We start from the raw sequence: 142,028 nt of genomic DNA, 5'->3' as shown, positions 1-142,028 counted from the left end.
GATCTTGCTGTGCTCTTTGCAGCTCTTCTGTACAGTTGATGTCTCCATCTAACAAGCTGCTCAAAAGTTACTATAATTATTTTAGGTGAGGCCCAAGGTGAAAGCCCATTATGACCATCCAGTTCATCTAAAAAATGGGCATTAGTTTCCATTTAACCTGAACAGGTTGTTTCTGGAAAATAACAGATTTTGAAGAAATATGGCAGTCATTTGTTGGCACTTTAAACAGACCACCTGGGTCGGGGCAGGGGTGGGGGGGGGTAGTCCTACAAAATGCCAACTGCTATTGTGGAATTTTTTTTGCTATTTATTCCAGCAAAGAATGATTCAGACACTGAAGAAAAAGGGTCACCCTGTACTAGGTCTTGAACCCAAAGAACTATTTGTACAGATACTCATCCAAGACACATCACAGCCTCTACCTCAACAGATGCTCTTTGAAATGTTTCATGACTCCTCAACAGTCAGTCTCCATTTAAGGGGAGGAGTATGATGCTGCCAGAGACAGCTCTGCTGGCATGAAGGCTGGCCTAAAATTTCTATTTAAAAGCTGGACCAAAATATGTTTGGCTTCTGTTGGCTACTTAAAATTTCAAGTTAAGAGGAAGAAATATTACTCTCCATCCTGAATGGGCCTTGGGTGCCTCACTCACAGACTAGAGTGGTAAATAGTAAGAGAGTCACAGAGAAAGAGAAATTAGGAACACTGACTGAGGTATTAGGTACAGATTATGAAGCCAGATATGAAAAACTTGGAGTGAAAAGAAAAGCCTTGAGTAGGGAGAACCACACACCCCCGCCCCCGCCATATTCGACCTCCTAACCCGAGTATCCTGATTAAGATAAGTATTCTGCACGTCACCTGTCACCACATCAGTCACCTCTGCTTAGCACCCTTCCCCTGCCTCATGGTCTTCCACCTCCTGACCCCTTTCCAGTGGCCTCTCTTCATCTCAGAACACGGCCACACCTAAGGGCCTTCTCTCTCACTGCAGCTTGTTTTCACCTCAGCGCCCACCTCAGTTCAGTTCAGTTCAGTTCAGTTAAGTCGCTCAGTCGTGTCCGACTCTTTGCCACCCCATGAATCGCAGCACTCCAGGCCTCCCTGTCCATCACCAACTCCCGGAGTTCACCCAAACCCATGTCCATTGAGTTGGTGATGCCATCCAGTCATCTCATCCTCTGTCGTCCCCTTCTCCTCCTGCCCCTAATTCCTCCCAGCATCAGAGTCTTTTCCAGTGAGTTAACTCTTCGCATGAGGTGGCCAAAGTATTGGAGTTTAAGCTTTAGCATCAGTCCATCCAATGAACACCCAGGACTGATCTCCTTTAGAATGGACTGGTTGGATCTCCTTGCAGTCCAAGGGACTCTCAACACCACAGTTCAAAAGCATCAATTCTTCGGCGCTCAGCTTTCTTCACAGTCTAACTCTCACATCCATACATGACCACCGGAAAAACCATAGCCTCGACTAGACGGACCTTTGTTGGCAAAGTAATGTCTCTGCTTTTGAATATGCTATCTAGATTAGTCATAACTTTCCTTCCAAGGAGTAAGCGTCTTTTAATTTCATGGCTGCAATCACCATCTGCAGTGACTCTGGAGCCCCCCAAAATAAAGTCTGACACTGTTTCCTCATCTATTTCCCATGAATACCCCCTAATTTCGATGCATCGCCTCAGCGCCACCTTTCAGAGTTCGTTCCTGACCTCAACATCTCCCTCCGCTCTCAACATCTCCCTCCGCTCTAGAGACGCCCCAGCCTCCGCTCCACCAAAGCGCCTCTCCTCTGCGCACTCTCTGCACCTCAGTGTAGCTCCCTCACCGCAGCGCGACACCCACACAGGTTCTTTCGCGGCTCCTGGAGGATTTCCCGCAAGACACTCCCACGGCCCCGCCCCTCCGTTCTTCTCCAAGTCTAGGGCCCCGCCTCTCAATCTTCGCCCCGCCCTTGGTGGGGCCGCCCCACACCGTCCTGGCCCCGCCCACTCCAGGCGCGAGCCCAGACTAGCAGTTTGGCGCCAAACCTATTGGTCTGCGACGTGTTGGACGCGTGTCTCAGCGTTCTGGTTCCGAATCAGAATCCCTGAGGACTAGAAAGCCCCGGCCGGGGGCGGGATTCGAATACCTTGAGAACCCGGGGGAGACTGTGGGTACGAGTGGTGTTTATGGCAACAGGGGAAGGCGGGTGAAGAATGTGAGGGGAAGTGGGGGCTTCCTTTCTGAGGCCTTGCTCGACGGTCGTTGCTGGGCCCTAGGCTGGTGGCTTTGTGCTTTTCGACTCCCATCCCAACCCTGTCGAGTGCTCTTGAGGGATTTCCAGAATCCTTATTTTAAACCAAGTCGGACCTAAGTCTTGAAGAGGCCTCCTCGGGCCCCTTATGAGGGAGTCCGGTGTCAGGAAAATGGCCGGTGGGCGGGGAGGCGGGGAGGGTGACCTGGACCGCGCTCGCCGCGGTAAGGGACCGCTTCTGGCACCTTAAACCAAGGTGTTTGGGAGCCCTACTTTAGATCCAACTGTTCATTCTATCAACTGCTATTTGAGAAAGATGGAGAACAATCATTAAGAAAGAAAGAACAGTCACTTAGAGATTTTGGGGTTATCATGTATATGATTAGCTATCTTGAGTGAGGGACCGCATTCCAGAAGATTCTGTTTACATTGTCTCCTCGTTTGCCTCGAATACTTTCTTGTACTAGGTGATAACGACCCTACTTCTGCCTCCGAAGTTTGTTCCCCACTGAGCTGGGCCCCAACTTAGTTTGGTGTTCAATGAGGAGATGAAATAGAGCAAAACTGATTATTTGGACCACATTTTCTAACGAACACATTCATGCTTTGTAGATTCCTGACTTAGAACAAAGGCTTTATCTGCTTATTGGCCCTAATATTTTATCATTAAAATATTAGATTATTGTTGTTTAGTTGCTAAGTCATGTCAGACTCTTTTGTGTCCCTATGGACTATCCACCATAATTTTAAACCTTAAAATCATGAAGCTAGTTAATATTATAAAATGAAATACATCTAATGTTTTATGAAACAAAAAAAATATGTTACAAGAGAGCTCCTCGTCATTCCAAAGCAGAAGGGAGTCCTTGTACATGAGAAAAATAATATCTTTTTATTGAGAATAGATTTAAGTTCTAGGTGCCAGGGAGGATGCAAGGAAGACTTAAGGTCGAAGTTCTTAAGATTGTTAACAAATATGAAAGTTTAATATCAACATTTAATTCTAAGATTCTACTTCTAAATAACCTTCCAAGACAACAAAAAAGATATTGTTAGTCATGATTAACTGTGCTATAGGAAATCAAAAGATGATACTGTATCAAAAGATACAGTGTGGCCATTTTTGAGGAAATAAATGAAACTAGTCCCCTCACCCACTGGAGAATGAAATGGCAACCCACTCCAGTCTTCTTGCCTGGAGAATCCCAGGAACGGGGAAGCCTGGTGGGCTGCCGTCTGTGGGGTCGCACAGAATCGGACACGACTGAAGCGACTTAGCAGTAGCAGCAGCAGCAGTCCCCTCACTCACACATACCACACCAGAAAAAAGAAATAATGCCACAGGCTTAGGAGAAATGAGATAGGCCAGCCTAGTTATGGAGAAGGCAGTGGCACCCCACTCTGGTACTCTTGCCTGGAAAATCCCATGGACGGAAGAGCCTGGTAGGCTGCAGTCCATGGGGTCCCTATGAGTTGGACACGACTGAGCAACTTCACTTTCACTTTTCAGTTCATGCATTGGAGAAGGAAATGGCAACCCACTCCAGTGTTCTTGCCTGGAGAATCCCAGGGATGGGGAGCCTGGTGGGCTGCCATCTATGCGGTCGCACAGAGTCGGACACGACTGAAGCGACTTAGCAGCAGCAGCAGCAGCCTAGTTATTCCAAACTATTTTTTCTTGGGAAAAAAAAAGGAATTTTTAAATTTAATTTTATTTATGTATGGCTGCTCTGGGTCTTCCTATTTGCTGTTCTTCTCCAGTTGTGGCCAGCAGGGGTTTTTCTAGTTGCTGTGGGCAAGCTTCTTATTTCAGTGGTTTCTTTTGTGTGAAGCCGGGCCCTGGGCGCACGGGCTTCAGTATTGTGGTGCTTGGGCTCAGTAGTTGTGGCTCATGGGGCTCTAATATTTGTCTAATTATCTTTCTGGTCCTTGATGACTGAAATGAAATAAAAAATTCCTCGGGTAAAGGATTTTGTACTATGTGATCTGTGACAACTTACTAATATTTCTTGTTTTTCCAGAATTGATTATTTTTCTGCTGTTCACCCTTCAATATGAAGGAGGATCAAGTTGTGCTGGAAGAACCAGGATTCCAAGATGAAGATGTATGCCTAGAATGTTGAAAGATACATAGATATTCATTCATTCTACAAAAATGGAGTTCCTTCTCTGTTAACTACTTTTAGAAACTTAACTACTATTTTTATTTATTAGAAATAAAACAGTTCTGGAGAGAGGCACTATTACAAATATGTAACAACTTGTTTGGCAAGGGGAGCTAAGATTAGCTACTTAGCAGCTGGCATGAAAGTATTTTAATAATTTAACAATTGGTATGGCCATATTGGTACCAAATAGCAGAGGAAGGAGTTCAAGGTCTGGTGGAGAAGACTGAGAAAACATATTTAAAAATAGCTTGTGTTGTTCCACTCTTTTGGATTAAGGTCTTAAAGAGTTTGGAGAGACTGTTGGAACTCCCCGGGGGGTCAGTGGTTGGGACCTGTGCTTCCACTGCAGGGGGCTGAGTGCCATATTGGGCTTCCTAGTGCTTTCAGTGTTGGCGCTGCTTTTAAGTGTGCATCAATACATTTGAAAAAGTATTATTGATCCTACCTCAATTTGTCTAGAGAAGCGGAATTTGAGGCGTTTTGAAGTGACTCATAATGCTGAATTAAGTCTTTAAAATATGTGAAACAGTTGGATATGAAGAATTAACACTCTTTTTTTTCTGTTCCATCTCCTTTAGGAATCTTTGTTTCAAGACATTGACCTGTTACAAAAACATGGAATTGTAAGTATTTTTTCAATACTCTGTGAAATTGTCCCTTTGAGAGTTTCTCAGCCTTGACTGTATTGGCATTTGGGACCAGGCAATTCTTTCTTGTTGAGGTGGCTCTCCTGTGCATTGTAGGGTGTTTAGTAGCATCCCTGATTCCTAACCACTTACTCTATGCCAGCAGCAACCCTCTGGTTGTGACAACCAAAAATTTATCCAGACATTTTTAGGTGTCCCCAGGGGGCAAAATTGCCCACAGTTGAGAACCACTGGTCCAACGGGAGGCATTCAGAGCTATCTACTGAAAATTTACTTTCTGTGTCATGTGATTAGAGTAAGTACAGTTCAGTTCAGTCGCTCAGTCATGTCTGACTCTTTGCGACCCCATGAACCGCAGCATGTCAGGCCTCCCTGTCCATCACCAACTCCCAGGGTTCACTCAAACTCACGTCCATCGAGTCGGTGATGACAGAAATCCAGACTTTAAGTAACAAGCTAGATGAATTTCAGTAGCAATCAGTTGACAGTAAAACTTCTCTGACACTACCCTTTGAAGCCCTCACATTTACTCCCTTTCAGTTGAATTTAGAAAGTTGGAGCAAGATAAAATGCTGGTTTTTTGGTTATGTAGTTATTTGCATTCTCCAAGGGTAAAGAAAAAAATCTTAAAAGATTTTTAAAGAACATACTGGTAATGAAGTTCTGTAGAAAGAAGGAGCTGAACTGAGGGGGTGAATGTGTGATAAATTTGTTAGCTTTTCTACCAACAGACTCTTCTTTTGAATTCCTTGTTACATTGCCATGGTCTCACTAACATTCTTGGGAAATCAGGGCACAGCCAGAACATTTGGCAGCATGCTGGGTATGTTCTACTCAGATATTTCCAGAACATTTGGCTACATGGTGGGTGGGTTCCACCTGGCTGCTTGTGTAAAATTGGCATCATAATGGAAGTAGATGGACATGAAAGCACATGACATAGTAGGGGAGCCTTTCAGGCTGGCATTTTCTCAATCTGCTGCACCCATTCTTTTACTTACAGAATGTGGCTGACATTAAGAAACTGAAGTCAGTAGGCATCTGTACCATCAAAGGGATACAGATGACAACAAGAAGAGCCCTGTGCAATGTCAAAGGACTCTCAGAAGCGAAAGTGGACAAGATTAAAGAGGCAGCCAACAAGCTTATTGTAAGCAAAATCCATTCTTTGTTGTTTTAGCTTAAATGGGCCCTGGGAATCTCTGTAGCCTTTTTCATTACGTACACTAGAAACTATTGTGATAACTGAGTTCCTGTGCATCACTATACATTATATGCCCCATGTTAACTTTTCATCATGTAAGTTTCAAAGCAATAATTTCTGAAAAAAAATGAGACAGAGGTTAAGAGACCAGGAAAACTATGAAGGCAATCATTTTTTACAAAACCTTTTATTTTTGTCTCCTTTTCTATCACTTTTCCCTTTTCTGTGTCTCTGCCTTTCCTTCTTTTCTTCTTTTTTTGTCCAGGATGTGCTGCTTACAAGATCTTAGTTCCATGACCTGGGATCAAATCCAGGCTCCCAGCAGTGAGAGTACCAAATCCCAACCACTGGACTACCAGGGACTCCCTCCTTTTCATATTTTTTTTACCTTCCTCCTCCTTATTTTTTTGCATTATCTCCTCAAACATTGTATATATGGCTGTTGTGAAGCACTCAGCACCAAAGAAATTGCTCTCTCCTGGTATAGGCATTTGATAAGAGAACATTGCATTTGAAAAAGACCAACAGTGGCTGGGTCTCCATTTGTGCAGTTAAGATAGATATGACCAAGAATGTGCTCATTGAGGCACCTGAGCATAAAGCTAAGTGAAACCTGTACTTTGTACCTGGGCCCATAGACCATAAGAGACCTATGCCGCTGATGGCTCCAAGCAGAAGCACATGCCTTTGACCCAAGTTTTTGTGTAGCACTTTTGGGGGCCACTGGAGGCAGCACCTCTGGGAATAAGAATGTGCAGAAAGGCCAAAGCCTCTCTTTGCAGAAGAGCAGGCTTCTCCTTTTCTACATGTGTATAAGAGAGTCTCATTCTCACCAAGTCCTAGAAATTCTCTTCACCAACAGTTACCTCTTTCCTTCCAGTTGCAAGTGTCAGTGTGGTCCTGAACTTGGAGAGGACACAACTGAACTGGTCTGAACACAACTCAGTTGCTCTATGTTCTGAGTACTCTTGGGCTGTATACCCACAAGGCAGTTCCGTAACTGCCATGGTATCTAAGGAAGCCCTAGTGCAGTACCCAGGGTTTGGGATTTAAACTGCTCCTTTATAGCTCAAGGCATTAGTCTTCTTTCCTTTGGAAAGTAATTCTATTACCAAAGAGAAGAATCTTTCTCCTTCTCGTGTACCCACTAATGCACCAACAGTCTAATCCTCTCTTAACTGAAACTGTTTTTCCTTAGGGAAAGAGATTGAGATATAGAGGGAGAGACAGAGACAGAGAAAGTTAATTTCATAGTACAGTGGTATGTATCAGAACTGTCTGGAGTGGCTAATAAAGAACACAGAGGGCCAGCATCATTGAATGAAATCAACTGAATCACTTAGTAAAGTACGAGTCTGCTTTATGCCATAAATGTATCTCATTTAACCTTTACAGCTTCCCTATGAGAGAGACGCTATTATTATCCCATTTGACCCAAAAGAGGAAGCCAAAGTACAGCATGATTAAGTAGTTTACCACACATTGCACAACTAATAAGTGTTAGAGATGTAGTTTGAACCTTGGTAAGGTGACTCTAGAGCCTGTGTTCTTAACCATGATCTTGTGCTGCCTTCAAAGACAAATGAACTGTAGCTTATAGCAAATGATGACCGAGAATCAAGTATATAGTTGTTGGCAGCATTTGAAGTTAAGATATTCATCTAATATCTTTTTTGAACCTTTCCTTTTGTCTTTCTGTAGGAACCAGGATTCTTGACTGCATTTGAGTATAGTGAGAAGAGGAAGATGGTTTTCCATATCACCACTGGGAGCCAGGAATTTGAGTATGTATTTATATTTTTTATAACCACTAAGCACAGTCTTTGGAATACTACATTTCTTTTCCTCTGTCCGAGTTGTTATTTTGACTATAAACAATAGAAATAGCTTCTTACTTTGCAGAATTTTTTTTCCCCTCAAATGGCAACTGAAGCAAATAAATTTTAGACTGCTTGTAAAAATGGGATTACCTTTTTTACAAGAAATTCAGACCCAAAGTATAAGTAGTTTCTGAATCAGTCTGTATTGATTAATAAGCCATTAAAGAAATCAGTTTAACTTTTCATTTCCTTTTTATTCTCCATTGATCAAGGAAATTCCATTTCACTTTTGGTTTTCCTTAAAGATCAGTTGTTAGGGATTCTTCTGGTGGTCCAGTGGCTAAGACTGCGAACTCCCAATGCAGGGGAGCCAGGGGCTCAGGTTCCACCCCTCCTCAGGGAATTAAATCCCATATACCGCAACCAATTAAAAGAACCTGCACGCTGCATTGAGGGTCAGTTGAGACCCAACACAACCAAAGAAATATTTTTTAAAATTCAGTTGTTAGAGTGAATATTTTAGAGGAAATAATCCAATGTTGTTTTTGCTTTTCAGCATCAGCAGTTTTAACTCCTCCCCACCTTTTTTTTTTTACCATCTTATGATTCCTAAGACATAGTCACCATCTTCGCAATGCAAGTTGACTACGGTGTGTGTGTTTTTTTTTCCCTGCCTTAGTAGGCAGAATTACTATTTCATAAGTTAGAGAAGTTTCCAAGAGCAATTTGAACAAAGCAGTATTTCCTCAAAGTATTCCTCAAAACCTTGACCTCACAAAAACTCCAAGAAAAAAAAAAGAGTTTCATAGTCAAATATGCCTCCCCATTTGAATGTCTGCTAGACAACTCAGATGTCACAGGTCCCAAATCAGATTTCTAGTATTTGCCCCAGATTTGCTCCTCCTAAAATCTCCCTCAGCTCAGATCTCTTTCCTAATCGTCAGGTCTGGAACCTTAGTGTCATCCTTGGTGCCTTTTTTACCCCCTCACATGCTAACTCTAATCTATTAACAAATCCTGTCTGCTCTGTCTTCAAATATATTTAAAATAAACCAACCAGTTTCTTCAACAAATAAATTATAAAGAATAGAAAAGAGGTGGACTCAGGGAGAAGACCTAGAGAGTAAAAGGCATTTAAAAGACATGTCACTTAATCTCAATACGTAGATCTTATTTTGGAGCCTAATGCAAACACACTACAGGAAGTAAGACATATGAGGCTGAAAATTGAACACTTACTAGATGTTGATATTAAGGAATTACTAATTTTTTAGATGTGATATGGTAATGCAGTTATATTAAAAATAAGAGTCTTCATCTTGTAGATATACCTACTGAAATATTTAGGATGAATTGATATGTTGCCTAATATCTGCTTAAAGTAATATGAAAAGGGAGGTAAGTGGTTGGCAGTTTATATGGAAAAAATTTTGGCCATGAGTTCATGGTTAATAACTGTTGAGGCTGAGGGATAGGTACATGATAGTTCATTATTATAATGTTTTTTGTCTACTTTTGTTTATGTTTGAAATTTTTCATAATACAAAGTTTATATGTATATTTTTCCTATTTGTATCTATATGTGTACAGAGAGGGAGAAAAAAATGTAAATTTAATTACTTCTCACAACCTTCTCCTTTGTTACCTCACTGGCCTAAACCATCTATTAATATCTGTTCTGGATTATTGATAATAACTTCTAACTAGCTTCCTTCCTTTAGACCTTGCCCCTACCATTTATTCTTCACATAGAAGGCAGGATAAATTTTTTTATATAATTTTATTTATTTATTTTTGGCTGTGCTGGGTCTTCATTGCTAGGTGGACTTTTCTCTAGTTGCTGGGAGCAGGGGCTACTCTTCATTGCAGTGCACAGGCTTCTCATTATGGTGGTCTTTTTTGTTGCAGAGCACAAGCTCTAGGGCTCATGGGCCTCAGAAGTGGTGGCACGTGGGCTCAGTAGTTGCGCTTCCAGGGATCTAGAGCGTAGGCTCAACAGTGGTGGCACCAGGGCTTAGTTGCTCTGCGGTATGTGGGATCTTCCTGGACCACAGATTGAACTCGTCCATGTCTCCTGCATTGGCAGGAGGATTCGTTACCACTGAGCCATCAGGGAAGCCCCTGAATAATGTTTTTAAAACATAGATCAGATCATAATACTCTTCTGTCCAAAACACCCTGATGACTCCCCAGGCTCACTCAGAGCAAAAGCCAAAAATCCTCCCTAATCTCAAATCTAAGCTCTTACTTGTCTTCTGGTTTACTGTGTACCAACTGGGCTAATTTTTTTGCTATTCCTAGAAAATAGCAGACACACTCCAACCTCAGGGCATTTGCACTTAGCATTCCCTCTGCCTGGAACTCTCTTTCCTCATTATGTACCTGGCTTGCTGTCAGATTTTTCAGGTCTTTGCTAACTCACGTGGGCCTTCTGTGATCATTTTCTTTGAAAATTTATTTGAAAACTTCCTACCTTCATCCTCTGCATCTTTTATCCCCTTTCCAGATCTAATTTTTATTCATACCATTTAATAACATCTGACATACCACATATTTTACTTACTTATGTTTACTGTCTGTTTTCTCATTAGAATTTAAGCTCCACAAAGTGATGGATCTGTCTCTTTCGTTCACTGCTTTACTCCAGTTAGACCCAGCTGAGCACTGAGCACATACACACATCACTCCAAGTGCATAAAGCACTCTCTGGCACAAACTAGATGTTCAGTAAATATTTGTGGAATAACTAATTGACTGAATATGCAAATAGTAAAATATGTTGGGGAAGTGCAATAAACTGTATTTCTCGGAGATTTATACATTTTATTAAAGGGTCTGAATTCCTACAGTGAAGTAAAACACCTGTTTAACCTAGCATTGCCTCAAATTTTTAAAATCACAGAACCTTTTGTTCAAATAACAGCTAAGGAAGAGTCTTTGGGAAATCTTGCTCCAAGACTAATTGGTCAGGTACCTTCCTGGTGGTCCAGGGTTAAGAATACAACTTCCAAAGCAGGGGACATGGGTTTGATCCCTGATTGGGGAACCAAGATCCCACATGCGGCCTGCACACTGTGAGAAGAGCCCACGTGCCACAGCTAAGACCCAACACAACCAAAATGAATAAATATTTTTTTAAAAAGACAAATTGGTCCAAGTCAGGTTGATCAAAATAATTTGATTCAAATGATGACTTGATATTCTCCAGTTGTTCTACCACATCATGGTTTAAGAATCATCTGGCTGGACTTCCTTGGTGGCCCAGTGGTTAAGAAACCTGCCTACCAGTGCAGGGGACATATGTTTGATCCCTGGACCAGGAAGATCCTGTATGACACGGGTCAGCTAAGTCCATGCACCACAACTGCTGAGTCTGCATGCTCTAGAGCCAAAGCTTTGCAACAAGAAAGCCACTGCAATGAGAAGCCGGAGCACCAAAAATACTAGAGAGTAGCCCCACTCACTGCAACTGGAGAAAGCCCACGTGCAGCAACAAAGACCCAGCGCAGCCAGAACAAACAAATAAATAAATACAAATTTTAAAATTTGGCTTAGAGAAATTATTACTCTATATATTACTTATATATTATTAAGTAATATACATTATTATTTATGTATTATCAGGGCTTCCTTTGTGGCTCAGTGGTAAAGACTGCCTGCTGCAATGCAGGAGACCTGGATTCGATCCCTGGGTCAGGAAGATCCCCTGGAGGAGGGCATTCTCTAGTACTCTTGCCTAGGGAATCCCATGGACAGAGGAGCCTGGCACGCTGCAGTCCATAGGGTTGCACAAAGTCAGACACAGCTAAAGCGACTAAGCAGCGGCAGCAGTATATATTATTACTTAATATATTTTTTCTTAAGCTGCAAGCCCATTTATAAATTTGACAAATTTTAAGGAACTTTTCTAATATGGTTAACCAAATTTCCTTGAATATTTTAACTTATATTTATAAATTTATTATATTTCTCCTCAGAACTTTGCTTGTATAATTACTAAAATCTTTTCAATTACTTGAATGTCTTATAAATTTAATGTATTGCAGGCAGATTCTTTATGATCTGAGCCACCAAGGAAGCCCCTATAAATTTAATAAATTAAACATAAGTATAGTGAGTCTTAGACACTCTTAAATGTTCAAATACTGTGTATAAAGTTAGCTATCAACTTAGAAGCTGCAGCTTTATATCATTTAATCAATTACAGGCTAATGTGTTATGTTATAAAAATGTCAAATTCTCAAACTATGAGAGTTTTCAAGTACCAAATATGCACAGTTTATTCCCAAATTTAATATGAAAATAGTAATCTATGAGCTTGATTTTTGTCTCTATTTTAAAATCTTTCAAGATTTAAAAGCACCATTTCTATTCCTAATACTAAATTTTCCTCAGTTTCCCAAGGGAACAGTTAGTTATGCTATCCCAAGCAATTTGGGGTACACTTTCAGTTGAATTGGGGGTTCATTTTTTCAGAATATCCACCAGAAATTTTGTCTTAGATTTTCCAGGGCTATAGCCATTTCTCTAAAATTTCTCTAAGCCAAAGTTTTAGGGTGGTTTTTCTCAAGATGAAGAAGGACAAGTAAAACTTCCTTTAATAATTGGTAGACTTATAGAATCTCTAAATAAAAATCTAAATAAATTCTAAATATAGAATCTCTAAATATGCCTTTCAAATGGAGTGGTCTCTCCAGCATGTCCTTTAGATTCAGTTTATGTGGGTCAGTATCTAGATTTTTTTCTTTTTCTCATTGAAGTCCACAGCTCTCAATTTGTGGCCAACTTCCAACACTGCTTCAAGTTACATTTAAGTTACTCTCAAACTATGTAAATGTACATCTGTTAAATTATCCATATCTCTTAGAGCTCTGTCTGGTCTGTGACCATGTCCCAAAAGCCATGCTAATATAAACTACAAAGATGTTTAAAGTGCTCCTACCAGATCTTAGGGCAATTACTATAGTTAATATTTGTTGCATTAAATGAATGAATGAGATTATTTAACTTTAGGTCTTTTCATATCAGGAATATATATCAAATGCACTAAATCACTGAGTTACCAATTAAGTACATGCTGTCAAAATCTGACAGTTATTTTTCTAACTGCTAGCAGTACCTATCACATCTTTGAATATTTTCTATTCTGACATGTTCTTCATAGAATTTGGCTTGTGTGAGATACGTCAATCATGGTGACAATCACTGGATTCTCCTAATATCTATTTTTCATGTTTCTCAGTACTTTAAAAAATTTGGATATTTGGTTGACTTTTAGAAACATAGTCCCAGCACAGTATGAAGAACCCAATTAATAACTAAAACCATTTATTCAAACCTCAGTTCAATTCTAAAGAATAATGAAATATAAGGCCTGCATAGCTCATTTCCTGTTGGTAGACAGGAGTGGGAACAGCAGGACTTATAGATTGTTTTGTCGATCCTCCTACCCATACACAGTATAACCGGTGATCTAAGCAGGTGGGAAGCCATTTGTTCAGCCAAGAGTGTGTGTTTATCTTGGATGGATAGAAAGACACAGATCAGTTCAGTTCAGTTCAGTCTCTCAGTCGTGTCCGACTCTTTGGGATCCCATGGACTGCAGCACGTCAGGCTTCCCTGTTCATCACCAACTCCCAGAGCATGCTCAAACTCATGTCCATTGTGTCAGTGATGCCATCCAACCATCTCATCCTCTGTCATCCCCTTCTCCTCCCACCTTTAATCTTTCCCAGCATCAGGGTCTTTTCTAATGAGTTGGTTCTTCGCATCAGGTACATAGATAGAAATAATACCAATGACATTAGCACTTTCTCCTTTCTTGATATTTCTATTTCTGTTCCTGTTACTGAAGCTTACTTTCTATTTCTAGTAAGTTGCTAGGAGGTGGAATTGAAAGCATGGCAATCACAGAAGCTTTTGGAGGTAGGTAAAAGCTTAATATTTTGTTATATGAAAAATATATGTATGTATACACACCCATATCAATGATAAATTGTATCTGTTTTGGAACTTATGATGAAATATCAGTTGTCATAATGCAAGATCTTTCTGGGCTACAATTAAAATATTTTACAACATTAACAGATGAGTTTTATTGACATTTTTCATCTTTTTATCTCTGATTCCTATAGAAGAAAATTTTTTCCTCTCATACCTTCAGAAAGTAGTTGTATAATGAGACTGATCTTATTAATATTTTTAAGAAATGCATATATCAGAAACATAGAGAATAGATTTTTCTCTTTGTTGTATCCTCTATTAAAAAAAAAAGTTGGAAATTCTCTGGCAGTCCAGGGGTCAGGACTGCATTCTCACTGCTAGGGCCTGAGTTTGATCCCTGCTTGGGGAATTATAATCCCACAAGCCTCGTGGTGCAGCCAAAAAGAAAAAAGAAATCCATGCATAGCTATTTTATGTACTGCTCCTGACAGTTCCATTATTTTCAGTCCTCAGAGAACCAAATCTGTTTTTTTGTTTGTTTGTTCAGTGTTGATGTTTCTGCTGATTTGGAGAAATAAATTTTTGTTTATTTCTGTTGACTCCCAGTCTTAATGGCTTGTTGTTTGGTTGCTAAATCATGTCCGACTCTTTGCGACCCCAAGGACTATAACTCACCAGGCTCCTCTGTCCGTGGGAGTTTGCAGGCAAGAATACTGGAATGATTACCATTTCCTTCTCCAAGGGATTTTCCCCACCCAGGGATTGAACTGCATTTCCTGCATTGCAGGCAGATTCTTTAGCACTGAGCCACCTGGGAAACCCACTTGAATGACTTACCTTCTTGTGTGTTTATTGATATTTGTGAACATATTTCTTAATTATAATCTGTTGAAGTTCAGTGGGCCTAAATTGGTATAGTGGGGATGTTTTTCTCTAGAGAGTATTTGCTTTTGTTGGTAGCTAGGAGATACCACCAATTTGAGGATCACCCTGGTATTCCCCTTGAGGATCTCAGATCAGTGCGAAAACTCCAGGCTCTCTTTCCTTTGGTGGAGCCTTACACTTTCATTTATATGATTATTCCTAAGAAAAATTTGGGTTTTATGGCAGAAAATGAAGAGGAACTAAAAAGCCTCTTGATGAAAGTGAAAGAGGAGAGTGAAAAAGTTGGCTTAAAGCTCAACATTCAGAAAACGAAGATTATGGCATCTGGTTCCATCACTTCATGGGAAATAGATGGGGAAACAGTGGAAACAGTGTCAGACTTTATATTTTGGGGCTCTAAAATCACTGCAGATGGTGACTGCAGCCATGAAATTAAAAGACGCTTACTCCTTGGAAGGAAATTTATGACCAACCTAGATAGCATATTGAAAAGCAGAGATATTACATTGCCTACAAAGGTCTGTCTAGTCAAGGCTATGGTTTTTCCAGTGGTCATGTATGGATGTGAGAGTTGGACTGTGAAGAAAGCTGAACGCCGAAGAATTGATGCTTTTGAACTGTGGTGCTGGAGAAGACTCTTGAGAGTCCCCTGGACCAGTCCATTCTAAAGGAGATCAGTCCTGGGTGTTCTTTGGAAGGAATGATGCTAAAGCTGAAACTCCAGTATTTTGGCCACCTCATGTGAAGAGTTGACTCATTGGAAAAGACTCTGATGCTGGGGGGGACTGGGGGCAGGAGAAGAAGGGGACAACAGAGGATGAGATGGCTGGATGGCATCACCGATTCGATGGACGTGAGTTTGGGTGAACTCCAGGAGATGGTGATGGACAGGGAGGCCTGGCGTGCTGAGATTCATGGGGTGGCAAAGAGTTGGACATGACTGAGCGACTGAACTGAACTGAACTGATCATCTAAAGGACAGTTCTGAAAAAGAAAACCTTTAAAAAGTTATTTTTATTACTAGTATTCATATATGTAGAATCCATTCATGACATAGAGGCACTTCGTGTATGAGATTTGACAGTTGGAAAAGGAAACCATACTCTAAGACCATATCTAGTCTTTATGAAAATAATCTAACTCTTAACTATTTTTTTCCCTGTGTTTCACAGAATTTCGAACTGGAAAAACCCAACTCTCTCATACCCTCTGTGGTAAGGATATATAACAATGATAGCAATACCAATAATAATCATAGCCATTACTTACTAATCTACTTTGTGCCTGGTACTTTATATAATCTCATGTAATCTGAACAAACTTGCAAGGAAACTAAAACTCAGAGAGATTACTTAACTCCCCACGGTTACACAAATACCAGAGCTGGTCTGTGAATGTGTGATACGTGAGGCCATGTTGTGTGTACTGCACCCTGAACACCTGAATGGAAATAGGGAGGAGGTGAATGGATATATGAATGTATTGGTGGAGAGAGGTATTTGTTCATGGCCTCAATTTTTCCTATTCTGTCTTTTGTATATCATGTTTATAAGAATATCACAGAATCTATCAAGGCTTTAGAATTCCTTACTTTCCATAGAGTAAGGGTGGAACTAAAAAAGACTTAAAATAAGCAAAACTATCTCCTTTTACATAAAGTCATTGTACTGTATTTCTTAGACCCAAGTAGAAGGAAAATGGGTGTTTAGTAAGGGGATTCTGGAATCCAAATAGCTCTACCCTTAATAGCTGCATGACCTTGGTTAAGTTGCTTCACCTTTCAGATTTTCCCCATCAGTAAAATAGGAATAATGCTAGGGCCATTTTAGGATTGTTTTGAAAAATAAATGAAATAATGTGTGTGCTTAATGTAAAATAATTCCTTAGTGTTAATACTACATATAAAGAAAATACATTTAAAATTAATGCATCCATTAATTGAAAAGTTACTTAAATGAGTTATATAGCATAAATTATATTTGTGATTATTTCTTATAGGAAGAAAGTAATATTTAAATTCTACCTCTGTTCTTTTTAAAAATTTTTTTATTACAATATGGTTGATTTACTATGTTGTGCCAATCTCTGCTGTACAGCAAAGTGACTCATTTATGCACATATATACCTGCTTTTCTATTATGGTTTATTGTAGGATATTAAATATAGTCCCTTGTCCTATATATTTGGACCTTGTTATTCTACTTCTGTTCTTTAGGAGAGCTAAATTTCATGAATATCTCCCATTGTGAAAGATACAGACATTCTTTGCTGAATTACTGTTATGCTGGAAGAATACTTATAATTTTACCACTGGTTAGTAATATAAAAATATAGCATGCTATTTAGAAACTATTATTTGCTAGATGGCTAGAGAGTTGCAACCAGAATAAATCCCATGTTAATTTGTATATCCATTTGTACAGAGTTTATTCACTCTTGTTAATATTAATTAATTTTTAATTGCTTCCTAGTGACAGCTCAACTTCCAGGAGCCGGCGGCTACTCAGGAGGAAAGATTATTTTCATCGATACAGAAAATACTTTGTAACCCTTTTATTTATGCAAATTGCAAACAATAGTGTGATATAGTACTATTACTATAAAAGAGAATTTGAAATATGTCATTTTTATAACTATCCTGTAAACCAATAATAATGAAAAAAAAACAAGGGGAAACATTTGCTAGTTGAGTTCTCAAATCACTTTTTTCCTCTTAAATCTTTTTAAGAATTGTGTATTTTTTTTTTATTGACATAGAGTTGATTTACAATGTCATGTTAGTTTCAGGTATACAGGAAAGTGACCCAGTTTTATATATATATATGTGTACACATACACACACATATGTATATATCAATCAGATCAGTCTCTCAGTCGTGTCCGACTCTTTGCGACCCCATGAATCGCAGCATGCCAGGCCTCCCGGTCCATCACCAACTCCCGGAGTTCACTGAGACTCACGTCCATCGAGTCAGTGATGTCATCCAGCCATCTCATCCTCTGTCGTCCACTCCTCCTCCTGCCCCCAATCCCTCCCAGCATCAGAGTCTTTTCCAATGAGTCACATGTATATTGTTGTGATTGTTTAGTCACTAAGTTGTGTCCAACTCTTGTGACCCCATGGTTTATAGCCCACCAGGTTCCTCTGCCCATGGGATTTCTCAGGTAAGAATCCTGGAGTGGCTTGCCATTTTCTTCTCCAGGGGATCTTTCCAGCCCAGGGATTGAACTTGCATCTCCCGCATTAGGAGGTAGATTCTTGACCACTGAGCCACCAGGGAAGCCCATATACATACATATGTGTACATGTGTATGTGTTAATCACTTAGTTGTATCCGATTCTTCGTGATTCCATGGACTGTGGTTAAGAATCTGCCTTTCAAGGCAGAGGATGTAGGTTCCATCCCTGGTCAGAGAACTAAGATCCCAATGTCCTGGGCAACTAAGCCCTTGCCACAGAAAAAAAAAAAATTTTTTTTTAAGAAGAAAAGGGGTTCCACACAGAGAGAGGGTGTAAACTGAGAAGGATCACTGAGATTTGCAATTAGGAGTCCAAGAGACCATTTGCGGTAAAGAAAGATGATGGAAGCTTGTTGCAAATAAACAGTAAGGAATTGAGTAGTGTGTAATTAACCAATAAATAGAAGAAATAACAATAGTTTGAGAAGCTATCAGGTTCAGAAGACATTCCTTTTAACAATAGGACTGAAGCAAGAGTTGCTCAGCTGGAGTTCATCTAGTTTCAGAAATAGTTGATTAAATATGGTTCTTTGAGAGGGAGGAATTGTTCTTGAAGAATATCTGCCACTTGTTTGGCAATTTGGATTTTATCCAGAATGGTAGAAACAGCTAAGAGCCAGGTCATGTAAGAGGGAATGCAGGGGAACAAGGATATGCAAGGGCCCAAGTGAAATGTCATTCTTTCAGTGTCTCTTACATGTATACTGCTCTATCTTGATATTTTTCTTTTTGTGTGCTTATATTTTGCCTACATAATTATATTTTACACTTACTTATGGCATAAATTATCTTATGACTCCTTAAATCCTCCGTAGTGCCTCGCACTGGTAATTGGTTAATATGCTGATAATTCCATATGCTGATCTGCTAAAAAACATTTGTAAATTGGTTTGAACTTCCCTTTAGCGTAAGCCCAACTTTACATTCCTGGTTATATAGTCACCTGGTTTTATAAAAACTGACATAGTGAAAAAAAACTTTTTTATCTCTTCCAATTCCTTGTCTTCTTTGACTTGTCTACCAATAACATCTGAGTATACTCAGCAGCAGTAGAAGATTTTAGTGGCTGTCATTGTAGCTCTGAAGAAAACATATATAGTGCTGTAGGATGACTGGGACTGAGAAGGCAATGGCACCCCACTCCAGTACTCTTGCCTGGAAAATCCCATGAACGGAGGAGCCTGGAAGGCTGCAGTCCATGGAGTCGCTGAGGGTCGGACACGACTGAGCGACTTCACTTTCACTTTTCATGCATTGGAGAAGGAAATGGCAACCCACTCCAGTGTTCTTGCCTCAAGAATCCCAGGGATGGGGGAGCCTGGTGGGCTGCTGTCTATGGGGTCACACAGAGTCGGACATGACTGAAGCAACTTAGCAGCAGCAGCAGCAGCATAACTGGGAAATCCTAAAGACAGTTCAGCATTTACTGAACTAGTTCCAAGTGTCAACAAATAAGGTTATAAATGGTCCTTGCTTTATAGTTACTTACAAACTTCCCTGGTAGCTCAGCTGGTAAAGAATCCACCTACAATGCAGGAGACCACAGTTCGGTCCCTGGGTAGGGAAGATCCCCTGGAGAAGGGATAAGCGGCCCACTCCAGTATTTTTGGGCTTCCCTGGTGGCTCAGATGGTAAAGAAACTGCGTGTAATGCGGGAGACCTGGGTTTGATCCTTGAGTTGGGAAGATCCCCTGGAGGAGGGCATGGCAACCCACTCCAGTATTCTTGAGTGGAGAATCCCCATGAACAGAGGAGCCTGGCAGGCTGCAGTCCATGGAATCACAGAGAGTCAGACATGACTGAGCAACCAAGCACAGCACAGCATAGTATGATCAGTATTAACACAAATACTGTAAGTGAAATGAGTCCATGGACATGCATTTTATCTTATGTCATTCTGGAAAATATTGGGATCACCAAAGACCTAAAAAGATGTTTATTAATACTCTTTATAGTCTAGATAGATATGTGATTATTAGCATCTTCCAGAATACCTTTCCAGGTACACCAAATTTGTCCCCTCTATGAATTTACTAATTTCAGAATGTTATTAAAACTCCTTTAGACGAAAGTGGATTTTAAACCTGAAATAAATGAAAAACTATATGGTGATAATTCCTTTCTGTACCCTTAAAGTGACTTTTTTGAACCTTTGGTTCATGTAGTCAAATTTATCTTTATTGGCAACACGTGATTAGTGGTCTATTAAACTGTTGTGTGTTGAACAAGTGAGGAACGTGAGTGAATTAATTCACTTTGAAGTGACTTGAATTATAATTCAGTGATATTATCTTCATAGAAGAGATCTATTTTTATAGAACTGAGAACAAAAGAGGTTCACAAATCTTAATTTCTAGTTTTTCTCCTATAACTGATTTGCTGCCTACCTCTAAGTCATTTGCCTAATCTCTGTCAGTGTCCTCATTTGTAAAATGTAGTACAGGCCATAACAACTCACTTCCAAGGTTGTTGTTTAGATTAGATAATTTAATACTTAAATTCATTACTGTCTCATTATTTCTATCACTGTTATTACTACCTAATTAAGGCACTTAGGAAAAATAAAGTCTGATATAGATTTTAGGTGATTATTAGCATCCTCAGAATACCTATGCAGGTAGAGTGTTTTGCCTCTCACTCACTTAGAGCATTATTGTTTGTAGTTGTTGTCTAAACTTTTTGGAATTGATTTATTGGATCCTTAATCTGGCATACTCCAGCCGTCCAGATCGCCTTCGGGACATTGCTGATCGCTTCAATGTAGACCATAATGCAGTCCTGGACAATGTACTTTATGCACGTGCATATACTAGTAAGAACCCCATGCAATTGGATGCTTAGGCTGTTTTAAGGTTGGCAGCATTGATGTATTATTTGAGCGATGCTTTATTTTGACATTATTCTTTTCTCCTTCTGTTTTACTTTTCTCCAGATTTATTTAGTCAATCCACAGATTTTATCTAAGTCCTTAGACATTGAAATGTTCTCAAATTATTTCTTATTCTATGTCTTTGAAATGGAGAGTAACATTCTTTTGGATAAGGTATCATTTGGTATGTATGCTACCATATTTAATAAAGTCATAATTAAGAAATCCTTCAGGGGCTCTCTTTTGCCGAGTTCCAAGGACATACATAATCTTAGTCTCTGCTTCTTCTAGCTTTTATAACATTTTGCCACTGCATTTCGCATCAGGTGAACATCAGATGGAGCTACTTGATTATGTAGCAGCAAAGTTCCATGAAGAAGCTGGCATCTTTAAGCTACTGGTACAAGCTTTTAAATACTGTTCAATCTGCAGCTATTTAGCATATTATCTTTCTTCTGTTGACTCCAGTTCAAATTAACTTCCATTTCCAAATGCATTATTTATTTTTGCATTAATTTTGCACAGATCATTGATTCAATAATGGCACTTTTCCGAGTGGATTTCAGTGGTCGTGGGGAATTGGCTGAACGGCAGCAAAAACTGGCCCAGATGTTGTCACGACTCCAAAAAATCTCAGAAGGTAGATGTTTAAAATAAACGGTGATATCAGAATAGCATCTGTGACTGTTCGCTGGATAAGCTTTGCAGAGAAGCTCAGAATAATGTCAGGAGACAATCTGTTTTTTAAAAGATAAAATTTCCTTCATGGGGATACAACACTTTTTTAAAACCAGAAATACTGATTCTAAAACAATAAGGTACCTAAATAATATAACAATAACTTTATGTTAACAGTGAAAAAACAGAAATGTAATCTTATCAAAGAAATTCATGGCACAGTGTTTCTAAACTCTGAAATCTAAGCAATGAACTTTTAATTTATATTGCCATTCTCTTAGTTTCTTAATTTTATTTCTTGATGCAGAATATAATGTAGCTGTGTTTGTGACCAATCAAATGACTGCTGACCCAGGAGCAACTATGACGTAAGCCCCAATATTCTGCTTTTGTATTTCACAAAAGTTAATATCAAAAGGGTTTGGTTCAGTTCAGTTGCTCAGTCGTGTCCGACTCTGCGACCCCATGAATCGCAGCATGCCAGGCCTCCCTGTCCATCACCGTCTCCTGGAGTTCACTCAAGCTTACATCCATCAAGTTGGTGATGGCATCAAGCCATCTCATCCTCTGTCGTCCCCTTTTCCTCCTGCCACCAATCCCTCCCAGCACCAGAGTCTTTTCCAATGAGTCAACTCTTCACATGAGGTGGCCAAAATACTGGAGTTTCAGCTTTAGCATCATTCCTTCCAAAGAACACCCAGGGCTGATCTCCTTTAGAATAGACTGGTTGGACCTCCTTGCAGTCCAAGGGACTCTCAAGAGTCTTCTCCAACACCACAGTTCAAAAGCATCAATTCTTCGGCATTCAACTTTCTTCACAGTCCAACTCTCGCATCCATACATGACCACTGGAAAAACCATAGCCTTGACTAGATGGACCTTTGTTGGTAAAGTAATGTCTCTGCTTTTCAATATGCTATCTAGGTTGGTCATAACTTTTCTTCCAAGTAAGCGTCTTTTAATTTCATGGCTGCAGTCACCATCTGGAGTGATTTTGGAGCCCCCCAAAATAAAATCTGATACTGTTTCCACTGTTTGCCCATCTATTTCCCATCAAGTGATGGGACCAGATGCCATAATCTTCATTTTCTGAATGTTGAGCTTTAAGCCAACTTTTTCACTCTCCTCTTTCACTCTCATCAAGAGGCTTTTTAGTTCCTCTTCACTTTCTGCATAAGGGTGGTGTCATCTGCATATCTGAGGTTATTGAGTGGGAAAAAAAGGGTTCAGAGTGTAGAATAGGAAATAATTCCAAAATGATCAGTCTTGATATGGGCACAAATCTGTCTCGAATCATATTTTTCACAGTGCATATTATTTCATAATTGCAAATATCACTTATTTGTTATCCAGATCTATTTGTCTCTAGTTCTTTATAAAACAAAGCAATATTTTAACTATTTTCAGAGATAGTTGGGGTTCTTTTTTGTCTAAGATTAAAAGGATATTGGAGAACAATAAAAAATCTTGGAAATAAAAACTTATATACAAGATACATGAATGGTTTCTTACGGGGCGGGGGGTGACATTTATTATGTGCAGGAAGTGATGTGGAGACTTCACTCACCAAAAATACATGAATGGTTTTTGTTGCACCAATAAGCTGTTAACCTGAAAACAAAAAAGCAGGCTCTCTACAGGATATACCCCATATATATACATACATATATACATATATATGGGGTATATTTGTAAGAGGTCCTATGAGAGAAGTCTCCTATTTGAAGAAACAGAATTTCAGTCCATGCCAGTCCATGCTGGAAATATTCATTTTTTGTTGACATATTGTGCACATAACATACATATTGATGCCTCTTCTTGAAAGATGGCAGTGAATAGACAAGGAGAGTGAAAGTAGTCTAGTGAAACAGAGAATTCTAAGAAAGGTTAGTTGCCACCATCACAAATTTTGAGCAGTATGTATCTGGATAAGCAATCAAAATAACCCTGAATCTATGTATTGCTTTTTTAAAGATCTTTTCAATGACTTTTTATTTATAATAATTTTTAGCCAGAGAAAAGTGCAAGACTAGCACAATAAATACACAAATATCATCATTTGCCTAGGTTCATCAGTTGTTAACATTTTGTCACAGTTTTTCTATGTGTTTGTGTGTGTGCATGTGTATGTAAAATCTCTCTATATACTACATATGTACACAGGCTTATATATGTATGTATATGTTTTGTGAACCCTTTGAGAGTTTTTTCCCCTGAATTATTGAGAATTATTTGCAGACATCACGACATCTCACTTTTTAAACTTCAGCATATCTCTTCTAAGAAGAAGAACATTCCTGTACATAACTACAACATAATTAGCACAGTTAGGGTGCTAATTAATACTGGCGTACTAGTTGTCTAATATGCAGTTATATTCAAGTGTCTCCACTTGTTCCAATAATAGCCTTTGTAGTTTGAAGGAACATGCATTCCATGTACTTGTCATGTCTCTTTAGTTTCCATTAATCAGAACAGCTCCTCAACCTTTGTTTGTTTTTCGTGACGTTGATGTTTTTGTCGCACCATGTGGCACACAGGGTCATCAAGCCCATGCTGCCTGCATTGGGACCATGTAACATTTTTGAAGAGCACAGGCCAATTGTTTTTCGAATGTGGAGTTTATTTTTTTCTCATTATTTAAAACGTTAAACACATTTGGCAGGAAAACTATATAAGTGATGTTATGACCTTTTCCATATATCATATCAAGAGGCACACTCTTTCAGTTTGTCCCATTACTACTGATGTTAGGTTTGATCATGTGATTAAGATGGTGTTCACAAGATTTCTCCATTGTAAAAAACCTTTTCCCCTTGGTAATTAATAAGTAATTTCTGGGGTGATACTTTGAGACTTATGTAAGTATCATGTTCTGCACCCTTTGATTTTAGCATCTATTGGAGATTCTTTTGTTTTTTAATTATTTATTGATTTATTGGCTGCACTGGGTTCTTAGTTGAAACTTCCCTGGGTCTTAGTTGAGGCACACAGGATCTTCCATCTTCACTGGGCGTGTGAGCTCTTAGTTGCAACATATAGGATCTAGTTCCCTAATGAGAGATCAAACCCAGGCTCCCTGAGTTAAGAGCACAGAGTCCTAGTCACTGGACCACCAGAGAAGTCCCTATTGGAGATTCTTGTTTAAATCAATTATTACTGTGATGGGTGCAATACAAAGTTCTGTTACTTTAAAACTGAGTCAGTATGTCATTTGTTAGCAGATAAATCAATCATTGATATATATAAGAAGATATTTGATATAATATTGTAAATTCTGAAAATTGTTCTGAAATGAATGTATCTCTCTTTAGGCATTTTCTGAACTCATCCTAAGAATATTGCTGCATCTTCTGCAGTTTGATATAACTCTCACTTTTCAGTACCATTTTATTTTCTACTTAATTACAAGAGATTCCAATGTGAAAAGTTTTAACTACACGAAAGGTTTTAAGCACATTTTTTTTGGTTTGGTCTTTTTTTTGGCCTCACCTTGAGGCATGCGGGGTCTTGGCTCCCTAACAAGGGACTGAACCTGAGCCCCCTGCAGTGGATGTGTGGAGTCCTAACCACTGGACCACCAGGAAAGTCCAAGCATGTTAAAATGACTGGGGAGAGAGAAATTATTTATTCATTCAATATATATATTTATTGAAAATATACTATGTAACAAGATTCTGGGAATTCACTAGTGAACAAACAAGACTGTGTGCCTTGCCTCCATTAGGGAAAAACAAAATACATAATGTCTTAATTTAAATTTTAACGCTTTGAAATGTCATGCAAAGTCTGTAGTCCTTGAGTGGTTAGGGCAATCTCTGTTTTATGTGGTGTCTTTCATACACAGGACATGAAGTACTTCACAAAAAGAATAATTTTAAGCTGAAGAGAAATGGAAGATTTTTAAGGCTCACTTTAAAAAGAGAAAATGACTCATTGGCTCAGAGGGAGGAAGTGGGTTGCATTCAAATAAAACAGTACAAGTTAAAGAGCAATGTTCTTTCTTCAGGTGTTGGGAGGGAACATTGAAGAGGCCAAAACTGTCGATCTAGAGTTAGAAGGCAAAAGAAGTCTGTGGAAATTAGGTCAGATAGGATTCTTTTTCTTATATTTGTAAAAAGTTTCGAAGAGAATCAAATCATTTTGAATTGACTCCAGTAAGAGAAAAATAGAGAGGTGACAGAAAGGAAATAATTGAAGAGTCAGAGAGCAGAGGAGATTTGTAATGAAGGAAGCTAGGTAAAGAGCCAAAGAAAGTAACAAAGGCTAGTATTTTTGCTTGGTGAATCTGCTTTGAAATAGCATCCCCTCTACCTAGCCAGGTTATACAGAAACAAGTTTCACTATAATTAGTATATTCTAAAATGTATTAATATTATGGCAATATAAATTAAATGGATGTGCTGTGAAGCACATAAATTGCCACAACTAAATTAAAAAATTTTAAACTAAAGAATTCCAAATGCTATTAGAATACTTTCCATAAAGAAAATATCTTTGTTTCTCAGTGTTAAGGAACTCCAAGCTGCAGCTCTCCTGGAGCCTGTCAGAGAACTATCACTATAATTGGTATGAGTCCCCAAGTACACTGACAATAATTGAGGCTTATATCCCATGCATTATACTCGATGGCACATTGTATTAAAAAGGAACAAAATTATAGAGGCGAGGAGCTGCCATATGATACAGCAGAGCAGTAATTCCTAGATAAGGCTCACAGATACAGATTTTAGGACTAGAATGATCCAGTTGGTAAAGGCCTGGAAATAGTCAAAGTATCAGCCTGTGAAGCTCCATACCACAGCAAATAATCAGATAAGCAACAAATAAGACCTTGATGTCCCCCTACTTCATTTGTGTATCTGTTTCCCTAAAACAAAAAGTCATCTTAGAATGTTTGCAGTCCTGTAAATGTGCAGTTTATTCTTTAAGGATGTCACTTACTGATTCTACATCATTAGTATAAATGATTGAGGACAGGAGGAGAAGGGGATGACAGAGGATGAGATGGTTGGATGGCATCACCGACTCGATGGACATGGGTTTGGGTGGACTCCGGGAGTTGGTGATGGACAGGGAGGCCTGGTGTGCTGCGGTTCATGGGGTCACAAGGAGTCAGACATGACTGAGGGACTGAACTGAACTGAAGAGACAATATGGTAGAGAAAAAACATTAAGCCAAGATCACTAGCATGCTGACCTTGTGAAACATTTAAATTATTTGAATTTCACTTTCCTCTCCCTCAAAATTAAGAGCGCTTATATTCATTGGTTGCTCACCATGTGCCAAGTGCTTTCACTTATCATCTTACGTAATTCTCATATCACCCCTTCAAAGCTCGCCTACTGTGCTGTACTTAGTCCCTCAGTCATGTCCAACTTTTGCGACCCCGTGGACTATGGCCCACCAGGCTCCTCTGTCCATGGGGGTTCTCCAGGCAAGATTACTGGAGCGGGTTGCCATGCCCTCCCCCAGGGGATCTTCCCAACCCAGGGATCAAACCCAGGTCTTCCTCACTGCAGACGGATTCTTTACTGTCTGAGCCACCAGGGAAGCCCAAGAATACTGGAGTGGGTAGCCTATCCCTTCTCCAGGGGATCTTCCCAACCCAGGAATTGAATCGGGGTCTCCTGCATTATAGGTAGATTCTTTACCAGCTGAGCTACCAAAGAAGCCCTGGCTTGCCTCCTAGACTTCCCTATTCTATGAAGCCAGTCTCAGAATATTGCCACATTTCTCCCCATCTCACCATCCAAAACCCAGAATTCTGTCTTCAAAAATTTTTTAAATGTGTAGATTTTTCTGCATAGTTTGGGAGGAAATAGTGGTGGGGTTATTTAACAAAACTTTTTACACATACTGTATCTTTTAAAGCCATTCCTTTTTTTTTTTTTTTTTTGCCAAAATTCCTCTCTTTTGGCAGTACACTTCTCTCTTTATCTTCCTATAATCTCAAAACATCCTCCTCACTTTTGGACATGTTCACTCAGTCTCTTAAAGGACTCCTTCTAAAAAATTCCATCTTTAAGCTTGCCCCTTAGCAAGTCAAAAGTACCAGGAGTGCCAGTTTTCTCTCACGTTTGCCCTTGCCTGGACCGCTCAAGGTCTCCACTCCAGCCAGTATTTGAGGTCGACACTGTTGTTATTCCTAATTTATAAAGGAGGAAACCGAGGCTTAGAGTGCTTACTTGGTCAATCACACAGTTAAAAAATAGGAGCCAGAATTTAAACCTAGGGATCTAACTGCAACACTGATGTTCTTTTAGCCTCACTGTGCTGTTTTTCCTATTTCATCCCAGAAAAATACCACCTGCCCTACCATCACCATAATCCTATGCTCCCTGCACCGTGATTTGAAGTTGAAAGATCAGGAGATTCTTTGTCTTGCCGTTAACTATATAACATGCTGTATCCTGTTCAACCAGAGCAGGATAAATGAAACAATTTTTCTTGGCCTCTCTATTCCAAATATCTACCCCTGTCTCTTCCTCCTCATCATACTCCCCCATCCCCTGAGAAAGGGAGAAAAGAAGAAAAGATAATATAGAAGACGGGGAAATAAGAGAATAGGCTAAAGGAAGGATGTGGGTGGCTTTCTGAAGCTGTTTTCACTTGGTCAGAAATAGAAGTAAATTAAAGCCCTCTAAATGAATGTGGAATGGTATTATACCTTCTTGCACTTTACCTCAAGACATGTTTATAATTGCTAGAACACTCAAGAAGTTCAAAGAAACTTGAAGAAAAATTACTTGATTTACATGTCACTGAAAGAGTGACTCTTTTAACGAAATCATGGTTAAATAATAATAGTCTCCATTTATTGAGTGTCTTTTGTGTGCCGAGATTACTGGAAGGGTAAAGCTAATGCTTTATAAATGATCTGGCACTGTTCCTGGCATGTAGTAGGCTCCTCATGAGTTGTATTAAATACGCCTTGAATCTTCACAACCGCCCTAAAAAGTAAGAGGCTTTTTTGGTTCCCATTTTACAGTTAAAGAAACAGATTCATAAAGGTAAATAATTAGCCCAAGGTAACGTAGATAGTGAGTCAGGATTAGGAAGGCAGATAATAATTTCAGTTACTGGGTTACTGCCTTATCTAAATTATTTCATTTTATTCTTACAACTATTGTACCAGTTACATACAGTTATTATTCTCCATTTAAAATCAAGAAACAGACATTGAGAATGAATAACAAGTTTCCTGAGGTCATATGGCTGGCTGGTAAGCCAAAATTTGAACTCAGGTCTAACTCTAAATCTCTTATGCCACGTAGAACATTAAAGCTGTATATGCCAGGGGAAAGGTTAGCATGCTGTCATTGGATAGGCTTTGGAAGGATGTGTCCATCACCCTGTTGAGTTGACCAGAGTTCAGGGCCCTTACCCTTACAGAGGATTGATTTGGTCATTCACTGAGAACAAATCCATTTCTTAGGGGCAGACTCACATTAATCAAATTTATGAGACTCAGTGAAAGATCAGAGGGCCAGTTTACTGATAAAGAAAAATGTAATTTCATTTGAGGTTCTTATGACCAAGGTATTCTCTCTTTGTGGGCAGACCTACAGACCTTGGATTCTGTAGGCAGAATCCAAATTTTAATCAAAAATTATTTACTACATATGGAATCCCAGCAAAGGAAAATAATTAGATGAGCTAGAAGAGTGTCTGCCACAGAGTAAGGACTCAATAAATCTTGGTTGTTACTATTATTGTTAATACCTGTCCACACCAGAGCAGGAAGGAACTATGAATCTCCTAAACTTACATGAAAATTTTTATGTGTGTACATTTGTGCATTTTTCTGGGAAAGAGTTTATATCTTTTATTAAGTTATTAAAGTGTTGGTAACTTACAAGAAAAGTCAAGAGCCATAAATTCTCCATGAAATTCTACACAGAATCCTGAACACTTTGATGGAACAAGTAAAATTTGAATTCGTTTGATATTCTCTAGAGCTAAGGCTATTTATTGTGCTGTGTTGTACTTTGTTTTAAATAAGTATAACCTCTTACATTACGAGTTATTTTTAGGACATTTTCTCCCCATGTTATCTTCCCTATTTTGATTTCTTAGCACTTTTGCAGATCGTATCATTTATTTCCCATTTTGTTCATTCAAAATCATCTCTCTTTGGAGATGAGTGTTCATCCTCTAGTAAGTATATCTGTCTCTCAAGAGTGTCAGTATTTGTAATGACCTTGTAATCATAATTTATTTTGGAATCCATATGATCATAGTAAGAGCTTATCTTTCCTGTATCCTATTTTAGAATAAACATTAGACATCAGCAATAAATATATTTCTGAAACTCTTCTCAAATTCAGAACCATATAACATTGAAGGCTTCCAATAGTTAATGAGCAAGAAAGAGGTTCTCAATATGCTCTCATTTACATCAGAGCATCATGCAGAAGGGTTGGGTATTTCTTATTTCTTATTTATCCCTTGCCATTCTCCATAGAGAATGCCTTGTAATCGCAGGTATTTTTGTATATAGTTCATATGATGAAACCTGAAAAGTGTTCTGTTAATTCAGTTTTCAAGCAGACCCCAAAAAACCCATTGGGGGACACATTCTGGCTCATGCTTCAACAACAAGAATAAGCTTGAGAAAAGGAAGAGGAGAGCTGAGAATTGCCAAGATTTACGACAGGTAAATATTTTTTTACTCTTAATTAGATTCTTGTGCATATGATGTTATATAGAATTACTTCTCCAGAGAGGCTATAATTATTCCAAGGGCAGACCCTACATGCTTGGATTTCCTTCTCAAAAAGTACTAAATTCATTGGGAAGTTCCTAATATGTACTAGGTTCTAGGGATTCGAGGATTTTGTTGACAAATAGACTTGGTCCCTGACCTTCCAAATCTTACAGTAAAGCTAGGTAATGAAATAATTGATTTCCACTTTAAGTGAGGTAAATGCAGGAAAAGTGCAGCATGTTATAGGGATGTTCTTCTTTCTGCTAGTTTTCTTTTCAGGTTTCAGTTTAAACAGCACTTTCTCAAGGAACATTTCCCTGACCCTTACAGTCTAGGCTAATACTCTGTATTACACCTTATATTCTTTCACAGTACTTACTTATTTAATTAATAGTTATAAGCTTAGATTTTACCAATAGTAAACCTAAAGTGATTTGAATTGAGGAGGCTTTGCTCACCCCTTCCTGAGCATTGCTGCTGACCCTTCTCTGTGGACCTCCCCCATTTTTGCCTGTTTTGTTAACTCTGAAGGGTTGGCAGGGGAGGGGACCTTTACCCTTCCTGCAACTGTTCCTCAGTAGACATACCTTTGACTGGGTCTGGAAAGGCTGAGCTGGAAGGAGCAGCCCTTGGTTCTGAGCACTTGTTTCAGCCCTGAGGCTGGTGGGCATGGGGGTGCTATTGGAGCTGGACTTCAACACCTAGGATGCTGTTGCCCAGCTGGTAGGGTTGCTGGGCTTCAGACTCCAGCTCCAGCTCTTGCCCCTCTCTGACCTGAGAGAGCTCCTTGAGCCCCTGAAGCCAATAAATGGAGAGAATAAGAAAACAATCTTTAGAGTGAGAAAGCTAATATTTTGGCCACTTAGAGATGAACTGCAAAACAAGAGCCTGGCATAGGGCTGGGACTAAAGATTTTTATGGAATTTTTCAAGATTTGCAAGTATGTAGCTTGGAAGGAGACTGGTGCTTTTGTTGTTAAAAAAAGCAATAACCTGTTATTTCCTGTAATGTTTGCATAGTACATCTTACCCCTCTCCTGTCTCTCGCTGCAAAGATGGTGCTGGAATGTTCTGGAGGGTCATGTCACCTTCAGCTTCTCCTATGGAGACTGAAGCCTTTGGGGTTTTCTGTCCAAATTCAAAAGGAGTCATACATGAGTATGTATGTATATGCATATGGGTTGATGTACATACATTTTTGTTGTTGTTCATTTGCTAAGTCACGTACCAGTCTTTGCGACGACATGGACTGTAGCACCCCAGGCTTCTCTGTCTTCCACTGTCTCCTGGAGTTTGCTCAAATTCATGTCCATTGAGTCATATTCATGTCCATTGCTATCTAACCATCTCATCCTCTGCTGCTGCCTTGTCCTTTTGTCTTCAATCTTTCCCAGTATCAGGATCTTTTCCAATGAGTCAGTTCTTCACATGTATGTACATATGTACATGCATGTATTTTATATAAATATCTATCTATCTATCTATCTATATATCATGGGCTTCCCTGATAACTCAATTGGAAAAGAATCTGCCTGTAATGCAGGAGACCCTGGTTCGATTCCTGAGTCGGGAAGATCCCCTGGAGAAGGGAAAGGCTACCTACTCCAGTATTCTTGGGCTTCCCTGGTGGCTCAGCTGGTAAAGAATCTGCCTGCAATGTGGGAGACCTGGGTTCTATCCCTGGGTTGGGAAGATCCCCTGGAGAAGGGAAAGGCTACCCACTCCAGTATTCTGGCCTGGAGAATTCCATGGACTGTATAGTCCATGGGGTTGCAAAGAGTTGGACACGACTGAGTGACTTTTACTTTCATGTAAGATCATGGCATCTGGTCCCATCACTTCATGGGAAATAGATGGGGAAACAGGGGAAACAGTGTTAGACTTTATTTTTGGGGCTTCAAAATCACTGCAGATGGTAATTGCAACCATGAAATTAAAAGACGCTTACTCCTTGGAAGGAAAGTTATGACCAACCTAGATAGCATATTCAAAAGCAGAGACATTACTTTGCCAACAAAGGTCTGTCTAGTCAAGGCTATGGTATTTCCAGTGGTCGTGTATGGATGTGAGAGTTGGAATGTGAAGAAAGCTGAACCCCGAAGAATTGATGCTTTTGAACTGTGGTGTTGGAGAAGACTCTTGAGAGTCCCTTGGACTGCAAGGAGATCCAACCAGTCCATTCTGAAGGAGATCAGCCCTGGGATTTCTTTGGAAGGAGTGATGCTAAAGCTGAAACTCCAGTACTTTGGCCACCTCATGTGAAGAGTTGACTCATTGGAAAAGACTCTGATGCTGGGAGGGATTGGGGGCATCGAGTCCACCGACTTGATGGGTGTGGGTTTGGGTGAACTCTGGGAGTTGGTGATGGACAGGGAGGCCTGGCGTGCTGCGATTCATGGGGTCGCAAAGAGTCGGACACGACTGAGCGACTGAACTGAACTGAACTGATACAATATATAAACACATGCAAATATATGAACAAACTTTGACAAGGTAATTGATGTACATGGTAAAAAAAATCAATAAAATCGAACAGTACAAGAAAACAGTTACAAGCTTAGTGGGTTTTTACAGAGAAACGTATTACACTTCAGCTGTTCTCCATTCTGGGGACAGAGCAGTGAACCAAACAAAAAGACAAGACTCTGCCTTCATGAAGCTTACATTCCGTTGGTAATGATTTATGTATATCATCCCCACTAGACAGTAAATACCCTGAGGACAAGGACACTATTCTCTTGCTTACCACTGTATTCTTAGTGCCTCAGACATAACAGAGGCACAATATTTGTGAGTGACTGATTAGCCAGTCTTGGGCAACAAGGTAAAGATTTGTAATAACTCTTAACCCTAGGGAGGTTAAGAAAAAATCAGCCAAAAGAAATCACATGAGCTCTTAATCTGGGTTTAGCTATGAATCATAGTACTTATTTTGTATTGTAATTTAAAATATTAAACGTTAAATAATCAGTTCCCGTATCTATCTGGGTGTTGTTTTTTTTTTTGGCTGCACTGTGTCTTCATGGCTGCACACGGGCTTTCTCTGTTGCAGCAAGCAGGGGCTACTCTTCGTTATGGTGCTCTGGCTTCTCATTGTGGTGGCTTCTCTTGTAGTGGAGCACAGCCTATAGGGTGCTCGGGCTTCAGGAGCTGCGGGTCATAGGCCCTAGAGCATGGGCTCAGAAGTTGTGCACAGGCTTAGTTGCTCTGTGGCATAAATATTCCCAGACCAGGGTTGAACTCTTGTCCCCTGTATTGGCAGGTGGATTTTTATCCACTGCACCACCAGAGAAATCCCTTTATGTGGTTTTTATTCAGACCATTTCACTTTTCATCACTGGTCCTCGTAGAGTATGATACATATGCAAGTGCTATGTTTTGTGGAGCTTCAGCAATCTCTAGAAATTTGTTACAAATGAACTTTGTTGAATTAAGTAGATAGTAGGATTGTTTCATCTTTTTACTAAAATTTCTAGGTTTATATCTTGGACAGATTGCTGTGCTTAAAACTTTCCCAACTATTTTTTCACTCTCAATTGTAATCAGCCAATTACATGTACATCTCCCTCACTACAATGATTGAGTCTGGTTTACTAATATCCCAAGCAGTTAGCATGGTACTTGGCATCTAGTAAGAGCTCAATAACTATTTGTTGAATTAACAAATGAATGAACTCCATCTACATGTTCAATCATTTGTATATTTAATCAAGTCTTCTAAACTTTTAGGAACAAATAACCCCTGCCGTTTTTACAGTCCTAAGAGAACACTAGGGTTCTGCAGACTCAACAAAGGATAATTAAAATTATCATAGAAGTTAATTATGTCAAATATCCATAAATTTGAATAAAAATAGCAAAACCAGATCAGAACTTAAAATGTCAAAATAGTTATCTGTGCAGCTTGTACTTCCTTCTTTATGATTCCTAAAGATTTCTCACAAAGAATTCTCCTTGACTTTAGAAAAAACATTTTGATAGAGAAGATCATGAAGCTAAAAACAATAACAATGCTAGCTAACACTTAACTGAGTGGGTTCTATGTGCTAGGCCTTGTGCCAAATGGAGATTATTATCTCCATTTACACATGAGGAAGGGCTTCCCTGGTAGCTCAGTGGTAAAGAACCCACCTGCCAATGCAGGAGACAGGTTTGATCCCTGGATTGGGAAGGTCCCCTGAAGAAGGAAATGGCAACCCACTCCCAATATTCTTGTCTGTGAAATCCCATGGACAGAGAAGCCTGGCTAGCTACAGTCCATAGGTTTCCAAAAGAGTTGGACACAGCGACTAAACAACAATAACAACACATGAGAAAACCAAGGTCCCAGGTAGTTAGGTTACCATTGCCCCTCTAGAGTCTATTTTAAACATAGACGCCAGAATGATCCTTTATAACACCAAGTCACGTCATATCTATCCTCTGTTTAAAACCCTCCAATAGCTCCCCATCTTGAGTCAGAATAAAAACCCATCTCTACACTGCTTTACAGAGCACTACATGAATGGCCCTATTCTTAATTCATGCTAGAAATGGAATACCCCCATTTCTGCCTCACAGGCCTCTATGAAGTCTTTATAATCTATGAAACCTTTCCTGAGTAACCTAGCCTGCATAACTTCTTCTTTCCTTAGAGTTCTATAACATATACTGACTTTAAGGAACTTAGCTTACTTTGCATATTTGTTATATCATAGTTCACCTTTTAGGCTTCTTCAGAGTAATGCACACATCCGTTCTAAGTCACTTCAGTCATGTCTAACTCTTTGCAACCCCATGGACTGTAGCCTGCCAGGCTCCTCTGTGCTTGGGATTCTCCAGGCAGGAATACTAGAGTGGATTACCATTTCCTTCTTCATCTTGAGAGTAAAGGCTGTCTCAATTTTATAAATTCTGTGGGATCTAGTACTTGCTAAAGTCTGATTTTCAGAGTTAAAAAAATTAAAAACATCACTTTCTGTAAATCAACATAAGATGGACATGTGTTAGAGATTTTCTTCATCTCAATTAATGAAAAAACCACTGATTTAAAGGATAATTTGAGGAACAGAGATTTATGTAGTTGGTCAATTCAATGAAGAAATAAATTTGCTAATAGATGCAAAACTGGTTAATATCCTGCCAGGCAATAAGTTATAACATTTGAAGTTGTCGTTTCTACTGGAGAGAAACCTATTGTTTCTCTACACAGTGAAATTCATTTCCATTGTTATAGACTGGCATTATAAGAATAATTTGCACTGCTATCGGTTTTCTACAAATAAATCTCTACTCCTATAGAGTTGTAAAATAAAATGTAAAATTTAAAAGAGCATGTAATGGGGGGTAAAAAAATAAAGAGCTTGTAATCATGACTCGTACAAATATAAAATGTCAAAGATCATATTTAACTCAGTAAGTCATGCAGGAACCAGTAAGATTTTATAACCAGATCAAATGAAAAATCAAATTAACACACAGATGCAGTCATATAAGTAATGCTGAAATGAATTCTAAATTGATAAAAATGGGTTAGTATCCATAGGACAATAATCAATTGCGTTCCTCTTCACATAATTTACGTTTCTATGGACAAGAATAATTTGTGTTACTCATAGTTTTCTGCAGCTCATGGAGTTGTAAAATAGCTCAAAGACAACGAAAACCATGGAATCCTCATAGATTTGTATAACCTGGAAGGATGTGTTAGGCAACCTCTTTTTCCATTGAAGGTACTCAGTAATCTTTTAGTTCATTTCAAAGTCTTTCACGGTTTTTCCCTACATTAGTCATGGAAAGATACACACCCATTTATTTTAGTATTTTTTAAAAATGTTATTGAAGTATAGGTGATTTACAGTGTTACATTAATTTTTGCTGTAGAAGTGATTCTGGTATACATATATATGTATTCTTTTTCATATTCATTTCCATCTTAGTTCATCACAGGATATTGAATATAGTTCCCTGTGCTATGAGGAAGAACTTTGTTGTTTATTCATTTTAGATATAATAGTTTGCGTCTGTTAATCCCAAACTCTCAATCCTTCCCTTCCCCACCCTGCCTTGGCAGCCACAAGTCTGTTCTATGTGGGTCTGTTTTGTTTCATATGTTACATTCATTTGTGTCTTATTTTAGTTTCCACGTATAAGTGATATCATGGTATTTGTCTTTCTCTTTTTGATTTACTTTGCTTAGTATGATAATCTCTAAATCCACCCATGTTGCTGCATATGGCATTATTTTATTTTTTTATGTAATATTCCATTGTGTATATGTATATGACATAAACATATATACACACACACATATATACATTCATTTGTCAATAGACATTGGGTTATTTCCATGTCTAGACTATCATAAATAATGCTGCTATGAACATAGAGGTGCATGTCTCTTTTTGAATTATGGTATTGTCTGGATATATGCCTGGGATTGGGATTACAGGATCATATGGCAACTCTGTTTTTAGTTTTTCAAGGAACCTCCAAAAAACAAAGGAACCTCCATACTGTTTTCCATAATGGCTGTACCAATTTACATTCCCACTAACAATGTAGGTGGGTACCCTTTTCTCCAAATCCCCTCCAGCATTTGTTATTTGTAGACTTTTTAATGATGGACATTTCGACCACTGTGAGGTGGTACCTCAATGTAGTTTTGATTTGCATTTCTTTGATAATTAGTGATGATGAGCATCTTTTCATGTGCCTATTGGCCATCTATATGTCTTCTTTGGAGAAATGTCTATTTAGGTCTCCTGCCCATTTTTCAGTTGGGTTGTTTTTTTGTTATTGAGCTGTATGAGGTACATACCATTTAGAATCAGTAAACCCCTAAAGGTCTTCTGCACAATGCCTGATAGTGCACTGTAAGAACACCCAGTTATCCCTGTTGTCTATTTCCAAGTTTAGGATAATTTTTCTTGACATCCAGAACCTTAGAAGTTATTATATAGAAGCTATTCTATAAATGTTTGTGACAGTTGATAATACTTGTAGATAAATTCTGCAATCCACATTTAGCTGTACCAACTCACATGTCTCAGGAGACTCAGACTAATAGGAATATGATGCCTGTGACATGAATACAGTATTTATAGCAATAGAGCTTTTTATAAACTTCTGTTCCCTTGTATTCTGTTAGCCCTGAGATGCCTGAAAATGAAGCCACCTTCGCAATAACTGCTGGAGGAATTGGGGATGCCAAGGAGTAGGTGGCGAATTGATGCAGATTGCTTCTTAGTGCTTATTAGGAGCTGAAGAAATGGAAAAGCAGTCTTAAATTTCAGATCTTGAAGTAAGAGTTTGGTTTTTTTTCATATGTTACTAATGGAAAGTCAGCAGAAGAGATTTAACTCATTTATTTTAAAAGTCTCTGATTTATAATAACTATACATTATATGTCAGTTCAGGAATATAAATATGTATATGAATGAACAAATGTTTTGAGAATTAGGGAGGGATTACCTCACTTTAGCTTTTCAAAGTGAGCCACTAAGCAGATGGAAAGTCTAAGAGCTCAGAAGTGTCCCCTTCTGCAACTTCCCCATGAACACAGAAGTGAATAAACTTACAAAGGAGGGAGGAATGTTTGCAGGACACACACAAAAAAGCTTTTTTATTTATGATATCAAACTGTACATTCACAATTTCAGCAACAGAAATGAAACATTAAATTAAGCTAAATTTTTAAATCATTTGACTTTTAGACAAATTGAAATTATTTTTTAAAAATGTACTTCTGATTGGGAAGATAAAAGCAAAGGTAATTAGGATCTTTTCAGTTTTAGGTGGTCAATATAGTGTGACTTATATTTTAAGTTTTGGGTAGAGAATTCAAAATCTTTTTTAAAATACTAAGGTTAATTGAAATGTAAAATTTTGTATACTAATTTTATAAATGTGTAAAAATATTGTTTTTTCTAAGTGTTAAAAATAAAATCTGATTTTCAAAATGTATGTATAATAAAAATATTTATAAAGTAAAACAGTAATAGTATTTATACTGACAATCTTTATAGGTCTCAAAAAGGTTTAATTTCTTACGTTGCATCCACTTGTATGAGAATATTCAAGTGCTAAAAGTACCATTTGTTGAGGAGGGAGGAGGGTTCAGGATGGGGAACACAGGTGTACCTGTGGCGGATTCATTTCGATATTTGGCAAAACTAATACAATATTGTAAAGTTTAAAAATAAAATAAAATTAAAAAATAAAATAGAAATAAAAATACCATTTGTTACAAAAGGTATTTGATTATCCATTAAATCATTCACTCACCAAGTGAATGTTAAGTCTAAACAATCTACAAAAGAAGTAGGTTCCTGCCCTCAAAAGAATGTATATACTAGTTAAAAGAAACTCCTAATGTTTATGAAAGAATGAGAGAGCAAATGATTAAAAAATACTTTGGATTCTGTGATTCCAGAAGTGGGGGAAGAACAGTTAAGCTGTGGGATAACATATGCAGAGGTATAAAAGCTAGGATTTAGGAACAGAGACCAACTTGGCAAGCAGAAATTGTTTATAGTGTGAAGTACTGGGAAATAAGAACTTTTAAATTTTACTATTATTTTTAAATCTCAGAAGCTGCTCCTCTGAGTAAGCAGAAGTTAAAGTCATTTTATATTTTTGCAAAGTCACTTTTTGGCCTTTTTTTAGTGTGCAAATATAAATGCACACTTTTCCTGAGCGGGGGAAGGTTTTACTACTTGATAAAAACTGAGCATTTCCAAGAGATTCCTTGGTATGCCAATCCTTGGAGAGGAAATGGACTAATCTGTTTAGGAGCCCAGAGCTTTCTTAGTAGGACAGGAAATAAATCTCTTAAGATTTGAAATTCAGGAAAATTTTCTAGGTTAAGCTGAGTACCCCCAGAAAAGAAGACTTTACCCATTGGTATAGAGGTGGAAACCTACGGTTCTGTGGGAAAGGCTGGTTTCAGTGTGGCACATGGCTAAGGCTGGAAACCTCTCTGGATCCAGCCACTCTTATATGTCCTGGTTTAGAGAACAGTAGCTAAGCATGTGAATGCGCACTAAAAAGAAAAAGCCTATAACCTTGGGGCCCAACTTTGGGAAGGCATAGCAGGTTGTGCAGTGCCCACTGAACTTTTCTAGGCCAGGTTCTATTTGTCACCAGTGACCAAAGTATTAAGTCTTTCCAGTCTTCCTCCTCCATCTGACTATAGAAATAACTTTGGCTTCTTATTCCAAGGGGCAAAAAAGAGATGCTGTTGGTCAGGACTATTTTAATTGCAAGCCACAGAAACTCAAACTAGCAAATGCAAGACATGAATTCATTGGCTCAAGAGACTGAAAGGTCCAGAAGTAGAGGTGATGACCTTAGCCATCCATGGCTGGAGCCAAGATTTCTAACAGAATCCTCAGGACATTTCTCTCTGCCTCTGCTCATTTTCATGCTGCTATTGTTCTTTCTCAGGCTCTCCCCACATAGTAAGTAGCCAAAATGCTGCTTGTAGCTCTAGACTTACATCCCACTAGAAAAGGCATGCCTTTTTCCTCCATAGATTATTCATTCTGTGGAAACAAGCAAAAACCACCAAATGAGAACAGAGGCTATTTATTCAGAGTTGCTACAGCCAGAGTCCGTGACCTTAATTTGCTTTTGGTAGAGATTCAAAGGCAGGCAGAGGAATGGGAAGGCTTTATAGAGGAAAGAAGGAAAGGCTTCAGGTATGCTCTGATTGGAGGCTGTTGGCATGGAGAGTTGGAAGAGTAATTTGATAGAGATGTGGAAAACAGATAAGGGAAATAATACTGGCATCAGGGAGCTAATTTAGGAAACACTTATGATAAATTAATTGTTAGGTGATAAAGAATGGGCCTGGGGTCGTAGCAATGAAATGGATAGACAGTTCAAAAAAGGTAGTTAAGATTTAGTGTGAGACTGAATATAAAGAGAGGAAGAGAAGGCAGAGTCACAGGTGACTTGACAAATTTCTTTAACCTATGAGAGGAGATTATGTTTGTATCATGAATACAAATGCAGAAGTGTCAAATAAAGACTAGGGACTTTACCTGGGAGGGTAGGTTTCTATTAGTTTGCTAAGGCTGCCATAATAAAGCACCACAAACTTAGATGGCTTAACAGAAATTACTGTTTTTGAACTTTTTATTTTGTATTGCACTATAGCTGATTAACAATGCTGTGACAGTTTCAAGTGAACAGAAAAAGGACTCAGCCATACATATACATGTATCCATTCTCCCCCAAACCTCTCTGCCATCCAGGCTGCCGCATAACACTGAGCACAGTTCCATGCGCTATACAATAAGGCCTTGTAAGTTATCTGTTTGAAATACAGCAATGTGTGCATGACCATCCTAAACTCCCTAACTGTCCCTTCCCCCCAGCAACCATAAGTCTAAACAACAGAAATTATTGTCTCCCAGTTCTAGAGGCCAGAAGGCCAAGGTCAAGATTGGTTCCTTCTCAGGGCTGTGAGGAGAATCTGTTCCATGCCTCTCCCCTAGCTTCTGGTAATTTTCAGTATTCTTTGGCTTGTAGAAGAATCACACTGATTTCTGCCTTCATCGTCACATGGTTTTTTCCCCTGTGTGCCTGTCTTTTTGTCCAGATTTCCTCTTTTTATAAGTATACCAGTCATAATGGATTAGAGGCCCACCCTACTCCAGTAAGACCTCAGCTTAACTAATTACATCTACAATGACCCTATTTCTAAATAAGGTCACACACTGATGAATTGGGGTTAGGACTTCAACATATAAATTCTAAGGTAGACACGATGAAGTAATGGTAAGAATCAGACACAGTTAATGGTCAAACAGGATGCACTAGATACAACCTGAACTCAATACCTGCTGGTCAGAAACATGGAAGGCAAGATCTGGGGAAACCTAGTATTATATTTAGAAGATGAAGAGTTTGAAATAAAGAACAAAGGAAAACAAGGACAGAAAGCTAGGAGATCAGAATAGGGTGGTCAAGCCAAAAATAGGGAATACAATACACCAGACTCAGAAAAGGGATATCTTTCATGGAGAGGAGAGAGATCAGAACCTTAGACACCAAGTTTCAGCCAGCTGTCTCCTTCACCTGACTCAGGCTTGTTGGATATGGTGAATGTTTATCACTGTTTGGTTGCACAATTTTCATTTATCCATCATAATAACACTCTGCTTTTCTTTTAGTCACCTCTTCCCAATTCATGTAGTCTATCCTGAGACACTGGATACTGAGCAACAGTCACAAGGATGAGAGCATGGATTAGAGGTCACAAATACATGCAGTGACAGAAAGGGCAGGAAGGCTGGCAGCAGTGGCACTGACCTGAACAAGCTGTTCCTGCTACTAGACTGCAGGCTTCTGACTCCTAAACTGCACAGTTAGACTCCTGTCCTTTCCTATGGTAGTTCTCCAGCCTCCTGACAATTCAATGACTCCTAATGTCCTTCTGATAAATTTATCTTTGCATCACTAGTCAGAATTGGATTCTATCATTTGCAATCTAGAACTCCAACCACAGTGACACCCAAATACTGCTTCATGGGACTGGAAAAAAAGAAAGCCAGGAAGGGCTTACTTAACACTCAGGTGGATGATTCCTCATTATTCATATACTCTTCTATACCAGTCTTCAATATTTTAAAAGGAAAATTGTTGAAAAGACTATTAGTCAGAATTTTACTTGACTGAACCCAAAATAATTGTATCTTAAACAAAATCAAGGTTTATTTTTCTCTCGTAGACAGAAATCTGAAGCCAGGCAAGTCCAGAACTATTACAGTGGCTCTACTTTGTAATCAGGACTCCAGGCTTTCTGCTTCCATCCTGCTCTTGGCTTCCATTTTCAGCGTCAGCTCACAGCTTAAGATAATACTGGATCTAGGGTCAGAGAAATCAAGTTGGGGAAATAAAAATGCAAGATAAAAGGGCCAAAAAGGGTCCTTTCCAGCTGAGTCAGCTCCTATGAAGCCCTCTCCCAACACAACACTTTTACTTACATCTCATTGGCCTGAACTCAGTCATATGGCTCTATCAATACACAAAGACGTGGGAAATACTGTCTTTTGTTGTAAGCAGCAGTATCCCCAGCTGAAAATCATAGTTCTGTAATTAAGGAGGAAAGAATGGCTACTGGTAAGCAACTACCAGTTTCTACCACAAAATCTTCTTTTACTTTCTCAACAATGACAAATTTCTCAAATGTCTATTACTATATACAAGGCAGAGCACTTCAGGAGTTTTATACTTGTGCCAGTAAAGCTGGTTGAGGAGTATATCCGTTAGAATGCCCTCAGCTGCAAGTAACAGAAAACCCAACTGAAAGTAGCCTAAACAATGAGGAGATATGCCATCTCTTATAATAAGAAGTGCAGAAGTCAACCAACTGCTATGTTAATTCAGCAACTCTATAATATCATCAAGGGTTCATGTTCTTTCTTTTCACTTCCCCTCATATGGTTATAGGTCTCTAAAAGCCCCACTTTGGTCAGAATATGACTATGGAAGTTCTGCCTTCACATCCTAACTTGAAAACACCTAGAAAAAAACAAGGTATTCTTTCAGGAGCAAGGAAATAGCTCACCCATACAGTTGCATTCAGCTTGTGGTTTGGCTAGAGGGTCTAAGATGGCTTTGCCTGTATACCTGGTATCTTTGTGGGGGTGGCTGAAAAAGTGAGACTTCTGTCATTCAGTAGTCTAGCCTGAGCTGCTTTACATGGCAACTGGGTTCCAAAAGGGCAAATGCTTAGCAAGCCTCTACTTGCCTTATGCTTGTTACTGTCTCATTGGCCAAAGCAAATCACACAAGAGGTCCAGAGTCATTGTGGGAGGGGATTACACCAGGGCTTGAATACCAGGAAATGTGCTTTCTTGGAGGTCATCAGTACAATAGTCTTCTACAGGGTACTGTTTTGAGCCCTTTGGGATGGGGCATTTGTCTTCAAGAACTTACAATATGGTCAGGGATGTGAGACAAACTCTTGGAAAGTTAAATAGAAACTCATGACTTCAATATCTAAATAACATTTTAAAGACTATGGAAGTCTGAAGGCAGGCCCAGAGAGAGGGGTTTTAACTTGGAAAAGCTAGTTGGATTTTTTTCCCAGGAGATTTCATGTGGTGGTGAATGTTCCATGCCCTCAGGGTCAGGCCTTCAGTGTTCATCTTCAGTATGTTTAGTGCCCTGGGTGCATGCATGCTGAGTCGCTTCAGTTGTGTCCAACTCTGCAACCCCATGGACTGCAGCCTGCCAGGCTCCTCTGTTCATGGGGATTCTCCAGGCAAGAATACTGGAGTGGGTTGCCATGACCTCCCCCAGGGGATCTTCCCAACCCAGGGATCAAACCAAGGTCTCCAGCATTGCAGGCAGTTTCTTTACCATCTGAGCCACCAGGGAAGTCCAAGAATACTGGAGTGGGTAGCCTATCCCTTCTCCAGGGAATCTTCCCGACCCAGGAATTGAACTGGGGTCTCCTGCAGTGCAGGCAGATTCTTTACCAGCTGAGCTACCAGGGAAGCCCATTTAGTGCCCCGCTGCTGCTGCTGCTGCTAAGTCGTGTCAGTTGTGTCCGACTCTGTGCGACCCCATAGACGGCAGCCCACCAGGCTCCCTCGTCCCTGGGATTCTCCAGGCAAGAACACTGGAGTGGGTTGCCATTTCCTTCTCCAATGCATGAAACTGAAAAGTGAAAGTGAAGTTGCTCAGTTGTGTCTGACTCTTAGCGACCCCATGGACTGCAGCCTACCAGTCCCCTCTGTCCATGGGATATTCCAGGCAAGAGTACTGGAGTGGGTCGCCAGTGCCTTCTCCAATTTAGTGCCCTGGTACTGGTTAATTTCTAGAGAAATTAACTTCAACCTGACTAAACACACAAGCTGCCAGGGAGAGTATACCAGGATGCCAGTGACACTGAAGAGTAGAATATAATGTCAAGCAGACCAGATGTGAAGATTGACCTGAACAGCCAGCCCATTGCCTCAATGAGCAAGTTCATTTGAAGCTAAATATGCTTGATGGACACAGATTCAGAATAAGGCTGCTTGGACATAAAATTTGAATTATTAATGGGTTCTGGTAGCCCATTACATTGATCTTCATTCATTCATATGTATATTTTCTGGAGAAGGCAATGACACCCCACTCCAGTACTCTAGCCTGGAAAATCCCATGGATGGAGGAGCCTGGTGGGCTGCAGTCCATGGGGTCGCTATGCGTCGGACACAACTGAGCAACTTCACTTTAACTTTTCACTTTTATGCATCGGAGAAGGAAATGGCAACCCACTCCAGTGTTCTTGCCTGGAGAATCCCAGGGATGGGGGAGCCTGGTGGGCTGCATTCTATGGGGTCGCACAGAGTCAGACATGACTGAAGTGACTTAGCAGGGGCATGAAGTGCATGTGTGCTCACTCGGTGATGTCTGACTCTTTGTGACCCCATGGACTGTAGCCCACCAGGCTCCTCTCTGTTCATGGGATTCTCCAGGCAAGAGTACTGGAGTGGATTGCCATTTCCTTCTCCAGGGCATCTTCCTGACCCAGGGATCGAATTTGAGTCTCCTGCATTGGCAGGTGGGTTCTTTACCACTGAGCTACCAGGAAAGTCCCCTTAATTACTCTGAGCAGGAGTCATTTTAAGGGGAAACAACAGGACTGCAGCACTTCCATAAATTCTCAAACATGTCTAGAATTACATATGTATACAAAAGCAAAAGCCCCTTCTTTCAACTCCAACTGATTTCCACCCAGTACCAATATGAACCACCTCCAGATCAGGTAGGGCTGTGTGTTTATTTGGGATTGATGTCCTTGTTTGGTACAGTCTTTTATCAAAGATAACCCTAATGCTAGTTGGTTTTCCTCTAAGTGTGTGCAAATTATATTTTGCCTTTGTGATCAAAATTATGTAAATACCAGAGTTTTCCTTCTCATTAATATCTTAGAGACACCAGTTGGTGTTTCACTGACCTATTGATGTTTTCACTGTCTTTGTCCTTATGTTCTAATTGTTGATGCCAGTTTGTTTTTCTTCACATTATTAAGTCTATTTCTAGAATACAATTGACTGTAACATAATTATATACTTTGGGGTCAATTCTCTTCCGTTCCATTCTGTTTCTTAGAAGAATGTTGCCAACTTTCCTCTCTGACTCTCCACTTAGCTCCATATCTTTTCAACACTGCTGTATCTATCTGGGCAACACAGAGTAATCTATTAAAAAACATGAATCCACATCTCTAACTCTTGCTCAGCTACTGAGTTTGGTCTGTATTTTAGCATTTACCTACTCCCTCCCTCTAGGTTTCCCAGGTGGCACTAGTGGTAAAGAACCCGCCTGCCAATGAAGGAGATATAAGAGATGCAGGTTCAATCCCTGAGTGGGGAAGATCCCCTGGAGGAGGGCATGGCAACCCACTCCAGTATTCTTGCCTGGAGAATCCCATGGACAGAAGACGCTGATAGCTACAATCAGGGTCACAAAAAGTCAGCCACAACTGAAGCAACTTAGCATGCACTCCTTCCCTCCAGCCTTTGAGGACTGACTTTCCTCTTTATGCTTGTCAGAAGCAAACCAGGAATCTCAATCACCTTGGTTTTCTTCAAGGAAAAAGAAAGACTTGTCTGTATTTCCCAGCAAAGACAAGACCCTTCTATACAGTTCAAGAGACTCCCAGGGCCTCCCAGACACCAGCAGGCATAGTCTAACTGGCAGGTCTGATCTTTAACTCTTGAGCCCTCTTGAGCCCATTTCATGCGAAATGCCAGGCTGGATGAATAACAAGCTGGAATCAAGATTGCCAGGAGAAATACCAACAACCTCAGATATGCATATGATACCACTTTAATGGCAGAAAGTGAAGAAGAACTAAAGAGCCTCCTGAGGAGGGTGAAACAGGAGAGTGAAGCTGGCTTAGAACTCAAAAAAACTAAGATCATGGCATCCGGTCCCATCACTTCATGGCAAATAGATAGGGAAACAATGGAAACAGTGAAAGGCTTTATTTTCTTGGGTTCCAAAATCACTGTCGATGTTGTTGTCAGCCATGAAATTAAGACACTTGCTCCTTGGAAGGAAAGCTATGACAAATCTAGACAGTAAAAGTAGCAACATCACTTTGCTGACAAAGGTCTGTATAAGCTCTGGTTTTTCCAGTAGTCATGTATGGATGTGGGAGTTGGACCATAAAGAAGGCGGAGCACCAAAGAATTGATGTTTCCAAACTGGTACTGGAGAAGACTTTTGAGAGTCCCTTGGACAGCAAGGAGATCAAATCTGTCAATCCTGAAGAAAATCAATCCTGAATATTCATTGGAAGGACTGAGGCTGAAGCTCCAATATGCTGGCAACCTGATGTGAAGAGCCGGCTCATTAGAAAAGACCCTGATGCTGGGAAAGATTAAAGGCAAGGAGGAGAAGGGGACGACAGAGGATGAGATGGTTGGATGGCATTGCTGACTCAATGGATATGACTTTGAGCAAACTCCAAGAGATAGTGAAGGACAGGGAAGCCTGGTGTATTGCAGTCCATGGGATTGCAAAGAGTCGGACACAAGTGAGCGACTAAACAACAATTATTGAAGGTGAAGTCAGTATCTTATTGTTTCTTCCCCCACTTTGCCCATACAAAACTTTTTTACTTTTTCTGGCTTCTCAGATTTTACTCTCCCATTCCCATCATTTAACACTGTCTTTTATTTTGCTTTTTATTTTTGGAGCATAGAAAGCTTTATTTCAGGCCCAAGCAAGGAGAACAGGTGGCTCATGTTGAAAAACTCCAAATTCCCCGATGGTTTTGGGGGAGAAGTTTTTAGGTGAAATTTGAGGTGAGGACTGCAGGGTGGGTGACTTTCTTCTGACTGGTGAGGAGGTAGCAGGATGATGTTCCAGGAATTTTGGGCTAAGCTTGAAGTTGCCATCCTCCACCTAGGTGGGGGCCTTAGTTCCTAGGAGCCCTACAGGGTCCTGCTCAGTTTCAAACCAGGATCAGATTCCAGAACCAAGAGATTAGAATCATCCACCTGGAGTCTGAAGTTCATCAAAACCCATCTTTAAGAAATTAAAATAAGAACCATCTGGTCTCAGGACTGAAGCTCAGTAGGTATATGTCTCATCTCATAAAGAATCAGTGAGATACAAAGTGAGAGGTAAGTGTATCTGTGTATTTACTTAGGGAGACAGACATTCCATAGATAGAATGGATCTATGTCAAAAGGCAAGAATGGCCTTGGGAGAAACATGCCCCACAGACAGAGTGTGGGCCATCTCAGAAGGCAAAAGGCAATACCATCTTTAAATTCATTTATATTCAACAAACCAAAGAGGCTTCAGCCATTAGGATTCCCTAACTTAGAAGGCTGCTAGGGAACTATAACAATTTTTTGTCATCAAATAATATTTTCTTCTCCCACACTAATTAGAAAGGTCCATGTGCTGAGGCAAAGGGCACTGTGGATGTAGCATCCTGTGCTTTCCCAAAGATAAGTGCCAAATATTTGTATGTGAATGTAGTATTTGTCACACCTTGTTAATTATAATACCCCTTTCTCATTTAAAGCTTTCAAGATGTATTAATACTGTTATTCTGAGTCATTCTCTCTAATTCTGTTTCACCCCTAGTGGGCTACTGTACAGTCTGTACACTCTTTTTCAGCTAGCATGCGTGCTGTGTGTTGAGGGGAGGAACTGAACAGCTGCCCCCATTATCTATAAAGAGAACAGAAAAAAATACCATTTTCAGGTGGTGATTAATGTGTCTAAGTGCCACAGGACAGGAGATCACATAGCTAAGATTCCAAGGTGGGGGGAAGGGGCAGAAGTGAACCTTGAGTTTTCCTATTTGCATGCCTCTAGAGGGATTAACAAAAAAATAATCACAGAGATTGGGGGGAAATGTGGGGGGTGGGGTGGGGAGTAGAGAACAGAGATTTGTTAAAGCAAGGAGGTGATGAGAGGCTGGAGGCAGAATTTGGAAGCCCTGAATGTCAGACTGTGGAGCTAAAGCTGGGTCTTTAGGTCATAGGAAACAAGACACTTACAGACTAGCAAAACTGAAAAACACCTGGGATTCCATTCTTCTATGCCTCTCTAATACAGAAGTCACTTACAGACACATTCAATTAGTTAATAATCAACAACTCTGTACCTAAATTTCTGCTTGGCAATAATTGGCTGAACAGTAAAGCAGCTCCTTTAGATGGAGCATGGCTCTCCAGCTCCCTCAGGCCCTACCTGGTCTGGGTTCGCTTTTTTAGATTAATGGCCTTCAAATCATAGTTGCTAAAAAAATTCTGAAAAAATACGTTGCTGCCTAAACTTTTAAAATTATCAGTTTAAATTGTTTTAAAGGATGTAATTTGATACGCTGAAACATTAACATTTTTAAATGAAGCTGTCATATCACTCTTTTAAATGCATCCCAGTTCAGTCACTCAATCATGTCCAAGTCTTTGCAACCCCATGGACTGCATCATGCCAAGGCTTCCCTGTCCATCATCATCTCCCGGAGCTTGCTCAAACTCATGTCCATCGAGTTGGTGATGCCATCCAACCATCTCATCTTCTGTTGTCCCCTTCTCCTCCTGCCTTCAATCTTTCCCATCATCAGGGTATTTTCCCATGTGTCAGTTCTTCGCATCAGGTGGCCAATGGAATTTAAATACCACGCGGTTTGATACCAACATCATGCTTTAAAAATACATGAATAAGGAACTTCCCTGGTGGTCCTTTTCATACTGTCCATTGGGTTCTCAAGGCAAGAATACTGAAGTGGTTTGCCATTCCCTTCTCCAGTGGGCCACATTTTGTCAGAACTCTCCACCATGACCCATCTGTCTTGGGTGGCCCTACATGGCATGGCTCATAGTTTCATTGAGTTAGCCAAGGCTGTGGTCCATGTGATTAGTTAGATTAGTTCTGTGATTGTGGTTTTCAGTCTATCTGCCTGCTGATGAAGAAGGATAAGAGGCTTATGGAAGCTTCCTGATGGGAGAGACTGACTGAGGGGAAAACTGGGTCTTGTTCTGATGGGTGGGGCCATGCTCTTTAATCCAATATTCTGTTGATGGGTGGAGCTGTGTTCCCTCCCTGCTATTTAGAGTCAGTAAGGCAACAGCAACCCACTCCAGTACTCTTGCCTGGAAAATCCCATGGATTGAGGAGCCTGGAGGGCTGCAGTCCATGGGGTCGCTGAGGGTCGGACACGACTGAGCAACTTCACTTTCACTTTTCACATTCATGCATTGGAGGAGGAAATGGCAACCCACTCCAGTGTTCTTGCCTGGAGAATCCCAAGGACGGGGGAGCCTGGTGGGCTGCTGTCTATGGGGTCCCACAGAGTCGGACACAACTGAAGTGACTTAGCAGTAGCAGCTGACCCTCCAGCTTCCCTGGTGGCTCAGACGGTAAAGCGTCTGTCCGCAATGCAGGAGACCCTGGTTCAATCCCTGGTTTGGGAAGCTCCCCTGGAGAAATAAATGGCAGCCCACTCCAGTATTCTTGCCTGGAAAATCCCATGGACGGCGGAGCCTGGTAGGCTACCATCCTTGGGGTCACAGAGTCGGACACGACTGAGCGACTTCACTTTCACTTTCAGCTGACCCTCAGATCCTGGATACACTGGAAAGGAGACTGTGACATGGAGGTCTGACTAGAAAGACAGAAACTCAGGCGGCGCTGAGACCTCCAGTCGCGATAGACAGGGTGCCTTATGAACCATGGACAGAAGTTCGTGACATTGTACAGGAGACAGGGATCAAGACCATCCCCAAGAAAAAGAAATGCAAAAAAGCAAAATGGCGGTGAAAAGAAGCAAAGTGAAAAGCAAAGGAGAAAAGGAAAAGATATGTCCATTTAAATGCAGAGTTCCAAAGAATAGCAAGGAGAGATAAGAAAGCCTTCCTCAGTGATCAGTGCAAAGAAATAGAGGAAGACAATAGAATGGGAAAGACTAGAGGTCTCTTCAAGAAAATTAGTGATACCAAGAGAACATTTCATGCAAACATGGGCTCAATAAAGGACAGAAATGGTATGGACCTAACAAGCAGGAGATATAAGAAGAGGTGGCAAGAATACACAGAAGAAGTATACAAAAAAGATCTTCACAACTCAAATAATCACAATGGTGTGATCACTCACCTAGAGTCAGACATCTTGGAATGTGAAGTCAAGTAGGCCTTGGCATCACTACGAACAAAGCTAGTGGAGGTGATGGAATTCCAGTTGAGCTAATTCAAATCCTAAAAGATGATGCTGTGAAAGTGCTGCATTCAATATACCAGCAAATTTGGAAAACTCAACAGTGGCCACAGGACTGGAAAAGTTCAGTTTTCATTCCAGTCCTAAAGAAAGGCAATGCCAAAGAATGTTCAAATTACTGCACAATTGCACTCATCTCACATGCTAGTAAAGTAATGCTCAAAATTCTCCAAGCCAATTCAATAATACATGAACCATTAACTTCCAGATGTTCAAGCTGGTTTTAGAAAAGGCAGAGGAACCAGAGATCAAATTGCCAACATCTGTTGGATCATTGAAAAAACAAGAGAGTTCCAGAAAAACATCTATTTCTGCTTTACTGATTATGCCAAAGCCTTTGACTGTGTGGATCACAAAAAACTGTGGAAAATTCTTCAAGAGATGGGAATACCAGACCACTTGACCTGCTTCTTGAGAAATCTGTATGCAGGTCAGGAAACAACAGTTAGAACTGGACATGGAACAACAGACTAGTTCCAAATCAGGAAAGGAGTACGCCAAGGCTGTATATTGTCACCCTGCTTATTTAATTTCTATGCAGAGTACATCATGCGAAATGCTGGGCTGGAAGAAGCACAAGCTGGAATCAAGATTACTGGGAGAAATATCAATAACCTCAGATATGCAGATGACACCACCCTATGGCAGAAAGTGAAGAAAAACTAAAGAGCCTCTTGATGAAAGTGAAAGAGGAGAGTGAAAAAGTTGGCTTAAAGCTCAACATTCAGAAAACTAAGATCTTGGCATCTGGTCCCATCACTTCGTGGCACATAGATGGGGAAACAGTGGAAACAGTGGCTGACTTTATTTTGGGTGCTCCAAAGGCACTGCAGATGGTGACTGCAGCCATGAAATTAAAAGACGCTTACTCCTTGGAAGGAAAGTTATGACCAACCTAAATAGCATATTAAAAAGCAGAGACATTACTCTGTCAGCAAAGGTCCATCTAGTCAAGGCTATGGTTTTTCCAGTAGTCATGTATGGATGTGAGAGTTGGAGTATAAAGAAAGCTGAGCATCAAAGAATTGATGCTTTTGAACTGTGGTGTTGGAGAAGACTCTTGAGAGTCCCTTGGAGTTCAAGGAGATCCAACCAGTCCATCCTAAAGGAAATCAGTCCTGAATATTCATTGGAAGGACTGATGTTTAAGCTGAAACCCCAATACTTTGGGCCACCTGATGTGAAGAGCTGACTCATTTGAAAAGACCCTGATGCTGGGAAAGATTGAAGGTTGGGAAAAGGGGATGACAGAGGATGAGATGGTTGGATGGCATCACCGACTCAATGGACGTGAGTTTAAGTGGACTCTGGGAGTTGGTGATGAACAGGGAGAACTGGCGTGCTGCGGTCCACAGGGTCGAAAAGAGTGGGAACCAACTGAATGACTGAACTGAACTGAACTGGTGGTCCAGTGGTTGATTCCAGCCTTCCACCACAGGGGACAGTTTCCATCCCTGGTTTGGGAAACTAGGATCCTGCATGCCACGTGACAAAAAGTTAAAGAGTTGAACATTTTATTAATATATGGTTCCTTTTTCTCTTTGAAATCCTATTTTCTTTCTAGAATTTTATACTGTAGTTTCATATCAAATGTCTTATTCATCATTTCATTTTCTCTGTGTATAAAAATTTCTTTTGGATTGTTATTGCAATTATTGAAACACAATTAAGCAAAGCAATATATTACAACCTTAATAACTATTAAACGGAAGTAAATTTTTTAATGGAAATGCCTCTTTTAATAAGATAGACTAAAAATAGTAGCTCCTGTATCCATGGAAAAATATTATCTTGACAATTTTTTTCTTTCTATAGCCATTAAGAGCTGAGAAACTTTGATCACACAATTTAGTAGGTGGGATTGAAAAGAGTTTTGTTATGGTAATGTCCCTCAATTATTTGATCTTCTTCCAAGTTATAGGGCAGAAATCCAGTAATCTATGTTAAGAAACTAAAGGATCAGCTGAAAATTCCCTGTAGTCCTCCTTCTCTATTGTTGAAAACTAAGAACCAGAATTCTGATTTGCAAAAGGATATGTTACGAAGTCATTACTCTTTTCACAATATTAGGGTTTCTAATTGTCTTTCTATTTGTCACCTCTGAGACTGTGAGTAGAAGAGAAATATTTTTGTTTGTAAAGTGGAAGGGTGCAATTTTTAAAAAATTTCTCAGTCATATCAATTTTAGAAAAGACTATATATAATGGGACTTCCCTGGTGGCCCAGTGGTTAAGAATCCCCCTTGCAATGCAGGGGACACTAACATCCCACATGCCACACGCTTATGGAGCAAGTAAGCCCTCCCAGGGCAACTAGAGAGTAGCTCCACTTGGGTCAAGTAGAGAAAGCCCATGTGCCAACAATGAAGACCCAGTGCAGCCAAAAATAAAAATAAATTCTTTTAAAATGTCATTTGATCACGAAGGCCTTCTCAAGACAGCTCATGTAAACACTCTTACAAGTATACGTTGCTCCGCCCCCCTCCCCCCAACACTATCCCTTTTCTATGCTTTAAATTTTTGTTTTAGTTAGCAATTGCCTGATATTTGTCTATCTCCCCTCTGGAGTGTTAACGGCACAGGTGCAGGAACTCGTTTGTTCACTGCTGTGCCACAGTAGCTGGCACAGTGTGTGGACCATTAGACCTTCAACACTTGGTCCAGTAAATCCATGACTGTCCATTTTCCTTACAGCCTAAGTGACATCTTCTCGCAGGTCAGGAAACTCCTTCCCTCATGTTGGTTGCTACTGCCTGCTAAGTCGCTTCAAGTTGAGTCCGACTCTTTGCAGCCCCATGGACTGTAGCCACAAGGCTCCTCTGTCCATGGGGTTCTCCAGGCAAGAATACTGGAGTGGATTGCCTTCTCCAGGTGATCTTCCCAACCCAGGGATCCAACCCGCATTTCTTATGTCTGCATTGGCAGGCGGGTTCTTGACCACTGCCACTGGGAAGCTCTTTTCTTATGCTACCTCTCTAACAATTTGGGAAATCACTCATAAGAGTAGGAGACCCCACTCAACCCCCCAAATGGGGGCTTCACCACCTGTAGAAATAAGAATCCTTCAACAAGTTACTCCACAAGGGCCGTAGCAGCTGACAATCCTGTGAAGACGTCTGGCCAAGCTTGTGAGACTTTAAAAGTGAAATTAGAGAAGGAAGCAGGGAGAAGTCAGCCAGCTTAGATGGAATTGAGAAGGCAGTCTAGCCTGTTTCCTGTTTAAAAACATGTACTTATGCCTTCACCTTTTCAGTGTCTGAAGACCACCGCTTTTAAACTAAATCTCTTCCTCCGGGGAGAGCGCGAAGAGCCAGTAACAGATCTCCCGAGGCAGCGCCATTTAAAGTCGGCCCAGGGGCCTCAGCGTCTACCTTATAAGAGGGGCTCCACCCACATTTCAGCTCTTTGTTAGTCAACCGTGCCCAGCCGGGAACAACGTAAATATTCTGTTCACAAAATGCACTTCACTGTGAAGGAAGCGTAGGATAGCGGTCTAATTCAGCTAGGACCTCGGCGCCTGACCAACTCCCCCTAAGAACCGACCAGGCGCCTCCATCATGGCCGCCGACGACAGCGCTGAGAGGCAACTGATAGGAAATGGCGCCGGGGCGCTCGGCCAGTCTCGCCAGGTCCAGGGCGACGGGGCCAGAGGGCTGGCAAGACCGTCTAGGAGCGTCGGCCAGGGTCCCTGAAGACGGTCCTCGGATTTTAGCACCTAGAAACCCTGAAAGTTGACGCCTGCAATATGGAGGACGGTTATTGTCTCTGCAGACCGATTTGTACGAGCAGGCCCTGATTCCGTCTCGCGTCGGAACCCGGCAAAATCCTCTATTCTCTAAACAGAATGCGTTACGCACACTGCGCATCTTCGCAATAGTGGGCCGGCTAACGACGCCAAGAATGTTACGTCGCTCTCCCCATCCCCTCCCCACCCCTAGTTCTGGTTCAGGAGGCGCGAGAACTCTACGCCCAATCCGTACTTTGTTTTTCTGCTACAGACCGCGAAGTGCGCCCGTCTCCGAAATTGACGTAAAACGCTTCCAAGAATACCCGTAGTACTCCGCGAAGCCCTCAGGCTATTCCGAGACGCTGTTTACGTATCGGCTCCGACGTACGTAGCGTTAAGCTGGAGCAGTCTCAGCGCCGGCCGCCATTTTGTGCAGTCGCTGGGAAGGAAGGAGACGCCTAAGCCGCGGCACTGCCGGGTTTGAGCGTAGCCAAACCTACCCACTGCTTTTATAACCCCGATTCTCTGTGTTTTGCTCCCGTCTCCGACGAGAGAGGCGGCGACGGTGGCGTCTGCGACGGGAGACAGCGCGTCGGAGCGAGAGAGCGCCGCGCCTGCCGCCGCCCCAACAGCGGAGGCGCCGCCGCCATCGGTCGTCACCAGACCGGAGCCGCAGGCCCTCCCGAGCCCGGCCATCCGTGCCCCGCTCCCAGATCTCTATCCGTTTGGGACCATGCGCGGAGGCGGCTTTGGGGACCGGGACCGGGATCGTGACCGTGGAGGGTAAGGGGGGAGGAGGAGAGGAAAGGCCTTGTGTGCGCGGGGGGCGGGGAGGAGGTTGCTTCCTGGGGAGACCGCAGCGTGCGGTCATGCGGAAGACTGGGGAGCTGACTGCAGGCCTAAGAGCGAAGCTCCCGACTGGGAAGCGAGGCGACCGGGGACTTAATAGCAGTTTAGTGCGCGGGCTTCTGGTGGGCTTGGGCCCCCGGGTCGCTGGCAGGGCGGTGGGGGGAGGGGGCGGCGGCTTGGCGACGCCCCAGCCCCTGCTTGCGGACGGTCGTCGTGGCGCGGCGCGGCCGGGCCTCAGTCCCGCAGGCAGCAGGAGGGGAGCTCTGGCCGCCGCCGACCCAGCCCGGGCCTCCTCAGTTTCCCGGCTTTCGAGCCCGGCGGATTTGAGCAAGTCATTTGATCTCTCCAAGGCTAGTGTTCATCGTGAAATGCGGATGTTCTTGCTGAGAGAGAAGGATGAAGTCTCCCAGTTCACCCTGGGAAAGTCTTTTAACGGCAAATGGCTTCCCTGTTTATGGAACTGGAAACCTGGTTCGAAACTAGAGACTTTTAAGAAGCGGACTTGCAGATTTTAAAATATTTTAAAATTACGTTTAGTTGTACTTTAACTCGAAGGAAGCACATTGGAATGCCAGCGACATTTGCTGATATTATTTGCTGTCTAAAACTGTCGTTTGGCGGGAGGGAGTTTTTTGTTTGTTTTAACGTTTCTTTTTTCTTCTCTAATTGGCCTGAACCATCAACGTCTTGGTCTAACTTGAAATGTTTTGATCTAGTAATGCCACGGTTACTGGAAGTTAACAGGATTAAACGTGAAGTCCTCCCAGATACTGAGATTCAAATCTTAAGGTTCCTCTTAATCGAAAAAGTCGCTTTAAAAAAAGTTTTATCTATGGATAAAAATTTGGGGGACGCCACATCTTAATATATATAGATTTTGTGTGTGTGACCTTGGGCAAGATCCTGAACCTTTGTGAGCAGATTTTCTCTTCCGAAGGTGGGGATAGTAATTGCATTGTTCCCCAGAATTGAGATAGTAGTAGGCATCCTGTTAAAGCTGTTTTCGCCAAACAATTTTGTCTTTTGTGGTTCAAATACACAACTACCAGACCTAATAGTCACACGCTCCTCAATTATTATTTGATTTATTGTGGCTCAGCTGGTAAAGAATCCGCCTGCAATGCGGGAGACCTGGGTTTGATCCCTAGCTTGGGAAGGTCCCTGGAGAAGGGAAAGGCTAGCACTCCAGTATTCTGGCCTGGAGAATTCCGTGGACTGTATAGTCCATGGGATCGCAAAGTCGGACACGACTGAGCGACTTTCACTTACTACAGAAAAAGGATTATTTTGACTTACACTTTGTTCGGAAAGGAAATTGATTTTAGCTTTAAATTCAGAAGACTATAAGTGGAATGTTTGCTTAGTGTTTCACAGTATAGCCAAAGTTATAGTGAATTTCAATACAACCACTTAGGAAAAAGAACTTAATGTTTCCTAGTAAAATGAAAATGACCCAGAATTCCTCTCAAGCTTTATACCCTAGTCTCATAGGCCTAGAAAAACCCTTGTACATGTTCTTCGGTATCCATGTTTATAACAGTGTTATCTATGACAATATTAGAAACAGCTCAAATGTCTGGATAAATTCGTCCCATAAAATACAATAAAGCAGTAAAAAAGAAAAATTTATATCAGCATGTATGATTCACAAACATAATATTAAGTAAAAATACAAGGTGTTCTAGAAGGATAACATAAGTAAACCAACAGATGACAAAACCAGAATACAAGGGAATGGCTAAAATTCGAGGTACTCATTGGTATGGGGATTCTAAACTTGAGATAGGCACATAGAAGCTACCAAAGTACTGATAATATTATTTCTTTACCATGGATGTTTTGTATTTACCATATATATGCTTTAATAAAAGGTTTATTACTTGAAAAGCAGAAAAAGTGAATTGCTGATCCATACTTTGTTTATCTTATATTGACTCTTAAAGTATCAGATATTAAGAAAAGACAAGAAATAATGTTTCAAACAAAATGGCACTTTCATAAGTGTGCCCTAACTCCCCCTTTACTATGAAATTTCTTTTGTTATTTGAATTGCTATTGTTCTTAACTGTACAGAGCTGAAATGTATTATTTTGAAAGGGGAATGAGTGAGGTAGTGTATGTACATGTACAGTCCAAATGCATTGTACATGATTCTGCATGTTAATGTGTAAATCTTTGAAACTGGCATTTATTGCAAATCAAAATTAATACTCGAAACATTAAGGAGCAGCATAGTATGCAAGGGGTTAGGATATGTGGATATTTAAATGATTATACAAATGCACTCAGGTTCTACAAGAGGAAAGGCTCTCTTGGATATTGTAGTCAACCTTATAAAGGGGGTAGAAAGCGTATTTTTTAAGAATCCTATGTTTCAAATTACAGTATATCTTTAGAGAAGGATGATATGTCTTGGTTAAATAGCCAAGGCAAGGGAAAAAGGAAAAACTTTGAAAAATAAGGGCTATCTTGAATAAGTCTTGGACATTTTTTTCAAAAGTTCTGTTTTCTTCTAGGTTGTTATTTTAAGATCTGAGTAATATTGGAGTGCAGCAGCAGCATTGAAATTGGCATTTTTTGGGAACCACATTTGTTGTTGTTCAGTCACTAAATTGTGTCTGACCCTGCAGCACTGTGGACTGCAGCACACCAGGCTTCCCTGTCCTCACTGTCTCCCAGAGTTTGCTCAGATTCAGGTCCATTGAATCAGTGGTGCTCTCCAACCATCTCATCCTCTCCCTCCCCTCTCGACTGCCTTGGATCTTTCCCAGCATTAGGGTCTTTTCTGAAGAACCACATAATTAGGCAGCCAATCTCTGAAAATTAGTATTTGGTCATTTTTCTTTGCAAGACTGACAGTTTAAAGACTTGGCTTTTTTATTTGTAGAGAACCTTATTTATTGATAGAATTGTGTTAGTTGCCTCACCTAAAAGGGAGAGAGGAGGAGGGGTCAGCCTCCAATTTGGTCTTAAGCCTGAGGATGTATTGAAGGTGTTGATTGGTATTGATCAACAGTAATATGAAGGTGTTGATTGGTATTGATCAACAGTAATACAAATGGAATCTGCCAAGTTCTGTCTTTTTGAATTAAATACTTAATGGTCCCAATAAAATTACCTTCCATCAGTCTTTGTATATTTGTATTTAGAGAAATATCTAGTTGGCTCTTTAAGCCAAGAAATTTTAAGAGCATTTTGAGTTCCAGGAAATTGACATGCTTTAGAATGGTTACTACATTTACTGCCTGTTGATTAGTGGAACCACTTGCAAAATGATGTTATGAATGAGTTAGAGTAGAAAAGGAGAATTAAATTTGGTGTAATGTTTTCAGGAGTAAGGAAATGGGATGGAAACATTGTATATTTGTACACCAAAACAATGTCCTATGCCTTAGTAGGTTGAAATACAGAATTGAAGACCATCTTAATCTTAGGATTCTTTGTAGGAAACAGAACATTTCAAGTTTGGCTAATGGCCATATTTGTATTCCAGTTGAATTTGTTGTGAAAGCAAGATAAAGCAGAAAGAATGATTTTTAAATTGTTTTAAAGACCTCAGATAACTTTTTCTACCTGTCCACAGTTTTGCCCTAATTTAAACTTAATATCCTCACTTAGCTTCATTTCTGAATATTACGTAAGAGTAGCGATTTCTGTTCACTTCAGTATTTTTAGCACCACTTAAAACAGTACCTGGTTTATAGTTGATACCCAGTAACAATTTGTTGAATGAATACAATTATGCCAATTTGTACTGTTTACTATGCCAGATACTGTTTTAAGTACTTTACACAAATATTTTTTTTGGAGGGGGTTGGTAGTATCTTAAGAGTTGCATCTTTTTACATGTTTTTATGGCACCTGAGATATTTTGCTTTAAAAATACTAATAAACTGAAATTTTTGATGTTTCTAGATTTGGAGCAAGAGGTGGTGGTGGCCTTCCCCCAAAGAAATTTGGTAATCCTGGGGAGCGTCTACGTAAAAAGAAGTGGGATTTGAGTGAGCTCCCCAAGTTTGAGAAGAATTTTTATGTTGAACATCCAGAAGTGGCAAGACTGACTCCAGTAAGTTTGAGGGGCGGTATTTATTTACCTTTTCTTCACATACAATAATGAACCAAGTAGATAAATTACCCAAAGTTTACTCATATATGGCCAAACTTTACTCATATATTTATATACAAAGTTTACTCTTGTATTTTTTATTCTGGTGTGGTGGGGCTTTTCCTTTGGTTCTTAGGAAAGCTGATACTCAGAAAGCACTTGATTCTCATATGTTGTTGGTTATATTTCATCTTTCTGAGTTAACTGTTCTTGTGTGGAAAATGAAACTTACTGCCTGCTTTGTTGACTTAGAAAGTTGAACATATGTGAAAAGCGCTGTAAGAAATGTTAAACATATTTTCCATTGTAATTGTGAATTTGATAATTGTTATGCTATATTAGAACATAAAGTTTTGCACGTTTAGAATAAATTGGTTACTGATTTGTCTTACTTTGTTTCTTAAATAGTATGAGGTTGATGAATTACGCCGAAAGAAAGAGATTACAGTGAGAGGGGGAGATGTTTGTCCTAAACCTGTGTTTGCCTTCCATCATGCTAACTTCCCACGTAAGTGCTTTTCATTCTGGGATATTAATTGTTAATTTAGCTTGAATGGTCACTGTGGTCATAAGTTATTTAAAGGTTTTGACCCAGCTCAGGATTTTGTTGAAAAGACAAATAGAAACCTTTCACAAAAGTTCAAGTTTTTTTTTTTAAGGGGGCGGGGTTGTCTTTTTAATGCTCATGTGTTCTCAATTTAGAACTTTTTTTGGGTCTTTTGCAAGGTTTTTTTTTTAATTTGGTTTTCATCTTTCCTTGGGGTTTTGCCCTCTACGTTTTAGAAAAATAGCAAAATAAAATTGCTTTCTACCTGGATGAAATTTGGATTAGATAAACTATCTAATGGCTACTAGGTACCTTAGATACTTTAGACCAATGGTTTTCAAGTTTTTGAGAATAAGGGTAGATGGCTATGGCAGTAGCCTTCTTGAGAAGTAGTCAGCAGGTCAAATAACTGAATTTCAGTAACTGAACACAAAACTACTGTTTCTCTTGGAGAGATGTAAAGCTGGATAATTCTTGCCTTTGGTGAGCTTAACAAGTTTTTATAATTTCTTTTGGCTGTAGGTTCACTTCTTAGTTTTACCTAAAAGCAATAATATCTGTTCTTGTACAGAATACGTAATGGATGTGTTGATGGATCAGCACTTTACAGAACCAACTCCAATTCAGTGCCAGGGATTTCCCTTGGCTCTTAGTGGCCGGGATATGGTGGGCATTGCTCAGACTGGCTCTGGGAAGACGTTGGCGGTATGTAACCCGCAAGGGAAGACTTTTCATATTGTGGTAACTTATTTTACTGTTGTAAATATTACATATATTCTCAATGCTTAAAATTCTAATTCAGATAGTGGAAGTAATATTTCAGCTTTTTTAGCTATCTGAAATATGTGGAAGCATTTTATGTTCACATTTGCATTGTATATATGTGTAAGAGATGTGAATTCTGTTTTCCCTTTCCTGGTTTTACTTAGACATTATCAATTACTGTGATAACTTAGAACAGTTACTATAATGGCTTAGTTTTGGCGTAAGACTGTCCTTCTTTTCTCCTCCAGTATTTGCTACCTGCAATTGTTCATATTAACCACCAGCCTTACTTGGAAAGAGGAGATGGCCCAATTGTAAGTGTGTTTCAGTTTGTTTATACTTCAAAAAATAACTAGTTTATTATTATGTTTCAGGCACTGTACTTTACATGTGTTCTCAGATTTCATTCTCAACCCCACCTTCCATATCTGGAGGAAATATTGTCTTACTGGTAAATCTTAGGCACAAAGCAATTAAGTGACTGGCCCGGGTCAGACAGTAATTAAATTGCTGAGCTTGAATTTGAATCAGTCTTACTTTTAACTACTGTGCCTGTTACCTTCATATGTAGGCATTTTCTGTGCATTAAATGCAGATGCACTGCTTAATTGCCTATTGATACTATGAGGGATACAAAGGTGTAAAATGAGATTCTTGCTCTGTGGATATAAATCAGGTTTGGGATGTGTATTTTTTGTGTTTAAGTAATGCTTTTGTAAATGTTTTTGAGCAGCACCATTTTCTGGTTTGATCATTTTCAGTTAATACTATTTACTGTAAGCTTTCAGTAGTGGTCTTCAAACATTTTGAATGCACTTTCTTAACATTTTTTAATAGAGCTTGCACTCACTATATGTTTATAAGTATGTACATTATACAGTATGTCTTAATGATTCACAACAAGAAGTAGTACATTAACTTTTCATTACATAATATGTAATGTATTTCATATGGCTAATGGAGTTAGCAATATTATCATTAACTAATGTCTAATGGATTGATATACCAAGTGAGAGTTATTGTTACCAGCATATATGATTCCTGTTTCAAAGTGTCTTAATTTTATTTGACAACTTCTTGTCACATTGTGTATAAATCAACCTTGTTTTTGCCAGATTTGCCTGGCCAAGAGCTTAAACTAGATGTCAGGAAAATGTCAGCTCTGCTCTTTTCTTGTTCTGGTATTTAAGTAAAGTTTGGGACTTGTTTTTGGGACTGGTTTTGTTACAGGAATATTGTAGCTACTTACTCATTTTGTGAGTTGTTTAGTTAAAACTAGGTAATACAGTCTATAAATCTACTTACGTAGCACACATTAATGAATCGTGTCAAAAGTCAACCATCATACTACATGGCAAATATTAGTTCTCAAATTGGATTGACCAAAAGATTCATTGAGGTTTTTCTGTAAGATGTTAGGGGTATGATTTTTAGCCACATTACAGTGCAATATCTTAACACCTGCTGCCTTCCCAGGCCCCTACCCCAGATTAGACAATAGAGAAATAACCTTTTTGCACTTTTTTTTGTTGCCCTTAAACTTGGAGTGATGTCTCAAATGATTTGTTTGCTTTAAGTGTCTAGTTCTGGCTCCTACCAGAGAGCTTGCCCAGCAAGTACAGCAAGTGGCTGATGACTATGGCAAATGTTCCAGATTGAAGAGCACTTGCATCTATGGAGGTGCCCCTAAGGGTCCCCAGATTCGAGATTTGGAGAGAGGTAGGGAAAAAAGAGCATTTAAGAATTTTTAGTTTTATTTTACCAGGTTTTGTAAATGAAATTGAAGAGGAAAATAGTGGATTCTGGCGGGGTGGGGGGGATCAGTATTTTAGTAGCTTAGAAATTCTCAAATACGGTTAAAATGCTATTTTAGGAAAGTCCAGTGTGGCTAGAGATTTAATGGGGTTTTTATACATAAATTCTTGTTACATCATGTTTTTTTCTAGGTACTTGCTGAAGTTTGAACAGCATTTAAAGAATTCTTAGTTGAATAGATCTTTGGTTTTGTTTTACAGGTGTTGAGATCTGTATAGCTACTCCTGGACGCCTGATAGATTTCCTGGAGTCAGGAAAGACAAACCTTCGCCGATGTACTTACCTTGTACTGGATGAAGCTGACAGAATGCTTGATATGGGCTTTGAGCCCCAGATTCGTAAAATTGTTGACCAAATCAGGGTGTGTAAAGCTTACGTTTTTTTAATATCCTTTGCCTATAGTGGTTCCTTAATCTAAAAGAAACTCTTTCTTTTCCTGATAGCCTGATAGGCAGACATTAATGTGGAGTGCCACCTGGCCGAAAGAAGTAAGACAGCTGGCAGAGGATTTCCTTCGTGATTACACCCAGATCAACGTAGGCAATCTGGAGTTGAGTGCCAACCACAACATCCTCCAGATTGTGGATGTCTGCATGGAAAGTGAAAAAGACCACAAGTATGAGAGATTTCACTGTTTTGATAATGCTGATAAAACTTTTCCTCTAATAATCTTCTAAAATTAAAGTGTTATTCATAGAAGCCAGTATTGCCTAGCCTTGAACACATTAAAAGCATTGTTTTCCAACAATCCATTATGTATGTTTTCAGAGCATTGAGGTTAAAGGCAGGAATTCTGGATTCTTAAATTTGACCAGCTCTGATAATTCCCAGCTATATTGAAAGTAATTTGAAAAGAAGATACTAAAACTTTGAAGGGTTGAATCTGGAAACATAGCTTCTGCGTAATGTATAAGGAGGTCTTCTCTAGATGACTTCATTGTTTCGTGTTGTTTTCAGGTTAATCCAACTTATGGAGGAAATAATGGCTGAAAAGGAAAATAAAACCATAATATTTGTAGAGACGAAGAGACGCTGTGATGACCTTACTCGAAGGATGCGCAGAGATGGGTAAGTGCAGCACTGATGTAATTAATTTGCCTCGGATTTTATAATTCAGTAGGAATTTGTAAATTGGTACTGTTAATGTTGTATAGTATTTCAATAATTCCTAATATGTACTTGGCTTTTTTCTTCTGACAGTTGGCCAGCTATGTGTATACATGGAGACAAGAGTCAACCAGAAAGAGATTGGGTACTTAATGGTGAGTTCAAAACTAAGCATTGTCCTTACAGTGTATTTCAGGGATTGACAAACATTCTGCAAAGAGCCAGGTAGTAAATATTTTTGGCTTTGCAGATTTTATAGTGGTTTGTGTCACAACTGTTAGCTGCTATTGCAGCACAAATATAGCCATAGACATTATGTAAAGAGAGCCTGGCTGTGTTCCAGCAAAACTTTATTGCAGAAATGGGCTTTGTGCCACATTTGATCCTTAGACCAGAGTTTGCCTAGCTCTGCCCTGGTTTTTTGAATATTGGGAGCATTTTTGTCATCTCCACTGTACTTTTAATGTCAGTAATGCTGGGTCTTAATACTACTTTTTCACCACTTAAACCACTCTATCTAATAAGTTCTTGCCTTTATAGATACATACAGTGGCCTGGAAGCTCCTGGAAATTTTAATGGAGGCTTCATCGTGTTAACTCAGTCTCCACCTCCTCTCATGTCCTCTGAGGATTGAGAGTGGGGCTCAAAGTTCCAAACTTCTCCAATCACGGCTTGGTCTTTCTGGTGACCAGCTTCTGTCCAGGAGCTATTCTGGAGCCCATTAAGTGTCATTTTGTTAGAAGAGATCTCTTATCACCCAGGAAATTGAGGGATTTAGGAACTCTTTGTTCAGGTATCAGGGTCAAAGGCTTTTAAGTATTAGAATAAAAGATTCTCTTAGCATCTCTGTTTCATGAGGGTTTTAGGAGCTCAGTGCCAGGAACTGAGGGTAGAGACCTATAGATACACCTACATGTATGTATGAATATATATATACATGAACTGTATATTTTATTTCTATATATATATTCTATTATTTCACAGGCCAAAGCTATGGTTTCCCCTTTGATTTCATGTCTTTTAAACTTCCTCTCCCTTTCTCTATCCCTTCCCCTACCCTGACTTCTGGTTTTATTTGGGAGATTACTTTGCTGTCACAATTTAAGAGAAGAAAAATTCCAATTCATGTTAATTTTGTTGCAAACTGCCCCACCATTTTAATGTTATTTCATTGTTACGTAACTTTTTCATCTATTGCTTCTCGGCTAATGGTGAATATAATAAATATTTTCAAAAGAATTACTATTAACTTTAAAAAAGCTTGGTATGTTCTGACACCATTACTTGAAATTTTAACATAGTAGAAAAGGCCAGAGAGCTGGGAATGTTTATTTGGTCACTTTAAGATATATCACATATCTCTGATTTTATAACTTGGTTTTCATAATATCATCCTTGTTTTGCAGAGTTCCGTTCTGGAAAGGCTCCCATTCTCATTGCCACAGATGTAGCCTCCCGTGGGCTAGGTTTGTATAGATAGGTGTCTCTGTCAATGGTATATATATCTTTTGGTTTAAAGATTTGCTTGTCATTTCACATTAGAGTTGCATATACATGTGTTTAGATAAATATTTAAAAGAGAAGAATTACATACAAAGTACGTGATTTCCCCCCACCCCCCACATTTTTTTTTTTAAACCTTGGTGGGTTTTTTTGTTTGTTTTTTATTTTCTTTTTATTTTCACAGTCTCTTCCTGCTCCTAACAAACAGGCTTTGGTCTGCAGCAAGGCCTAGGCATGACTATTTAAACAGTTGGAGGGAGAGGAGACATTCAGTTGAACAGCTCAACTTCTTCCTGGTTTTATTCTATTTTCTGGGTGAATAGAATGAGCCTGATTGAACCTAGCTACTAGAAGCTAGTTTCTTCAGTTGCTTTTTTCCCCTCTACGAATATATCTGTGGAGGTACAATTCCATGAATGCTAATATATTCTTGGGATTTAGTAAGTCTATAAATATGATACCTTTCAGCAATTAAATCTGCTTTGCCCAATTTAATTTACTGAAGTAAAATTAACATGAGCACTCAGTTATCCCCTCTTCCCACCCATACTTATATCATTGATGTGCTTGCTGTCTTCCAATTTAAGATCTTAATCTGAAGCTGATGTTCTGGAGTTTAAACCCATTATGGTTTTATGCAGAGATATTTTGTGGTACTTTAGCCCTTTCTGAGAAAAATAGGTGTAATTCAAAACTTAATTTTAAAAAATAAGAGTATTTCTATTACAAAGATATTTTTAAATTATTGACATATTTCTTGCTGAGTAAGGCGAGAAGCAACCATATTCCCTATGATACTCAACATAAAGCAAGTATTTGAACTAGATTACAAAAGTAATGAAGGCTTTTTATACATTGCACTCAACGTATTCCCTCCTTCAGAGGTGGTGACTTGCAGCCATGACTGAAAAATTGTCTCTACCCTCTGAGGTCATGTCTGGATCTGTGCGGTTAGAACTTGGGCCTGTTGGGAGAAGAGGCTGAAGCCTGAAAGCAGTTTACATAAAAGCTTTCAGTGATGGTGGTTTTTAAACAGGCTTGCTATGTGCTGGTAGCTTCTTTGTGCATCTTGCCTAGACAATTTAAAATATTTGTTCCATGTCCCCCTGCATTTCTAAACCAAATCAATTGGCTGCCATTAGAATAACTTAGACTCTTCATCCCACCCCCACTCATCCAAGAGAGGGGAGAGGGAACGTATCTGAGTCTGTTTCTTGTTACTCAACATCAGTGCTTGTTTTGGGCCCCTTTGTTTGCTGCCTTGTAAAAATCGAAAGGGGAAACCCACCAAAATGGCAGAATGCTGACCAAGGTCCTACAAGATCCTGGAAAGTGAAGGCTTCTACCTCATAGACAGGGGTGCAATTTTCAGCTGAGTCACCAGGCCTTTTTTCACTTCCTGTCGAGCGATGGCCTCTTAAATATTCCCTTCAGGTAAGTTCTCTGATTCCCATAACTTTATAATAGTCGTCCTCAGGAAATAATAGTCATCCTAGTCATCTTTATAATAGTCATCCTATTTATTCCCCTTCCAATGGGATATTTTTAATTTTTCCTTTTTTTTTTTTGTTTAAACTGCACACTGTTAAGCTAAAAGTGTTGAATTTATTTTGTTTTGTTTTTTAACAGAAGCTTTGATAGCAGCTGCAGATCACTCAGTACATGGCCGAGGCAAATCTACATTGGCCGGAAGCAGCTCTAGATGAGCCTATTGGCTAGTCTCAGTCCCTCCCAATTAGTGATTGGAGATTCAGGCCATGTCATAGGTCTTGTCACCCAAAAAGTTCTTACCCTAGGCAGCTGGCTAAAACATTAACTTTTTGATTTCTTACTCTGCAACAGCATCTTTAAAGCCACCAAGGTAATATTGTGACAGTGCACAAATAACATCAGGGCAGGCTAGACTGGAGAAAACCAAATTCTGCACTTGCTCTTACATGCCCTTAGCCTGCTATATGTGTGCACGTACAAGACACCTTTCTAGTGTGAAGAACTTGCACCATATCTGCCCCCCATTGAACCTCTCCACAAATACTCCCAAGTGTTAGTACCTGAGCTGTTGACTCCAGTCCCCAGTGCTTTCTAGTAGGAAAGCACAAATCTGCGTCAGTGCAGTAATTCAGCCTGCTCTGCTGCCTGTGGTCATACACAATGAGACTGACTAAGGAGCATTCTAGCTCTGAAGATGCGATCGTGGAGCATAATTCCCCACTTCCCCCATCTCACATCCATCCTGGCCCTGTAAATTTTTGTTTCCCTTTTGTTACATCATCATCCCTAGCCGGAGACTCACGCTGCCCCCTGTGATAACTGCCTTCTCGTCTTTCTGGTGTGATTTCAGGACTTTAGGGGTCAGTAAAGACTGAGGAGCCTTTATTGTAATAAGAAACAGACCTAATGCCCCTTTCTTCACAGGCCTTTTAACAGCAGCTGAATTTTTTTTTTTTTTTTTTTTTAATCATCTCCCCTTTCCCCTGAAATTAATCCAGTCTGGGCAATAGATGCAGTCTGACCCTTTGGATGTAACTTACATTTTTTTATTAATTATTTTTTTCTACAATCACCCCAATTATCCTTGGGGGAGGCGTTGGAGGACCTGAAATTTTTACCCGAACCCAGGTTCTCCGGCGCTTGGCAACCAAATGGGGCTACAGAGAAGCATCTAAGCCAGTTCACAGAGCGAGCGTGTGTGGGGACTTCTCACTGCCACGGACCCTTGATGCATGCTCCCCGCGCTCCAGTGGTCCCGTGTCAGAAGGCGGAGTTTTCGAAAGGAGGCCGCCAAAAATAAAAGGCAAAGAGACGGGATCGGCTGCAGCGGTTTCCCAAAGGAGGAGGGAGTGTGCATCGGTCTGGTAACAAACAGAGAATGTTTTTTAATTATTTATATCACAAAAATCTGTGTTTTATCTAGGATATTTTCTGAATATTCTTTGTAAAATGCAGATTTTTTTCCACAAAACATTAGGATTCTTTGTTATATTCTTAAATTTGTTTGTTTTAAGTAGGTAAAAATATACATTTAGTTGGAAGCATTACACTAACATTTACATACTTAAAACTTTAGGAGGTTGTTCAATTCAATTCCCAGCAGTGGACAGAACATTAAACTTGTGTCTCAAGGTTTCATGATGTTTTCCCACACTCTTTGGCTATTTAATTTTCCAGGTTATGTAGATAATCTTTGATAATTGAAGTAAGGACTGAGTTGAAGTAACCTTGAGTTGAGAAAAAAAACTCATTTGGCAAGAGCTGGGCTTGGTAGTACAGTGAAATTTTAGTGTAATGTGCTCTTGTGGTAATTGAAAGAAGAAAGATAATTTGGATGTTTCTGCAAAGGAAAATAAGTGTATTTAACTTTGGCTCTGATCAGTTTTGTCTTTTTTTAATATAAGCAAAAATTTCTTAATCTAAAAATCTTAAGTCTCCATGTAAATGTAGTAATAAAGTATATGAAGTTTTTGTTTTTTTGTTTTTTGTTTTCATTTTGCTCTGTGACTGGTTTAAAGGTAAGTTTGTTATATTACTGGTAGATTTTGCCAGGCTCTCCCAACAGAGTAGAAGTGATTTGGCCTTGTAGCTTAATGGTGGTATCACCTTAAACATTCCAGTTTTGAAAAAGATGGAACTGGAATTTGGTACAACTCCTGTCAGTAATGCTGGTTAAAATATGAAAGAGGCAGGAGTTTGAATAGTTGAATGGGATTCCCTTAGGATTTTACAGCTGATGCTTTCTCTGCATGTCCAAGCATCATTAATCCTCTTTTACTCTGTTGGGATGAGTCTTTTTTGTTCCTGTTCAGAGTGGTCACTAACTTAGTCTTCTCTCCTCTTGCTGTCATCTGCATTCGTGCTTCCCACCTGTTGTTGGCATGTCCTTTACCTTCTCTTTCCCTGCCACATCAACCTACACACTGACTCATCGTTGGCTTTGAAGATGTGGAAGATGTCAAGTTTGTGATCAACTATGACTATCCAAACAGCTCAGAGGATTATGTGCACCGTATTGGCCGAACAGCCCGTAGCACCAACAAGGGCACTGCCTACACCTTCTTTACCCCAGGGAACCTAAAGCAGGCCCGAGAGTTGATCAAAGTGCTAGAAGAGGCTAATCAGGCTATCAATCCAAAATTGATGCAGCTGGTGGACCACAGAGGAGGCGGCGGAGGAGGGGGTAAGGGTAAGTCCTGGAGTTTTCCAGGTACTGCCAAGGTATCTTTTTTGTGTTCATTGTGCCTTGTTGTTAATGCAGTGGAGGTTAATGTTACGTTGCTTAATAATTGTTCATAATCTCTTGAGTAAGACAGTAAGAGGTCTGAGTGACTGTCATAGCCTTAGGTAGTACGTTTTGAGTTTTCCATATGGAGAAATGAGTAAAGTTATATAGGCATAGTTACTGGATCTGAATTGAACAGTTGTGAAATATACTAGCTAGGACCTGTGTTTCATGCCCTTTCCCTCAGCTTACTATATGTTGAAGCTCTACATCAAGATTCCCTTAGAAGTTTTTAAAAGTACAGACTTTTTTTTTAAGTGGGCTTGGAATTGAACTAGGAACCTGAACTTTTCAAAACCCTAAAGCTTGAGAGATTACTGTGATGCAATTAAGGTCTGGAAAGTAACATTTGAGAACCAGTGTGCACTAATAGAGGATTCCTTTTTAGTCATATGAACCTAGCTGCTTGGGGGTTTTTTGTTTTTAAATCATCCTTACCATTTTCCCTGCATTTTTAAGTGTGTGTTTCTTGGTAATCCTCAAAAAAAAGGCAAAAGATGAAAAGTTAAATATCCTTTAATGTTTACCATTCTTTGAAGGTGTCTTCTTAAAGAATCAAATTATATTTTTAAAGTAGTTACTTGGAAGCTGACTTAGCTAAAGATCAAGAAAGAATATTGAATACTTTCGTGTCTAGTAACATTTTTACATGTGGTTATGTTTGGATCATATATCTGGCATTCAAAATTCTTGTGTCTTCATTAGGCGGCCGTTCTCGATACCGGACCACTTCTTCAGCCAACAATCCCAATTTGATGTATCAGGATGAGTGTGACCGGAGGCTTCGAGGGGTCAAAGATGGTGGCCGGAGAGACTCTGCAAGCTATCGGGATCGTGGTGAAACCGATAGAGCCGGTTATGCTAACGGCAGTGGCTATGGAAGTCCAAATTCTGCCTTTGGAGCACAAGCAGGCCAATACACCTATGGTCAAGGCACCTATGGGGCAGCTGCTTATGGCACCAGTGGTTACACAGCCCAAGAATATGGCGCTGGCACTTACGGGGCCAGTAGCACCACCTCAACTGGGAGAAGTTCACAGAGCTCTAGCCAGCAGTTTAGTGGGATAGGCCGGTCTGGGCAGCAGCCACAGCCACTGATGTCACAGCAGTTTGCACAACCTCCAGGAGCTACTAATATGATAGGTTACATGGGGCAGACTGCCTACCAATACCCCCCTCCTCCTCCTCCTCCCCCTCCTTCACGTAAATGAAGCCACTCAAGTGGTAGTGACTTGTGCAGACTTAACTACATTTAAAGGAACGCTATCTTTTCCTGTTTTTCTCTTCCCTTTTTCTTTCTCTTTTATAATTTTTCCCCAACCATTGTGATTTGTCTTTCATGCAAATTAGTTAGGATTCACTGCCAGGTTTCTTCTGCCTGCCAAAATGATCCAGTCTGTAATAACAGATTTTGTAAAAGTATATATATGTATGTATAGCCGACTGGAAGAGGTTTTCCCCCCAACTTCTTGCATGTTGAGGATATTTGAACTATTTTTCATCTTAAAAGAAAAAGTAAGGTATTAGGCCCTTTTGTGGGAGCCTGTTTTTTTTTTTTTTTTGTCCTGAGTTTGGGGTGGGGGGTGGAGGGTTGAACTCTGCAGAAGATGGCGCCTGTGCTTTAAATTGCTCTCGTACTGGGATAGAAAACCAAGAGGGAGTTCCCTACACATTTTCTGTATATTTTTTTTTTCCTTTGGTCTTTTTCAAGCTGGAACAAGGTTCCTTAGGCCTGATGAGTTGTTAAGACAGTGCTTTGCCATTGTCATTTTGGCTGATTGCTTCTTTAAGTGCATTTGATAGTTTAAAGAAAAATCCTAATTGGCTTTGTCTCCTTTACATTCTGCTTTCTCCCTTCCCAAGTACTGAAACAACTTTCTAATTGTCAGGTTAGAAATTAAATTGCTGAGATAAAGAGTTTTTTTAAGTGTATCTTTAAAAACCCAAATGTTTATTGCAGTGGTTAAATGTAGTGTCTCAGCATCTGGGTGGAAGCTGCCTGTTTTTTTTCCCCCATGACCAGGGACCATCTGAAATACATCTTCCTAACCAGACAGCTGCTGTGAGCAGAATGAACATAAATGCTCATTGGAAATTTATTAACCGGTTAAATATGCATTCACCTGCAGTGTAAGAACTACGTTTAATTATAAACAATGTAGTCAGTGGGCAAATTTTCTTTTTAAACCCAGTATTTGTAGAGCTAGAGTAACAGCAACTCTTTATTGGCTACTCATCCCTTTTGGCCAAGTTATCTTGAAGGGTCTAAAGGGTTTATTGAGAAAGAACTCTTATTGTCTTCATACTGTGTTCTCTTCAGTGCTTTGTAACAGCTTTTGGATGCAAATTTTCCTCAGCATCCTTTCGCACTCAGCTTTTTACAGGTAGGTAGTGCTTAAGAAAAGTTAGAGGACTAAAGCCCAAGTCCTTTTACTTTTCCTCCACCTGAAAGGTAGGTGAGATTGTCCCTTTTGTAGTAATACCAACTGTTTTACTGAGACTTCCTATAGCAGATGGGCCTGGAAAGAAATTTCTGCTCTTGTGTTCACTGTAAAGAGGACAAGGAGATCAGACAGCTTCAGAAATCTCTTCATATCCAGTGTGGGAGTGTTAATTTTTTATTGGTGTTATCAGTATTGTTGATGGTGTAGTTAAAAGGGGAAGGCTTCATTGCATTCTTTGGCTTAGGCCTGAGAGTGCTTACTGGTTTGTAAGATCAAAATATCTAAATGTTTGAGGTCTTTGTTTTCCTCTTAAAACTCTTCAGGGAGAGAGAAGGGATTGTTTCTGAGGGGTACTGGAAAGTGTGGTTGAATGTGCAACATACAGGTAGGTTGTCAGCGTAAGCTGAAATACATGCATGTGAGAACTTGACATCTTTTTTTCCCCTACTTTCCTCTTTCCTAACTTCTCTTTCTCCTCCTCATGGAAGTTGAGGCTGAGGGAGGGTGGTAGGCACAGGAGAAGCAACGGCAGCTCTTCTCTGTGCTTCACACCAAAGTGTCTCCCTGCGAGAGAAGTATGTCTCAGCACTGACGAGTCCACTGTAGACGTTTTTTTAATACACCAAAATCTGATTTAAACACAAAGGTGCCACCACGGGGGTGTCCTCTCTCATAAGTCTGAAAGCATCCCTTTGTGAGAAAGGTCTTGGGGCAAACAGGCAGTAAGTATTTGGTCTGCTTGCTTCCCTTTTTCCACCAGGGATTGTTATGATAAAGACAAAATAACAGCATATCCTGAAACTCAAAAGCTGTTGTGGCCTGAGCACAGCTAAGATCTTAGTATTACTGAGCTTTTCCTATATAGCTCCAGAGTGAAGTCTTCTGCCTTTGTGTCTGCCACTCATGATTCAGGTTCTGCCTTTGCTTCAGAACATGAGCAGAAGAATTCTCGTTTGATGCTAATAATTGCAGTCATGACAAACTCACCTAGGGGAAGGAGTTAGTTCTGCATTAAGCTGTGGGGCTGCTTCTCCCCATTGCTCCCTAACAATTCATTGTGTGGACTTCTCTCATCTAAAAGGTTGGTGGCTTTTGCTTGGGATCAGTGCTCTCTATTTATGTCCTTGCTGGTCTCTGAACACATTCCTGTTGCGTTAAGACTTGAAAGATTTGTAGATGTGTGATGTTCAGGCACAGGATGCTAAGAGCTTATGTTACTATTCTTAGTTTGTAAATTGTCCTTTTGATACCATCTTGTTTCTTTTGTAGGTATAAATAAAACACTGTTGACGATAAGGTGTGAGATTTTTATTGCTTAAAAAAAGGTGTAACCTAATGATAGTCTCTTATTTTTATTTGCTTCAAGACCATGTTCGATTGACTTGACACCTTAGCACCTAAAACTGTGAAAGGGAGGTGGGATTAATTGGTCTTAATGTGAAAAAAACTTGAGTCACAAACCATCAAGACGATACCTAGTAGGTAAAAAGCCTGGGGTGTTTGCTCACAACATTTCCCACCTGGTGGTGACACCTTTGTATCTTGACTCCCTAAGCATGATGGTCTCCTACCTGGAAAGTAAAAGTTCACCACAACAGTATACTCATTTGGGGCTTTTGACTCATACACAGTAGGGTGTATTTCCATATGGGGATTGGCTGTTCGTTAGCATGAGTCTCACTCCAGGGAACAGTAGTTGACTCCATCCATTCTAAGGTTTGCTTGATGGTTCAGTTGACATTGTGAGGATGTACCATACTTGCATGATTGGCCCATTTTAATTACCTCTATAATTTAAGGGAGATAGTGATGAGGAAATAGAAGGATCAGTGCTTTGCTAAATTCCACATGAAGTATTTCTCTGACGTCAGTTGTGTCTAAATGGCCCAGGAGAGCACATCAGATGGTTTGCTTTGTGTCCTTGTTAGGGTGTAGAACATCTCTGATGGCCTTCAAATTGGCATTGGAAGACTTAACTTCTTTCCTTTAAGGACTAAAAGAAAATTAAGCTGAAATTAGAATTTTTCATGAAAGGACTCCTTTACAACTTTGTATGATCTTGTATCTAATGCCCTTCCCTAACCTGCAGGGAAGATGCCACTGCAGGTTAACTACAGATAGACTGACTCCCCCTTGGACACATACCACCACCCCCTCTTTTGGTAGGCCATGAATCTAGCACTTGTCCTTAATTCTGTTTCACATCTCACAGCACATCAACGGTTTTCATCAGCTACACTCTTGAGAAATGTCCCCATCTCCACTGATGACCACCTCCTGGGCAATTGTAACTGCCCCATATCTCCCTGCTTTGGCTGCCTTTTATCCTACACAGCAACTGGTTTTCATATGACCCAGTTGCTGCTATTTGTGATTAGAATGCATTGTGAATGTCCTACCCTGACTTAACAGAGACCCTACTCTGGATTGATATCTCTCACCATACTAGCCTTTTAGTCTTGTATCATGCCAGGCTGGTTTCTGCCTTGGGGCTTACAAACTTAGAAATGGATAATTGTTTGTCCTTTATTGCCCTAACCCAAGTGTCAAATGTCGTCTCACAGCTGTCTTCCCTGCACACTGTATATAAAAATAGGATTATTGGTCTATACTTTTTCATAGCGCTTAGTTTCCTGAAAACATTTGTCTTTTGCGTTAGAATGTAAGCACCATGAAGCACACAGACTTTTCCTGTGTTCACTTCCATATCCCCTCGAACACTGAGTGGATTGTTAATCCTGAGCTGGTGCCAGTGACACTGTTTTCCCAGCACCTACCTTTGGTCACATACAAGTAGAAGAAGTCACAGTAGAAGATGGTTTGTACTACCCCAGACACCACTGCAATTTGGTCATAGAAATTCTCAGTCTGGTATCGCCTGATCCAGTTAGCCAGGTAGAGGGCCCGGTATAGGCCAAGAAAGAACAGATAGTGAGTAGTAATGGTCTCGGCCTCTCCAGTCTTGCTGATCATGAAGAGCTGGGGCAGAATGGCCACTGATTCCAGGTAGATGGAGAAAGTCCAGAGGATCTGAGCCAAAGAGAAGAATCCAGAGGAGGCTGATCAAGAAGGGGCCACCTTTAGTTACCAAAACAATGTTTATTGGTGAGAATACAGTGATGCAAAACCAGTTTAAAGATAACTCTTTCACCATTTTTTCAGGTTTTGTTTACTTAATAGCCGCTCCACACAGCTTGCAGGACCAGAGATTGAACCAAGGCCACAGGCAGTGAAAGATTGGAACCCCAACCATCAGATGGTCAGGGAACTCCCAGAATCATGTTCTTGACATTTTTAAATGTTTTCATCAGTGTGTCACTCAACCCCTTTCTTTGAAAGTAAAAAAAGACTCAAGTGTACTGCTTTTTCCAGAACAGTATGAATGTTGCTATGGAACAATTTTTTAATTGTTGCAGAATTCTATCATATATAAATGTATATATGTTATATATACATATATATATGTACAAATGTAAATTTATCATATATAAATTCTATCATATAAACTCGCCTTAATTGAGCCTATGGTTTCTCAAAATACAATCCATGAACATCAGTATCAGAATCTCCTCAGATGCTTATTGCCCCACAGATTCTTGAGTCAGGCCAGACCTACTGAGTTGAAAATGGTCTGGACTGTGCTTTAGTATCCATTAATCACCTGTTGAACAGAGGGTTTCAGCCTTACGTGGTACTGTGATGCCTGCTTTGTTTATGAACACGACTACTTAGACATGCCTATTTTTAAGAAGAGCACTGTGGATAGCTTATTGGTAATTTCTAAACTCATAACAAGTAACGGCCACAGTTGTAGAAGGCCAGCTCTGGTATTACCAAGGTGAGGGTTTTAGGGAATGTGTTTACGTTTGGAAATGAGTACTCTGGGTCCCTTCCCTTACCTCCAGAGGAGTGAAACTGTAGTTCTCAAGGAAGGAAAGGCCAATGACAGGGACCAGAAGAAACTCCAGGCGGAATGTATCATTCTCACTGTCAAACGTTTTCCGAAATTTCCCATAGATCATGTACACTGTGACATAGGCGCAGAGGAGAAAAACCATCTGAAAAGGGAGACAGACACATGGGAATCAATGAAGTCATTTTCCCAACCTACTTTTGGGGCTTCAAAGTTATCCTAAATTCAGTCGCTAAGTTGTGTCTAACTTTGCGACCCCATGGACTGCAGCAAGCCAGGCCTCCCTGTCCATCACCAGCTCCCGGAGTTTACTCAAACTCATGTCCATTGAGTCAGTGATGCCATCTAACCATCTCATCCTCTGTTGTCCCCTTCTTCTCCCGCCTCCAATCTTTCCCAGCATCAGGGTCTTTTCCAGTGAGTCAGTTCTTTTCATCAGGTGGCCAAAGTATTGGAGTTTCAGCTTCAGCATCAGTCCTTCCAATGAATATTCAGGACTGATTTCCTTTAGGGTGGACTGGTTGGATCGCCTTGCTGGGGACTCTCAAGAGTCTTCTTCAACACCATAGTTCAAAAGCATCAATTCTTGGGCACTCAGCTTTCTTTACAGTCCAACTCTCACATCCATATATGACTACTGGAAAAAACAGAACTTTGACTACATGGACCTTTGTTGGCAAAGTAATGTCTCTGCTTTTTAATATGCTGTCTAGGTTGGTCATAGCTTTTCTTCCAAGGAGCAAGCAAGCGTCTTTTAATTTCATGGTTGCAGTCACCATCTGCAGTGATTTTGGAGCCCAAAAAGATAAAGTCTCTTATTGTTTCCATTGTTTCCCCATCTATTTGCCATGAAGTGATGGGACTGGATGCCATGATCTTAGTTTTCTGAATGCTGAGTTTTAAGCCAACTTTTTCACTCTCCTTTTTCACTTTCATCAAGAGGCTCTTTAGTTCTTCTTTAGTTCTGCCATAAGGGTGGTGTCATCTGCATATCTGAGGTTATTGATAGTTCTCCCGGCAATCTTGATTCCAGCTTGTGCTTCATCCAGCCCAGCATTTTGCATGATGTACTCTGCATATAAGTTAAATAAGCAGGGTGACAATATATAGCCTTGACATACTCCTTTCCCAATTTGGAACCAGTCTGGTGTTTCATATCCAGTTCTAACTGTTGTTTCTTGACCTGCATACAGATTTCTCAGGAGACAGGTCAGGTGGTCTGGTATTCCCATCTCTTGAAGAATTTTCCACAGTTTGTTGTGATCACACAGTCAAAGACTTTGGCATAGTCAATAAAGCAGAAGTAGGTGTTTTTCTGGAACTCTCTTGCTTTTTCAATGATCCTACAGATGTTAGCAATTTGATCTCTGGTTCCTCTGCCTTTTCTTAATCCAGTTTGAACATCTGGAAGTTCACGGTTCACATACTGCTGCCTGAGTTGGGACCTACCAAACCTGAGCACGCGTATTCTGCCTTCAGTTGGAAAAGGTGAAGTGTGTTTGCAATTTCTGAATTGAATCTGAAGCTTTCTGTTAAGTGACTCCATGCTTCTAACTGGGACTGATAGTTGCTACCATGATGACCCCAAGGTGCCCAGGTGTCCTCTCACTGTGGAGCATTAGGCAAAAATAAAAGAGAGAACTGGTCTTTGTCGAGTGATTTAGCAGTAGCGTTCCAGGGCTCTTTTAAAGCCTCAAGTTCTTAGGTCTGCATCAGTGAATTGAGAGCGTACTTCTACAAAGACTAAAATTCCTTGAATCAGGTGATAATCAATGCTTCAGAAAAGTGCTCTTTTCCTAACTAGAGTAGCTGTCCTCCAGCATATAATGGTTTTATAATTGGCCTCTAACCTAGGCCAGAGGCTCTCAAACCTGAATGTGCATCAAAATATAGAGGGCTGCCCCTGCCCCTACCCTCAGGGGCAGGGGGGTTTCACTTAGTGGGTCTGAGTAGGCCTGAGAATTTTGCATTTCTAGCACGTTCCTATGTGATACTGCTGCTGGTGGTCCAGGACCACACTGGCCTAGAAAAGTGTTTGCACTTCAAAACTCAGGTTATTTCCTCAAAGCCTTTTTCTTACAGAACGAGGCACACGTGCTCTGTGTTACCATACCCCCATGTAACAAGACTCATCGCTGCTTGTGATCATATGTTCTGTAAATGTCTATGGACCAGCCTGTCTCCCCTTGGAGAGAAGATTCCCTAAGACGGTCCATGCCCTGTCTGCCTCTGAATCTAACTCAGGGCCCCAAACAAATGTTGGAATGAGTGAACGAATCAATGAAAGAGATCACTTCTTCATTTCACACATTTGGAAACTGGCCTCTTTGAAGACTAGACCTCATTCAACCATGGCAAGGGCTGGGTCTACAGTTCCCGCCAGGACTGCCCAAGTCAAACCCTTGGGAAGAGAAATTAACTAAGCAGGCAGCGTTTGCTTACTTCCGTGTTGGATTTAAGTAAACAGCAATTTCAGGATCTTGGATTGACGTTCACACTGAGTTCAACACACCACAAGTAAGAGCATCCTCCATTCTACCAATTCTAGGAACAAGATGCCCAGAATCCCAAAAGGACATCTCTGATATGGAGAAAGAGAACTCACTTTTAGTTAAATATCTTCTGGGAGCTAGGTATATTACATAGATTCCCATCTTATTTTCACAATAGCCCGGCAAGATAGTTAGGATTCCGCCCATGTAGCTTTTTTACCTTAAAAACAGGACTCCTATTAGACAATGTGCCCAACTAAAAACCACATATTCCAGCCTCCTTTGCAGATAAGGATGGTCAGTGACATGTAGATGGAAGTCACTGGAAAGCTCTATGAAAAGGGCTTACCCAGCTGGCAGGCACCCTATTGCTCTTTTTCCCCTTCCTCCTCCTTCCTATCCCGAATGTGATGTGATGGTAGGAGCTCTAGTACCTATTTTGTGACCCTGAGGCAACCTTAAGGATAGATATCACATTCAGGCTAGCTATATAATTTTCAAGGCTTCTTGTTAAAAAATAAGAATTTCAAAATGGCAAAAGCCAAGTATTAAACCAAGCAAAGGGCCCTTCTGAGCAACTGCATGGGTAACAAACTCAAGTACTGGTCACACTAAAGCTGGCAGAGCAGAAAAAGTTAAAAGAGCTGCCATCCCAGGCTTAGACTACCCACTTCGAGATTTTGTTTTATGAGTGAGGTAAAAATAAATCCTAACCTTATTAAAATAACCCACATCTCTGCTACCAGCATCCAGTTACATCTCAATTTACTGACTCTGAAATCTGGGCTCTTTCCACTAAATTGTGTTGGATGATTGGTTAAAGCCTCAGAAAATGTCTCACTCCAACACAACCTCACAGCTATGACCCAGGGCTGAAAGATGTTCAGTTTCTCCTTCTGTAAAATAGGACCAAACTTCAAAGCAACAGCTTCCCACTGCAAAACGGAATCCAAATGGTTCACCTGCACCATCTGCCCTCACCCAGGCCTCTGTCGGCATCCCCACCACCAGCGGGCAGCCCTCGCCTGCTGTTCTCCCACTGAGTCTGCCTTCTGTCTGCCCTTTGAATACATCAAGCTTGTTCCTGTCTTGGGGGGGTCTTTGCACCAGCTATTCCTTCTGGTTGGAAATGTCTTCCTCTGAGCTTTGTTTCCTGTGTCATTCAAATCTCAGTTTACACATCCCCTCTTTGGAGAGGCCCTTCTTGACCACACTCTCTAAATAGCTCCCTCAGTGGAGTCACTCAGTCGTGTCCGACTCTGTGACCCCATGGACTGCAGCACGCCAGGCTTCCCTGTCCATCACCAACTCCCAGAGCTTGCTCGAACTCATGTCCATCGAGTCGGTGATGCCATCCAACCATCCCATCCTCTGTCAGCCTCTTCTTCTCCTGCCCTCAATCTTTCCCAGCATCAGGGTCTTTTCCAAATAGCTTCCTAGTCATTCTCTATCATGTAACTCTGCTTTTAAAACTTTTTGTCTTTATAATTAAAGGGAAACAGCATCCCATTTTAATTATTTGCATAGCCTTCTCCCTAGCCAGTTTTTCTTACTTGTTTCATTATCTGTCTCCCCAGTTATATTGTAGGTTCCATGAGTACGGGTGTCTCGTATTTCTCCTTCAGGTTCCTAGCTCACATGCATGCTCAGTTGCTCAGTTGTGTGCTCTTTTACCCTATGGATTGTAGCCCACCAGGCTCCTCTGTTCATGGGATTCTCCAGGCAACCTACTGGAGTAGGTTGCCATTTCCAACTCCAGGGGATCTTCCTGGAGATCAGAGATTGAACCTGTGTTTCTTGTGTCTCCTGCACTAACAGGAGGATTTTTCACCACTGGGCCACCTGGGAAGCCCTCTTAGCTCACAGTAGGTGCTCAATAAATATTTGTCAGATAAATGGACCAATAAGCTCTCTGAAAGCTCAGAGCATCGTGTTTCCTTTTTTGTTTATTTTTTAACCATTGTAATAGTTTTTATTGAGTTTTTAATATACGATAACTATTGTATATTTACAGGCATTACCTTGTTTAATTTTCACAACAAAACCCTCTGAGGCAAGTATAACGATCTTCATTTTGCAGAGGAGGAAACCAAGGTACACAGAGGCCAGAAGCCTTGCCCAAGCCCAGGCCCCATAGCTACTAACAGCAAAGCCAGGAATCAAACCTAGGTCTGGCTGGTTCCCCAGCCTGAGTCCCCAAGCATAAACTGTCTCACCATCTGGGGGTGCTCAGCAGGCCCCCCACCATGGCTGCCCATCCCCTCACCTTCATTACTGTGTTGTAGATGGAGATGAAGTTGGTGAACAGGTCCAGGTACCTGGTGGTAAAGACGAGAGCGAAAAGGATCTGGCTCTTCCCAGAGATGCCTGCGGTTGGATAGGGACAAGAGACAATAAGAATCCAGGCTCCCAGGCTCACACACACTCCAGAAGCCCAGAGCCTGAGCTGGAAAGGCCTCCAGAGTACCCGCTTAGTGGTGACACCCTGTCCAGGGCACTGGCACCCCCGAGGGTCAGGAAACACTCCTTCCCATTGATCACTTGAATCTATCCTCTCACCAGACTGTAATCTGTCACCCAGTCTCCAAATAGAGACATGGACGCCGAGTTCACATGGCCCCCGCACGTGCCTGCCTCAGTTCCTGCTCTGGGGAGGGTGTAGGGGTGGTTGGAGTCGGGCTTGAGAGGAGAGGTGTCAAGGCTTCTCTTCATTCCACCTCCATCGTTCCACTGACGGGCCTCCAAGCTCCATTTTTTTTGGAACAGCTGACTGGCTCTACAAGGGGCTGACTCATCAGGGAGACCACAGCAGGTGGAGGAAGGCACAGGGCCAGGGAGCATTCTATTTCATGTTTCCAAATTTTGAGTAAAAAAAGGTTTTTTTTTCTAGTTATAAAAGTTACAACTATTTTTACTCTTTGTAGAACAAAAACCAGGTAATACCCGGTCAGTCGCTAAGTTGTGTCTGACTCTTTGTGACTCTATGGGCTGTAGCCTGCCCATCTCCTCCGTCCATAGGATCTCCCAGGCAAGAATACTGGCGTAGGCTACAGTCGCCTTCTCCAGAGGATATTCCTGACCCTGGGACTGAACCCGAGCCAAGTTGGCAGGCAGATTCTTTACCAGTGAGCCACCTGGGGAACTATACACAGAAATGTAAATTTTAAAACAGCAGTCTTCTGAGTCACAAAGCCTGCGTGTGTAACCTTCCTGATCTTTGTTGGCACACACATACACACATACACATACACAACACACCCACAACATATACAACATGTAATGGACGCTCAAACCCACAAAACTGGGTTCCTACTTACCATGCTATTTTCTCATCTGCTTTGGTCTCTTTCCTTTTTGAACTTTTTATTTCAAAATAATTTCAGATTTACAGAAGAGTTGTAGACAGTACAGAGAGGCCCCATACACCCTTCACCCGGCTTCCCCTAATGTTAACACCTTGCATGATGTCAGGCGAGCGTATGCTCCTCGGTTCTGTCTTGTCACAGAATGACGTCACAGAGTGATTGGAGTGACGGACATTAAAGCCCTCGGCATGTCACAGCTCTCGGGTCTCAAACAGACCGTGTTATAGCTCTTAGACAAATCAGTGTTAAAGCTCTGTGTTACAGCTCTATTTTATTTAGAAAATAGCAGGAAAAACCATCCTCGAGGTGTGAGGGCATGTAGACCCAAAGACGCCAAGAGAAGAGCGCCCCAGCACGCAGGAGAGACAGAGAGACCCCCGGCCCTTTGGCTCCTCTTTTTATATGTTTTTTCTCCCCGTGGGCCTGCCCTCTGTAAATTGGGCTAGCCAGGAGTGTTGTTTGTTGTACCTGAGGTCCTCACTCCGATCCTCGGACCTTCCTTTGTTCTATTTTCATGGACTTTTCCCTTCCTTATCTTGTAGCCACTGCCATTCTGGACTCCTGTTTCCTATTCTAACTGAACATTTGCCAAAACTAAGAAACTGATATCAGTAGAGCACTATTGGGGTATCCCAATAGTGGATAGCTCCCAATAGTGAGCTGGGTAGCTCAGCTGGTAAAGAATCCACCTTCAATGCAGGAGACCCTTTCGATTCCTGGGTCAGAAAGATCCCCTGGAGAAGGGACAGACTACCCACTCCCGTATTCTTGGGCTTCTCTGGTGGCTCAGATGGTAAAGAATCTGCCTGCAATGTGGGAAACCTGGGTTCAATCCCTGGGTTGGGAAGATCCCCTGGGGGAGGGCATGGCAACCCACTCCAGTATTCCTGCATGGAGAATCCCCATGGACAGAGGAGCCTGGCGGGCTACAGTCCATAGGGTCACAAAGAGTCGGACATGACTGCGTGACTAAGCACAGCACAGAGCACTGTTGACTAAACTCCAGACTTTATTCAGATTTCACGTTTGCCCATTCATGCCCTTTTCCTGTTCCATATGCCGATCCAGGATTTGAGGCTGCATTTAGCCATCATGCTCCTTGGTCAACTTTTGGCCACTTTTGATACATGGTCATGGCGGTGGTTCCAGGGTGAAGCGAGCAGCCCTGCCTCCCGTTTCTCTCACCCCGTTAAACCCACAGCGGTCTGGGTCCATCACCAACCCACTCCTATGGTCCATGATGCCCACGTTTCTGCAGCCAAACATCAACTCTGTCCTCACTCACCCAGCTCTTCAAGAGTCAGTGGGGCACTCCATCTATTCCAACCACACCCTTCTCCAGGTTTCTGCCACTGCCCACACTGCCAGCTTCTCACCTCCCCTGGCTGCTCCTCAAACCCTAATCCTCAGAGGGTGAGCTCTCTTCTCCCTCTATTCCTTTATCCCATCCCACACATGAGGGACCCTCCAGCTCCAGACTCTCCTTGGTTCTCTGACCTACATATTTCTGCCTGGCGGAGCCCACCATCTCCCCCTGAATCCCCTCCTTCTCCTATCTTCCGTCCTTCATAAATGCCACCACCATTCCCTCCATGTTCAAGCCAGAAAACCAAGAGCCATCCTTGAATCTCTTTCACCTTTGTCCCCTCATCTCTGGACTTCACTCTAAAGGTGATGGGTTGATTGGGTAGCTGGACACCCAGAAGTGACATTACCTGATTCAGGGTTTGACTCCTTTGTACACCTGATTGGTACCTTTTCTAATGATCCCTCTGGTGGGAGACATTCATTCTGGGGAAGGTGGGGGGACAATTTTAATGCCTGAGGATGAACACTGCTGAAGCCCCTCGCATTTTGGAGGGCTCTGGGTCCATGTGCCAGCTTTCCTACCAGCATGGCAAGCCTGAGTCTCACACTTGGCATCTGTAAAATGGACTGACATGAGGCCTAAATAGGATTCAATGTGGAATACAAGTGTCTTCTTGGGGGGTTGGCAGGGGGCCTGGCTGCAGGGGAAGGAGCCCTCTGGGGGAGAGGGTGGAGTCCAGGAGGCAGTAACCGGGCCAGGTCGGGCTGAGACTGTCTACACCACCTCCCAGAGCCCGCACTTAGGTCTGGCCGGTGCAGGGGGCCTCAACCGCATTCAGGAGGGTCCAGTAGGAGGCTCTACTGGGTGACACAAGGCTATCCCCCCACATAGCTTCTTTCCACTCCTCCCCTCTTTCCATCCCCAGCCTGCCAGGCCCCTGGGCTTCACTCACATTTTCCCTAGCATTTTGGGAACCCTGGCGGTCTTCAGTGCATTGGTTTTCCACACTCTTTAAAAACCAGTGAATAATTTCCACCAAAGCAAACCACACACGGAGACCTCAGGACGGAGAGGAGAACAGGAGCCTGGACCTGGCCAGAGTCCCCTGGGGGACCCACTGACCAGGTGCAGACCTCCTACCCTTTGACAGATAAAGACAACTGAGGCCCCAGGTCACACAAGGAGTCAGTGGCAGAGTGCGAATGGAGTGCCAGTCTCCTGCCTTTGGGGCTGGGTCGCTGGGGTGTCACCCAGGCCTGCTCCTGGGGGAGGCGCTCACCTCCTCTGTTCCCAACCAGACCTGTGCTGATCCCTCTCCACACACACAAGGGCCCTCCTGCTCATCTGCCCTTTGCTTTTCCCATTGCTGTTGTTTAGTCGCTCAGTCGTGTCTGACTCTTTGTGACCCCATGAACTGTAGCCTGCCAGGCTCATCTGTCCACGGGATTCTCCAGGCAAGAATACTGGAGTGGGTTGCCATTTCCTTCTCCAGGGGATCTTCCTGACTCAGAGATCTCCTGCATTGCAGGCAGATTCTTTACCATTGAGCCACTCAGCATCTCTGACAAACCATATAATTTAGTTGGTTGCTACCACCGTTGCTGGCTGACGGCCTCCCACCTCTAAATTCAGCCCCACCAGGCCAGGATCTCTGCCTGGGTGGCCGGCTTCTATCCCAGATGCCTGGCAGAGCAGGTGGGGAACAGCGCCCTCTCCTGGTCATGGTGGCTCACCCTGTCCAAGACCCTTCCCCGCAGGGACAGGTCCAGGCTAGATTCTGCCCCTCACTGGAGCCTCTCTCAGCATTCCTGGCCCACTTCCCCTAAGTGGGAACCTGAGAACCAACCTGTGAGTGCCTATCTCCCTGGAGACCCCAAACCCAAAAGGCCTCCAGGTCTGGAATCACTCCCTCTGCAATGACACTCACAGCACCCACCTCTTACCCCCAACCCCTTCCCTCCTGCTTCGATGCTGCTCTTTCAGCCTCTCCCACAGCTTCCAGAGTCCCCTTACAAGCCCCCTCCCCTGCTCCAAACTTTCCTTGACTCCCAGTCCCAACTCCCTAGCCTTTAGCAGACAAGGCCCTTTCACATCCGACCAATGTCCTCCGCCGGTGGACTGGTCTCCCCTCAGGACCACCCTGAAGACAGGCTGCTCCCCGTTTTCAGGACATGCCCTGCCATCTGTGACACCACAAGCCTATCCTATGTGACAAGCTGCCTGTCTTCCAGGACAGCAGCACAGAGCTGCTCCCTCCATGAAGCATTCAGGGGTCCACTCCCTACCTCACTGGCCCCCACGAGGAGTCCGTGCCCTTCTCTGTAGGCCCTCACCCCAGCGCCAAGCACAGGGCAGGCGCCTCCAGGACACCAGTGGACAAAGATGGCTGCAGGCCGCTCAGACAGCCTCTTAATGCACTGGGTCTGTTTGGCCACCACCGGTCCAGCCCTGAAACTGAAACGTCTCTGACCCCCCAGCGGGGCCGCCAGACTGCTGGGCAAAAGGGGGACCCCCTTCCACCCTCTCTGGGCTTCTGCTCATGGGCAACTCTGTGCCCACGTGGGCCTAGCTGATGCCTCTCCTGCCACATCACAAGGAAAGCGCCCAGCTGGGGGGTGGGGGTGGGATGGGGGGATGTCTGGCAGGGGGCAGGGGAGAGGGGAGAGGGGGAGGGGGAGGGCAAGAGAAGACCCTGAGAGTCTGGAGCCCCTTCCTGTGTGTTCACCTCCTTCGCCCCGACCTCCCATTCCCCACCTGGGGCATGAGTGAGGGTAGAGGGCAGAAGGGGCCCCAAGCGGTGCTGCTCCTGGGCAGCAAAGGGGGTGTCACCTCCTCTCTATCCCCCCCTTCCAACCACCAGTGGCCATGCCAAGTGGTGGGGGAGGGAGGGAGGCAACCCTCCGTTACCTCCACGGGTCCGTTTCCTTTGATACGGTACAAGTGTACATTTTCTTTGGAAGCTAAGCTGTGCGAAGACAGTTTCAAGCACCCCCAAGCCGAAGTCCCCACCCTGCAGAGACATTCAGGAGACTCTTCCCCTCCAGCCTCGCAGCAGGGGCGTGGGGCTGCCCCCTCCTCCGCCCCCGGTCCCCACCTCCCGCCCGGGACGCGCGCCCTCACCCGCGCAGCACTTGGACCTCCAAATCTTCCCCAGAAGCAGGATCATGGCCAGGAGATGGCTCAGGTCGCCGAGGATCCGAAACACGTTCATGGTCCGGCCCGCGCGCAGCCAACTCCTGGGAAACTTTTCTGGCGGGCGAGGCGGCTGCCACGTCCCCGGCCCCGGCCCCGGCCCCGGCCTGTGGGTCCTGCGCCCCCGAGCTCCGCGCTCCCGTCCGGGCGCGGCCGCTCCGCCAGCGCGCTCTTGGCCGGGCGGTGACGTGGCCGGGCCGGCGGCCGTACCAGGGATCCAGGAAGCGCCGCCGCCCAAGATCCCGCCTCCCGGCCCAGCCCAGCGCCTCGGCTCCTGGGGCGGGCCGTCCCGCGGGCCGGGGGGCTTCCGGCCTGGGCTCGCCGACTGCCGCCCCGGGCCGCTCTGTGTCCACGGGGTGCCTGCCACGTCCCACCCCGCCGACACCCCTGAGAGGGGTCCCCCCGGAGTCCGGGCCCCTGCCTCCCCTGCTTGGAACGGAGGGTGACCGTGGGCGAGCCACTGGGCCCCTCTTTCTGCCTTGGTTCCCTCATCTGTACACAGAGCTCAGAAGACCCGTTCTGGGGTGAAGTGGGGTCCCGCGTGCCACTGCTTGGCATGGGCTTAGCAGGTTGGAAGCCCCCCAGAAACGGGTGACCCACTGCTATGGTCATCATCAGCCTGCAGTTTGAACTCCTTCCCCCTGCGGTGGGGAGAAGAGCTGGAGCCAGTTTCCCCTTCCTCTCACCTGTTCCTTTCAGGAGCCACCTTGTCCTGACCTGACCTGTTGGACAACGGTAACCAGACCCTCTGGTTGGGAGTCAGGTGGGCTTCGGTTCCAGCCAGGATGCTGAGAGACTTTCCTTCTCTTGGCCTCAGTTGTTTCATCTGTAAAATGGGGTGATGGTGAGTATGGAAGAGGTCTGATCTGTCAGGGAGATGCAGGATCCTCACTAGCGTCTCCCTCTTCTTGGTGTGACAAGATGTCAAACAGGAGCACAGGCCAGGAGAGACTCCAGAGGGCGGCGGGCCAGCAAGTTGGGAGAGGGAAGGGTGAAGGGCCATTGGAGGGGAGGAGCCCTGTCAGTGCTGTGTGGCCTGAGCAGACCGGCCACCCTCTCTGGGCCTTGGTCTCTGCATCTGTAGTAGTGGATCACATGTGCTCCCCGCTTTTGACCCCTGTAGCCCGTTTTCCTGCTCAGAACCTCGACCTCTCCCTAAATTACTGACTTCCTCTCTGCCCCCTCCCCCATCACAGACAGCCAGAGGGGCTCTGCCCTGATTAAATGTGTCACTCCCCTACTTGTGACACTCCCACGGCCCCTTCACCATGCCTCCAGGCCACAGCAGTCCTTCAAGACTCAAAATGTGGTCCAAGGACCAGCAGCATCTGTATTGCCTGTTGGGACTGTGGAATCTCCGGCCACACCTCAGAATCAGAATCTGCTGTTAAACAGCAACCCTGGGTGATGTGTGTGCACACGAAAGTTCGAGAAGCACCGATCTAAGCAAAACTAAGAAGGAGGTACTATAATTCCCATTCTACACCGGGAACACTGAGGCACAGAGAGGTTAAGCAATTTGCTTAATATCACACAGACACTACATAGTGGCGCCTGGATTCCCACACACAGTCTGATTCCAGTGTTCATGCAATTAAATCCTTACATTACACTATGGGTTGTCATTGGAGGGGATGAGCCCCCTGTCACCAGAGGTAAGCAAGCAGGGTGGGGCGGGGGTGCCCATTTGTCAAGGATGCTCTGTGGGGACTCCTGCCCTGGTGAGAATAACCATCAAGTATTGAGCACTTACTGGGTACTGGGTACCAGGCATGGGTCAGGCATATTAAGTTCTCTCAGTTTGGCCTCAACAGTCACCTGAAACAGGTTTTAAAGCCTCGCTTTGCAGGTAAAGGCTATCGAGACCCAGCAAAGCGAGCTGTGTGGTCCAAGTTCCTGTGGGAGGAAGAACCAGGCACTCATCCCAGGGCTGTGACGGGTTCTGAATGGGCTGCTGTGTTCCCTGCTCCCCCCAAACCCTGCCCAGATGCCTCCCCACCCCAGAGAAGGCGGTGGCTATTTAAATACCTCAGGTGTGGCTACGGTTCTCTCTGCCCAACCAGCTGGCATCTCCTTCTAGGCGCCCACCTCCTCCCCAAGCCAGGGAAAAGCACGTGCATTTGCCATTTGGTGAAACATCTGTCCTCCTGAGAAGCAGCCCCAACTGCCAGCGGGGGCTGGAACGGGCTCGAATCCTCCTCTCTTTCTCCAGGGGGACCACAGGGGAACTGGCCCCAGCCAGAGGAAGTCTGAGGAGGGACCATCATGGTGGTGGAAGGAGAAGAACTCAGGTTGGGTGGTCCCAGGGCCAAGGGTTTGTCCTGGGCCTGCCACAGTGGCCTTGGGCCTGCCATGTCTCCTCCTTGGGCCTTCACTTTCCCATCTGTTAATGGGAATAATGAAGATAGAAGTATTGCTGACTGGGGATTCCCTGGTGGTCTGGTAGCTAAGGCTCCACACTCCCAGTGCAGGGAGCCTGGGTTCCATCCCTGGTCTGGGGTCTAGATCCCACATGCCGCAATTAAAACTCAGCACAACCAAATAAATAAAATACTAAAAAGAAGAAGAGGAAGAAGTATTGCTAACTGGTTACTTGGTCCTCCTTACAGCTAGTCTTCCCAGTTTCCCTATGAAACTGATACTCCCTATGTCTCAGGACAGGGAGCTCATCACTCCCATTTTACAGATGAGAAAACTGAGGCTCAAACTTGTCTCTTGCTCCCGCAGGTCACATAGACCTCTTCTCCCCAAAGTTCTATCACTCTGGCTTTAGTAATCGGCCCCACCTTTTTCATACCTACCCCGTCTTCAAGGTGGAGCATTTTTCAAAGCTCCCCATGAAGCACAGGGAAAACCCCCTCCTCATTTTACCCCCTCTGTCTCTAGCCCATGCCGGCACTCCGACCACCTGCACCATCAGACCTATCTTTCCCGGATGCTGGGGGGTTCCTGACAAGTCCCTCACCCTCTAAGCCTCACTTTTCCTGACACCTGAAGTTTGTCTGCTCTAGGAATGAAATGGAGGGGAAGCCAAGAGGGAAATTTCCTTCAGTTCAAAGGATAATGATTCTTTTTTCCTCATGAAGAAAGCAGATTGTATGCTTTCAAAGTCAGATTTATGGGAGAGAGAATGGGGGAGTTGTTCAATGATAGAGGGAAAAATGTACATACAGATTTTTTTTCCTTCCTGGTCCTAGCCTTTTGGTACATTGCACCACTGTATTGAATATCCTGCCAGCTGCCTCAAATTCTGTGTGGATGTAAGGTGAAAATCATGATCATGAGGATGCCTGGCCACCTAATCAGCTGCCTCTGGCTGGGTAGGACCCTGGAAAGAAGAGGAAGCTATGGGTCTGGGCTCCTGGGACTCTCTTTGAGTTCCTGGGGGCCACTATGGCTTTTCCTGTTCTTGGCAATGAGTGGGCGCTCCTCCGCCCCCAGTGGAAAGAATGAGCTTTTCCCAAGCAGGTGTTTCAGAAGTTCCCCCCTTTCCCACTCTGCTCAATATATTTTGAGTGATGTTCTGTAGGAACTAGTGTGCGCCCCATTTTTACAGGGCGGGAAACCAAGTTTCCAAAACCTCTCCTCCACTTTCAGTCCCAAGCACATTTATTGAAGACCAGCTGTGTGCCAGGTGCCTTGCCGGCTGTTGTAGGTGTAGACCTAAGGAGCCCCTGGGGCGCCATGGGGGACAGGCGCCTGTGCAAGGGCTGGATATGGCGCAGAGGAGAGAGTAATTACCCTGGGCTGGGGGGAGTCAGGAGGCAGAACTGCAGTTAGGAAGGCTTTCAGAGAAGGCCAAAGTGGGCTCTGAAGGATGAGTAGGAGCTTGCCTTCAGGACAAAGCCAGGGGGAAGAGAGTACAGTCCCAAGTAGAAAGAACTACAGGTGCAAAGGTGCAGACATGTGTCTGATACCACTGACTCTCCCAGCATATTTATTTGTAGCACTCTTTAAAAGGTCAATGAATGGGTTGGGGCAGGGCGTGGGAAGAGAGGGGATGGGACTTCCCCTGAGGTCAAGTGGTTAAGATTCCATGCTTTCATTGCAAGGGGCACGGGGTTCAATTCCCGGTGGGGGAACTAAGATTTTTCAAGCTCCACTATTTATGAGCTGTCTGAATTTGGGCAATTTGTTTCATTTCTCCAAGCCGTAGTGTTCTCATCGGTCATTTGAGTGTAAACCAAGTACTGACTTCAGAGGGTAAATATCAGGGTCAAAGTCAGCTAGGTTTCTAAAGCGCTTTGCAAGAAATAAACCACGCAACCAACGCCAGCCCGGAGTCCCGTTTACAGGACACCGAAGCCCAACGAGGCAAAGCAGAGCTAGGAAAAAACACGGAAATGTCATGTCCTCGGGAAGCGATCACTCCCTCTCTGGTTTATTCCCTGAGAAGGGCAAAAAAGAGTATTATTGGTAACCTCTCGCCCGAGGATGCCTTCTAGGACGCTGGAAGTGTTCTGTATCTAGATCCGAGTGGTGGTTACATGGGTTTTGAGCTGTACACTTGAGATGCATGTATTACCGTTTGTTAATTACACCTAAAGTAAAAGTAAAAGAAACCAACCCTGGCCGCGATGCCCCCTTCCTTCGCCGCTGGCGACAGGTGTCTTTCGGAGAGTCCCAAGGCCAATCTCCGCGCGCCGCTCAGGCAAAGAGCTCTGAGCCGGGAGTCGTGCACCGCGCACCAGGGCCCGGGCGAGGTTCCCAAGGCAACAGCAAGCCGCTCTCGCCGCGTCTCCCGAGTGACGAGGCGCCACCGAAGGCCCGGAGCCCGGATCACGGAACGGGAGGCACGGAGCGAGGCTGGAGGGAGAGGGCGGCTGGCCAAGGGCGGAGGGGAGAGACTCCGCGCCCTTTGTCCTTGCGCTGGTATTCCGAGGGCATCCGGCAAGCTCCACTCCCCAGCCCTGGCCGTGGCCATAAACTGCTGCTTGAACTCATCCATCCCTAGGGATTCCTTCTCGGCTTTCCAGGTGGGGAGATGGAGGGCTTGACTACTCCCCTATATCATAGAGCAAATTAGGGGCAAAGCCAAGCGCGGCACCCTGGTGGCCTGCTTTCCAGCTTGTGTCTGGCAGCCAAATGGGTGGCACATAGGGCTGTGTGCCAGCATCTCCTTGGGGTCTGGTTCGACTCTGCTAGTGACGTGTTCTGTGGTCCCCTCTCTTGTCTGGGTCTCGGAGATAGGGACAATATCACCATCTCAGCATAGCTGCTACCAAGTATGTGAAATAAGGGGTGTAAAGGTGTTATAAACTCTGAAGTGCTTTGCGTGTATCAAGGACCATGACCATCGCTAACCTACTGCCTTCTGCTTATCATCACCCCAGCCCCAACCACAGCCTGGGTGACAGCCAGCTGCACGTGGAGTTGGGGCCCGGAACTCTCCATGCCCGGAGATTTCCAGTCTGCAGGTGAGAGTTCCCTGCCCCCATTTTCTGCTTCCTAAGAAATGGGCTCTGAGATCTCTCCCAGATACCAGGGATCCTTTGGTCCCCAGACTGTCCATTTAAAGGGGTTCACAGAGACATCACCCTCCACCCACCCTCCTAATCTTCCACCTTGCGGCTGGATCACAGGGGTTCTCCACTACAGGAGGACATCTGGAGGTTCCAGAACGTTTGAGGTCCCAGAGCAGAACCCGGGACTACAATCCTTAGTGCCCTTGAACGCCTCACGCCGGGCGTGTTTGGACAGTTGTGTATTCATGTGCTGTGAGGCTATAAATGTATATTTTGGTGTATATGTGTGTATGTGTACACATGTGCCCAGCGTGCATATGTTGGGGTGTGAGTGTGTGTGTGTGTGTGTGTACTTGGGATGTGTATTTGAGTGTGTATATGTAAATGTGTGTATTTAGGGCTGTGTGGTATGTGCTTGCAGGTGTGTGTTGTGTATTTGTGGCATATGTGTTTACCCATGCATCTATTTGTGTCTTTGATGCTATGTATGCACATTTAGGTGGACATTTGTGGGTTTTGTACTTGTGGTGTGCACAAGTGGGTGTGTGAAACTGTGAGGTCTGTGATTGTGCAAGTGTGCCGGGGGTCCTGGGTGCAGGGACTCTCTGTCCCATCTCCCTTCATCTGGGTGACCTTCTCCTAGCTAAGCACTGTGGCTGCGACCACAGGCATGCTTCTGCTTGCTCTTGTCCTTGCTGCAGACCTGTGGCTGTCCAGGTCTTGAGCTTGCCTGGGGCTTTGACCAGTACGGGCACCGGGGGCAAAGGGTAGGTGAGTGAACCTAGGGCCAGGACTCATGTGCCACCCCCTCTCTGCCTGGCCTCCTCCCCTCCCCACAGCAGGAGCAGCAGCGGGAAAGGTTGGCGGAGGGGGGCTATTTTGGGAGCGTCTCCTTAGCAACAGCTGCCACGGCCGTCTGTGGCGGTTTTTCTATAGGTGCTAAAATATTCCACCCTGGTGACTAGTGAGTGCTGGGGGGTGGGTGAGGGTGGGAGTGGAGGGTGGCAGAGACCCCTGCAGTCCTCTGTTCCCAGGGCACAGCTTGCTAGGATGAACCCCCAATGTCCCTTTCCCCACCTCTGGTCCTCACCACTCAGGACTGCTGGGGCTTTAGAGCCCTAAGACAGGCCAGCTGTGTCCTGAGGTGATTTTTTAATCTAAGCAGCTGGGCTTCCTCAGTTTACCCCATCTGTAGAATGGGCTTGTCTGACTTTAAGAAACTCTCTAGGTGAAAATTTCTGGACAATATGACTCTGCTATTTCGAGGTAGACTTTTCCCTCCCCTCCCCAGCTGTCCCAGCTGCTTGGCCCAAGTTCCCTTCCCCTCCAGTCCACCTAGCTCTCTGCACAAGCTCTCAGGGCTCCTGTTGAACCAGGGAGGCCTGGTTGGGCTCCCAGAGTGAGTCGGTTAGTGGGTGCTCTGCTGGCCTGGGATGACCTTTCCCCAGAAAATAGGAGAAGGTTCCAATCGTGGCTCAGACAGTTGCTAACACCCTGAGCAACCCCAGGCAAGCCACTTCCTCTCTCCAGGTTTCTCACCTGTGAACTCGGGGTAGTCAGAGTCTCCACCTCAGCAAGTTGTTATCAGGGTCAAATGGGAGAACAGAGAATGGGCAGGAAGCTTTGGCAAAATGTACAGGTGAATGAAGGTTTTTACTATCATTCCCATCAGACTTCAGAGCAAGTCTCACCCTTGCAGAGAGCAGTTCCTGGCCACCCAGGGCCAGGCCACATGCCTCAGTTTCCCCAGTGGTAACAAGTGCTGTGTTGTAGAGCTCCTGTAAAGGTTAAATGAGACAACACTCGTGAAGGCCCAGAGCAGGGCTGGCTGATGACGGGCACTCAAAGGAGGCTTGCTTCTGCGTTCAGTTCACTCAGTCGTGTCAGACTCTTTGCGACCCCATGGACTGCAGCATGCCAGGGTTCCCTGTCCATCACCAACTGCCGGAGCTTGTTCAAACTCATGTCCACTAAGTCAGTGATGCCATCCAACCATCTCATCCTCTGTCGTCCCCTTCTCCTTCTGTCTTCAATCTTTCCTGGCATCATGACAAAGCCTATTTACCCTTTGGGACCCCAGGCCGGATTGCTCCATGACAGATTGAGGCCTCTGAGGTCCAGTGAGGACAAGCAACTTGCCCAGGGTCACCCAGCTTCTGACACCCAAGCCTACCCCCTGCAGCCTCTGTCTCTCAAGCCTCCCCCCAATTCCCCACCCCTGCCCCGGCCCTCTATGCAAAAAGGGCAAATTCTTCTTTAGTCTTTAATCATCCTCAGAATAGCCCCTTCAAGTGGATATTATCCTCCCTGCTTTACACGTGAGGACATTGAGGCCCAAAGAGGTGAGGTGAGTTGTTTAGAGTCACACGGAAGTGGGTGATGCTGAAGAGACTCTTCGCTGGGGTCTGTAAAGCTCTCCCTGCCCGGAGGTCCCCTTCCGGCCTCTCTGCACTTCCCCTCAGCCCACCCTAAGCCTCCACAGGACTCCGCTCCTTACAGGAGATGAGCAGTGGAGGCCACAGACTGCAGCCCCAGGCCTAGCAAGTGGACCATCACCAGAGGTTTCCTCTCAACCCCCGTGACTCACAGCCACCAGGCCTCCTCCTCCCCTCTCGCTGAAGTCACTACCCCTGAGTCCCCACTCTCTCCTTAAGCTGCCACCCAGAGGCCTAGCACTGGGTTCGATCCCAGGAAAACAGACGCTCTAGGTCTAAAGATACCCTTGTCCCCATCTCCCCCTCCTTCCCACTCCTCTTCCTTCCCCTGAACCCTTCACTCCCAAGGCAGCCACCAGGCTAAGCCTCTGGCCAGGTGAAGAGACCACAGGCCATTTGTCTCACCTGCGCCATCTCCCACTTTCAATTCGTGAAAAGGTATGATAGCTACCAGGCACACATGGCTGCTGACCCAGCATTCAGGCTGCCTGAGTTCCCCAGCCATTCATACATCAAAGACTCATTCCCATGGGACATGGGTCCTAGTTGCCTGCCTGGGAGGGCACAGCAGGGTAATGAGGACGCGGGGCATGGGATGGGCCATGCGCTACAGAGCTCTGCATGGGGCTGAAGGGAGGACCGAGAAGGGATGGTCCTGTTTATTGAACACCTACTATGAGCTGTACATTTCTAGTGCATCCACCTCACTTGATCTGTGCCTGTGAGGTCCTCACAATGGTGAGGGTGCTCAGTTTACAGACAGGTTAAATACAAAAATTTGCTCAAGCTCATGCAGCTCCTAGGTGCTGCAACCTGGGCTCAAGCCCAGGTTGGCCTGACTCCCAAGCCCACTTAACAAGAACCAAACCTGTGCCCGGTGCTGGATGAGTGAATGAAGAGGTGATGGGTGACTTCTGCTGAGGGCAGCAGGAGGCCTTCCTAGGGGAGGCTGCGTGGAGGCTGCACTGGGCAACTACAGGAATTCTCAGGGCATTTCAGGCAGGAAGAACAGCATGTGCAAAGGCAGAGAGGTGTGGAGGCATCTGGTGTGTTCTGGAATCCATAGGAACCAGGGTGTATGTGTGGGTATCTGGGGTGTGGGATAAGGTGGGACCTGTCTGTATACCACATGGAGGAGTCAGGACTGGATGCTTTCAGGTGGGGAGGGTCTGCGGGGATTGGAAACCGTCATGGTGGTCCACGTGTTCTGGTTCCCGTGGCTGGCGCAACTTCAGAGAATCGGCTTCAAGGAGGAGCCAGAGATTTCGTATTCAATAAGTTCTCAGTCTGGCTTTGGGGTGCCTCAGTCTCTCTCTCTTAACTGGGGCCAGTCAGAGATGTCCAGGCTCCCAGGGAAGTCCTTCTGGCTGTCTAACTGCAGGCATTCTCTCATCCTCCTACCCTGCCTCTTCCAACCTCCTGCATCCTGAGAGTGTTGGAGTGAGGTGACAGAAAGGCCATGGAAGTGGCTGACTAGCCAGAGACTACGAAGCGCTGTGGTCTTCGCCCCACGTCGAGTGTGGGGCCCAAACCTTGGCGCTACTCAGGGCGAGAACGCGCGATCTTCCCTTCTAGAGACACTCTGGGGTAATGGGGATGCAGAGAAAGAGAGCCTGGGGTTTGGTCCACCTCTGGGTGACCTTGGGCAAGCTTGTGACCCTCTCTGGTCCTCAGTCTCCCTGTCTGTAAAACGGGGCGGTACTACCTAGCTGATTGTGAGGGTCGTTCCAGCAGAGCCACACCTCTGTCGACGGGAGCGGGGTATGTAGGGTCCTTAACTGCCCGTCCTTCAGGAGCGTAAGGGGACCGCAGAGAGGGGCGGCCCGGGGCCACCGAGCCGGATACCGACCCTCTCCCACCCACAGTCCCTTCACTGCACGGAGGAACCCTCTCCACCTGCCCATAGAGGGGTGAGGGGGACGAAAAAACCCGGAAGCGGATTCTCGGAATGGGCTCCGGGAGGAGCGCTCCTGGAGCGAGGAGGAAAACCCGGGCAGGATCTCGGGCAGGAGCGGACCGCGCGGCCCCCCAGCCCGGGCTCGGCCCCGGCCGGCGGGCGGTTGGGACCGGGGTGTGATGCCCGGTTAGGCGGAGGGGAAAGGGGCAGGGCCGGGCCCCGCGGGCCGCCCGGGGCTCCGGGGCTGGGAGGGTGGGGGGCGCGGCCTCCGCAGTGGGGCGCGGGTCACGTGTGAGGAGGGGCGAAAGTCTCGCAAAGCGGAGCGGGTGCCGCGAGTTGGGAGTTCTCGGCGCGCCGCGGGCGGCGGGAGCTCGGGCTCCCGGGCGGGCGGGCCGGGGACGGGGCGCAGGTGACGGGGGCCTGGGTCCGAGAGCGCGGGGGGCCGCAGCAAGAGTGGGAGGGAGAGAGACACACAGACAGAGACCCCGAGCGAGACAGAGAGAGAGAGACACGCAAGGGAGGGACCGGGCAGGGGTGGAGGACGGCAGGGAGCAGACTGGGAGGGCGACGGAGACGGAGACCGGGACCCGCGGGGAGAGAGACCCAGGGGGCGGCAGAGATCGGGAGGGACAGAGACCAGCGCGCGGCGGGGAGGTGGCGGCGGAGCCCGGGTCGGCTGGCCGCGGGGGTCTAGGGGCTGGAGGCCAGCGCCGCGGGGCAGGGATCGGAGCGCAAGGCGGGCGACTGCGCGGAGGGGGCAGCGAGAGAACGGTGGGGGCGGCGAAGGGAAGGCGCCCGAGGCGGGGGCGCGGGGGACGCCAGCGCCATGGGTCCCCGGACCCCTGCGCTCTGAGCCCCGGCCCCGGGGCCCGACGATGCTGAAGCCGAGGCGGCGCCGAGGGCGCGGCACAGGGCAGCGCTGAAAAGTTGGGCAGCCCGCGGGGAGCGGCGCGGGACAGCCGGGAGACCGGGAGACCCGAGGACCGACGGACAGACCCACAGACAGCCGGGGAGGGGGGGGCGGGGCCGGCCCGCCGAGTTCGCGGGGAGGGGGCGCCGGGACTCCCCTCTCCCCGCCCGGGACGCCGCCCGCCCGATCGCGCCTGGGATGTAGAGCCTGCTCGCTGCCTCCCGGAGACTCGTCGGATCCTGCGCCCCGCGGTAAGCCGGGCCCGCGCTCGCCGCTGGCGTTGTCCGTCCGTCTGTCCGGCCTCGTGCGTGTCTGTGTGTCCCGGGACCTGGCGGCTCGGGCCCCGCTCGCTCTGAACCTGATCTCTAACCCGGGTTTCCGCTGCCAGGCGCGCGTTCAGCGCGGTCAGGCGATTCCCCGGGATCTGGTGAGTTTTGTCCTCTATCCGTCGTCGTCGGAAGCATCGAGGTCTGGGCGTCTGCCAGAAAACGGGGGTAGAGGTGAGGGAAAGGCGCCTTGACCTCCTGTCCCGGCCATGACCTTTCCCTGCCTCCACCCACCTCCAGTTGTCACACTGGGTTGGAGGAGTTTCGAGGCAGGTGACTTGTGGCAAGGGGGGAGGGGGGAAGGGTCCGTCTCCTTTCCATCTCCCCAACTGCAGCCTGTTGGCAAAGGGCCCTGCCTGAACAAAATCCCACTTGTGTTTCGAGTACCTACTTTGGACCCCAAGACCCAAGGGTGGGTGGACGGGTATCCAGGGAAGAAGGCAGTTCATCTTTCACAGTGTGGGAGGCAGGCTGTGGAGAGAGGCTAGACTGCTTTTCCCTGCCCAGACGGAGAACCCCCAGGAAAGAGAGGTTTGAATGAGCCCTGGAGTAGGGAAACTTCCCTGCAACTGCGACAGAGTCCAGCATTCCCCCCACCAGCATCTCCATCACACTTCTGCCTCCAGAGCCCAGGCTCTACCATGGGGAGGGGTTGGGGGTGGGGGAGAGACAGGTGGAGGGTAGCCTGGCTAAGTTGGCAGGTGAGGGCCTCAAGAGCAGTAGGGTGTCAAGAAGCAGGTTGAGGTATTGGGGAACTAAGAGAGGGAGGCCCAAGAGCCATCCATGCAAGGTTCAGAGAGGAGCTGGGCTGCTGAGTGTGTGCATGTGTGTGTGTAAAATGTCTATTCTGCTTCTCCCCCACATCCAGTCTTGTGACCTCCAGGGCTTTGGGATTTGGGGGAGTCCTTAGCAGTATTTGGGGGCCTGAGAGCCAAACTGTGGCCCCAGCTTGGACGAAGATGGAGGGAACAAAATTTAGAAGAGAGCAGTGGGGTAAGGGCTGAGGTGCAACATGGCAGGAGCCAAGGCTATTGGCTGTTGAGCTGACCCATAGCCAAATCAGAAGGCTGAACCTAGAACATTCTACTCTGTTCTCCACTGAGAGGATGGGCTTTCTCTGGGGTTTTCCATGCCGGGCAGTGGGCCTTGTATATCCTCCATTCAGGCTCCTAGAAATCAGCTCAGCTAGCTGAGGAGCCAGCACGGTGGACAAGTCCCTCTTCTCTCTGACCCTCAGCCTCCATATCTGTGGAATGAGGACACCACTGCATGTCCCACTGACCTCCAAGTCGGGGTGGGGGGGCCTTGGCTCACATGAGCTGAGAGCTGTTCACAGGCTGGGGAACGCACTGAGCAGTTGGGAGTGAGGATTCCTTTTACCTTTGGGAAGATGAAGAGCTAATGGGGAGAGGGGAATATGGCCTGAAATAGAGCTGACCAAGAAGAGGAGTGTTCAGAATTAGAGGAGGGACTTGGGGCTTGGGAGCTAGTCCTCAGGAACCTTTGGGTTACCCTTGAATGAGAAGCTTCTCTCCCATAAAAAGTTTTGGGGGTGACTCGGAACAGACAGAGCTGGCCTTGAATTTCTGCTGGGTGACCTTGGGCCTCTTGCTTGACCTCTCTGAGCCTCAGTTTCTCCAACTGGAGAGTGGTACTGATGGTACTGCCTTCACTGGGTTGCTGAGTGATTTATAGACTATGTCAGGTGTTGGGAAGCAGCGGACACAAGCCCAGAGCATAGTAGGTTCTTAACAGACATTTGCAGAGCTGAGAATGAAGTCGCTTCAGGAGATGCTGTGAAAAAATTTCTCAGCTTAGGATCTAAGAGGGAAGGGGAGGAGGAACCGTGTAGGCTTACAGGGCGGGCTGGTTCTTAATGTGGATCTGGGGGAGGCGGGGGCGTGTGCTGTGGGGGGTGTGAGGAGGAGGGGGCCCCTCTGCGGGGACCACTGAGTCACGAGGACATGTAAGCGACATGACAACCAGCAACATGGTAACCAGGAGACTAGCGGCGGTGGGAAATGGAGCTGGAGCAGTGTGTTGTGGGGGGGTGGGGGGACAGGCAGGACCGGCAGCACTGGGCCTGGAGGGTCCGGGGAGCAACCAGGCTGGCCCCTCAGAGTGAGGAGGGGAGGCCCTGAGCCCAGGTTGAGCTAGGGAGGAGGTGGGGGCTGGAGTCGAAGGAGGGAGGCATTTGGGGGTCTGCTGGGCAGGGGGCCTTCTCCCGCACCTCCCAGGCTCCTCGCTCCTCTCCTCCACATCTCCACTTTTCATGCCTCTCCCCCTAGGATGCCAAATTTGGCTCACGCAATCTGTCGTCTCTCTTCTGAGATTGGCACCGGGACCAAAGCTGAGTGCATTACATCAGCGCCGCTCCCCCTGCACGAGGAGAGGAGGAGAGGGAGGGACAGAGGGCTGGGGGCAAGCGGCCAACCCTCAACTTTCTTTCCTGTCTTCCTGCTCACTCTTCCCCCTCAGTCTCAGGTGTTGAGGGCTTCTGGAAGCCGCCAAGCCGGGCCTTGAGGCAGGATGAGGGTCTAATCATGGCGATCCCTGAACAGGGCAGGAGGTCAGACCGTGTTGCTGTCCCCCTGGCAGGGTGAGGCCCGGGAGGCAGGGAGCCTGGGTTCTGGACCTCAATCTGTCATTGCTTGGCCTGTGTGACCTTGGGCAGCCCCCTGACACAACCACCCTGGGCAGAGTCTACATCTGGATAGAAAACAGTTGGCCATTTGAGATCTTGGTGACTCTCCTGAAAACAGATGCCCTTGAGTCCTGCTGCTCTCTTGGTCACAGAGTAGGAGTTTTGAACTTTGGCTCTCTGTGACCTTGAGCAAGTGACTTCACTTCCCTAGGCCTCCATCTCCTCACCTGTAAAATAGGGCTGGCTGGGATAGAGCCCTCAAAAGCACTGGATGTGAAAAAAGTACTAGACACAAAAGAGGAACATGAGGGAAGAGACAAGGTCTCTGGCTTGAAACCAGACACTCGGAGACCCCATGGCTCCTGGTACGCCAGCCTGGAGGTAGGGTGCAAGCTGAGCAGCCACTGACAAGACAGGGTTTCAATTCAGACAGAAGGGTTGGCACTTACATCACTGATCTGATAGTCTTATTTATTTATTTTGCAAAAATGAAAACTTATGCCCAGAGAGGGAAGTAAACCCCACCAAGGTCACAGTGATGGTTTGGGGTTGGAAGAAGCAGAGCTGGGGCCTGAACCCAGAGCTGCTGGCTTCCAGCCCCAGCTGCAAGCAGAGAGACAGACAGGCACACACACGCCTCCTGTGGAAGGCTGAGTCCAGCCCAGACAGGACCCAGGAGCTCTAAGGAGCTCCAAGAGACCCTTGGTCCCTCCCTCCTCCCTGCCTGCTTCTTGGCTGTCCCACCCCCACCTTCTCTGACCATTAATCCCATCCCTTGCTTAGTCTATTTGAAAAGCTGTCTTTCAGACTAATTTTCAAGCCAGTTTCAGGCAGTTCCTGTCAGAGACAGGCTGGATTGGGGGTTAAGATGGAAGATTCTGGCCCCTTCTAGAAGATTCCCAGAGCTGGAGGTGCTTCTGTGGATGTTTTGTGAAGTAGTGAGCTCTTCATTCCGGGAGCTATTCAGGCAGAACCAGATGAGTACCTGCCAGGGGCCTGAGCTGGTGACTCCTGCTTTTTGGGTAAGGTTGATAACATCCTCATTTCCAAGATCTCCAGGGTCTCTGCTGTCCCCAGGAGGGGCTGGGAGGCAGCCCCGTCACTTACCGGCTTCCAGAAAGAAACAGCGTCGCACCAGACATCAAGCTAGGAGCCTTTATAAAAAGCCTTCTCATTTAACCCTCCCAGCAACCCCACAATGTCGAACCGAGGTCCCCGTGTTACAGATGGGGGAGCCACGGCTCAGAGAGTCTCTGTGATTTGTCCAAGGTCACACAGCAGGGAAGTGGAGGAGCCTGGATTTGAGTGCGGGCCAGTCCGATTCTCTGGGGCTGTCCCTGGGACTTCCTTGAGGAAGAGTGGAAAATGTCCCTCCCCTGGGCTGGGGCTTGGCAAGAGATGGCGTGTCGCCTCCACAACATGACACCCCCTCAGAGATCCTCTGAGGGCTCCATTCTGAAGACATAGAAATAGACATGCGCCTAGGAAGAAAACTCATTTTACAAAGGGGAAGACGGAGGCTCAGAGACAGCAAATGGCCTGCCCAAAGGTGACTGAACAGTTAGATTTGGGCCAGGGCTCCATCCCCTGCACTGGTGGCAAGGGGGGGTCTTTGGGCTGATGGTGGAGTGAGGTCTGGGGCTGGGGGTGCAGACTGCGGGTGGTTTGGCAGAGAGCTGCGTGCGTGGTTCTGGGCTAGGGGAGCCAGCCTTGGGAACAGGGAGAAGGGAGCAGGGAGAGAAACCAATGGGGACGTCAGGTCCACCTCTGTCCTCCCTGGTCCTGACCTGGGGCTGCCCACAGCTGTCAGTGTCATACAACATGCAAGGTCTGGAGAAACCGTGGGTGGGACCTGTCTGGTGAGAGAGAGGGTCTTGGAGCCAGGAGCCACGGGTGTGGCTCCCTGTGTGACCTTAGATCAGTTCCTCACCCTCTCTGAGCTTGGTGGTCAAGAATCTGGACTGGGTGATCTGTGTCCACAAAGTAGCTGTGATTGGGCTGTCCTCTAGAAATGCTCCTCCCATTCCCACGAGGACCCTGGGCCCCCGGGCGAGGGGCCGGCAGGAATCCTGGGGATTGGCATAACCTTTAAGCCTCCTCAGCGACTCAGTCCTCCTTGGAGTGTGGGGGGGATCTCGGAGCGCAGCCCTTCTTCTCTTTTTCATCTTTATTTTTCTCCTGCTCCCTCTTCTTCTCGCTACGTGGGCTGATCGCTGCTCAAACTTTTAATTCAGATGGTAATTGAAATAATAATATGGGCTGAGGCCCCTCTGCTTGTGACGCTGCAGCTGGTGGAGCTCAGCTATGAATAGACCTTGAGTCACACGCGCGCGCGCGCACACGCGCGCGCTCCTGCAGGCGCGCACACAAGGGACTGCCGGAGTGGTGGGTGGGGTGCAGCCAGGGGGCGGGAGAGCTCACGCTCCAGCTAGCTCTGGGTCTCGCCCCTCCGCCCCCGCCCCATTCCCAAGGGCCTGGGCCAGTTCTGCCCCCGCAGCCCGCCGTCTGGTCCCCATGTTGAACCTGACTTGGGCGTCGATGATTCTGACTGTTCACAGACCGGGAAACTAAGGCTCCGCGAGGGGGAGGGGCCGACTGGACACAAACGGAAAGCGACCAGACTCCGGTTTGAAACCCAAGGGGTTTGCCAGGCTCCCAGACCACTGCTTCTGTTCAGGACTCACAGGCCAGGCAAACCGGTGGGAGGAGCGCTGGGGTGCGGCCCCCAGGGCCCCCACCCATGCTTCCCCGTCTCATCCCCTCCCAACACACACACACCCCCTCTAACTCCTGCGCTCTCTGGCCCACTATCACACACACTTTCTCTCACATGCTTGCACACATTCACATCCGTTCACTCACACACTCATACATGTGAACGGCTCTGATGGATGGCAGCTGGGGTGACGGAGGTTTTCCCAGAGGTCCAGTTGCAGGAGCGGGACACGGTCCGATGTGCCAGGCTCTACACTGGACTTTATGTTTGTGATCTCACTTAATCCTCTGCAGCACCCTGTGAAGGCCATCACTCCCACTTCCCAGATGAGAAAACTGAGGCTCGGTGAAGGCAGAGTCTGCTCCAGGTCCAACAGGTGGAAAGAGCCGTGTATTGTTTGTCCTGCTGGGAATGCACCCAGCCCGTTCTAGGCACCCTTCACCCCTCCATTTGGCCCCCGAGGGAAGGACAGTGCACCCTGTCCGGCCACGGCTCTCCTTCCTCTCCTTGCACCCATCCCCTCCCCACCCTGAGCCTGTGGCTACTTGGCCAGTCATTGACCAGCCCTACTCCAGATGCTGGGACATCTGGCCCATGAGCAGGGGGAGGCACCCATGAGGGGCACTGGCAGGTCAAGGAACGGGGCTACCAAGAAAGGTGGGCCCTGGTGGTTCAGACCCCAGCTGGAGCTGTGTGGGGAGTCGGTGTTGCCATGGTGACCCATCACCCAGCAGCTTGGGTCTAGGCCTGCTTGGGTGGGCCTTGGTGTGGGGTCCGAGGGACTTCAGAAGGGCAGGGGCAAGGTGCGGTGGAGTATGGGTGCAGCTGGGCAGAAATAGCCCCTGGACAATGGAGGCCACTCTTCACCTTTACCCTGCAGCCTTGGCCTGCTCTTGTGTCTGTTTTTTCTCTAGCGCTCTGCTGGGAGCCCAGAGACCACAGTGATTTGCCCAAGGTCACACAGCGAGGGTGAAAGAGTTGGGGCTGGACCAGAGCCCAGGACTCCTTCTGATTCCTTTGCCTCTCCCCTTCTAGGGCTGCCGACACCCCCTGTCTCGTGAGATGCTCCCTGTATCTACGCGGGGGATGAGCTGATCTCCTGGGGAAAACCCCTAGGTGGGAGAGAAGGGCAGGGGCAGTAGCCCCCCTTGTCACAGTGGGTGCAGCTGAGCAAAGAAGTTTGCCCAAGTCAGGTAGGCCTGGGACTGGATCACTTACTTGTTCCCAGTGACATTCACCAGGTCAACGTCCCCTGGGAACCTCTCTTTGCTCTTCTGTGTAAAGGGACAACCTCTGGTGATGGAGTGGAGTGGGGGGAGACCCTGGCTTTTTCCTTTTGCTAGCCCATCTGTTCTCGTGCCCACCCAGCCCCACCCGGGCTACTAGAATGGGAGAGGACCTTAGCGAGGCCAAGGAGGAGGGGCTGTGTCCACCAGAAGGGGCTGATTCCATTTTACTGATGGGGAGATTGAGGCCTTCTGAGGGGTGTTCACCCAACCTTGTCTCAGAAGCAGAATCGGCACCAAGTTTTACCGTCTGGCGTCTGGGATGCCCCAGTGAAATCTCTTTCCCACCCCACCCGGCAACTTCTCCCCAACTCCCACCCCACATTCCTGTTGGAGCCTCCCTTCTCCCACTGCAGCCCTGAGAAGTTTAGCCCTCCGTCCCCAGCCTGGAAGAGCTAAGGTGTCACTCAGCCTGGGGCACAGATGGGATGGGGGTCAGAAATTTGGGAACTCCATGAGGCCACCCAAGGGAGGTGGCAGGCCCAGAGCTACAGGGGCCCTGCTGTGGGCGACATGGAGGGGGCAGACACGGCTGCAGTCACTCACGCATGGGCATCAGAGCCCCCCACACCCTTTTCAAGGGGAGCTCCCCACCTTCTGGGGCAGCCCACTTGTGTCTGGAAGGTTCAGCTAATTGCTACCTGCCTGGCCCTGTCGCCTTGGCTCTGACCCTGGGGCCCGAGGACTCCAGCCTATTTCCCTCCCAGAGGCAGACTAGCTCTCCCCTGCTCCCCCTGAGGCTGCACTCCTTTGGCCTACATGGTCCCTGTGGGTGAGGGACAGAAAATCTGGGTTTAAGTCCAACCGCACCCCTGAGCAGCTGTGTGGCCTTAAGCAGCCTTTCCACCCCTCCGAGCCTCCATCCCCTGACTCGTTGGGTGGGCTGGCGCCCCTGCACCTGCGGGTCACCAGGGAGATCTCGTGAGCCTGGGAGTATAACCTGGCCTGTTGTGGACATGGGCTTCTGTGTGTCCTGCCCACTCAGTGGCCACTCTTGGCAGACTTCCAGGTCCTCAGCCATCACCTTCAGGCTCTGCTGCTCTGGCCGTGTTGAGTGTCGGCACCTGATCTCTCCGCTAAGCCCTCCAGACCTGCTGGGTGGTGGGGTGCAGGGCTGGCTGAGCACCAGCGCCAGGCTGTGCAGCTGCAGATCCTGAGGCCAGCTGACCTTGGAAAGAGCCTCTGTCTGGCTGGGCCCCAGGGCCACCCCCTAGACACAGGGCAGGAGCCGGGCCACAGGGAGGAGAGGGACCCGAGTGGAGCAGAGAGCAGGCCATAGCCTCGTGCTCAAGCTGGCCCAAATCCCTGAGATAACAGGCCAGGGGACAGCGAGAACAGACAGCCAGCCCTGGGAAGGACTTCTAGTCATCAGCTGCCTTAATAGCTTGGCACAGCCTCACTCCCCACACTCGAGGGAGCTGCTGAGAAGGGGCTGAGATCCCTATAATGGGAGGTGGGCAAGCAACTGCTCTGACATCTGTTGTAGGGGACAGCAGTGGGTTCTAACCCAGAACCGGGGAAGGGATTGGACCCAGAACTGAAGGATTGGACCCAGAACTGAAGTCACTCCTGTCTGGGCCACAGCACAGTGGTCCTATGACCGTAAGGATCTGACAGTCTTGTCCAAATATTCCCCCTTGGCCTCCAACAACTCACCCCACAGTTGTGCCCCCCACCCCAAAAAAAGCCCACAATCCAAGAAGTCACTCACAGCTTCAAGATAAGCTCTAGATCCCGTCTCAGACCATTCACAGCTCCTAAGCACCACGAAGGTCTGTGCTTTTCAACCTGTGTCCAGGTCCTGACCCGTTAATGGTTGTGAAATTGAGTTTGTGGGTCTACTACTTATGTTTTTTTTAATGAAATAAAAAGATTTCAAACACTTATATGTAGTGAGGGCAAATATTACTTTGTGATGCTCCTGTGCATGCAAGTCACTCAGTCTTGTCCAACTCTTGGGACCCCATAGACTGTAGCCCGCCAGGCTTCTCGGTCCATGGGATTCTCCAGGCAAGAATACCAGAGTGGGTTGCCATATCCTTCTCCAGGGGATCATCCTGACCCAGGGATCGAACCTAGGTCTCCTGCATTGCAGCCAGACTCTACCGACTGAGCGAATAGGGTGAGGCTCCTATTTCAGCTTTTAAAATATATGGACTGTATTGTGTAACAAGTACAGTATGTTTGCTTTTACTCTGGGTCTTGATCAGAAAGTTGGAAAGCTTCTCCTCTGTGTAGAAATCTTGGAAGTGCCACTGAGAAAGACTTGAGTGTCCAGATTCTTTTTTTCTGGGATGTTTGGTTTCTGAGAATGTACTTGCCAAAAATTGCTGCTTTTCTCTCCTCAGACCTCTCTGTCTTTTTCCAGTAGCCCACTTAGCTCCAGGCCCCTGAGCCTCCTGGTTAATCATCCCACCCTGAGGCCTATGTCCCACTTGCTGCCCAGCCCAGCCCTGGTTCCCCTTTGGGGAATGTCTTTTGCTCCATGTCTTTCCGGGGACCTTCTCTCTAAGCCCTCTGGCCATGAGGACCCTCTCCTCCTGTCTGCAGATACTTGTACACAGAACTCAGCAAAGCAGAGTGCTGTTGTATTCATTTTTTTCTCTCCGCACACAGTAGGTTGCTCAATAAATGTTTATTCATTCCACAATAATTTACAGAGTGCCCTCCGAGGGAAGGCACTGGACTGTGTTGGACACACACCAGGCAGGAGTTGTTGTTGAGTCACTAAGTCGTGTCCAACTCTTTTTGACCCCATGGACTGCAGCACGCCAGGCTTTCCCATCCTTCACCATCTCCCAGAATTTGCTCAAACTCAGGAACATTGAGTCGGTGATGCCATCTAACCGTCTCATCCTCTGTTGTCCCCTTCTCCTGCCTTAAATCTTTCCCAGCATCAAGGTCTTTTCCAATGAGCTGGCTCTTATATCTGGTGGCCAAAGTATTGGAGTTTCAGCTTTAGCATCAGGCAGGAGGGCGGTTGCCATTCCAGCTCAGCATGTTTTTAGGGTGATGAAGGAATGGATAAATGGAATCTGAAGTCTGGCCTCAGGAGCCAGCTCAGACGGTCTGATGGGTGAGCTTGTAGCTCTTTGCCTGCACATAGTAGGCATTCTGAGAGCGACAGTCCCTTGTGGCTGTGGATGAGCAGGACTGTTCCTACCGCTGTCTCTGGCCCTTCCGAGGCCTGTCTGCCGCTTTCTCCTGCTGGCCCTGCCTGTGGCCCATACCACCACTGCCCCCTCCTCCTGTTCTTGGAGCTTCTCTTCTGGGCCTAGGACCTTGGGCACCCCGCTGGGAGGACACCTGGGGACACCTGCGAAGAAGCCAGTGCTCCATGGGAGCATGAGGCGCAGGCCAAGGCCCCAGACGTCCTGCCCTGCTCCAGCACCGCGGAAGGTCTCCTTCTGGTCCCCGCTCAGAGGCCACCTCCACTGAGAGGTTCTCCCTGACTCTGGTGACAAAAATAGCTCCTCCTGGTCACGTTCTGTCACATCACCCTCCTTAGGTCCTTTACGGGAATTATGACAAGCTGAAATTATCTTGGTTTTGGCAGTCGTCGGATGTTTATAAATTGTCCCCGCGTGCCAGGCACTGGGGTTCGGGGTGAAGCGGAGGGCGGAGGTCCCTCAGCACTTGCAGAGACTGCGGGTGAAATAGGTTTGGATCAGACAAACGCTGTGCGGAAGATCAGGACGCAGACGGAGAGCACCTGGGGGACCTCTCAGAGGAGGCAGCCTTTGAGTCAAGACTGGAATGGTAGGAAGGTACGAGCGGGGAGTCTCGGAGGATCTTATCCAGAAGGGGCGGCCAATGTACGGACCCAAAGGGACAAGAAGGAAGACCCGCGTGGGCGTGAGGTCAGGGTGGGAGTGGAGAGGGGAGATCAGAGGGCAGGAGGGCTTGGTAAGAAGCAGAGCTTCACGCTGAGGAGTGACGTGGGTCCTCAGCCCGTGCGGAGACAGGATTGCATGGGGAGTGGAGGCAGGAGGCTCAGAGAGGACCCCACGGAGTTGCCGGCGGGGGTGTGGCTGGCTGCAGGGAGGGCGCTGTGGGCTGGATGGACTCAGCGTGGGGCCCGAGTCCGGGTCTCAGTCCCTCCGTTCACCCGCTGGGGCAGCTCCTGAACTCGCGGGGGGACGGTGGGGAATGAAAATAGCAGCACCCAACTCTGGGATGTCATGAGGGTCAAAGGAGCCTCCAGGGCTTGGCCCAGAGTAAACACTTGTTTTAATCGCTCAGTCGTGTCCAACTCTTTGCGACTCCAGGGACTGCAGGCCACAGGCTCCTCTGTCCGTGGTTTCCTTCTCCAGGGAGAGTAAACACTAAATGTTGGTTATTGTGCTGTTATCCTGATGCTTGGGTTTGGGGAGGGTTGAAGGTGTGATGCCTGAGCGGTCCCCAGGAGGTCACAGACTGAGATGGGGAAGGCAGGGGAGGGGCGATCCTCCCATCTTGGCTGTGCTGGGTTCGCGATGCCTCCTGACCCTGGAGCAGGAGCGGAATCTGCTTGTTTTGGGAGGGCGATCAGGGCCAGGTGGTATATTAAGTGGAGGCTGAGCCTGGACACTGAGTGGGTTCTGAACAGAGAGGCTGGGAGGGGGTGACCCGGAGAGAGGCCCTCAGACCTGGAAGACTTGAGGAGGGCGGCAGGGGCGAGCCAGAGGCCTCCGTGAGAACCACTGGGAAGACCATGGGCTCTCAGGAGGGGCTGTGAGGGGCTGTGGAGAGAGCTGGATGACGAGTCATCCCCTTCAAGACGCGTCTATGCACAGCTGATAACCCTTTACCCTCCAAGGTCATTTTTCATCTTTGCAACATGCCCGTGAAGTGGGCGTTATCCCTCCCCTTTTTATGGAAGCAATTCAGAGAAGTTAAGACGTTTTTCCACGGCCAGTCAGCACCTAAGTGAAGCGTTTGTTCTCTCCCCTTCCGGGATCACAGTCCCTTTCGAGGACCTTATGAATGCTATGACCCTTCTACACATATGTACATACCAATTTGAAAGTTTTCTATGTGTCTTTTTTTTTGTTGTTGTAGGTGATACATTCAAACGGTTCTAAAATTAAAAAGACACAAACAGGAATACAGTGAGAGTTCTTCCTCCCACCCCTTCCCCAGCTACCTGCTTCCCCTCCCTGGAGGCAGCCCGTGTCACCTGGGTCTCCATCCACAGACAAGCCCAGACGAGTAAATATGTGTATCTATAAATTTCTTCCCTCTCCTTTTTTGTACAAATGGTAGATACTATACTCAGTGTTCCCCATGGTTGCCTTTTTTTTCACTTAAAAACACATCTTAGAGACCCACACGGCTCCTGACCGGCCTCCCCCTCCTTTTTTCCTGGCTACGTGGCATGCCATCCTGTTTGGGCAGCTTCCAGTCTGGGCCGGGCACACCCGGCACCTGGCTCCTCGAGTGCCTGACTGACTGCAGGCCCTGGTCCCAGGAGCCCACACAAGTGTCACCGGCAGTCCTGTGGCTCTCCGAAGCCACCCGGGGTGGCCTCTGCCGAATTACCCCTGGCACTCAACTCTGATCCCCTTACCCACCCCCGATACACACACCTCTTCTCAGGTTTGGCCTGTGAGCCCCGTGGAGAATCCAGGGAATCCTGTGTGAGCCAAGGGCATCAGCCCTGACTCCCACAAGTCTGAGAGACCTACCTGCCCAGCCCCAGCTCCTGGAGATGTGTTTGCTGAGCAGCCAAGGATGGGACAATGCAGAAGGGGCTGGTCATGGGGACAATGGGGGAGGGGCTGGCCAGGATCTCCACCCCTACCCTGGCTGGGGAGCTGGGGTGGGGAGGGCAGTCGTGGGCTGTCCTAAAGTCACCTCTGCTCCTGCCCCCCGCCTTCCCCTCCTCCCTCAGCTCTGCCCAGCACCTTGCCTTCTCCTCTGCCAGTGAGGAGTCTTCACCCGTTTTTGGCTGGGAAGAGAGAATGTGTCCCAATGGGGAAGGCAAGTGGGGCCACTGGCTTTGGTGGGCTGGGCTGGTCTGGTCAACTGGTCAACTCTGTTCACCTCCCTCCTTCTCCCGGCTTCAAGGGCCCCACTATCCTCACATTCCCCTCCCTCTGCCTCTTGGCCTCCATCTGCTTAGCCAGGTTCTCGTTGACGTGCAGGAGATGCTTGGGGCTGGGTCTCAAGCCCCCCTCTCTTCTCATCCAGCATTCCTGCCCAGGAGATCTCATCCACTCTCACACCTTACAACCTCCCCGAGGTGTGCCCGTCAGATGAGTCTCCTGGACTTCCCCATGTGGCCATTCCAAGGCCACTGCACACTGGGAACTGTTGCTCCTTAGACCTGGTCCTCTTTCAGCATCTCACCATCACCTATTCCTGACACCCCTCTTCCCTACCCTCCACGTAGCCCACCCCCACAGCCTGGGGGCTCTTTGTCCAGAATGTGACCTGGTCTGTTTACTTCTCTCGAGCAATACTGCCACCACCCTCGCAGCTCCAAGCCGCCCATCATCGCCCGCCTGGGCAGCAGCAGTAGCCCTGTTGCCGACCTCCAGCTTCCACTGTGCCCCCCACAGCATCCTGGCACATCTCATCCCCCAGTATGTGGGCACACTGGGCAGCGGTGGCCTCTGAGACCAGATAAGGGCAGGGTGCCACTGGGGCCATATTGAGGATTTTTTTTTCTGAAGCCCAGTGGTGGATACACAAGGGTCTATTATAATGACTGCTTATCCCTAGTTGTCTTAAAGATGTCATGTGAAAGTTTAAAGGATCAAACCAGGCAGAACCTGACCGCCTGCTGTTTCCCATAACCATGAGGGTGAGTTCCACAGCCCTGCACCCCGCTCCCCGGGGGCCTCCTCTGGGGCAGCTCTCCTTCCTCTGGCTCACTTCACTCCTGCTCTCTGGTCTTGCTGCAGATTCTCTTTCTGGAATGTTCTACACCTACCTTTCACACAGACACACAACTCTCTGGATTGTCTTGGCTCCCACCTACTCCTCAGGTCTCAGTTTTAAACGTCATTTTCTCAACGAGGCCTTCAGGGACCCCCATCAAAGCAGGGCCCCGTTGTCTTCTTTCTCACATCGCCCCATACTTTTCTTTCAATCATCTCGCTATAATCCATGGCTGCCGCCTAGGCAAATGCTTGTTATGGGTTACGCAGAAGCTGGATGAGTCCACGCGGTGCCTGACCCGAGGCAAGTGTGCAGTAGGAGTGAGTGCCCTTGAGGGATGAGCAGGCAGCAGAGAGAGTCCCTAGAAGCCACAGCAAGGCCTTGGCTCCCCCACTAGTGAGGGAGCTGAGGTTGTTCTGGGAAAGAGAAGCCTTTGGGGATCCGCCTTCAAATTCCTATAAGGAAGAGGACAAAAGTGTTTAAGGGGCCTCTTTGGTGGGACTGTCTGGCCAACAGAAGGGGTTCCTTTGGGGGTAGGGAGCCACCCATCAGTCATGGAAGGGGCCAGGCCTCGGCAGTTCAGCAGAGGGCATCCCTGCAGGTTAGAGCTGGGCCCTTGGATCCTCCTGCCACTTGGCCATGACTGGAAGGCCCATCTGGACATTCTGGGGAATTCGCTTTCCAAACTTGCTCACCGGATGGCTGAATGGTTGGAGGGAGAGGCGGGGTGCAGAGCTGGAGGAATGAGCCAGTTCGCCCCACACTGCTCAGACCTGGCCAGGCTTGAAGTCAGGGACCCAGATCTTGGCTCCAGCTTGCCCTCTGACCCAGTTTCCCCTTTCCCGACAAGACTGAACTGGACAGAACTCGGCACGAAGAAGGGCAGGAGGGATAAATGCTTACTAAGTGGAAGAGACTTTTGATGTGACAGCATTACTCCAAGGCCAGGAGAACAGACTGTCTAACGGATGTGCACTGGCATCGACTTCTCGGGTCCAAATCCTGGCTCTACCACTTGTGAGCTGTGTGACCTTCGGCAACTTGCGGAACCTTTCTGTGCCTTGGTTTTCTTACTTCTAAAGCAGGGACAGGGAATTTCCTGGCGGCCCAGTGGTTAGGACTCACGCTTTCACTGCAGGGGACACAGATTTGATTCCTACTTGGGGAACTAAGAGCCCGCAAGCCACGAGGTGTGGCCAAAAAAAAATTAAAAAAATAAATAAAGTAGGGCTGAAAATGGAAACTTCCTCTGAGGTCACGGTGAGGACGGCAGGAATTGATCAGCGTAAAGCACTCAGAACAGTGCCCGCCCAGAGCAAGTGCGTACTAACTGCTCTGTGTGGATTTTGCTCCGTCACACCGTGCCCAGTGGGGGAGGGACTGCGCGTGCAGTGGGATTTCGGGGTACCAAAGAAGGTGTGGGGGAGGAAGAGCATTTCTTGAGTCCCCACAGTGTGGCCTGCACTTTTATGACAGTTGACAATCTGCTTCTGGCCCTCAGGACACCACCCTGCAAGGTAGGCGTTCCTATGTTCCTTTGCAAATGAAGACACTGAAGCTTAGAGGTCAAGGATCCTGCTGGTGCCAGACAGGACTGAGCCTGCTTCCCGCCCAGCTCTGTGAGAGTCTGAGGCCACTGCTCTTATTCACCTGCTCTCTCGAGCTGGTGGAAGAAAAGTTGGATGGGGCCACGTGATGGTGCCGGGTGGGCTGCAGGGCAGGATGTCTGAAATCCAGGGATGGAGTTTCAGAAAAGGACTGTTTGTATCACTTATCAACCTCTTACTCTGTGCTGGGCACCTGTGCATGATCCCATTTACTCCTCAGTGAGGCATACTATTCGTCCCATTAAGGATGTGGCTCGCAGGGACCAGAGAGGTTAAGTAACTTTCCCAAGGTCACACAGTCGGAAAATGGCACAGAGACTCCAGAGTCAGAGTCACTGCCCTGGGAAGGGGAAGGTGTGGGATCTCAAGACTCGTCAAGAGAAGATAGTTCAACCTCTTGGGGGCCTGCAGAGCAGGACAGGGGCCTGCAGAGGGCCGTGGGCAGGACGGGACACTCTCCTACGCCCTCAGTGCCTCTTACTCTTGGAGGCACTGAGCTCAGCTGCCTGCATTAAGTCTTTTCCCTCCTCCAAATCTCTGGGTGTATATGATTACAGGACAATCCCCCAATCCCTCAACCAGATAGTCCAGGCCTGAGAGGCCTCAGTCAGAGCTGGGGTAGAGGGAGGCCCTGTGCCCCTCAGAGGGCTGGGAAATGGGACAGTGGTGTTAATTCCTCCCACCTCGCCCAGGGAAATTATACCTCCCACCCCAGCCCTGCACCACCCGCATTGCCCTGTGGGTTCGCCCTCTGGAGAAGAGTCAGTCTCCCCTCCAGGTCCAAGAAGGGCTCGTGGCAGGGGGAGGCTGCTTCGACTCAGAAGCACCCACCCCATCGCCTGCCTAATTACAGACAGTGCTGGGCCCTTCTCTCATTCCGCTTCCTTCTTCCCCACTCCCCTGCCGCAGAGCTATTACGGTCCCCCATCTTACGAATGGAGAGAAGGAGCCCCTGGCTGGAATAGTTAGTGGTGGAGCCGGGTCTTGAAGCTGGGTTTCTGGTCTTCCAGGCCAGAGTTCTTACCTCATCCTCGTCATCATCATTTTCATCTCATCTCATTCTTTGCGTTTTACCCGCAATGCCCTGTTGACCCCTCAGCCAATGTTTTTATTATATACGTGAGGTAGGCATTGTTAGCATCATGTTCATTTTGCATATAAGCAAACTGAGGTTCACAGAGGACATGCTAGAAGGCTGACAGAACTGAGTCCAAGAGCCTAACATGCTGGTTAAAGCCCCAAATGTGAGGCTTTAACCAGCCCATGTTTTCATACAGTTGAAGAGAAGTTGAGTGACGGCCAAGGGGCTGCAAGGAAGCAGGGCTGGCAGCTGGCAGTGCAGCCTCAGAAGACTTCAGAGAACAGGGGGGCTCGGGCTGAGCCTGGAGGGCTGGGGAGAGGCACGAGGGGGTCTGGGTTGCATAGGGCATCGTGAGAGGTGATTGGAAGGCCAGAGGCTGGGAATCAGGGTGAGCCAGGGCCTGGAGCCAGCGGGCTTGAGTCAGAATCCTGGTTTTGCCTCGTCTGCTGTGTGACCCCCATCTCTACTCCCCCATCCCCACCCCACCCCCAGCCTGTGATTCTTCAGCTGGGAAGAGAAATAATTGCCCTGCTTGTTGCTGTGGTAGGTGCTTAATAAATACTTGTTAAATTAACAAAGAGTTGCAGTGATGCTTCAGTGAGAGAGACCAGGCAGCGCCTGGCATAGAGCTGGCACTTCCAGAATGTTCCTTCTCTGAGGGTGGCCACCAAGAAGGATGGCAGGTTCAGCAGGGCCCATGCTGAGCTGTGTGACCGCGGGCCGGTGCCTTCACCTCCCTGTTGTCCCACTGACACCAAAGGGATGCCCCAAGTCCTGCCGTTGGGCTAGTGTGAGTCGCTCAGTCATGTTTGACTCTTTGTGACCCCATGGACTGTAGTCCACCAGTCTCCTCTGTCCATGAAATTCTCCAAGCAAGAATACTGGAGTGGGTTGCCATTTTCTTCTCCAGGGCCGTTGGGCTAAGGGCTCCCTATATCCAGGCTTCTGCCCCCCCACCTCCCTCCCACATCTTGGGGCTGAGTGCACCCGCCTGCCCTGGGTCTCAGGACCCACTGCTGCTGCTGTCTGGGGCCGGAGGGCCTGCATGATCTGCCTGCAGACACCACTGTGACTCCCACGAGAGGCAGGGTGCTCGTGGGGAGACTCACCCCACAGCCTGCCTGGGCTGCTGGAGCCTGCAGGAGCTGCTGCCACTTTAGCAGCTTCTCTTTTTTTTGCAAAAGGAGTTGTGGGCAAGGAGGGAGCATTCAGTGTCGTAAAATCATAAGGAAAGCCTAAGAGGACACAGGGGCCGGGTGGTCCTCCTGCCTCTCCGGACCCCCTGGCAGGCAGGGTCCAGGCCTCCTTAACTCCCTAGGAAGGGGCAGGAGAGCAAGCTGACAACCCTGCTGGTCACCTTCACTCCCTCCCAGAGGCTCAAGTGTCTGCCAGCTGCCAACTCGCGTGCTGCAGCCCTGCTCTCAGCCTCAGTTTCCCTAGTTGTCTAGGATCCAGATGTTCACCCCATAGCGAACTTAACCGCCCCACCAAAAAAGTAACTTGCACAGCATTGTCGATGCTCCACTTTGCCAAGAAAGGACATTACATTAAAAAAAAAAGCAACCAGCATTTCCCATCTCCATCATTTCCCCAAAAGCAAGAACATTCACCACGAAAGATGTTGCAGGCTGCACTCTTAGAATAAAGGACAGGAAAGGCAGGAAGCACCCAGTGGGGAGGGGATGGGCTTGTCCCAGATCACCCAGGGAGGCAGCCAGGGGGCCAGCCCTTAGGGCCCCCATTCTGGAAATTCTGTTCTCCAGAGCGTGCTCATGAGCTACATTCGGTGCAAGTGGGTAAGACCAGCTCCCTGCCTTCCAGAAAAGTACACTTAACTGTAGCCATGGTGCAGGCACCTGAACAGCCAGGGTTCTCTTTCTCTCTCTTTTAATAAAGTATCTATATTCGGAGGGGGGTGGTACCCAATTGTCAATGCCCGTCGCCTCTCTCCCATGATCTGTGGCCCTTTCTCTTTCATACTTTTTCCCTCTGGCCCTTGTGCCTTCGCTAGGAAGACCCGTGTGACAAGTGAGGGACAGAAAAGCTGGCCATCTTCTGGCCTCAGTGATCCGCGGGCACTCTCCAAGTGACGGACTCGTCGCTTTGCGGTGATCCTGGTGCCGGCAGCACAGCGCAACCCGCCCCCAGCTCCCACCCGGGCTCCTGCAGGGGCTGCGGTGACGGGGCAGCGGTGTATCTGGACGGGTCACTGCAGACGAGGGGCTGGGCCTCTCACCAGCCCAGGGTCTTCAGGGGCACACGCCACACACCGGCTCCCGGAGGTGGAGGGTGATGGGCCTGGGGGCAGCACCTGCTCTCGGTGTCTGCTTTCCCAGCCCCCCAGGAGTGGACGTTTCTGATCCCGAGCTGATGCACCCGGCGGGGGTGGCCCAGGGTCTAGCCTAGGGCAGGGGCTCGGGAAATGGGGTGCTGTGACCGAGAGAGGAGGCGCGGGGCCTGGAGATGAGAGTCCCCACCGGCCTACCGTGTGGGGCTGGGGCTGGAGGACCAGGCTGATGGGAGAGTGGAGCTGATGGGAGGGCGGGGCTGATAAGAGGGCGGGGCCTATGAGAGGGCGGGGCTGATGGGAGGGAGGGGCTGATAAGAGGGTGGGGGCCGACGAAGCGGGGCTGATTAGAGGGCGGGGCTGGGGCTGCGTTGAAGTGGAGGATGTGAGTGTAGAGGGTGGGGAGCATGGGGGCACGGACATGCGGAGCCTCTTCCTGGGGCTTGACTGAGACTCCTGTCACTTCCACTCAGGGATGGGAAACAGCGGGCATCGCTGGAGCTGGAGCGGGGAGCGCCCTCTCCTGCAGGACCAGAGGAATCCCCAAGGTTAGGGCCAGTCCCTTTGGGCAGCAGACAAGGCCCGCAGCTCCGCGGGCCCCTGTTGTGGCCTCGGGCAGGACTCTCACTGTCTCTGGGCCCCACCATCCTCAGCCAACAAAGCTCAGATCACTGCTCTCTGTTCCCTCTAGCTCTATTCTGCAAGGCCGCGGCCACTGGGTCCAGGGCCTGCCTGGCTGGACTGGGGCCCTCTCTTCCCACACCCCACACCCTACCCCAACCCCCTCCAGGGAGGAAGCTCCTCTTTCCAGGAGCACCTTGACCTTCCAGGAGTGGGATTGAGGTGATCACCCACGGCTGGCCCAGCTGCTCTGGGACCCTTAGCAAGTTCATCCCAGCTCTGAGCTTCCTTGCCTCAGATGTAAAATGAGGGTTTTGTTGGGTTTTTTTTGGCGGGGGGGTTGCTGTGCTAAGTCTTCATTGCTGCCCGCTGCCCAGCTTTTCTCTAGCTGTGATGAGCAGGGGCTACTTCTAGTTGCAGGGCTCAGCTTCTCATTGCAGTGGCTTCTCTTGTTGCAGAGCATGGGCTCCAGGGTGCACGGGCTTCAGTAGTTGTGGCGGGGGGCTCAGGAGTTGCGGTTTCTGGGCTCTAGAGCACAGGCTCAGTAGTTGTGGTGCAGGAGCTTAGTTGCTCCGAGGCATGTGGGATCTTCCTGGACCAAGGATCGAACCTGAGTTTCCTACACTGGTAGGTGGATTCTTTACCACTGAGCCACCAGGGAAACCCCAAAATGAGGGTCTTGAAATCACTCATCTGGAAACCCTTACTTTGGGCTCTGGTTCTTTCTGTGGTGCTCATGGAGGCATTGGCGACAATGAGAGAAAGTGAAAAGGGACATATTTAGTGAAGGAAGACTTCCCTGAAAGCCATTTATAGCCTAGGAGGTACATCTGGCCCCCAATCTCTTTAGAACTACCACCTGGAGCCCTGGCCATTGGGATGCTAGGGGGGTAGCAGAGAGGGGCTGACTCCCAACTAAAACCAGGACCTCTTAAGGACTGGCATTGCCCACCCCCATTCATTACCTGTGAGATCTTCAGACCCATGGGTCTCACTGGTCCCATTTGCCAGATGAAGAAACTGAGGTTCAGAGCTGTCAAGTAACTTGCCCAAGTTACATGGTGGATCTGGGACTTCCAGGACTGGGGGGGTCCAGGGAGCTCATTTTAAGGGGGGGAAGGGAGATGAACCCAGAGTCATGGTGGGGTGACCGTGGGGATGAGGGGGGGTGCAGGGCTTGCTCTCCCTGGGCTGAGAGAGGGAGTTTCTCCTGGGAAGAGGCAGGCGCTGAAGCCGTTGATCTCTAAATTACAGCGTTGGCGCGCACCGGTTGCTGCGGCAACCGAGTTGTCCTGAACCGGGGAAGTGTATAAACATTGCCACAGATGCACAATTAGATCAGGAAGAAGAATAGAACAGAAAATAGAAACTTCCAGCCTTATATAATTCTGGGCCAAAACGTTACTAGGAACCCGGGCCTGGGCCCAGCCCCAGCCCTGCCAGCCAGCTGGGGCCCTGGACAACACCATCTCTCTCTTGGGGCCCCATGGAAGGCAGAGGTGATGGGGGGGGGTCTGCCCTCCATGGGCCAGCTGGTACACCCACCACCCAGCAGGGTGAGAGGCCGCCTCCACTGAAACAGCTGGGGATGCTGACAGGCAAATCCTACCTCTCACCAGCTTCCTTCTGCTCCCTGGGAAGCGGGAAGGAAGGCAGGAGGCACTGGCTTTCACAGAGCACCTAGTCTCCTTGGGTTCCTGTGAGGCAGAGTTTTCATCCCCATTTTACAGATGAGGAAACTGAGGCTCAGAGAGTAGAAATGAGTTGTCTGCAGTTATATACATAGCTAGGTGGTAGTAGTTTGATGCCTCCCTCCTCCCCCGCACCCTACCCCAGGTCTCCACACAGTAAACTCAATGATAATGACAGCACCTGGGGGCTGAAGAGTTAGACACTCCTGGATCTGGACCCACTTACCTGCTGTGTGGCCTTGGATAGATCACTTTTCCTCTCTAAGCCCCCATTCCCTCACCTGTGATATGAAATAGGGATGCCTACCCGGGGGTCAAAACTCAGAGCTCCCCTTCCTTCCATCTTGACCACCACTTTGGAGTCTTCATCCACCGCAGCTCCCGACAAGTCTGGGGACAGGATAGGAACTGAGGTGGGGCTGTGGGTCCCAGTGCTACCCAGAAGAAACTTCTGCATTGAAGGGACTGTCCTGAACCTGCTCTGTCCGGCATGGTAGCCAGTAGCCACACATGGCTACTGAGCCCTTGAAATGTGGCTAGTGCAACTGGGCAACTGATGCTGACATTTTATTTAATTTTAACTGAATGTAAGAGGCACAGGTGGCCAGTGGCTGCTGAACTGGACAGGACAAGGGAATGTCCAGCCCTTGAGAGACCCAAAGGGCAGAGGCTGAACACAGGGAGGGGAGCGGGACCCAGAGCATTCACAACAGCCTCTGTTCAGGGCCAGTGGGATGATCGGTGGGGGGCGGTGCTGAGATGGGCATCCAGAAGCTCCTGGAAGGAAAAGGAAGAGCAATCAAAGGAGGTTCTGGCAGGGGGGTAACGGGCAGAGGGTGCAGCAGGAAGGGCTGGGACTCGGACCAGAATCCCAGTGGCTTCAGCTACTGGTCCAGCAGGCCCCAACCCTGGAGCTGGGCTGGCCACAGAGGCACTTTCTCGCTGTTGTCAGAACCATCTTAACATTCTGCCCGAGTGGTGAAGGAAACCTTGGGTCCTAGTCCAGGCTTTTCCCCTCCTGGGCATCTTTGGGCAGGTTCCTTGCCACCCTGGAACCTGGGTCCCTGGGGGCATTTGGAGAGCCGTCCCCCACAGTACCCACTCGCTCCCTGGCACCTCACGTGTCTGGCTTCTCCCCTGCAGGCCCCGCGTCTTCCCAGGTGACCACGCCGGCTTCAGGACATGCACGGGCACAGCCGCAACGGGCAGGCCCACGTGCCCCGGCGGAAACGCCGGAACCGCTTCGTCAAAAAGAACGGCCAATGCAACGTCTACTTCGCCAACCTGAGCAACAAGTCGCAGCGCTACATGGCGGACATCTTCACCACGTGCGTGGACACACGCTGGCGCTACATGCTCATGATCTTCTCTGCGGCCTTCCTCGTCTCCTGGCTCTTTTTCGGCCTCCTCTTCTGGTGCATCGCCTTCTTCCACGGTGACCTGGAGGCCGGCCCGGCAGGGGCCACGGCGGGGGCCCCAGCGGGAGGCAGTGGAGCCGCACCCGTGGCCCCTAAGCCCTGCATCATGCATGTGAATGGCTTCCTGGGCGCCTTTCTCTTCTCGGTGGAGACGCAGACGACCATTGGCTACGGGTTCCGGTGTGTGACAGAGGAGTGCCCGCTGGCGGTCATCGCCGTGGTGGTCCAGTCCATCGTGGGCTGTGTCATCGACTCCTTCATGATTGGCACCATCATGGCCAAGATGGCCCGGCCCAAGAAGCGGGCGCAGACGTTGCTGTTCAGCCACCACGCCGTCATCTCGGTGCGCGATGGCAAGCTCTGCCTCATGTGGCGCGTGGGCAACCTACGAAAGAGCCACATCGTGGAGGCCCACGTGCGGGCCCAGCTCATCAAGCCCTACATGACCCAGGAGGGCGAGTACCTGCCGCTGGATCAGCGGGACCTCAACGTGGGCTACGACATCGGCCTGGACCGTATCTTCCTGGTCTCGCCCATCATCATTGTCCACGAGATCGACGAGGACAGCCCGCTGTATGGCATGGGCAAGGAGGAGCTGGAGTCAGAGGACTTCGAGATCGTGGTCATCCTGGAGGGTATGGTGGAGGCCACGGCCATGACCACCCAGGCCCGCAGCTCCTACCTGGCCAGCGAGATCCTGTGGGGCCACCGCTTCGAGCCAGTGGTCTTCGAGGAGAAGAGCCACTACAAAGTGGACTACTCGCGCTTCCACAAGACCTACGAGGTGGCTGGCACGCCCTGCTGCTCAGCCCGGGAGCTGCAGGAGAGCAAGATCACCGTGCTGCCCGCCCCGCCGCCCCCGCCCAGTGCCTTCTGCTACGAGAACGAGCTGGCCCTCATGAGCCAGGAGGAAGAGGAGATGGAGGAGGAGGCTGCGGCCGCTGCCGCCGTGGCTGCGGGCCTGGGCCTGGAGGCGGGCTCCAAGGAGGAGGCGGGCATCATCCGGATGCTGGAGTTTGGCAGCCACCTGGATCTGGAGCGCATGCAAGCCACCCTCCCGCTGGACAACATCTCCTACCGCAGGGAGTCCGCCATCTGACCTCCGAGCCCGCCCTCTTGCTTCCCGCAGGAGCCTCGCTGGGGGGTGGGCTGCCAGGACACCCTCTCCACACTCAGGACAGAACTCACCCTGGCTCCGGACCTTCTGGAGGGACCTGGGGGCTTCAAAGACTGGGAGAGCCCTTCCTACTGACTCCAGAACCCAGGCCTGGGAAAGGGCCAGGACACCCTTGGTCTGGTCGGCCCGATTCCCCAGCACCTACCCACTGGCGAGCTCAGGAACCCCAGACCCCTGACCCTTTCCCCACCGACCCTTCAAGGACATTCCCCCTTTGCTCTCAGAACCTTGGGGAAGGCGTCTGGACTGTTGGGGGGTGGGCATCTTGGGGTTCTGGGGTGGGCCACTGGCTAGTTTGGGAGGGTGGGAGGGGGGTGCGTTTCTTCTGCATGACTGTGGTCTGTTGCTCATGACTTTCTTTTGTAAATATCTATAAATGGAAAGATGGAGGCACCGAATCCACCTTCTGCCATGTGTACCCGCAGGACTAGGCGGTGCAGGCCCTCTCTGGGCACCCTGCCCCCTCCCCGCCCAGCTGGCTGGTCCCTCGAGGCCCTTAGAGCCAGCTGCCTTGGCCCCTGGATAGTGTTGGGTTTGGGTGCAGAAGTGGGACCCCAAGGAGCAGGATAAGGGCCGTCCCTCCCTGCGGTCCCTCTGGGCCCATAGGCCCAGCCCAGATCGACAATGGAGTTTGTAACTATATATTTTTAATAAAGTATATGGTCCATTAGGGGTGGGCTGGTTGAAAATGGAGGGTTGGGAAGAAGAGACAGAGAGAAAGAGGGGCAGAGAGAGATCAGCATGATGTGTGTCTCTGTGTGGTATGTGTGTGCGTATGGGGTGTGTGTGTGTGTCATGTCTCTGTGTATGAAGTATATGTAAGTGTGTGCTGCATGTGTGTGTGTATGGTGTGTGTGTATATGTATGTGTGTGTGGTATTGTATTGTATATGTGTGGTATGTATGCGTGTGTGGTGTGTATGTGTGATATGTATTTGTGTATGGTGTGTATGTATCTGTGTATTATATATGTGTGGTATGTATGCGTGTGTGGTGTGTATGTATGTGTGTTATATGTATGTGTGTATGGTATGTATGTATGTGTATGTTATATGTATGTGTGTTGTGTATGTGTGTATGGTGTGTATGTGTGTGTGTGTGGTATGTATGTGTGTATTGTATAGTTGTATATGTGTGTGCCCTTTTCTGAGAGACTGACCCTTGGAGAGAACTTTGTTACCTGCTGGTCTCCTTTCTGGGAGCCGGTGGAAAGGATCCTAAATGGGCATAGAAGGCCTGAGTGGGCTTGAGTCAGACCTTTGCTATTAACAAGCTGTGTGGCTGTCAGCAAGTTGCCCACCAACTCCTGGCCTCAGTTTCACTCTCCGTAGAATGGAATGAGCCGTCCTTTCAAGGGACGATGGGCATCCTGTGTGGATGCCAGCCAGCCCTTTGTAACTCAGGGGAAATTGGCAAGGGCCTACTTGGTTTACACCCTCGAAATACACACACACACACGGTGCCGGGCTGATGAGCTTGACTGCGGGACACTGCGGCCGGAAGGGCGCTGGGGGCAGCTGGGAAGCGTGGTCATAGTTGGGCTTGGTCTCTCCTCACTGTGGGGCCTTGGATGGGCCTCTTCCCTTCTTCAGGCTTCGGTTAGCTTGTGCTGTGTAACAGGCCACCCTAAACATAGACAACACTGGTTTATTCTTTCTAAGGTTGTGTGGGTGGGCTGGTGGGAGCTCCTCTCCTGTTTCTGTGGGCTCACTCCAGCAGCCTTGCTTAGCATGGAGGTCAGCCAGGCCACAGGGTCCTCACTCACTCGCATGTCGGGCAGTAGGTCTCACTGCCGGCCTGGGGGCCTCGGTTCTCCTCCATTGGCCTCTCCTCCTTCAACAGGCTACACCAGATCACTTCACGGAGTCTTGGGGCAGCAGTCGAAGAGGGTGAAGGCAGCAGCTGCAAGGTCTCTTGAGTCTAATCTTGAACTTGTATAACGTCACTTCCGTGGCATTTTATTCGCTAATCCAGGTCACGATTCAAAGGGTAGGAAGTTGACTCCGTCCTCTGGGAGCACGGTCAAGTCCCTTGGCAAAAGGCATACACACCAGGTGGACCTGTGACCATCCCTGCTAGTCTATCCCAGAATCTTTGAGTTGTATGTGCCAACTGTGTGCCCAACATTCGGGGTACAAGGAAGCAGAGGGCACCCTCCTTGTTCCCAGGAATCTGCTACACAGATGCCCATCCTCTCAGGAAACACAGGGAACCGGAGGCAGGCTCAGCTGCTGTCAAGGGCGGTTGGCTGCTTTGTGAAGGGCCACATTTCATGTTGGCCGTTTGGGTAAATCGTGGTGCATTCCACGTGCTTTAACAGTTTAAGAAAACACCCTGGGGCCTCTTTCCTAGAAAAGGGGGCCAAGCGCCCAGAGCTCGTCACAATGTCTCTTATTACCTGCATAACACCTTTCGAGGTAGGTGGGGCAAGGATTTGGTCTCAGAGAGGAAATGGAGGCCCAGAGAACTAAGGGGCTGCTCTGAACCAAGGTGAGACCTGTCAGAGGCCCAGGAGCCAGCTTCCCCTTCACTCCCATTCTTCCTGAGGTCCGGGCTAAGAGAGGGTGGAAGGGGCTTCCTCTCTTCCTCCTTTGTCCCTATCCAGATTTCCCAGAGTGCACCCATGACCTTTGGGGGCCTTGAAGGGGCCTACAGGGACCACTCAGCCAGACACAAGTGCGACTGCTCGCCTGCCCATGTTCTCAGAAGGGCCCTTAGGTGGGCGCACCCCAGGGTCTCGCTCCCTGACCCCAGCGACATCCCTCCATCCAGCCCTGCAGGCCCGGGCGAGGACTCACTGACCTCATCCCCTCCTGCCTGCTTCATTTCAATGATGCTCTGGCACCCAGGGCAGCCAGCAGTAACTAAAGAGGACCTCAGACTCAGGTACCTTCCGCCTGGAACACAGGGTAGAGGTCATCTGGCCCTGCTCCCATAAGGACCAGGGGGACAGAGTGTGCAGTCCACCCTAAGCGGGCCTCCCATCCAGAGCGATAGGGGGCACTTCAAGATCCCTCCTAAACACCCTCCTCGTCACTGGTTGGCCACTTCGCTCAGACGCTCGTGACAGCGGCTCCTTAAGAAAGGCCCCTGTAGCTGTTGAGATGTGCATGTGATACAGGGTAGGCAAGTTTTGACGAGAGCCCGCAGCAAGGACTTTCGGGGGTATCAAAGTGGAGGACATGGGGTGGGGAGCACAGGGACTCGGGGGGGGCGTCGGGGCGCGCAGCGGAGCCAGCCCAGAGCTCAGAGGCGAGCACACAGCTGCAGGGAGGCTCCAAGGCTGCAAGCCTGCTGCTCCATCGGTGCTGACTCACCTTGGCTCTCCCACCTGCTCCCTTCACAGCCCTCCCACCTGCCTTCCCCTCCCCTGCTCCCCAGCAAGCAGCTCCTCTGATCTCTCGCTTCACTCCCAGCTCCTGGCGGCCCTGAAATGGGGGTGGGGGGAGATCGCTGAATCTGGGGGTGTAAGAACATTAGCTATCACAAGCTTGTAGTCACAGAAGGGGCCTTGGAGGCGCCGTCAAGCCCTTCCTTAGCTCCTGCCCCTCTCTCTCTCCTGTGGAGCCAGAGAGTGGGGACCCTGCCTCTCCCCTGTCTACCCTTCTTCAGTCACAGCCCTGGGAGAAAGGGGAACCAAGGTGGCGGCCAAGGCGTAAGAGGGTGCCACTCACGCAGCTGACAGCCGCCCGCATCCCAAATAAAAGCCCCACCACTGGGGCCTAATTCTTGTAGGTTCATCTTTGCTTGCTTCCTTCCTGCCAGCTTCCAAAAAAAAAAAAAAACCAACTCATTTTCCTTATGAACTCACACTGCTTAAAGAGAAATAGAAAAGAATCTAGAAGGCATTCAACTCAGCTGTTTGACCCCGTCAAATCCTCGCCCTATCTGTGTCAGGCCTTAGTTAGCTCCCGTGGCTGTGACCCTGGCCGCTTCTTCCTGGATCTGGCTTTTCTCACTGTAGCTTTTTCTGGTGTTTATTGGTATTGGTGGATTCTACACATTTTCCTTCTTCTTTTTTTTTTTAATACAGAGTCCTTGTGGCCCAGCACTGCTGAGAAAACCCCTAGCAGGGTGAGGGTGTAGCTGATGATACTGGTGGTTTTATTTATTTGTTTATTTATTATTTTGACTGCAATGCACAGTCTACAGGATCTTGGTTCCCTGACCAGGGATTGAACATTGGGCCTCAGCAGCGAAAGTGCAGAATCCTAACCACAGGGTGGTGTTGTTGTTCAGTCACTCAGTCATGTCTGACTCTTGGTGACCCCATGGACTGCACCACGCCAGGCCTCCCTGTTCATCACCAGCTCCTGGAGCTTGCTCAAACTCGTGGCCATCGAGTCGGTGATGCCATCCAACCATCTCATCCTCTGTCCCCATCTTCTGTCCTCAATCTTTCCCAGTCTCAGGGTCTTTTCCAATGAGTCAGTTCTTCGCATCAGGTGGTCAAAGTATTGGAGCTTCAGTTTCAGCATCAGTCCTTCCAGTGTATATACAGGGTTGATTTCCTTTAGGGTTGACTGGTTTGATCTCCTTGCAGTCCATGGGACTCTCAAGAGTCTTCTCCAACACTACAGTTCAAAAGCATCAATTCTTTGGTGCTCAGCCTTCATTATGGTCCAACCCTCACATTCATACAGGACTACCGGAAAAACCAGCTTTAACTATATGGACCTTTGTTGGCAAAGTGATGTCTCTGCTTTTTAATACTCTGTCTAGGTTGTCACAGCTTTTCTTCCAAGGCTCCCTTTCCCTCCTGTAAGTGGATGAATTCCAGTATTTCTCCAAGATACACAACGCTGTGATCAACATCTTTGTGCCTTTTTTTCGTTGGTTTTTTAACTTTTTTTTCCTTCTTGTGGCTGTTTGCTTAGGCTAAGCACTAACAGAATTCTGGACTGTGTTTGCCAGACTTTCTAAAAATGCAAACCCCCAGCACCTGAATCTTTCCACAAGGACAGTGTAGGGCTGGGGCTCCCAGGATTGGAAAGGGGAGGAGTTTCAAAACCAAGCCCCACCTCCACAAGCTCCTCAAGGAGCTCCCTGTGGACGGGGTGAGAGTAGATGTGGAAGACTGACTGGCAACGCACTCAGCGCTGGCACCGGGGCATGGAGCCGAGAGCTCTGGCATTGATGTCAATATTTATAAAGATCGTGAGTATGAGAACTAGGGGGTCCTAGCTTTGAATTCTGTCTCTACCAGTTACCAGCTGTGTGACTTTGGGCAAGTTGATTTATGTCTCTGAACCTGTTTCCTCATCTGTTAAAAAAGGCCATTCGTATCTATGTCACATGCTTTGCTGTTTGGATTAAATGAGATCTCATATGTGACCTGGTGGCTCAGAGGTTAGTGTCTGCCTGCAACGCGGGAGACCTGGGTGCGCTCCCTTGGTTGGGAAGATCCCCTGGAGAAGGAAATGGCATCCCACTCCAGTATTCTTGCCTGGAGAATCCCATGGACGGAGGAGCCTGGTGGGCTACAGTCCACGGGGTCGCAAAGAGTCGGACAGGACTGAGCGACTTCACTTTCACTTTCTTTTCACTTTCATATGTGACCAGGCCCCGAGTGGTCTTGGGCATATTATTGGATCCAAATCATGTGAACTGCTTTCCAGGCAGGATTTTGATGAGCTGACCACACGAGACACAGTTTGCAAAACTGACCTCTGAGCTTCCTGGCGGCCATGACTAAAGGGAAGCCTGATAGCTCATTTAGCTCTCAGTGTGTGAGGACTGGGAGGCTAGAGAAGGAGCTTGGGTTCTGACTTACCATGTGATCCTGGCTAATCTCTTCCATTTTCTGAAGCTCACTCCCCTCATCTTCACAGTTAAGACGCTGGACTTAATGACCTCCAGGGCCCTGACACATCTGACAACCTAGTGCTCTGTTCCGACATCCTTCAGGGCAGCTGGAGGTCTTGGGGACATGGTGGGGAAGGACAGAACTGACACTTGGCAAAACAGGGAGGACACCCAAGTCTAGTTTGGCCCCCTCCTCCAATTACTGGTAGCCTCCAGCACCCCCGCCCCCAAACTCACTCCACTCACTGCCTCAAATCTGTTATAAGATCCCCACATAAGCCCTTTGGGATCCCAGCCAGAGGCGTTTGCCCAGGTCCTGGCCATCAGCCCCAGCCGCTGCAGATTTCAGAGGTTCTGTGTCACTCATCTGTTTCTTCGTGGAACAAACATTTGTTGAGCACCTGCTGCGAGCAAGGAAGAGCCTGGTCTCGGAGAAAGGATTTAGCACTGAACCAAACAGGAAAGATGGAGCTGGGGCCTGGCCCCTTTCAGCCTTGGGCTGTGGCGCTGGAAGAGAGTTCTGGGCTGGGAGTCCTGGGGCCTCTGGCCTTGGCCCTGCCACCAATACCAAACGGGACCTTGGGCAATTCCCGACACTCCATGCTCAAGCTTGGGACACCAGCCAGGGAACCTTGGTTACAGTCGCCGTAGCTGTCCATTGCACGGCAGGTACCATAGCAACAGGGCAGGTAGGCCAGAGCCCCTGCTGGCTGAGAGCTGGCTTCAGCTCTAACAGTGCCTGCTGTGGGAAGGAAGCCAAGAGGGACCCCTGGTCCCCATGGACGGGGGGAGACAGGCCCAGGGAGGGGGGTTGAGATGCCATACAGAGAAGCAGGTGCAGAGCCCCAAATCCAGAATCAGACCCCTGACCCCCCACCTGTCACTAGGATTACCTCCTCCTGGGATGTGGCGTCCCTGGAATGAGGGTCTGGAGGCCAGCACCTGTGTCTCGTGCTTCCGGGACCTTCCTTGCCTGGCAGAGCAGAGATTCAGCTGGCTATCTCCCTTCCTCAACTCTTTCCAGGCTGTCGAAGCCTCTCCTTCCTCTCCTCCTCCTGGACCTCCCTGCCAATACCTGGGCCAAGGGACGTGGGAGAGGGTTCAGGGAGTGTGGACAGTTTGGAGGGCATATTTTACAGCGATCCGGGAGCAGCTGTGACAGCAGTGGGGGAGGTGGAGAGACACAGACAGAGAGCCAGTGACAGAGGCAGAGACGGAGAAACATGGGGATGGTGGGCGAGGGAGGTGGCCTGCGGGAGAACGGAGGTTCTGAGCAAGCCAGAGGGAGGCAGAGGGCAACTCAGACAGCCAAGCGGAGAGCCGCCCAGAGCAAGGGAGGCAGGGAGGCGCCAGCTCGGCAGGGAGACCCTCACTCAGTCAGAGTGGAGGGCAGGGATGTGTTGGGGGTGCAGATGGTGGCCTGCCCCACACATGAGGCCTGGTGGGTCTATGGGGAAGGAGCTGGATGCTCTGGGGCCCCAAGATGGACAAACCCCAGGCCTGCATCCAGCGAGGCAGAGAGGCCAGCAGAGAGCCCCTCCCCGAGGGGCGTTCTCAAGGAGAAGCCTCGGAGGGGCAGCTCCGTGGAAAAGGCCGAGGCAGCCTGACCAACAGAGCAGCTGATGAAGAGCCTGTGTACCAGTGAGGGGGCAGTTTGGGGTCCCCTGTATGGCTGGACTCCCTGCTGAGGCCCTACAGGGGCTGGACTATGAGGCCACTAAAACCCAAGCTGGAAATGACCAGAAGGCCAGAGGGGACAAAGAAACCCACTCCCAGCTGCTTCCGGGACACCAGTGCTGGGGACAGGCCTGGTGTCAACCCTCGCTTAGCAGCTGTGTGACCCCAGCCTCTTCCCTGACCGTCAAGACGGGGAACACGGATGCTGGTCCCTGAAGCCTGTAGGTGGGGTCGTGGCAACTCTGTTCCAGCCCCAGCCGTGAATCTGCCCCTCACACCCAGTGCACACACCCCCTTTACAACTTGAAGTTAATCTCAGCAACCCCTCACAATGAAATGCCCGTGCTTTACAGGTTACAGAGCCTCTTAACCTCTGATTTCTCATTTGACTGACACCCCCCCCCCCGCATCAGCCCTGGAAGGGCAATGCTGTTATTATCCCCATTCCACAGATGAAGAGGCTCAGGGAGGCCCTGTGTCTTACCTATGGTCACGCAGCAGCTCGGGGCTCCACCCAGGCTTTCTGGCCTCGCGGTGGATGGTGTTTCAGGCCCTGAGCCAAACACAGTGGACACCGGCTTAGAGGAGAGCGAGATGGGGCTGGGGCGTGGATGTGGGGGGAGTCAGCTACTTTGAGGAGTAGGCGGGGCTGCGCCAGGAGAGGAGGAGAGTTCAGCAGATGAAGGGGTCTCTCCCTGCAGGTCGTGGGGAGACCTGGGTGGTCTAGCAGCAGAGGAGTGAGAGGTGGGAGAGGCCTTTGGAGGCTGAATATGGCCGCCAGTGGGCCCGGGTGGGAAGCGGGCAGGGAGAAGGCACCGTAGACCCGGGCGGGCAGGGAGAAGGCACCACAGACCCGGGCGGGCAGGGAGGCAGCCCTGAGGGCACCCGGCCTCAGTACAGCCTGTGAGCTGCTGCTGGGGCCTCCGAAGGAAGCTGGCCAGGACAATGGGACCCGATGGGGCAGCTTTCTGGGCTCAGCAACGAGATGGGCAGGAACCCCAGGTGCTGCCAGAGGAGCCTCAGCAAGGGATGGGGGTGGGGGATGGCAGGACAGGTGACTGACGGGAAAATGGGAGGCATGGCATGCGTGGCTCCAGTCCTGTCCCCGACAGATGAGCCGGGAGAGGACATGCACAGCTGAGCACGGCAAGCGGCCAAGGTGGGAACCCGCGGTGAGGATGGACAGGACTATTTCTGGCCAGGTCTCTGCAGGGGAGATGGGGGTGAGAAAGGGCCCGCAATGGCCTTGCTGCCATCCCCCTTCCCAGCAACCAAGAACCCTGGCTGGGGGCAGGCGGGGGCACAGCCTTTGGCTCAGGAAGGCCCTGGCTCTCGGTGGCATCAGGAAGGAGCAGCAGAGAGGGCAGGGATGGGATCCGGCAGGCTTGGCGAGGGGCCAGCGGTGCCCCTTCCTCTCTGGGTTGTCCTGGCCCACCTGCTTGCCCTCCCTGGGCTTCATCTGTAAAAGCGACCTGATAATAACCATTCTGCCCATTCCTCTCTCCTTGGAGACAGGTGGGCCTGACCTGAAGGGCCAGAAATGGGTTTACAGGAAGTGGCAGAGGCTAGCAGAGGCTAGGCTTGGAAAAGCCCCTCCAGCGCCCCGCCAGGCTCCCTGTCAGCCTCCCTGGGAGACACGGACCTTGAGCCCGTCTCTTCAAATGGGCAGATGGGGAGACAGGCCAGGAGAGAAGGGACTTGCCCGTGTTGTGCTGTGTTGCGCAGTCACTCAGGGCAGCCCAGGCCTGAGCCTGCTCCTCAGATCTACCTGTGAAATGGGGGGTCACAGGGGCTTCCGTCCCCGGGGGCAGCTCAGGGGGTCACTGAGCTAGCGTGGGAGAGGAGTGGACTCGCAGTCGGTGCTCAGGACATGGCTTCGCCTTCTGCGTGTTGAGGTCACGCTTGGGTACACCACTGAGGTTAGCACACAGCCTCAGGCATCATGCGGGCCCCTGGCGCTGCCGCTGAGTGGCATGGCACAAGCTACATGGCCTCTCTGAACCTCAGTCTGTTCTTCAGAGAAATGGGGAGCATCCCAGCTCCCTCTCCCAGGGCAACCAGGAGGACAGAGAGAAGACGAATGCCTCAGGCCCCGGAGCAACACTGTCTTCCCCTCTTCTCAGCCTGAGCCCCCCACCACCTCACACCCCACTGCCAAGGCCCACACCTACCCACTCCTGCTGGGCAGAGAGCCTGGCCTCGGAGAGACTGCGGCAACCTCTCCCGTCTGGCAGGGAAGTGATTCCAGCTCGCCTCGGGCCCCCAAAATAGAGTCCTATTTTAGCTTCCAGCTCCTCCGTGGAGAGGCCCAGAGCGCCATGCGAGGGTGTTTGGCTGCCGAGGGCATGCACCAACCTCCCTCCCCGCCCCCCATCCTGCCAGGCACGGCCAAGCTGTGCCCTTGGGCCCCTCCTGCCTCCTACTAACCTCCCCCTGTCCCGGGCACCCAAGGCCCTCCACTGTGGCTGGGCTGCCTGCTCCTCCTGGCTCGGTTCCAATTATTCCAGCTTTAATTGAGGGTCTCGGTGCTGCCTGGATGCCATTTCTTCCAGAGGTGCATCATGAGAATCAGGACCTCCCTGTTCTTCGTTGTATTTTTCAAATGAGGCCCCCCCGGGGCCTTCAGTCTGGTCCCTGTGTCCACAGTCCTATCTTAGGGGGAGCAGAAGTTCTCATGGGGGGCAAACGAGGGAGATGGGATGCTGAGTGAGCAGCGCAGACGCACAGCTTACTCAATCAGCCCCACAGACCCCGTGGGGCTATGCAGCTTCCTGCCTCAGGGCCTTTGCATCTGCAGTTCCCCTGACCAGAGTGCCCTTCTCCTTCATCAGCAGGTGCGACTGGGTGACAGATGGCCTGTGCTCAGAGGCCACGCTTTTAGCCCCACCATGGTCACTCTGGAAGGAGATCTAAGCAGAGGGATGGCAGGAGCAAAGCATGGTCTCATGAAAGAGGGGACTGTGGCCAATGGGCAGGATGTTTAGGGTTTCTGGAGACACGAGGGAACTTCACTGTTTCCCTTGTTTTGCAGACAACAGGCACAAAGAAGTGAAATAATTTGCTCAAGATCACTTTTGAGTGAGGAAGCTGGAATCTGAGCCTGGGGTGCAGGGGTGTGTGGGGGTCTGTCTCCAGTGTCACACCCTGAACCCTCTTAACTAGCCTCTGGGCAGAGGCTCAAGAGGTTTGCTAGATGGGAAGAGGATGAAAGCCTTGATGCGATTCCGGCCAGTGGCCCCTCTCACTGCTCACCAGCTGTGCATCTTCACATATCTTGCTCAGCTCACCTGCCTCGCCTGTCAGTGTGGCGCTGAGAACTTTCCCTGTGGAGGTAGGGGCTTGGGGGACCCACATCTCAGATCCCAGGTCTGGTGAGTGGGTGGTGGGGAGGTGGTGGAGATAGGTGGGAGGTGGGGGCAGGGTGGGGCAGGCAGAAGGCTAGAGATGGTTCAGCTGCATCCCAGTACACAAGGCCACGGGTCAGTCAGCTCCTCTGGGTTAAAAGTAACATCAGAGGCTCAAGCAACCTTTCCAGAAGCCCAGGCTCACAACTGCCCAGCAGGCAAAGCAGAGTCCCTCTTCCAATAGTTCCAGTCCTCCCAGAATCCAGCCTCACTGGCCAGGCTTGAGACACATGCCCACCTCTGAGCCCACCACTGCGGCCAGGGGCATGGACCCCTCTGACTGGTGGACATGAGTTGTGGACACAGAGAGGCTCCTTGTTTTAGTCACGGGACTGGCAACCTGGGGCGGGGGAGGGGGAAGGCGAGGCCAGAGAGGCTGAGAAGAGAGGAAGGAAGCCAGGAACCAGAGATGAAGGACAACAGCTGGGCAGGAAGAGGGCCCCCCTCTCCAGCCTCAGCTAATGTCTGGTCAGATGTGAGCACAGAACCCGGGAGTCAGGGGACAGGCTCTGCTGGCTGTGTAACCCCAGACAAACCACACCACGTCTCTGAGACTCAGCTTTCTCATCTGTAACATGGGTGCTATAGTGGTACCGACCTCATGGACTGTTTTGGAAAGGAAGGAGATTAAGTACTTAGCTCATGGCAGTTCTTTTTACCCTCATCCTTTGAAGTTCACCTTTTAATCCCTGTGCAGGTGTTGACCCTGGATCCCTATCAGATAGTTGGCAAAGCCCCTTTCTAGCCATCACCGGCAATGGTCCTGCTCCTCCGCTGGGAGGTACTGGCATCACACCTGTACAAAACAGCCCTGGCAGCTTGAACAGCCTGCGATTCAAGGTTCCTCGTCGGGTAAGAGCCGGGACGTCACCGATACTCTTAAGCCCGAGTTCCTTCCATCACAGCAGCTGCTGGTTGACTTTCAAAAGGTGAGGGAAGGAACTGGTCCTCGCCTCAGTTTCCCCTCCTGCTGCAGAGGGAACCAGAACGATCCCATCCTCCCCTCCCCGGGGAAGTGATTACTCATACGCAGTTCTCGCCTCCTCTTTGGCGGGCCCCATGCCAGCCCCTGGGGTCCCTGCACCATCCCCAGGGTCCCTGTCCCACAGCGCCGACCCGTGGTGGCCTCAGGGACTGCAGTCTGAGTGCACCCGGCGAACTTGAACCCTCACTCCAGTCGCCACGGTGGGGGAGTCCCCGTCCATCGCTCCCCGGGTCTCTCCCTGGAGTCCTGCTCCGCCCTGTCGCCATCTCCAAACCTGTCCACATCCTTGACGCCTCGCTTTCACCAACACTGAGAGGGCGCCGCACACCGGCTCAGTACCCCCTCCTCCACCACCACTATTCGCGCATTCTAGGCTCAGAGGTCTACGCCCTGGAGGTGAAGCTTCCAGTGTCAAGGTCAAGCAGCGAGGAAGGGGCGGAAGGCTGGAGGCGAGATCTGAGCTCAGGTGTCTTCGTGCGCATATTTTGTTTGGGGCACCAGACCTGCTAAGTGCTCTTCGCAGTCATTATCCAGTCCAGCGCTGCACCCCCTGTGGCCCCGGGCATCCAGCCTAGGTCACGACTGCGCTGTCCCGTGTAATAGCCACGACCCACAGTGTCCTTGACACTTGGAGTTGAGAAGCGCTGTGAATGTGAAACACACACCCGATTTCGAGGACTTAGTACCTAAAAAAAGAAAACAAAATATCTGATTTATAATTTTTTATGATTGGTTACATGTTAAGAATTATACTTTGGGTATATTGGGTTAGATAAAATATGTAATTAAAGTATTTTATTTCTATATTAAATACATTTTATGTATTAAAATAATTAAAATTTTCTGTAAAGAACATTTCACCTGTTTCTTTTCACCTTATTATATGATTAGTACTAGAAAATTTAAATTGACAAATTGGCTTGTATTTGTGGCTCCCATATACCCACTCCAGTATTCTTGCCTGGAGAGTTCCATGGACAGGGAAGCCTGGCGTGCTGCAGTCCATGGGGTCACAAAGAGTTGGACAGGACTGAGCAACGAATACTTTCACTTATTTCCATCGGACAGTACTTGATGAAAAGTGCCCACATTAGACCCCTGACACCCTGTCTGGGATGGGACCCGGGGACCTGCATGTTAACAAAGTCTCTTCAGGGGTTCTGCAGACCACCAAAGTTTTAGTTTAAGCTCCAGGCTTAGCTTCTGGCTTGTTTGTGGTTATATTTCTCAGAATCTGGCATAGGGCATGACACAGAGTTCAGTTCAGTTTAGTTGCTCAGTCGTGTCCCACTCTTTGTGACCCCGTGGACTGCAGCACACCAGGCCTCCCTGTCCATCACCAACTCTCAGAGCTTGCTCAAACTCATGTCCATTGAGTCAGTGATGCCATCCAACCATCTCATCCTGCCGTCCCCTTCTCCTCCTGCCTTCAATCTTTCCCAGCATCAGGGTCTTTTCCAATAAGTCAGTTATTTGCATCAGGTGGCCAAAAGTATTGGAGTTTCAGCTTCAGCATCAGTCCTTCCAATGAATATTCAGGACTGATTTCCTTTAGGATGGACTGATTTGATCTCCTTGCAGTCCAAGGGACTCTCAAGAGTCTTCTCCAACACCACAGTTCTAAAGCATCAGTTCTTCAGTGCTCAGCTTTCTTTATAGTCCAACTCTCACATCGATACATGACGACTGGAATGATTAGATGGACCTTTGTTGGCAAGTAACGTCTCTGCGTTTTGATATGCTGTCTAGGTTGGTCATAGCTTTTCTTCCAAGGAGCAAGTGTCTTTTAATTTCATGGCTGTAGTCACCATCTGCAGTGATTTTGGAGCACCAAAAAATAAAGTTTATCACTGTTTCCATTGTTTCCCCATCTATTTGCCATGCATTGATGGGACCAGATGCCATGATCTTAGTTTTCTGAATATTGGGCTTTAAGCCAACTTTTTCACTCTCCTCTTTCACTTTCATCAAAAGGCTCTTTACTTCTTCACTTTCGTCCATAAGGGTGGTGTCACCTGCGTATCTGAGGCTATTGATATTTCTCCCGGCAATCTTGATTCCAGCTTCTGCTTCATTCAGCCCGGTATTTCTCGTGATGTCCTCTGCATATAAGTTAAATAAGCAGAGTGACAATATACAGCCTTGACATACTCCTTTCCTGACTTGGAACCAGTCTGCTGTTCCGCGTCCACTTCTGACTGTTGCTTCCTGACCTGCACACAGGTTTCTCAGGAGGCAGGCCAGGGGGTCTGGTGTTCCCAGGCAGCAGGTGCTCATAAAGTGTCTGTCCCGTGCATTATCTCATCCAGTACATACAGCAGGTAAGTAGAGGAGATCAGACATTCTCAAAAAACAGTAACTATGGAGTTTTGAATATCAGTTAAAAACCCAAAATTGACTTACATGTTCTGAGAAAAAATATGTCCAGTATATATACTGCTAAAGAACATTACCTAGGTAACCCCATCAAATGAAATATTTTTATATAAAGGATAAGTGGCCTGATTTCTTCAACAAACAAGTTGCAAGAAAAATAAAAGACAGTGGGAACCTATAAACTGAATGAGAGTCAGGAGACATTGACCAATGACACGCTTTCACGGTCCTTATTTAGGTCTTAACTCAAACAAACTAAAAAATTATATTTGATGATGTTAGGAAATTATTGTTACAGGATCATAATGAGACTTGGGTTCTTTAAAGTCCTTTTCTTTTAAAGATATATATACAAATATTTAAGCATTAATTTATATGACATATGAGACTTGCTTAAAAATAATATGGGATGGCAGAGCTGGTGGGGATAAATATTTATGTTGATTTGGTACATATCTAAATTGATTGATGGTTACATGAAAGATCATTTTATAAATTCTGTACTTTTTTATATGTCAAAAAGTTTCCATAATACAAATATTTTCAAAATAAGAAGTCAAATCACCTCTCACTAAGAAGAGAGAGGTAGTTTGGAAGTGATCTGGCCCAGATAAGAAGAAAAAGGGAAGTTAATAGTCCTTCTTTACCTGTAAAAAGACCAAAATCAAAAGATTGATTATTATTTAGACAGTTAAGATGAAAGCATTATTAGAAACAAGGAATATTTAACTCCAAGAAGATGTAACGATTCTAAATTCTTATGTACCTGATAACACAACCTCAAAACGTATAAAACAAGGCAAAGAGAATTAAACAAATCCATTATCAAAATTAGAGACTTTTTATCACAACTCTTTCAATGGCTGATATATCAAGAAGATAAAAGAAACACTAAGGATATGGAAGACATCTAAGAAGGTATTAAACATCATTAGCAAGCAGGGGTATTAAATTAAAGCCATACAAGTTGGAATTTTACTCCCACTAGCTTGGCAAAAATTACAAAGTTGAACAGTTCCACATTTGGCAAGGATATGGCTCAGTGGGGACTCTCTTTCCCTTTGGGTGGGAGTAAAAATTGGTTTAGTCTCCTCAGAAAATAGTTTAGCCTTGCCTGATTAAGTTGAACATGTTGCACACACAATAGGTGAACAGTTCTCATCCTAATTTTGTTATATAAGAGAACATATATATGTGACCAACCTGTAAGGAAAGTCAGAAGAGGAAGGCATGTATACCTTCCAAGGAGCACAAAGGTGTGTTTCTAAGGTGCCAGCAATTTTTATGGGTGGTGAGTACATATGTGTCTGGGCTTCCTTCATAGCTCACTTGGTAAAGAATCTGCCTGCAATTCAGGAGACCCCGGTTCAATTCCCGGGTTGGGAAGATCCTCTGGAGAAGGGATAGGCGACCCACTCCAGTATTCTTGGGCTTCCCTTGTGACTCAGCTGGTAAAGAATCCGCCTACAATGTGGGAGACCTGGGTTGTATCCCTGGGTTGGGAAGATTTATTCCATAGACTATACAGTCCATGGGATCTCAAAGAGACAGACACGACTGAGCGACTTTCACTTTCACAATGGGTGCCTGCATTGTTTTCTTTAATTGTATATCTTTCACAAGTATATGTTACAATAAAAATGCTATCCCTATATATTTGCCTAGATCACATCTGTATGTAAATACACGAAAGTTGGAAGGACATACCAGACTGTTCACAGCAACTCAGTGTCATGCTGAGGTGGGGGTGGGGGCGGATTCATATTTTATTCAAATATTTCTTGGTTGTTTGCATGGTTTTACAGTGTGTATGACCTAGCTGATATCAAAGACCCAATGAAAAGCAATGGAAACAAGACGATACCCAAATACAGTTAACACGTGTGCTTAGTCGCTCAGTTGTGTCCGCCTCTTGGCAACCCCATGGATTGTAGCCGCCCAAGCTCCTCTGTCCATGGGGTTTCTCCAGGCTAGAATACTCGAGTGGGTTGCCATGCCACCACACAAGGGCATTTCAGGAGGCAGGTCCATGGAATGGGAGGAGCAGTCACTTTCTGGTGAGTCATTCGATTTCCCTAAGGCTCGGTTTCCTCATCTGTAAGAGGGCCTCATGGGGTCTGGTCTCGCAGGATCTCAGGAGGACTGGGTGTGGATGAGACGGGTGAAGGGCGTGACTCAGGCCTGGGCCCACCATGGATGTTCGGTATGCAGAAACACACATAAGAGAGGGAACAAGTATTTTGGATTTCAGAGGAGGGAGTTAGAGAGTGTGGGACTGGAAACAGACTCAGCTGGGGATGGGGAAGGCTTCTGGGGAATGTGTGTGTGCCACGCCCTGGGGGACGGGGAGAATGTGGGGATGGGGTAAAAGAATGACATATTTGACTGGTGAATAGGGGATGAGGAGGAAGGTGCCTGCCCAGGCTGGCCAGGTCTGAGGATGGGGGCAGCGAAGAGGGAACGAGGTGGGGAGGGAAAAGGCTTCCCTCAGAATGAGAGCTAACACAGGTTTCATTTGGAACCAGAGACATCATGCAAATATATGCAAAAGACCATGCAAATTAGCCCGGCTGGTGGCCAGTGGAAGATGACCCAACTGGTGATTTTGTTCCTATAGTGTGGCCTAGGGCCACCTGTAACAGAATCACCTGGGGAACTTATCCTAGTCCCCTGCCACCTAGACCCACCACTTCCATCCTTTGGAGTTGCAGCCCAGGCATCTAACATGTTTAAGGGGCTCCCCTGGTGATTATTTACTTCTGAACTCATGTATTAAACATGTGCATAGTGCATTATAATTATAACACATTATTATATATGCACATTATAATAGAGAAGATAAACATTCAAACAGAAAAGTAAACCTCCTTCTCTCCTCATCCTCCACCCCCATGCCCAGAGGTAAGCACCAGCACCAGTTCCTCCGTGTCCTTCCAGAAGCTAGCCCATACATGCTCAGGTGAGTCCCTCTGACCTTTCAGATCCACAGCATGTTGGGAGTCGTAAGGTGATGTCTCTGGGTCATTCACAGACCAAACTGTCACTCACTTGTGTCTTTGTTCACCCACTCAAACTTCACTAAGAGCCTGCAGGGCCCATGCCAGGTACCACCCTGCCCCTAGGAGCTCAGACAAGATGGGGAGCCATTTGCCAAGGCAGCATTGTCCAATGGTTAGCTCCCCCCCTCAGTAGTCAAGATGCTCGTTTCAACAAGACCCTCCCTCCCTGAGCCTCCACATCCCCAACTGTATCAGACAGTAACGGTACCTGGTACTCAGGGCAGTGATGCTGTGTGTCAAGAGTAACGATGGGAGGGACTTCCCTGGTGGTCCAGTCGTTAAGACCCCACGCTTCCAATGCAGGGGGTGTGGGTTCGATCCCTGGTCGGGGTAATAGGATTCCATGTGCCATGTGGTGTGGCCAAAAGATTTAAAAAGGGGAAAAAAAGGAGTAATGATGGGGACAGAGCAGCCTCTTTAATAAATGCTCATTTCCTTCCAGAAGACAAGTCCTTGCCGGAAGCAGACACAACGGCAACAGGGAGACTTTTCCAGCATAGACAGGCTGGGCTCCGGGCCGACAGGAAGGAATTGAGGGTGGGAAGGGGGCTTTGTTATCTCTCTTCTGTCTCAGGCAGAGATCTCGCCAGGCTAGGGTTTGGGGTGCTCTGGGGCCTGAGAGAGCAGCTGTGAGTACAGCATCTTTTGGTCTAGTGTTCAGGGACCCCTGGTGGTAGGGGAGCCAAGCGGTTCACTCTGGATCTCTCTGAATCCGTCCTTACCTTCAAGGCATGCCTCCTCCAGGCTGTTCCAATCAGAAGGGGAAAGGGAGGGGTGCTCATTTCCTGCCAGGCTTACAAGCCACCTGCCGCTTGGTCTGGCACCTTCATACCTCTTAACGTCTAAATCTTCCCAACCTCCTAGAGGAAGCTATTTCATATCATTTCACAAGTGAGCAGCTGAGATGGCCTTCCCAGGTGGTGCTAGTGGTAAAGAAGTGAAAGTGAAAGTTGCTCAGTCGTGTCTGACTCTTTGCGACCCCACAGACTATACAGTCCATGGAATTCTCCAGGCCAGAATACTGGAGTGGGTAGCCCTTCCCTTCTCCAGGGGATCTTCCCAACCCAGGGATCGAACGCAGGTCTCCCGCATTACAGTCAGATTCTTTACCAGCTAAGCCGCAAGGGAAGCCCAAGAATACTGGAGTGGGTAGCCTATCCCTTCTCCAGTGGATCTTCCCGACCAAGGTATCAAACCGGGATCGCCTGCATTGCAGACGGATTCTTTACCAACTGAGCTATGAGGGAAGCCCTGCCCATCTGCAAATGCAGGAGAAGTATGAGACACAGGTTTGATCCCTGGGTAAGGAAGATTCCCTGGAGGAGGGCATGGCAACCCACTCCAGTATTCTTACCTGGAGAGTCCCACGGACAGAGAAGCCTGGCAGGCCACAGGCCACGGGGTTGCACAGAGTCGGACATTACTGAGTGACTGAGTACACATACAGCTGAGACTTGGGGAGGTGAAGAGATATACTCAAGGCTACACAGGGAGTCAGCGGCTGACTATTTGTCTCCATAGGGGCTCTGAGCCTCCCCTGTCCTCTCCTTGGGACTCTTCCCCAAGATCCTGCGTCTTCCGAAAGTAAAGATTCAGGGCCTATCCAGGGGCTGGGATAGCTGAGTTCCTGTAGCTCAGACACTCAGCACCCAGCAATCCTGGCTGATCTGACCTCTCTCCTCACTCTAGGCCTCAGTGATCTCATCTGTCAAGTGGGTAGATTACCTCAACTGTCACAGGGAGGATGTCTGTGATTACAGTCCATCCTGGGCTCCTCCCCCTGGCTTCCCCAACTCCTCCAGCTCAGAAGGCCCCAACAGCTCAGTGCCCCCATCTGGCCTTCTCTCAGGCACCCAGCCCCACAACCCCCATCTCCTGGACCAGAATCCTGAGCTGCCCCTGGACGTTGCCCCTTCCTTGCCCTTGAATACAGTCACTAAGTTTTATAGCTTCTCCCAGCAAAGAGCTCGTGTGGCTTCCACTCTCACAAAGTTGCAAGCTCTTCAAGAGTGAGCCCCAGTCAGAGCCGTAGTTTGAGCCACTGAGTTCTGGGAACACCCCCTGGTTGCAAAGCCTCATGATTTTCAGGCTAGCACACCATTCAGGCAGATTCTTGATGGACCCCTCCAAGGCAGAGAGATGGGTCACCGGCCCTTAGGGCCACCGGTTCAAATGACATCGCCTCCCAGAAGCGTCCCTAATTTCCCAGCTGTACGTGAACGCGTTCAGGGCACTTCTCGGGGTCGCAGTCTCAGTCAGGGAGTTTTGGGGCGGTCAGGGCCTGTTTTCTCTCTGCTCATGGCCCTCGCGTTGCCCTAGGCTTGGCCCGAACAAGCACCTGCTCTCCGCCTGACCCAGACCGAGCAACACCACCGCGACCCGCCTGCAGCGCCCGCGGCGGCCACTTGGGGGCAGCAGGTGAGCGCCCTCTGTGCCGCGCTCCTGCCCGCCGCCCGAGTTCTAGCGCGGGGAGGCAGCCTGGAATGAGGCGGGGTCGGGGGGGGGGAAGCTTCTGGGGGTGGGCGAGGGGAAAGGCGGGTCGCGGGGTGGAGGGGACTTGGACCTGGGTCTGGCTTGGCCCTGACTCCCCCCGCGGACCCAGGCGATCTACGGAGCCTCACTTTTCCCATCAAGCAAATGGACTATGCCATCTGCAAGGGCCTTAAAAAAAAAAAGTGAATATAAATTGTGTATTTATTTACTTATTTGACTGCCCTGGGTCTTAGTTGTGGCATGAAGGCTTCTTATTTGGTTTTCATTCAGGATCTAGTTCCCCGAACAGGGATCGGACCTAGACCCCTTGTACTGGGAGCAGAATCTTACCCATTGTGCCACCAAGGAAGTCCCTGCAAGGGTGTTTTTGACCCTGGTAATCCCTGACTCAGGGCTTCCCTGGTAGCTCAGTTGGTAAATAATCCGCCTGCAATGCCGGAGACCCTGTTCGACTCCTGGATCGGGAAGATTCGTTGAAGAAGGGATAGGCTACCCACTCCAGTATTCTTGGGCTTCCCTTGTGGCTCAGCTGGTAAAGAATCTGCCCGAGATGCGGTAGACCTGGGTTGGATCAATGTGGTAGACATGGGTTGGATCCCTGGGTTGGGAAGATCCCCTGGACAAGGGAAAGGCTACCCACTCCAGTATTCTGGCCTGGAGAATTCCATGGACTGTATAGTCCGTGGGGTTGCAGAGTCAGACACGATTGAGCAACTTTCAATCCCTGAGCAAGATTCAGTAACAAATGGAGAGTGCCTTTTGTGCCTGGTGTCCCTGCTCACAGAGCAGAGTCTTGTCTTGGCCTGACTGAAACCTCTCAGGCCCAGGTGGGGAAAAGGAGCCAGGAGAGGGAGGTGAGGGCCCTGAGGTCACTCCTGACTCCAACTGCAGTGCCCTGCCTTTGGAGATCCCCATATGCAACTCGTCCCCAAAGGGGAGGGGATCTGCCTGCTGTGTCGCCAGGACAGGGCAGCTGAGCCTCCCTCTCTGCCCAGCGCTCCCTCCACTGACTCCCTGGAGGTTTAAGAACCTAGCGGCCCCACTCCTACCCCTCACCTTGACTTGAAAAAAATTAAAGTTAAACAGAACAAGAATTGGCAGTTCACTCTGTGTGTATAGCCAGAGAAAGGGGAGGCTCCACAGGCACCGTGGAAGTTCCTGGACTCAGAGAACAGCCCCCATTCACTGCCTCCTGAGGGTCTGCACCAGGAGCCTGACCTGGCTGCCAGGACTTGTTTCCACTTGACCCTCTTCGAAATGTCATCTCGGGGCCAACCTCACCCAGGTCCTTCCATCTCCCTCAAGAGGGAGGAGGAAGCCAGGGGTGGCCTCCGCAGCCCCTGAGCATGGCCCTTCTCATGAGCACAGATAGCAGCCCGGACAGGCTGAAGAAGATACTTATGTTCATGGGTCAGAGGTGGGGCCAGGACTTGAACCTCCCTCTCTCCAGGCTGGTTATACCTCTGAGCTGTCCCCTGCCCACCTCAGAACAGGAAAGGAGGGCAGAGGGGATATCTGCTGCAACTCTGCCGGGAGCCTGGCCCGGACCTTGCCTCACTGGATGTTCCAGCTGCTCTGAGAAGTGGCGCCATAGCACCTCCGGGCTTAGACATGAGCCCTGAGCCCTGGCCACCAGGAGGGAGCACAGGCTGGGGCTTGAAGCTAGGTCAGCTTGGCTCCCACCCCTAGCACGGAGGCTAGGGTCTGACCTGTCTCCTACAGGGACCCTGCAAGCTGCTTCCCCATGTGACCCGAGAAATCACCAAGGGG

The 142,028-nt window shown here is 46.9% G+C and overlaps 4 protein-coding genes and 1 long non-coding RNA gene across 8 annotated transcripts; 3 read left to right on the top strand and 2 right to left on the bottom strand.

Annotated features, from left to right (window-relative positions):
* Positions 1-4,253: 4,253 nt before the first annotated feature.
* DMC1 (DNA meiotic recombinase 1) lies at positions 4,254-38,427 on the top strand. Its single transcript, XM_061418531.1, has 13 exons — positions 4,254-4,338; positions 4,980-5,024; positions 6,052-6,198; positions 7,954-8,036; positions 13,945-13,997; positions 16,073-16,114; positions 17,372-17,444; positions 20,861-20,952; positions 21,336-21,409; positions 21,535-21,649; positions 21,995-22,055; positions 30,231-30,347; positions 37,527-38,427. The coding sequence occupies exons 1-13, from the start codon at positions 4,288-4,290 to the stop codon at positions 37,594-37,596; spliced, it is 1,023 nt and encodes a 340-aa protein (XP_061274515.1). The 5' UTR covers positions 4,254-4,287; the 3' UTR covers positions 37,597-38,427.
* On the bottom strand, positions 4,261-5,975 carry LOC133248389 (uncharacterized). Its single transcript, XR_009736696.1, has 3 exons — positions 5,699-5,975; positions 4,847-5,003; positions 4,261-4,344 (listed from the first exon to the last, which is right to left on the bottom strand). It is a non-coding gene; the product is annotated as an uncharacterized LOC133248389 (long non-coding RNA).
* A 16,315-nt stretch (positions 38,428-54,742) lies between the features above and the next one.
* Positions 54,743-73,060, top strand: DDX17 (DEAD-box helicase 17). 2 transcript variants are annotated; one of them, XM_061418530.1, is made up of 13 exons: positions 54,743-55,135; positions 59,117-59,267; positions 59,715-59,814; positions 60,425-60,558; positions 60,867-60,932; positions 62,196-62,337; positions 62,634-62,794; positions 62,877-63,049; positions 63,391-63,501; positions 63,634-63,695; positions 64,948-65,007; positions 68,982-69,218; positions 70,026-73,060. In XM_061418530.1, the coding sequence occupies exons 1-13, from the start codon at positions 55,086-55,088 to the stop codon at positions 70,529-70,531; spliced, it is 1,953 nt and encodes a 650-aa protein (XP_061274514.1). In that variant the 5' UTR covers positions 54,743-55,085; the 3' UTR covers positions 70,532-73,060. The 2 variants fall into 2 exon arrangements, with proteins under 2 accessions (XP_061274514.1, XP_061274513.1); XM_061418529.1 differs by having other exon boundaries at positions 54,749-55,135; positions 68,982-69,224.
* On the bottom strand, positions 73,058-86,241 carry KDELR3 (KDEL endoplasmic reticulum protein retention receptor 3). The gene is made up of 5 exons (XM_061418532.1): positions 85,964-86,241; positions 80,436-80,536; positions 75,664-75,822; positions 74,542-74,794; positions 73,058-73,757 (listed from the first exon to the last, which is right to left on the bottom strand). The coding sequence occupies exons 1-5, from the start codon at positions 86,052-86,054 to the stop codon at positions 73,717-73,719; spliced, it is 645 nt and encodes a 214-aa protein (XP_061274516.1). The 5' UTR covers positions 86,055-86,241; the 3' UTR covers positions 73,058-73,716.
* A 10,665-nt stretch (positions 86,242-96,906) lies between these two features.
* On the top strand, positions 96,907-120,747 carry KCNJ4 (potassium inwardly rectifying channel subfamily J member 4). Of its 3 annotated transcripts, none has more exons than XM_061418526.1 (2): positions 96,907-96,993; positions 119,009-120,723. In XM_061418526.1, exon 2 carries the CDS (start codon positions 119,048-119,050, stop codon positions 120,380-120,382), a length of 1,335 nt encoding a protein of 444 aa, XP_061274510.1. In that variant the 5' UTR covers positions 96,907-96,993; positions 119,009-119,047; the 3' UTR covers positions 120,383-120,723. The 3 variants fall into 3 exon arrangements, with proteins under 3 accessions (XP_061274510.1, XP_061274509.1, XP_061274511.1); XM_061418525.1 differs by lacking the exon at positions 96,907-96,993 and adding an exon at positions 106,855-107,481 and having other exon boundaries at positions 119,009-120,747; XM_061418527.1 differs by lacking the exon at positions 96,907-96,993 and adding an exon at positions 115,877-116,101 and having other exon boundaries at positions 119,009-120,747.
* Positions 120,748-142,028: the final 21,281 nt, after the last annotated feature.

This window comes from Bos javanicus, chromosome 5 (genome assembly GCF_032452875.1).
Source record: "Bos javanicus breed banteng chromosome 5, ARS-OSU_banteng_1.0, whole genome shotgun sequence".
Lineage (NCBI taxonomy): Eukaryota > Metazoa > Chordata > Mammalia > Artiodactyla > Bovidae > Bos > Bos javanicus.
This window is presented reverse-complemented; position numbering and strand designations above follow the sequence as displayed.

Excerpts from the sequence above, each read along its gene's own strand:
- DMC1 (XM_061418531.1), top strand. The coding sequence starts at position 4,288 with ATGAAGGAGGATCAAGTTGTGCTGGAAGAACCAGGATTCCAAGATGAA. Across the intron at positions 16,115-17,371 it reads ACTCTCTCATACCCTCTGTG|TGACAGCTCAACTTCCAGGA; the intron begins GTAAGGATATAT and ends ATTGCTTCCTAG. Across the intron at positions 20,953-21,335 it reads TTATGCACGTGCATATACTA|GTGAACATCAGATGGAGCTA; the intron begins GTAAGAACCCCA and ends ATTTCGCATCAG.
- DDX17 (XM_061418529.1), top strand. The coding sequence starts at position 55,086 with ATGCGCGGAGGCGGCTTTGGGGACCGGGACCGGGATCGTGACCGTGGA. Across the intron at positions 60,559-60,866 it reads GCTCTGGGAAGACGTTGGCG|TATTTGCTACCTGCAATTGT; the intron begins GTATGTAACCCG and ends TTTCTCCTCCAG. Across the intron at positions 62,795-62,876 it reads AAATTGTTGACCAAATCAGG|CCTGATAGGCAGACATTAAT; the intron begins GTGTGTAAAGCT and ends TTTTCCTGATAG.
- KDELR3 (XM_061418532.1), bottom strand. The coding sequence starts at position 86,054 with ATGAACGTGTTTCGGATCCTCGGCGACCTGAGCCATCTCCTGGCCATG. Across the intron at positions 80,537-85,963 it reads GAGGTCCAAGTGCTGCGCGG|GCATCTCTGGGAAGAGCCAG; the intron begins GTGAGGGCGCGC and ends ATCCAACCGCAG. Across the intron at positions 73,758-74,541 it reads CTACTTGTATGTGACCAAAG|TCCTTAAAGGAAAGAAGTTA; the intron begins GTAGGTGCTGGG and ends ATTTTCTTTTAG.
- KCNJ4 (XM_061418525.1), top strand. The coding sequence starts at position 119,048 with ATGCACGGGCACAGCCGCAACGGGCAGGCCCACGTGCCCCGGCGGAAA.